The sequence below is a fragment of the Nicotiana tomentosiformis genome, chromosome 8 (assembly GCF_000390325.3).
Source record: "Nicotiana tomentosiformis chromosome 8, ASM39032v3, whole genome shotgun sequence".
NCBI classification, from domain to species: domain Eukaryota; kingdom Viridiplantae; phylum Streptophyta; class Magnoliopsida; order Solanales; family Solanaceae; genus Nicotiana; species Nicotiana tomentosiformis.
In genome coordinates, this window is record NC_090819.1 from 99,293,336 (window position 1) to 99,437,514 (window position 144,179).

A 144,179-nucleotide genomic window follows, 5' to 3' on the forward strand; every position below is an offset into this window, starting at 1 on the left:
CATCTTGGCGGTGCTAGGATGAATAGAATACCAGGAACTATGGGCCTCCTCAAGAATTAACTCACGAAGTCCATCCACATTAGGCACACAAACACGACCCTGCATCCTCAAAACCTTATCATCTCCAACAGTAACCTGCTTGGCACCACCGTGACGCACTATGTCCTTAAGGACAAGCAAATGAGGGTCATCATACTGCCGCTCCCTGATACGCTCAAACAAGGATGACCGAGCGACTGTACAAGCTAGGAAACGACTGGGTTCAAAAATATCTAATCTCATGAACTGATTGGCCATGGCCTGAACATCTAATGGAAGCGATCTCTCACCGACTGGAATGTACGCAAGGCTACCCATACTCACTGCCTTTTTACTCAAAGCATTGGCCACCACATTGGCCTTCTCGGGATGATACAAGATAGTGATATCATAGTCTTTCAATAGCTCCAATCACCTCCTCTGTATCAAATTGAGATCTTTTTGCTTGAAAAAATGTTGTAGGCTCCGATGATCCGTGAAAACCTCACATGACACGCCGTAAGGATAGTGCTTCCAAATCTTCAGCGCATGAACAATGGCTCCTACCATAAGTTATGGACAAGGTAATTCTTCTCATGAACCTTCAACTGTCGCGAAGCATATGCAATAACCTTGCCATCCTACATCAATACTGCACCGAGCCCAACACGGGATGCATCACAATATACCGTATAAGATCCTGAACCTGTGGGCAACACCAACATCGGCATTGTAGTCAAAGCAGTCTTGAGCTTTTGAAAGCTCGCCTCACACTCGTCTGATCATATGAACGGGGCACTGGGTCAACCTGGTCAACGAGGCTGTTATAGATGAGAACCCCTCCATAAACCAATGGTAATAGCCCGCCAACCCCAAGAAACTCCGGATTTCCGTGGCTGAAGTGGGTCTAGGCCAGTTTTGAACTGCCTCAATCTTCTTAGGGTCTACCTGTATGCCCTCTTCTGATACAACATGCCCTAAGAAAGCGACCGAATCCAACCAAAACTCACACTTTGAATATTTAGCATATAACTAGCTGTCTCTCAAAGTCTGAAGTACAATCCGAATATGCTGCTCGTTCTCCTCTCGATTGCGGGAGTAGATCAAGATATCATCAATAAACACAATCAAAAAGGTGTCCAAATAAGGCTTGAACACTCGGTTCATCAGATCCATAAATGCTGCTGGAGAATTTGTCAACCTAAAGGACATCACTAGAACTCATAATGCACGTACCGAGTCCGAAAATCTTTATTAGGGACATCGGATTCCCTAATCCTCAACTAATGGTATCCCGAACTCAAATCAATCTTCGAAAACACCTTGGCACAATGAAGCTGATTAAATAAGTCATCAATGCTCGGCAATGGATACTTGTTCTTGATGGTGACTTTGTTCAACTGTCGATAATCTATGCACATCCTCGTCGATCCATTATTCTTCTTTACGAACAACACAAGCGCAACCCAGGGTGAGACACTAGGTCTAATGAAGTCCTTATCAAGCAAATCCTGCAACTGCTCCTTCAATTCTTTCAACTCTGGCAGGGTCATACGGTATCGAGGAATAGAAATGGGCTGAGTACCCCGAGCCAAATCAATACAGAAATCAATGTCCATGTCGGGTGGCACCCCCGACAGGTCTACAGGAAAAACATATGGAAACTCACGGACAACTAGTACTGAATCCATGGTAGGAACCTTCACACTAGAATCGTGGACATAAGCCAAATAAGCTAGACACCCCTTCTCGACCATACGCTGAGCCTTCATATAAGAGATAACATTTCTAGTAGAATGGCCAGGAGTCCCTCTTCACTCTAATCGAGGCAACCCCGACAAGGCTAAGGTCACTGTCTTAGCGTGACAATCCAATATAGCGTGATAAGGTGACAACCAATCCATACCCAAGATAACATTGAATTCTACCATATCGAGAAGTAGAAGATCTATACTAGTCTCAAGATTCCCAATGGTGACCACACACAAACGATAAATGCGGTCTACAATGATAGCATCACCCACAGGTGTGGACACATACACAGGAGCACTCAAAAACTCACAAGGCACAACCAAATATGAAGCACAATAGGATGACACATAGGATTGAGTAGAACCCGGATCAAATAGAACTGAAGAATCTCTACTACAAACTGAAACAGTACCTATGATAACAATGTCAGATGACTTAGCCTCAGGCCTGGCTGGAAAAGCATAACATCAGGGCTGGGGCCCACCACTCTGAACTCCATCTCTAGGATGAGCCCTAGCTGACTGGCCTCCACCTCTAGCGGCATGTCCTCTACCTCTAATGGTCTGACCACTGCCTCTGACTGCCTGACGCCTACCTCTAGCTGGCTGAGCGGGCGGTGAAGCACCCGGTGCCGGGACCATGGCACGAGAACCTTGATGCTGTGAACTGCTCGATGTATAAGAGCAAAATCTAGCAATGTGCCTCGGATCACCACAAGTATAACAGGACCTCGGCTGCTGTGACTGCTGACCCTGAAACTGACCATGTCGACCTGAGCAACCACCTTGAAAACTCTGGAGCGGAGGTGCACTAATAGGAGTTCGCGGTGCACTGTAGGCTAGCTGGTCAAAATAAGGCATATGAGGGATATGACCACCTGAAACACCGTGGGATGCCTGGATTGCTGAATGAAATGGACTAGGAGGATGACCTCTACTAAAAGTACCCCTGCCTCCAGACGAGACACTGCTAAACCCACCGGAATGACGAGGCCTCTTGTCAGACCCCTGACCTCCCCCTTGTGTAAGAACCATCTCGACTAGCCTGGCAACATTGGCAGTTATTTGAAAAGAAATCTCACTCCCGGTTTCCTTAGCCATCTGCAACTTGATAGGCTGAGAAAATCCCTCAATAAACCTCCTCACCCTCTCTCTCTCTCTCTCTCTCTCTCTCACTCTCTCGGTAGGAAGCAGAAGAATAGCATGACGGGCCAGATCTACAAAACATGGCTCATAGTGAGTGACAGACATACTGCCCTACTAGAGATGCTCGAACTGCCTGCGAAAATCCTCTCTCAGTGTGACAGGAAGGAACTTCTCAAGAAATATCTGAGAGAACTGGTCCCAAGTAAGGGCATGAGACCCCACTGGTCTAGTCAATACAAAATCCTTCCACCATCTCTTGGAGGAACCCGTCATCTGAAACACAACAAAATCGACCCCATTGGTCTCAACTATCCCCATGTTCCACAGAACCTCATGGCAGTGGTCAAAATAATCATGTGGGTATTCAGAAGGTGCACTACTAAAGTGAACTGAGAAGAGCTTGGTGAACTTGTCCAATCTCAATAAGCCCTCAGAAGACATAGTTGGTCCATAACCGGCCTATGCCGCAGTAACCGGCTGAACTACTCCGACTGGCTGAGCTGCTGGAGTCTGATAATGAGGAGACATCTACTCCGGAGCAGGAGTAGTGGGAGTTTGTGCTCATCCCCCAGCCTGAGAGATGGTTGGTGCCATGGGAAATGTATCGGCCTGGGCCACACTCTCCATAAGGCCCACCAAATGGACCAAAGCGTCCTGAAGTACTGGGGTGGCGATGAACCCCTCCGGGACCTGAGCTGGTCCAACAGGAACAGTCTGAACTGGAACCTCCTCATCAAACTCTACCTTAGGCTCCACTGCTGGTGCTGGTGCTGGTGCTGCTGCTTGAGCTCTAGGCCTGCCTTGGCCTCTGGCACGGCCTCGACCTCGACCTCTACCCCTCGTAGGAGATGCCATTGGGGGCTCTGGCTGTTGCTCAACTGAAGATGCGGTATGTGTTCTCTCCATATGCGAGAGAATAAGAGTAGAAGAGTTCAAATTAGCAATGAGAGAACAAAATCACATGACATAGAAGAATAGAAGTGAAATATGTTCCTAAACTTCATAGCCTCTGGAAGATAAGTACAGACGTCTCCATACCGATCCTATAGACTTTACTAAGCCTGCTCGTGAATTGGGAGACTTGGGCAACCTAGTTCTTTGATACCAACTTGTCACGAACCAGAATTCCCACCTTCGGGACCGTGATGGCGCCTAGCATTTCACTTGCTAGGCAAGCCAGTGTTAGAGGATTCTTTAAACCGATTTTAGTCAATTTCAATAACATAAACAATTAAACTAAATAGAAGCTAAAACTGAAATGCGAAATAACATAAAGCCCAAAATATATGATACAATTCGGATCTGGAGTCACAACTCACGAGCTTCTAAACTTTACTGCAAACAGAGTCTGAAAGAAAATACAATTGTTATGAATGAAAAGAAACAGTAAAATAAGGAAACTAGGAAGGGACTCCAAAGTCTGCGGACACCAACAGATCTACCTTGAGTCTCCGATAAGTAAGTCCGGACTGCCGAGTATCACGATCAGCTAGGTCTGGTACCAAAATCTGCACAAGAAGTGTAGAGTGTAGTATGAGTACAACCGACCCCATGTACTCGTAATTGTCGAGCCTAACCTCGACGAAGTAGTGACGAGGCTAATAAAAGACACCCACATAATAAATCTGTGCAGATAATAGTATATGTACAAGAAAACAACAATAACAACTAAACATGTACTATTTGGAGGGGGACATGCTAAAGGGGCACAAGATATAAGAGATACAGTGGAAATGATAACCAGAACAGTCAACATGCTTTTAACTAGTGAAAATAACTAAACACAATGAAGAAACATTCACGGCATCGGCACCACCCTTCGTGTTTTTACTCTCAGCCTCACAATATAAATCAATAGATACGGCATGACATCACCCTTCGTGCGTTAACTCTCATAACATGGCACGACATTACCCTTCGTGCATTAACACTCACAATATGGCACGACATCACCCTTCGTGCATTAACACTCACAATATGGCACGGCATCACCCTTCGTGCATTAACACTCACAATATGGCATGGCATCACACTTCCTGCATTAACTCTCCCTTACCACATAACAATGAACAAGTAATAGTAGGGAGATAGAATCAACAAGAACAAGCCTTACTTCAACCATGGTTCCACAATACCAATCTCAACTTTGGAATCAATACTCAATTATCACAAAATCCCGTAAACACGATAAGAATGATCAATTTAGTAAGTAACTAGTCTAAGCATGGATAACAAGATCAAAGTAAGCAATAAACTACAAGGAATAAGTCCCACCTGCATGCTTTAACCCGACAACACGCATAACTACTCATTACCTCACATATACGTTGTACCCAACATCTAAACACGTAGCAAATAGACAAACAATTCCTAATCCCTCAAGTCAAGGTTAACCACGATACTTACCTCGCTCTAAAGGTCCACTCAAAGCCCAATCACAGCTTTGCCCTTCAAACAAGCCTCCAAACCAATAGAATCTAGTAAATTACCAACCAAACAATTCAAATTAAGCCTTAGGAACTACCCACGATTGCAAAGGATTCAATTTAGGTCATTATTGAAAAGGTCAACAAAAGTCAACTCCTGGGTCCGCTTGGTCAAATCCCAGAATTCGGACCAAAACCCGATTACCCATTCACCCTCGAGCCCGGTTATGTGATTTATTTTGGAATGCGACCTCAATTTGAGGTCTAAATCCCCATTTTTGCAAAAAACCCTATGTCTACCCAAACCCCCAATTTCTACCATGAAAACACTAGATTTTAGGTTGACATATTAGGAAATATAGTGAAAGATTGAAAGAAAATGGATTAGAATCACTTACCAATGATTTGGGGAAGAAGAGTTCTTTGAAAAATTTCCTCTAGGGTTTCTTGTTTTGAAAGTTCGAGAGAATGAACCAAAATCCTGTCTAAGTCCCACTTTGATCAGTTGCAGATGTTGCATTTGCGTCCTGGGGTTCGCAAATGCAAACCCCGCAAATGCGAAGAAACAATCGCAAATGCAAAGTCCCTTTCATTCCTGTTGTCATCGCATTTGCGATGATTTGTTCACAAATGCGAATTTTGACCTTCAGCAAATGCGACCGTTTGATCGCAATTGCGATCACTGTACCCCCTGACCCACTTCGCAAATGCGAAGCTTTGTTCGCAAATCCGAACTTGAGATGCTCCAGCTACTCTTCGAAAATGCGATGAGTTGCTCGCAAATACGAACCCATCAGAGGTCGGAAATGCGAAGCCTAGCCTCGCAAATGCGAGATCAGAGGCCTGCAACATAACTGAAACACACCAGCAAAATATCTAAGTCCAATTTCACTCTGTAGCCTATCCGAAACGCACCCGAACCCTCGGGGCTCTAAACCAATTGTGCATACAAGTCTAAAAACATCATACGAACTTTCTTGCACGATCAAATCTCCAAAATAACACCTAGAAATATGAATTTAGCATCAAATCAAAGGAAAATTTCAAGAAAACTCATAAACTTCTAATTTCACAACCGGACGTCCGAATCATGTCAAACGTACTCCGTTTCTCACCAAATTTGACAGACAATTCATAACTATAGTATTGGACCTATACCGGGTTTCGGAACAAAAATACGGATCCGATATCAATAAAGTCAAACATTGGTCAAACTTTCTAAGTCATTAAGCTTTCAAACTTTCATTCTATTCCGAGCATACGCCCAAGTTTCAAATCACGATACGGACCCACCGGGACCGTCAAAACACGAATGCAGGTCCATTTACTCAAAATATTGACCGAAGTCAACTCAAATAAATTTTAAGGCAACAATTTCATATTTTCTCAGTTTCTAACATAAAAGCTTTCCGGAAAAATGCTCGGATTATGCACGTAAATTGAGGAAGGTTAAAATGAGGTATTTAAGGCTTCAAAGCATAGAATTAGGTTCTAAAACATAAGATGACCTATCGGTTCATCACAAGTTGTCCTTGGCAAGCTCAACTAAAAGTATTTGATAAATTCGTCAAGTAAGGTATGTTAAGGCTATCCCTTATTTTCTTTTGGCATGGTCCATATGATACAAACGAAATGAACAAACGCGCAACTTTCACAAATGACTCTATTCTTAGAAATACCAGGGGTGCCTATGTTCTTGATTCCCCAAGTGTCTTATTATTATATCTTTTGTTTGTGGGTCTCAGAAAAATGCGTAGTTGATAAAGATTATCCGAGAAATCTTATTGACTTACTTCATTATACATTGCATTCATTTATACATGTATATTTACCTATGACCAAGTGGTGTTATATACATGTATATTATATGTATATGGGATATGGGGAAAGCTTATAGCGTTATATATACACCACCGTCTGATCAGCTGGTATGCGTTGATGATTTTGCCCACAGTGACCGAGATGATATGATGGGATGCCCTCAGAGGCTTGATGATGTTATGTACGCATATACCTATGCATTATATGCCATTTATATGCATATGCATAACACTATAAATGTTTCATGATTCACAAAGTTATTCAGACTTACAAGTTGAGTCTTTTCCTCCATGTTTATTTTATGTCTATTAAATACTGCTTTCGTACCTTACATACTTAGTACTTTATTTGTATTGATGTCCCTTTTGCCTGGGGACGCTGTGTTTCATGCCCGCAGGTCCTGATAGACAAGTTGAGAGTCCTGCAAGTAGGCTATCAGCTCAGCAGAAGGTGTTGGTGCACTCCATTTGCTCCGGAGTTGCCTATTTGGTCAGTATGATTTGGACACGTATTGATTAGTATGGCGGGGCCCTGTCCAGACCTTTATGATATTTATCTATTCTTAGAGGCTTGTAGACAGATGTCATGTATATAGATACTTGTATGGCCTTGTCGTCCTGTATTTTGAGTATATAAAGGATCATGTGGGCCTTATAGGCACGTACGTCATATGTAAAAGTCGTAATATCATGGTGGGTCATCCTATGTTGAGTATTCCCTCTTTTCTTATTCTAGTTATCTCATGACAGCTTTTCTGGTTCATTTACATATGATAGTACGATACGAAAGATACGTTACATTGGTGCTCAGAGGAGTTCTGTCCTAGGGAGTCTGCAAGCCATGTCTAGTAGAGTCTTTTTTATGAGTGTGTTATGCATCACACTTATAAGCAGGAGGCTATAGGGGATTTAGGACTGTCACTTTTTCTTCTTACTCTAGATCGCGTGGTAGAGCTCACTTATAAGAATTCAAACTCCTAAATTCTATTTTATTCATAGAAAGACAATACCTAAATCCAAAAGATAGTTGGTAAGAGATTGCATATGGTTATGGAAGAGTTGAGTTAGAGGAACTCAATTTTGTCATTCTTATGATGGATAAATGTGAGGTCTTCAGCAGAACATGTGTGTACTAAGGCATGTAAGCTTCTTGATAAGGAGCCTAAAGTCAAGAATATCTATCCACCCATATGGTGAAAAGCAATGAGAGATCCAGAAGGTAGATACAAGTTTCAACAAGTAAAAGAATCAAGGTAAAGAAGGGCACGAGGCACCCAGTTAATAAAGATTATCAATATTTACAATTCATGCAGAGAAATAAAATCATTTTGAGTTACATTCAACAGTAACAGATGTATGTGCAATCGGCCACACTTATCTCAGTTATGCCCTATGGGATCTAATAGATATAGTTTAAGAGAAGGACGGGATATCAGGATTTGGCTGGGGTTAGAGTAACCCAAAATGGTGGATAGATTGTTTGCGTTAGTTGACATTTCTGAAGGATATTGCAAATGTGCTAATAGATCTCCTTGTGAGACACTTAGATGGTGCACTCTAGAATAGCATAGTTAGATATATATACTAGAATGTTCAAAAAAAATTATTTAAAAGATAGGCACTGGAAGCCTGGAAGGGATAAATATTACCTTAATGTGGCTCTCGTACCTAGTAGAGGGAGAATGTTAGGCAACCAAAGAGCTAGTGGATAGAGCAAGGGGAGCTAAAATGAAAAGAATGTTTGGTTGAAGTTTTCAGAATAAAGTGATAGATAGAAATATTAGTAGGGAAATAAGAAGAGAAATAATGAAGCATTATGAGTAAGATATGATACATGGATGATCATGGTAGATCAAAAATATGACAGTATTACAGAGTCTATAGTCGAGGGAAGGAAAAGACGAGAGGTGAGAGGCCTTGGGACAACAAAAGAGTATAGGCCATAAAGTCATATCCTCATTTCTAGATTCCGTTCCGGCAATGATAGAATGGACGACAGAAGAATAACCTTTAAAGTTCATTCAGGAAGATGCTTTCCTAAAGCAAGCAATGTGAGCAAAGTTAAGCTTAACGGACTATGTGTGCCAGTTACATTAGGTGTCACCCTCGTGAGTAAGGAATTTTGTTATCTTTGGTACAAAAGGATTACCGCAAGGCGAGTAAGGGTCATCGAGGATGTGAAAAGACGCCAAAGATGAAGAGGTAAAACATCTATAGGTAGATCGTCATAACACTAAATTGTAGTACTCCCCTAAAGGGGGGAATATGAAGTGATGTGGCATTAAGTCAGAGTTAAGTGGTTCTAGTAACTATGGAATGGTAAAGGAAGAATGCGATAAAAATGAGAAAGGGATGAGATTGCACTCCATACGAAAGTGGAACCTATCGTGGCTAATGAGCGGGAAGTGAAACTAAAAGTAATATTCGAGATCATATGAGTTGCACAAAAACTTTTGGCATGCGTGGGAACTAAGATAAAGCCAGTTAGAAAAGTACCATCCTCATAAGAAGTCAATATGGAGCTCCCACCGGATTGTGTATGCACCAGAGGTGCAAGTATTATAAGAGAGATTCAAGTTGTGGATATGAATTATACCTATGTGGAAGGGGGGTTATGAAAAAGATAGAAGATACGATGTGAGATTTTAAGGTAAGTAAGGTAAAGGTGAACAACGTATGAGATACTCAAGTGCAGAAGGTTGTGAATAATCCATAATTCAGATAGAGAGCTAGAAGCACCGGGATTCAATATCCAGGAATGATAGCGGTGTCATTAGTGGCATATCTTCCATCCTATGGTTTCTAGGTACCGAGAGATCTAGTTAAGAGAATAAAGAAGAGTTAGAGACGATGTGATGTCTCGCTTGATGTTCCCGAATAACATAAGGAAATCTATGGTGCAAGCAAGTTGAAGGAAGGTTGCGAGTAGTATAAATAGATATGCGTAGGTCGCAAGCTAAAGTATGGTAGAGCGACAAGGTTTTAGGAAGACATGAGTAAGGATAAGAAAAGGCGAGTGAGAAGGTGACGGGAATGGATAAGTCATCAGGATTAAGCCCATGAAAACAAGAGAGTTGATGGATTCTCTAAGTTATAGAAAGCATAGTATAGCCTGAATGAACTCAAAGAAGTCTAAGACTAGTAGCATTTAGAAGAGATGGAATGATGCCCTGATAGTAGAATGAGGGTGTAATTGTGATAGATAAAGGATGACGTTTGGGCCTTCGATTGAGTAATGATTTGAAAAGAAAAAAAAGGATTTAATGAATTGTACAGGATTAAAATACCCATGTAAGGTAAATCACATTGGTATGCTATGAAATACAGTTATGGAGGTATAGTATCTCCCCTAGGTGGATCAGTTTAATCACTTCAGATGTTCCCTGATGAGACGTGATCCCTAGCAGTAGTTTTACATAAGAGGTCAAGTTATCAATTCATTAAATCCTTTTTTTTCTTTTCAAAAAAAAAGAAATACAGTTATGGAGGTATAGTATCTCCCCTAGGTGGATCAGTTTAATCACTTCAGATGTTCCCTGATGAGACGTGATCCCTAGCAGTAGTTTTACATAAGAGGTCAAGTTATCAATTGTAGATTATAGATCAACATTAAGGTAAATCAACAATAGATGGATAAAAGTTCAACAGTACGAGATGATATTAGGCTGTCATTCTTAAGATGAACAGTAATAAAGAAGCATTAAAGGACTTAGATTTAAACATATATGATAAGCAGCGAAAGAATAACCTGGAGTTGGGTAGCAGACCTCGGTAATAATAAATCGAAGTAAGAGTTAGGATTAGTATGACCTACCTAAATGTAGTAAAGCCATAAGGATAGATAACCAAGGCTATAAAATAAGATATAGAAATAGTCGTAAGATCGACAAAGTACCGAGCGGAGGACTTCACTACACCTATAGATTCCCAGAGGGACAACTTTTCATAGTTCTATATGTGTTCACAAAGGAGAAAAGAGTCGCAAAGGTGCACTTACAAGGTCAGAATCATATAGGATGCATGATAGAAGGTAGCAACAGTTACGAGATTGGAAGGATTCCGACCAGAAGTCGGGTGGGAGAAAGAGCCCTAAAGGGGGGAATGCTCTGGCCTATGGATTTATTCACAGAACAGGTTCCTAGATGGTAAGGACAATATTAAATTATTCATAAGGGTTGTAGGGGTATGAGACTGATAAGCGCATCAGTCAACATTTGAGGACGAATATTCCAAAGGGGGGGAATGATGTTACATCCCGTACTTTTGTACATTCGATTTGTCATAAGAAAATTGACATAAGTTCAAGGACAAGATTATTTTTGAGGTTATAAGTATTTATGCTATTTATAACAAGTGATAAGTATGTGTCATGAAGGTCAGAGGGTAAACGAGTTGAAGAAAATTAGTTTCGTCAAAGTTTGACATTTTGGGATAAGATACGGTCCGAGCTATAATACCCCGTATTTATGGATTAGTACTATACAATATACCATATGACCATGATAGTAAATTATATTCTAGTATATTAAAAGTGATTAGTATTAAAGTGAAACCGAGTTATCGGACTTTGTTGAAATTTGAAAGTTTAAAAGCTTAATGACTTTGAACGTTTGACCAATATTTGACTTTATTGATATCGGGTCCGTATTTTAGTTCCGAAACTTGGTATAGGTCCAATACTATATTTATGACTTGTCTGTCAAATTTGGTGAGAAACGGAGTTGGTTTGACGTGATTCGGACATCCGATTGTGAAATTAGAAGTTCTTGAGTTTTCTTGAAAATTTTCTTTGATTTGATGCTAAATTCATAGTTTTAGGTGTTATTTTGGCGATTTGATCGCGCGAGCAAGTTTGTATGATATTTTTAGACTTGTATGCACAATTGGTTTAGAGCCCCGAGGGCTCGGGTGAGTTTCGGATAGGCTACGGATTTAAATTGGACTTACAAAATTTTGCTGGTATGTTTCAGTTCTGGTGCAGGCCTCTAGTCTTGCATTTGCGAGGTCAGGCTTCGCAATTGCTACCTCTGATGTGTTTGCATTTGCAAGAAACTCATCGCATTTTTGAAGAGTAGCTTGATCACCTCAAGTTCGCATTTGCGAACAAAGCTTCGCATTTGCGAAGTGGGTCAAGGGGGTATAGTGATCGCAATTGCGATCAAACGGTCGCATTTGCGGAAGGTCAAAGTTCGTATTTGCAAACAAATCATCGCAAATGCGATGATAGCAAGAATGGAAGGGACTTCGCATTTGCGATTGCTTCTTCGCATTTGCGAACCCCAGGTCGCAAATGCAACATCTGCAACTGATCAAAATGGGACTTAGACGGGATTTTGGTTCATTCTCTCAAATTTTCAAAACAAGAAACCCTAGAGGCGAATTTTCAAAGAACTCTTCTTCCCCAAATTATTGGTAAGTGATTCTAATCCATTTTCTTTCAATCTTTCACTACATTTCCTAAGATGTCAACCTAAAATCTAATGTTTTTATGGTAGAAATTGGGGGTTTGGGTAGACATAGGGATTTTTGCAAAAATGGGGATTTAGACCTCAAATTGAGGTCGCATTCCAAAATAAATTACATAACCGGGCTCGAGGGTGAATGGGTAATCGAATTTTGGTCCGAATTCCGGGATTTGACCAAGCGGACCTAGGAGTTTGTTCACCTTTTCAATAATGACCTGAATCCTTTGCAATCATGGGTAGTTCCTAAGGCTTAATTTGAATCGTTTGGTTGGTAATTTACTAGATTCTATTGGTTTGGAGGCTTGTTTGAAGGGAAAAACTGTGATTGAGCTTTGAGTGGACCTTTGGAGTGAGGTACGTATCGTGGTTAACCTTGACTTGAGGGATTAGGAATTGTTTGTCTATTTGCTACGTGTTTAGATGTTGGGTACAACGTATATGTGAGGTAATGAGTAGTTATGCATGTTGTCGGGTTAAAGCATGCAGGTGGGACTTATTCCTTGTAGTTTATTGCTTACTTTGATCTTGTTATCCATGCTTAGACTAGTTACTTACTAAATTGATCGTTCTTATCGTGTTTACAGGCTTTTTTGATAATTGAGTATTGATTCCAAAGTTGAGATTGGTATTGTGGAACCATGGTTGAAGTAAGGCTTGTTCTTGTTGATTCTATCTCCCTGCTATTACTTGTTCATTGTTATGTGGTAAGGGAGAGTGTTAATGCACGAAAGATGATGCCGTGCCATATTGTGAGTGTTAATGCATGAAGGGTGATGTCGTGCCATATTATAAGTTTTAATGCGCGAAGGGTGATGCCGTGCCATATTGTGAGTGTAATGCACGAAGGGTGATGCCGTGCCATATTGTGAGTGTTAATGCACGAAGGGTGATGCCGGGCCATGTTATGAGAGTTAATGCACGAAGGGGGATGTCGTACCGTATCTATTGATTTATATTGTGAGGAAGAGAGTAAAAGCATGAAGGGTGGTGTCATGCATTGTTCTTCATTGTGTTTAGTTGTTTTCACTGGTTAAAAGCATGTTGACTGTTCTGGTTATCATTTCCGCTGTATCTCTTATATCTTGTGCCCCTTTAGCATGTCCCCCTCCCAATAGTAAAGGTTTAGTTGTTATTGTTTTTTTCTTGTACATACATTGTTATCTGTACAAGTTTATTATGTGGGTAACTTGTCTTAGCCTCGTCACTACTTCGTCGAGGTTAGTCTCGACACTTACAAGTACATGGGTTCGGTTGTACTCATACATCACTCTGCACGTCTTATGTAGATTTTGGTACTGGCCCTCGCTGATCACGAGACTCGGCAGTCCGGACTTGCTTATCAGAGAATCAAGGTAGATCTGCTGGCATCCGCAGACCTTGGAGTCCCTTCCTAGTTTCCTTATTTTACTGTTTATTTTCATATATAACAATTGTATTTTCTTTCAGACTCTGTTTGTAGTAAATCTTAGAAGCTCATGAGTTTTGATTCCAGATCCGAATTGTATCAGATATTATGGGCTTTATGTTATTCCGCATTTCAGATTTAGCTTCTATTTAGTTTAATTGATTATGTTATTGAAATTGACTAAAATTGGTTTAAAGAATCCTCTAACACTGGCTTGCCTTGCAAGTGAAACGATAGGCGCCATCACGGCCCCGAAGGTGGAAATTCCTGGTCGTGACATAACTTTTGCTCCTTCTAAATGTTTGAACAATAACTAAGCACTTCTTATGATCATGATATTCTTCATGTTGTTGAACATATGGAGTATCATGTGTGTACGTTTTTGGGTATGTTTTAAAGTAAGAGAATCCACAACAATAGAAGGAAAGAGTTCAACATTCTTTCTATATCTTAAATTGCCAAAGAAGAATAACATTAAGGCTTAAGGGATATGCCTTGCACTTTCACGTGTAAACAAGGCACAATAAGTGCTATGACTCATCTAGGCACATTGGTGCCACCCTTGTCCAACTTAATGCCATGTGGCAGCCCATAAAAAAATCCTTATCCACTTAATCCTATTTAATACCATAATTATTATCATAATGGAAGTTTATCGTTGCCTTGTATTCTCTAACTAAGTTGATGTCTTTTATATAATGTTGTTTCCTATATTATCTATATATGGTTCTGCCATGTGTGGATAATTTAGATAAAGACACATGGGTATATACTTGCACTAGTCACCTACTAAAATTAGATACCCATTCCATAACCTCACCTAATTTGCACACGTACCCACCCATTTATTCTACCAAATCCTTATCTAGTTCCACTACTATCAATATTTATCCTTTACTAATAATAATAAAGGTCATCCCCCTTGTGTGACCTAAAAAGACATGTTGTCTCCTTAACATTATCCAAACACTTTAACTAATTTTCCATATTATTAATTAAATACATAATTAATTTCTAAATCTCATTTCACTTAAATACTAATCACTTTTAACATACTAGAATATACTTTACTATCATGGTCATGTGGTATATTGTATAACACTAATCCATAAATACAGGGTATTATAGCTCGGACCGTATCTTATCCCAAAATGTTAAACTTCGACGAAACGCATTTTCTTCAACTCGTTTACCCTCTGACCTTCACGACACATACTTATCACTTGTTATAAATAGCATAAATACTTATAACCTCAAAAATAATCTTGTCCTTGAACTTATGTCAATTTTCTTACAATAAATCGAACACACAAAAGTACGGGATGTAACAAAACCGGCGTGGTCGAGGGAAAAACCACCACCAACCTCCGCCGCAAGCACCACCACCACCTCCATATGGCCAACCGGCTCAACAATTGCCTCACTAAATGATGCATATGCAAGTGCAATTATCCCCTAGTGCAAACTAAGAGTCTACCAAAATGTATAGAGAACCTGGTTCTCTATCAGTTTCCACAGAACATACACAACAGTGAGTAAATAACACAAAAATATGTTACGTGGAAAACTCCCAGCTCACGGGATTAAAAACCATGGCCTACACTCGTAAGATTTCAACTTCACTAACCGAGCAACTTTAGATTACAACCTATTGTAACCTAGGAATTAAACTCTTAATACCTCACCTACTTGAAATAACTATATTGCAAGCCTCTTTGTAATAACAAAAAGCAACAATCCTTGACTAACTCTAGTCAAGATACTAAACCAAACAGTGGTTTAAATTTGTTCTACAAAGACACTTCTTGAAAGTAGCGTAGGATTATAAATGAAGAACAAATAACAAAGACTCAACAAACCTAAGGACTTAATATATCTTTAATCTTTGGATCTGATCCTTGAGGTTGCATCAACTTTGTTCTTAAGAGAGATGGTGGCTAACGCTTCAGAGAGAAAAATCATTTTTTTGGTTTTTGCAAGTGTTAGACCAATGAAATCCATTGCCTCATGTTGATAATATGTGTGTGTGAGGTCATTGGGATGATGTAAGAAAATATTTGGTACAAGGCATGCTCCATAAAGTGACTGTTGCACTGTTGCGTGTGCAGTGAAACAGTGCAACAGTGCAACAACTTTAACAGTTGTAAGGAGTTGACCTATACTGTGACCAGAGGAACTGATCTCTATTTGATCCCTCTATAGTTCCCTTAACTGATTTCATTAAGAGTTGAACCATACATCTGACTAGTTACTCTGAACGCAAAGGAACTAATTATTTCAGGTTCCTTATCTGGTTCTCTCATGAAGTTTGTCAAATCATCAAAATAAAAGACACATGACTTATCAATTTCTCTCTTTTGATGATGACCAACTTAGAGTTGATATTCCCTCTGATAACCAGATCTTCATATTATTTCCCATACGAATCATTTATATTCTCCTTGAGAACATGTTTCCTCCTTTTCAATTTTCAAGTAACATATATGTTGTCAGTTGATATAGTACAACGACTTTTATAACTGTAGAGTTGACTGTACGACGATCAAGGGAACTTATAACATCTGCTCCCTATCTGGTTCCTCGAGAGTGTTTGGAAAATCATTAAAACACGAATAGCATAACTAATCAATTTTTCCCTTTTTGATGATGACAAACTTAGAATTGGTATTCTCCATGTTCAAACCAGATCCCCCATATTGCTCTCCCTGCAAAATAGTCATATTCCCCTTGAGAACCTTTTCCTATCTCGTTCTCATATGAAGTTTGTTAAATTATCAAAACACAAAGGCACACAACTTTATTTCTCCCTTTTGATGATGAAAAACTTAGAATTGAAGTTCCACATGAGAACCAAATCTCCATATTGTCCCCCCTGCAGAATAGCCATATTCCTCTTGAGAACTTGTTTCTCCCTTTGGGTATCATAAAAAAGAATTAGCCAAGTAAATGCAAAAATAAGTCCAGCAAAGTTATCTCATGAAACTTGTGTGCACACAACATAGCTAAAGACAGAACGCAAGAGTATAACATGCATTAATAGATGTTGATGCTCATTAAGTTAGGGAAAACATATTGTAGCTGTACCATAATTACAAACATTCACAAGTCAAACAAAACTAGAGTACCACAGTCGAAAGGGAAGGATAACAAAAAGACACAGTAAGATTAAACATGAGCTGGCAAAGGGATAAGATAGGGGACACTGCATGGAGAAGGGAAGGACAAGGAAGCAAGGGCTTTGCGGAGGCTGTCAATGCAAGCATTAACAACCCTTTGATCATTAATCAACTGCTCTTTCTGGTTCTCCACTTGGTTCCTACTCTACATTTTTAGCTTTTATGAGGGCAGTTTCTTCTCCTTGGGCATTGCTGGAACCAGGTTCCTTGCTGGCCTGATTGAGCTTAGACTCAAGAATAACATTCTGCGCCCTTAACTGCCTAATTTCCTCATTTGCAGCATTTTGGGCATTAATAAGCTAAGAGATTATGGAACTGCTGCCTATTCCCCCCCTTTTGTCAACATACTCACATTCTTCCAAGGTGTTCATTGAGAACATTTGTTTACAAGTTCCCACAACTTCTCTCCCCAAGGGGACCTCAAATCGTTCAAAGACTTTTGTAAGTAGGAACCCATATGCAACCCATGACTTTCATCCTTGAAGTCTACCACTTTCTTCATGTATTCAACCAAAATCCCAGGCAGATTAATGGGATTGTAGCCGTCCAGTGCCTCCAAAAGAACCAGGTCCACTATAGAGGCAATGGATCGTCTTTCAGTTCTTGGTAGCAAGACCTTGTTCACCAACACGAACACGAGTTGGTACTCTGGAAGCAGTACCTTCTTGTGCACTCGTTCCCCTTGTTGAACAGCTTGAGGATTGAGAATAAACTTCCTAAATCTTGGGGAACATGTTCCCTACATAGTTGAGAGCCCTTCAACAGGCACTCTAAGAATATCCTCGAGCACAATCTCAACAATCACAAATTCTACCCCACTGATCTTCAAATAGATAGTGTCACCTTCCACTATGAACAAATCAACATAAAAACTACGAACTTCCTCCTCATAGACCTTTGGACTCTGAGCAGTAAAGTGATGAGTCCACTCTTGGATGTCGCATATTTCAACCAACTGCCTCATTCTAGACTTATCAAGAATGTTAGTGTCAAAAACTTTCCCCCACAGAACTTTTTGCTTTTTCAATTTTGCTTTCCTTTTAAGCTCAGGCACATCAACTGTGGCCCTTTTTGATGAACCAGATTCCTCATAGGTACTTAGCTTCTTTCTGAGTGGCCTTTTCTTCTCAACTGTCTTCTTCATTTTCAACTCCTTCGTCACCACCAACCCCAACAAGTTTTGCAGATAAGTCATCCACACTATCATCAAATTCTCCCGCGGACACCGACTTCATCTCAGGGTACACAACCTCCAAAGAGACTGTATCAAGGTGAGTAAAAGATGAAGGGTCAGTACTGCCCAGGGGCTATCTAGTAGAGCTTGGAGTTTCATCCCAGGTAGGAGATGATAACTCATCTTGGGCAGAAGGACCAAGTCCCTTTGTAGGCTCCCTTGTAGTACTGACCGGTATTTGGTCACTTTGAGACACCTAGTCTCCATTTCCTCATTCTTCCCCTTGAGTCCCAGTGCCCACATCATCAGACAAAGAATCCCCAACTAGACGTTCCATAGCAACAACAGTCAAAATATTTTCACCTATCTTACCCATAATAATTCCCAACAATGTAGTATCAGTAAAAGAGGATATAGCATTACGTGATGTTGAAGCAATATTCAGATCAAAACCATGAGAACTTGGAGTTTTAGAAACACCAGACGCAACACACCATCTACTATATCAGGAACCGACACTACTATCTAAATGGTTGTGTTTCGAGATACGGAGATACAACATGGATATCTTTAGTAACTTTGGGAGACTCAGATTACGGTGAAGACATGGTTGATTATGAGATATGGAAGACTCAAAAAGAAGGTTTGGTGTATTTAGAGGGAAAAGAGGGACCGGTTACAATAAGGTATGAGAAAAAGGGATGGGTAGTCGTGTCGATTTAAGAGGTATGAGAATAAGCGGAGGCAATTAATGATGCGGCACACTAGTAGTTCAAAATGCATATGAGTGTAAGAGAAACTACTAACCGGAGTCATGGGAACCGGGTTCCTTGGAAAATTTTGTAAATACGAGCATCATCCTTCCAAAAATTTGCAATGTCATTAGCCACTTGTTTGTCCTATAGTTTCCATGTGTGTTTACCTATAACAGTATAGAATTGAGTTAGAAGTTGCAAGAAAATACTTTTTAGAAATTTACCTTACCATCCTTTCATAGCCAATCATCAAGGGACCAGATTCTCTGCTATATTAAGGGAACTTGTATTGTAACATAGCAGTTGCACACAATCAGAGAATACACCAAAGTCTTCCAATCGTTGCTTGATCCACAAAAGTGGAGCACAACAGGAGGTAGCTACCACATATTCAGTATATGTAGTAGAGAGGGCCACAAATATTTATTTCTTTGTACCCCTATGAAATCAAGCAAGATCCCAAAAAGTATGCCATGCCAGATGTGCTCTTTCTATCCACCAGATAACCAGCATAATCAACATCATCATACCCAATCAAGTCAAAATTATCTCCTGAGGGATAATAGAGGACCAGGTCATGCGTTCCTTTGCGATACCTCAGACTTCTTTTGACAACTTTCAAATGAGATTCTTTAGGACTTGATTGGAATCTTAACACATAACCCAACACTAAACACAATGTCAGGTCTGCTGGCTGTTAGGTACAAGAGAGATCCAATGATACCCCGATACATAGTTTTATTTACAGGGGAACCATGTTCGTCCATGTCTAGACAAGTGGTAGTAACAATTAGAGTATCAATGGTCTTTGAGCTTTCCATCTCAAATCTTTTCAGAAGCTCCTTAATGTATTCCTGCTGACTTATCATCATTCACTTAGAGGTTTGCTTCACTTGTATCCCTAGGAAGAAGTTCAATTCCCCCATCATATTCATCTCAAACTTGCTTCCCATAAACTTTGCAAACTCCTCACACAGGGAACTTTGAACTTTGAACTTTGACTTCGTCAACCCACGAACCGGGTCTTTCTTGATCAGCTTGTTCAACAGAGTGAAGCTTACATGTCCCAATCTTTTGTTCCATAGTTCAACATCATCATTAACGACACTCAGACATGTAAGATCACCACCATCAGAGATTTAAAGTCTGCAACATAAATATTTTTGAACCTTTTTCAATCAGAACCACTTCACCAGTTATAAGATTGGTGACAGTGCAAGACTTTGACAAGAACTCCACTTTGTTTCCTTTGTCGTAGATTTGAGGGACACTCAGTAGGCTATACTTCAAGCCATTCACATAGTACACATTCTCAATTGAGTGAGAGAGTGTTTTCCCAATATTTCTAATTCCCAGAATGTATCCTTTTTTTTTATTTCCAAAGGATACACTCCCACCTTGCAGGCCCTTGAGTGAAAGAAAATAATCCATTCTTCCAGTCATGTGTTTAGAGCAGCCACTATCCATGTACCATTTTTGACTGCCTCATTTCACTACTGCCTACACAAGGGAATCAAAGATTAGTAATGAGGGAAGGGGTGAATCAAATTTCTTTTTGTCCATGCAGGCATCACACATTTCTTTTTCAAAGAATCAGGTTCCTTAGCAGTAGAAAGATTTTTGACAAAAACTTTATTTTTCTGTTGGGACTGAAACTTTGCTTTACATGAATCTTTGTAATGACCAGTCTTACCACAGTGAGTATAAAGCCAGTTATCAGGCACAGTAACATACTTGCTATGTGGGTTATATGGGGCTTTTTCCTTGTGGAACCCGATTCCTTGCATGTTCCCTCTATTACTTTTATACATGAAAGTGATTGTATCAGAGGACCAGGTCCACGTCAGAGATTTATCTAGATTATTTTAACCCTGTTTAAATCTTTCTGAAGTTGTCTATTCTTTTCAAGTTCAGCAGAAAGACTCAATTTTATATTTTTGAGTTTATTTTCAAGCTTAAGGTGTGCCTCACTTGCCACTTCCTTTCCTTTAGAGGAGTTCATGCATTTTTCCATTGAATTCTTTAAGAGGATATTTTCTTTCTTTGTTTCCTCCACTGTTTTCTTCAAATCTACAACTACAACCACCATATCATCTCTCTCTTGTTCTAACTCTCTGATTTCCTCGGTTAAAATATTTTTATCACTAATGAGGTTGTGATAAGAATCAATTAAAACATTAGCCAAAGATACCAACTTCTTTTTAGAATAAGACTTCAAATTTCTTTGAACGTCCGAAAGTTTACTTCATCGTCACCATCTTCTTTATCCTCATCAGATTTTGCCATCAATGCAAATATGGAATCATATTTTGCAGCTTTACTTTCAACAACCATCATAGAGGTGTCTGCTTGTTCATCATCACCCTCAGATTCACTAGAGGAATCTCCCCAGAAAGCCAGAGCTTGCTTTACAATATTATCAATGACATCTCTTCTTTTGAACTTTCTGTCGGGGACTGGGTTCCTCTTAACCATCTTGCCAGCATTGTGTTTGTAAAGGTCCTGCTTGTGGAGAGGACAATCATTGATGAAATGTCCTGGCTTTCTGCACTTGTGACAACAATTGTATCCTTTAGTGTTTCTGCTAGAGCTACCCTTCCCGGGAATGCCTCCGTTTCTACGAACCATTTTCTGAAATCTTGGTGGTCTGTAGGTTGATTGACCTTCTTCAAAATTTGATAAAACAGCCATATGTATCCGAGGACGCTTTGAAATTGAGGTTATTTCCTTTCTTCCTAAGAGGAAAAGCCTTGGATTGGTTGGAGTGCTTACCAAACCATTCTATCTATACTTGGGATAAGTTGGCAGAGAAGTTTATTGCCAAATTCTTCTCACCCGGGCACATGGCTATATTAAGGCATGAAATCTTGGAATTCAAGCAAGAATTGAATGATCCACTTCATAAAATTTGGGAACACTATAGAACCATGGTGAAGGAACATCCTAACAATGATATGACCTAGAACATGTTGCAACAAACCTTCTACCGTGGGTTTAACACAACCAATCAATGTGTAGTGAACCAGCTTGTCGATGGAAACTTCATGACCACACCTTACCCGGAGGCATGTTCCATACTTGATGATATGGCGGAGACGTCATCCGCTTGGCAATCCCGAGCAAATGTTCCTCAAGGGGATCCAAATATGATTCACCTCAACAAGGAGTTGCAAGATCATGGTCAAGCCATTACCGAGTTGACCACCACTATGAATCAACTTGAAAAGGCGTAAATTCAACAAACTCAAGCATCACGGCAATTACATGTCGTGGAAGGTGTTCATGTCTTGCGTTCTAAGAAAAATATGAAGGGTAATCAACGTCAACCACAAGAGGAGATGTACTCACAAGATAATGGACGCTACACTTAAGATGATTCATATCAAGAGCAAAATGAGGAAGTTCAATTTGTGAGCAACTATTAAAATCAATGAGGTAACTTTCAAGGATCTAGCTAAGGACAATGGATGCCGAGTAATAACCAAGGCACTTGGGGAAATAACAATCAAGGAAATTGAGGAAATAACAATCAAGGAAACTAAGGTTGGAGTGGAGGTTATCAAGGTAATCGAGGTGGTGGATCTTCTCAACAATATCAACAAAGATCCTACCAACCTCCTCCATACAACAACCAAGGTGACTCTTTAACTCATAACCAACTATTAGGGATGATGGAAAGGATGATAAATAATAAAGGGCAATCCGACAAAGAGAGGCGAGAAATGAATCAAGCGGTGGCTTCTCATACCACTTTAATCAAGAAAATTGAGACTCCATTGGGTCAAATATCTTCTCAATTGAATGTGAGACCACAAGGATCATTGCCTAGTGACACAATTCCAAATCCAAATAGTTATGAGGGTATAAAGTGAGTGTTTTCCATTTCTACAAGGCGAATCGATTGTAGTTGAGGATGATGATGATGAAGAGGAGTTGCCTTTCAAATATGCTTTTCCTAAGGTCAAGAGTCCCAAAGTTCCAAAGGTGGATCTTCCCATGGTTGATGATACCCCTAAAGTTGATGAAGTTCTTAAGAAAAATGTACCTCTCATGGTTAATGAAAGGCCCGAGGTGATTGAAATTCCCAAGTGTGCGGTGCCAATAGTAAGTCCAATTGTTGTTGAAGAGGTGCACCAAGCACCAAGAACCTCTCCAAATGCAAATGAAGTCCCTTCAAAGGAGAAATAACCAATCAATGAGGCAAGCAAGGAGGCACCTAGATTGTTCAAGCAATTACCGATTCCGCCTCCTCCATTTCCACAAAGATTTGCAAAGCAACAACAAGAAGGCCAATTGCAAAAGTTCTATGATATGTTAAATCAAATCAGCATCAATGTGCCTTTTGTGGAAGCTCTTAAAAAGATGCCGAGTTATGATAAATTCATGAAGGACTTGGTCACTAAGAAGAATAATGCTAATTTTGAAACCATCAAGGTCACCCATCAATGTAGTACAATTATCTCACAAATCGGGGTTAAAAAGATGGAAGATCTATCGGCTTTTACTATTCCTTATGCTATTGGTGTTGACAAGCTTCGCAAAGGCTTTGTGTGATTTGTGGGCTAGTATCAATTTGATACCCTATGCCGTATTCAAGAATTTAGGTTTGGGGGATCCTAGACCTACCACAATGAAATTGTTAATGGCAGATCGAACATTGAAGAAACCATTGGGTGACATCGATGATGTCCTTGTCAAAGTGAATCGATTTTATATTCCTGCCGACTTTGTAATATTGGATTGTGAAGTGGATGTAGAAATTCCAATCATCCTTGGCTGGCCTTTCTTGGCTACCGGGCGAGCTATTTGTGATGTTGAAGCAGGATAGCTCAAATTTAGATTGAATGATGAAGAGGCAATTTTTCATATACAAAAATCAATGAAACAACCACATGACTATGGTATGATATCCGTAGTTGATGTGGTGGATGATGTGGTTCACGATGACATGGAAGATATTTGCATGGAAGAAGCTCTACAAGTGGTTCTCTTCAATTCGAACAATGAGGCCATGGAAGTATACAATGGATCCGTGATGGCTAAGGAAAGACTCGGTTCATATTGTTACAAGCCCGAGAAGATGTCCATTGACTTGAAAAATCGAGTTATTCCTCCAACCAAACCTTCTACCATTAAGCCACTAAAGTTCAAGCCAAATTGAGTTGATCCAACAAACTTAAGAGTGTCTCAACTCAATGCAATGGATGAATTTTAGCTTCAAGCATATAAGAGTGATTTTTTGTATAAGCAAAGAACGAAGTTCCTCCATAGCAAGAAGATTATCAAAAGGGAGTTTCACCCCGGGGACTTAATTATTCTCTACAATACATGGTTTATAGTTATTCCCGATCAAGTTGAAATCAAAATTGTTTGGGCCATTCAAGGTTATGCATGTTTACCCCTTTGGTGTCATAGATTTAGAATCTGGGGATGGCCTTAGAATCTTTAAAGTGCATGGGCATAAAATCCGACATTATTTGGGCCAATTTGATAGAGCAAAAGTAGTTTCAAAAATTCAATTGGGGGAACCCCTAATGACTTGATTGGTATTGGACTTTGCGTCGTGCCCTGACGTTAAATAAGACGCTTCTTGGGAGGCAACCCAAGTTCTTTTTCTTTTTATTCTTACATTTTGTTTTTATATTGGTAGTGTAGTGTGTTCTTTTTTTCCCCCTTGCTTTGATGTATTTTTGGCATTAAATGTGTGTAGGGTGCATGTTTAAAGTGAAGAGGTTGAGAAAAATTATCTAAAAAAAGATAGAGCAACAGGGGAACAATTGAACCAAACCGTAGGACACAATTTAAACCGTGTCAATTTCCAGACAATGCTAGTTTTTGGAGAGTGTAGGTGAAGCTAAATCGTGAGACACAGTCGCTTAAACTGTAGTGTCACGGTTCAGTAAATCCCAAGCTAAGCAACTCAGCTTAATGTTGGAAAATGGAGTTGGAACCTTGTAGCAAGTCTGAAGAGCTCAAGAGAACCGTGAAGTGAACTGTAGGCCACGGTTTAAACCGTGTCAATTTCCAGCTTGCTCCATCTATGCTCTACTGCCAACCGTTGGCCACGATTTCATCAACTGTTGGCAACAGTTGAGCCTGCCACCCTGCTCGGATTGAGAGAGTATTTCTTTATCCTACCCTTATACTTGTTTTAATTGCATTGAGGGCAATGCAAATTTTTATGTATGGGGGAAGGGTATTGATGAGTTTTGGTATGCTTGACACTTTTTGATGCCATTAGTTAATGTTATATTTTCTTTTTCGTCTTTTCTCTTTTTTTAATTTTATTGATCTTTTATTTTACATTTTCTAGAAATTAGCAATAACCTCTTTGGAATTTTTTTCCATGGTTCTTTCCCAAAGATGAAACTTGAACCGAATTGTTTTTTTTAGTGTCGATGTCCCAAAGTCAACTTTTGACTTGTTTGATACCAACATTACCTAAATGTACGCCTTGAAACAACTTTATGTGAAATGCATGCTTTTGAAAATTTCAGGAAGTAGTTGAGTTTATTATTCTTGGCATGATTCTTAGGTTCCATTGTTAGCTTAATGTCACCATATAGCTTTTAGGTTATGACAACTTCTTGCGTTCATGTGTTTCAATTGGGATTTGAATAAATACATATCTGCTTTGAGTGTGCATGATGCATGTGAGGTGAGGTTGTTGTTGAGTTCTTCTGTGTCAATTGTGGTTTCTAACTTTCCCCAAGTGTGTTTTGAGGCAAAATTCTAGGTTGTGCTTGGTTTTGAAAATGAGTTTAAGCTTTCTTTGGACCTCTTGTGCCTTTAATTACCTACCCTTGATAAGATTATCCGAGGCAACCCTTTTGAGCCTTTAGCATTTTTTTGTCAACCACATTAAAAGCCTTTTTCCCTACTAATGATAACCTCTTTTGATTTTCCGACTTTCTTAAGCACTTGAAATTTACAATCTAGGCCAAAAGCCTAAGTTTGGTGGAGGAGAGGGAAAAAGTGTGATGTGGAAGCTACTTGAAGGTGAAACAACAAAAAAACTAAAAAGACAATAATTTGAAGAAAACAAAAGTTGAAATAAAAATGGAAGACTAGAGACTCATGACAAAGGTGGTGATCACAAAAGGAGAGCCTTGCGTACTAAGGAGCTCTAATGGTGTAATTCAATCATATCGCCTAGTTGAAAAGGAGAGCAAAAAGGGTGAAATTTTTAAAAGAATTGTGTTTTAAATTGTCAAAATTGTAGTGCTTAGGAAGGTCGTAGTCACTCTTTACCCATATTGATGTCCTACCTCCAACCAAAAGCCTATAATACATTCCCGCAAGTCCTAAATAATTTTAAACTAGGCACACTTACATTAGTGGAGATTTACGCGAGGGGCAAGCCTATGGTTCTACTTTTATACATTTGAACTTCTTTTGTGTGAGAGAGTGATTATTTCTTTTGTTCATATCTCACTTTTTATTTGAAAATATATTAACGTGTATGGGAATCTCTCTTGATTTGTGAGGGCATCTAGTATGATTAATGTTTCTTTTCTCAATTGAGACACATGAACAAAAGAAAGTGGCCTTGTGACTTAAAGATAACTTTATAAGCTTTGGGATCATAGTTTGAAAATTTTCTTGATTGCTTGGTATTCATGTGGTTTTGAAATTAAATCCTATGGAAGTTATTGAGGGGTCATGCATTTGAGTATAATTGTGGTACCAACCGAAATCATGAGTTTTTGTACTTCAATGCTTCTTCGTGTGATGCTAGCCTTAGCTTGTGAGCTTAAATATTTAGTAGCTTCAATGAAATGGTACCTAAGTCCGAGTCTTGATTTGCTTGAGGCTAGCAAAAGTGTATGTTTAAGGGAGTTGATTCGTTATCATTTTAGCTAATTTTTCTTATGTTTTGATAAGTTTAATGCCCAATTTATTGGAATAAACCGAATAATTGTACTTTGAATGGTGTATTTTCAGGTTTTGAGATTGTGTGAGAACTTTGGAATTGGAGAATATAAAAAATGGATAAGAAATCATCACTTTAGAGCAAAAATTAGAAAAACGTTGAAGCAAAAAGACTTTTAGGCAGACCGTTGGATACGGTTGCTCCAACCGTTGGACACAGTTCAAGAGAAACTTGAAGGGTTGAAGAAATGAAGCTTCTAGAATTCATTACGGTTCAGCTTTATCTCACGGTTGACCTCACTGTTGGCCCGACAAGGCAATTTTGTTCACTTTTGGGACTTAGTATAAATAGCTATTTTAAGTCATTCTAGGGCATCTTTTTGGCAAGAATACTTTGTGTAGCAGCTTTTGGGATTCTTCTTTGAGGAATTTGGGTGACTTCACCATTGTTCTACACAATCTTTCTTTCCTCTTTAGCTATTATGTTTAGATTTTTATCTCTTTTTGTATTTTTCTTCCTTAATATGTCTAGCTAAGTTTATTAAGCTAGGATTGTGAACCCTCAGTGTGGTTACATTTTTAGGTTATTAATATTAGTTCTATATTTGATTAAACTTTGTGTTATCTAATTACTCCATGCTTTATTGATTGATTATGTGGTTGCAAACACCAAATCCATGCCTATTTTGCTTGTTCTAACTTGGAAGAGTGGAACTTAGTTTAGGTACAAGGTAATTAGCAAGGAATTAAGTGGGTTAATCACTTGATTAATGAAATCTAACTAGGAATAGTGTGATTTCTACTTGGGCTAATCAATTGTTCATCATTGCACCTTAGTTGACTTGGAAGAGTAACTTGGGATAAAAACCTCTTAAGTGTTGGAAGACATTAAGTTGGTGGAATAGAAATTGAGGCCATAACACATGCTTAATTAATTAGAATTGAACATTTATATACCCCAAAAGTATAGCCTACACGAAGGGGAAGCAATCCTAGCGTTTTTCTCTTATTTGTTACAACTACATATTAGAAGAAAATGATTCCAATTAAAATATTTTCTCGTGGTTGATTAGGTACAGAAGTGCAACATATAGTAAGGGTGCAAGGTGTATGATAAGGTATACAGTTAGTGTTACACTGTATAAATGTTGGCAAGTGATATGGAGTAAGAATATGGTTATTTGCAAGATTTAATTTCCATCTACAAGCAGGTGATTTCTAAGAAAAAGTTGGAAGACGTAGGAAGCTCGAAACGAGCCACTGTCAAATGCTCGAGAGACGGACAGCACTCTAGCATTCCACTTGACAAACTGCTAATTTGTGTTACGTTTTTAGGCGCAACTTTTTTAAGATCATCGCTTCTTAACCATTTATTATTCATTATTTATGTTTTCTTATCATATCATTAGATAATTTATTAAAAGAAATATTTATACGAAAGCAAGTGTGCTAAGGAATAAGCAGATATCAAAGGGACAAAGGTAACTTGATATTTAGTAACATAATTTAAAGTATGCAAAATAATTCCAGATGGACTATAATCATAGATGAAAGAAGATATTTTAATATTTTATGAATTTGTGAGCATATACTTTCTAATTAGAGGTAGAAATAAAGAAGATATTCTAATGGATTATTTTGGTATTTATTGATTAACTACTCGTAATTTCATATGACCATAGTTTATGCTATAAAAAATATGGTGATTAAAGTGTAGGTTTAGATGAAATTCAGAAAGACACAAATTCATTAAAACAAAGTCCAAGAATTAACTTAGTTTATCATTAACTCATTAATGCTTTATTTTTAAAAGAAAATTCCCGCTACCCAACCAATTAAGGATTATATGATTTTTGACAATTAAATTGTTTTAAGAAAAAAAATCTTTGTTTCAATAGCATGTGACCATCAACCATATTTAATAAATGTGAGATTATAAGTTTGACTTATCAGTTATCGGATTATAAATATAATAATCCGCTAGCCATCCAATAAGACAATAGGCGGATTGATATCAGATTAACTATTATCGGGCGGTTTAACGGCTAAACTAAATAGAAAATTTCTGAACAATCAATACTAAATGGCCATAGTAAGATGGCATGTCGATGCTTTCAGACTAATGTTAGATTCAAATTCAAAAGACTGTCTTGTTAATCTAAAAGTATTTTTGAAGAGTCGTCTTCCAATCTAGTACATACAAGAACTACTAATAAGGTAGACATATATGATACCAGCTAATCTATGCAAAGAACATAGTTCCAGTTCATTGTATTGTAAATAATCCAGATGAGCATCCTAAACATAAAGAAAACTAGCTTCATCCATATGACTACAGCTCTGCCTAACTTTACTATGCTACAATGTATGTTGAATATAAAAATTCATAACGGGTTAATGGTTTACCCAATAAGAAAATTGAGTAATTCGTCCCCAAATCATTAAGCCATTAATTATAAAATCTCAATCCGTTCACCATCTATTACCCCGATAATCCGATACCAATAAGCCAATAAGCCATCGGTTCGGTTCGGTTAACGATTGTTCAGTTATGAACAACCCTAGTTATATCCCTACTTAATTAAGTAAATTGGATAAAATTTAAATATTTTTATTTTATTTACAATATTCTAATCTATTAGTTTTTAAAAGTTTTGAAATTTATTTTCTATTGTATAATCGTGTTAAATCACTAAATCTAAATTTATATTTTCAAAATAATTTTTCTATTAAAAATAAGATCGAAGAGAAATTTAATTATAATTTTTGAATTACTAAGAAAATTTGATCGACATAGTACTCTCCCAATATCAAATGAGTTCTTCAAGGTTATTGTTATCAGCATTTTAGATTTATCTTTGTGCACAATTATTCATCATCATTTACAACTTTTCAAGTATTTTTGAAGGGCTCAGAGTTTAATATATTTACCAAATTAAATATAGGAACCTAAGCAAAAAAGAAATAAAGTAGGGGCAAAAAACTTATGGTACATACGTCACCAGCAGAAAGTTAGGTTAAGGAGCTATGTGTTACCAAAAAGGGTTTGAAAGTATCTTTATTTATTGGAAACATACTTTAGTGTATGAAGTGATAAATAGCAAATATAAGGACATATTTGGAAAAGCAAACTCTTTTGGTTGGCAAGCGAACAAGATAGTTACAAGTAACTAAGGACCACAAAATTCGTTACATGTATATATATATATATATATATATATATATATATATATATATATATATATATATATATATTTGATGGTTACCTTAAAAAAGAGAGAAGCCTGCCTACTTTGTAATTGATGGGTACTAAAAACAAATTCCAAGAAAAAAGAGGCATGAGAATTTTAATTTTTTTTTGTCTTAACCTTAAATATTTCTTAAAACGTAAGAATCAATTTGATAATGACGGTTAAACTTTTCTTCAGAATTAAGATAAGTTTATTATTGGAGTATCATCTTGCTAAAAAGTAACAATTAATTTTTAACACTAATTATTTTCTTGTGATGATTATTTGACCTTTTTAATTGAATATATTTTATTATTTTCTTGTATGATAATATTAATAGTGCAATAAATTCTCTTTCCAAGTCTCCAAGTTGTTAAAAAGGGGAAGTGCACAGATAACCACTGATTAGAGATGTCATTACTTTTTAGCCACTGTTTTAAAAGTATTTACTCTTTAGCCAGTGCTTAATAAATTTTTATCCGCCGGACAAAAATACCCCTTGTGCTAGACATATGTGTTGTGTAAATATTAAGGACATGGTGTCCTTAACTTCACGAATGTTGTGTAAATATTTAGGACAAAGTGTCCTGTATTTGCACCTTCTGCTGCTAAACTTTAGGACATCATGTCCTTAACTTCATATGTGCAGTATAAATGTTAAGGACATGGTGTCCTTAACTTCATATATGCAATGTAAATGTTAAGGACATAATATTATTAACTTGTATTTGCAATTTCAGTTGTTAAACTTTAGGACATCATGTCCTTAATTTCATATGTATAGTGTAAATGTTAAGGACTTGTTGTCCTTAACTTCATGTATGCAATGTAAATGTTAAAGACATAATGCCCTAACTTGTATTTGCACATCCTGTTGTTAAACTTTAGGACATCATGTCCTTAACTTCATATGTGCAGTGTAAATATTAAGGATGTGGTGTCCTTAACTTCATATGTGCAGTGTAAATATTAAGGACATGATGTCCTTAACTTCATATGTGCAGTGTAAATGTTAAGGACATGGTGTCCTTAACTTCATGTGTGCAATGTAAATGTTAAAGACATAATGTCCTTAACTTCATATGTGCAGTGTAAATGTTAAGGACATGGTGTCCTTAGCTTCATATGTGTTGTATAAATATTAAGGACATGATGTCCTTAACTTCATGTGTGCAATATAAATGTTAAGGACATAATATCATTAACTTGTATTTATAACTTCTGTTGTTAAACTTTAGGACATCATGTCCTTAACTTCATATGTGCAATGTAAATATTAAGGACATGGTGTCCTTAACTTCATGTGCGCAGTGTAAATGTTAAGGACATGGTGTCCTTAACTTCATGTGTGCAATGTAAATGTTAAGGACATAATATCATTAACTTGTATTTGCAACTTCCGTTGTTAAACTTTAGGACATCATGCCCTTAACTTCATATGTGCAATGTAAATATTAAAGACATGGTGTCTTTAACTTCATGTGTGCAGTGTAAATGTTAAGGACATGGTGTCCTTAACTTCATGTGTGCAATGTAAATGTTAAAGACATAATGTCCTTAACTTGTATTTGCACATCTGTTGTTAAACTTTAGGACATCATGTCCTTAACTTCATATGTGCAGTGTAAATGTTAAGGACGTGGTGTCCTTAACTTCATATGTGCAGTGTAAATATTAAGGACATGGTGTCCTTAACTTCATGTGTGCAATATAAATGTTAAGGACATAATATCATTAACTTGTATTTGCAACTTCTGTTATTAAACTTTAGGACATTATGTCCTTAACTTCATATGTGCATTGTAAATGTTAAGGACATGGTGTCCTTAACTTCATGTGTGCAATGTAAATGTTAAGGACATAGTGTCCTTAATATTTACACATCACTCATGAAAAAAGGGTAAAAAAAATTTTTTGTATCAATTTTAATAGAGTAGTGGCTATTTTTGCTCAACATTAAAAACACTGGCTAAAAAGTAAATACCACTTAAAAAAGTGGCTATACCGCGCTATTTCTACTTGTTAAAACGGTAGAAAAATCTGTAAATTTAATAAAAGGTCATTATGCCTTTAACAATCACTTTAGGTAAGTTGTACATACCATTTCACACGTCTTTTTAACTAATACAATACTTTCATTATTTTGTAGAATGACTTAAGAATGCATAAAATCTTATTTCTAAGTATTCATGTTTTTTAACTTCAAAATTTCAAATTACAATTAACTTTTGGTTCTTCGGGAGATGTCCTTTTTAACCACGCTAGAAAACTTTCACCTCTATCAAAAGGTTTAAATTGGAGTATTAAAAACTGGTTATTTTCTTTTATTCATTTTTTGGCCTTTTCAATTAATAATAAAATCTTCATTATTTTCGTTATATTAAGAATGTAATGAATTTCCATTTCAAGTTGTCAATGTTTTATCTCAATTTCTTAATTTTTTTTATAGTAGAAATATTTTAGAACTTTAAATCTAACTACTTTAACTTTTACATTAGTAAATAAAAATCTTTACAACAAGATCCAAGTTAATAATGTATTGTAAGTACATGATTAACATCTTATTTACTTGACGATGTTAACATATTATATATTCTTGCTTTTCAGCTTCTTCTTTGCCATGTAAATTGGAGTACTTTCAAACACAATTCACCTATCAAATTTGCCAACAACATAATTCTTCAATGCAACAACCATTTAAAATTCCCATTGAAAAAATTCTAAGTATTGAATGGAGGAAAACTAAACTATACTTATAAAGGAAAGAATACAAGAACTTTCACGGTAAATGAAAGGCATGCAAGGACATCTAAAGACAAGAACACAATGATCAACACAAATTTAAGAGAAGGTACACAACTAGATGATGATGAGTATGGCCTCTTTCACATAACCAATGCTAAGCTTTACAAGAGAGGTCAAGTTGCTGTAAATGTTCAATTGTGGTTTATTACTATCGACTCAATCAATCTATAATTCACAAACTGATTTGGAATAATTTTCAACAGTGGAGAATCCTCGATGAACAATTCCCCAAGAACAGGGAACATTCTTGTTCCACATCCACATTCATTGGTTGTTGATGCCAGATGTGCTTCCTTCATTGGCTATTGACATTATTTGCTTGATACATTATTTTTAATCTCAATACTAAAAAGAAAAGCGCCAATGTATTCCGTGTAACGATCCGACCGGTCATTTTTCTTTTTAGATCCTTGTTCCTCTAAATAAGACTCCCCGTATATGCTTTTACTGTTTTATGACTTGCAGGGATGGTTAGTTCAGGATTTGGAAGGGTTCGGGTTGAAATCGGAATACTTAGTTCCTTATTATTGGCTTTAAAGGGGTAAATTTGACTTGGGTCAATATTTCTAGTAAACGACCTCAAAATCAGGATTGGACACTCCTAATAGGTTCGTATAATGATTTTGGACTTGGGCGGGTACCCGGATAGGGTTTTGGATGACTCGGGAGCGTTTCAGCGCAAAAAATTGAGAGTTGGCGCATTGAAGGTTTTAAAATTCTATAAATTTGGTTTGGATAAAGTTTAGGTATTATCGAGGTTCGTTTGGGATTTCGAGCCTCGTATGGTGCTTTAAGACATGCACGCAAAATTTGGTGTCATTCCGAGTAGTTTAAGTATGAATCGGCGCGTTCAGAGTAAGTTAGAAGAATTTGAAGTTCACAAGTTGATTCTATTGGTTTTGGGTTGCGATTCTTAGTTTTAATGTTGTTTTCCATGTTTTGAGGGTACGAGTGAGTCCGTGTTATGTTTACAAACTTATTGGTTGTTTGGACGGGGCCTCGGGGGCCCCAGATACCATTCATACGATGCGCAGAAGTCGTTTGGCCTTGGACGAACAGCTGAAGTATTAAGTTTCTGGTGCAATCGGACCTGCGAAGGGCCAGCCGCAGGTGCGAGTTCGCAGAAGCAAGCGTGTGGCTAATAATTATACTTATGTCCGGGTAGTTTGGGACCCAAATCATGAAATATTTGTAATGTTTGCATCCTACCTATTAATTTAGGTGCCTAAATTATATTGAAATTTGATAAAGGAATTGTAAAAGACCGAATTTTACTTACTTGAGTTTTGGTGGCTTACTTGACCATTAATAGAAATTGTGCTTCTTTGTGTATTAGCCTTGTAATAACTTTTAAATCGAGTGTTCATAAAGTATTCTCTCTTCTTGTAGAGCGGGCCGAACACCTCGGCAGTAGATAGATGCATCTATGGTTCGTGCCGCATGACCCTTGGCAGTATACACATTATTATGGATTGGGCCGTACGACCTCGACATAATCGTACGTGATAATACTCGGAGCTTAATTATATTTGGTATTATTTTATAGCCTGAGAGGTGTATGTATATATATATATATATATATATATATATATATGACATAAACTGACTTGGGATTTACCATTTGTGAAAGAATTATTTATCTCATGCTTGTTATTGAGATGCTATTATTATTTATATAAACCATGCTCATTTAGAATTTTTGTTTCTTTTTATTGTTAGCCCATAGTAATTGTCGATGTCGACCTCTCGTCACTATTTCTTCGAGGTTAGACTAGATACTTACTAGGTACATGTTGTTTATGTCATGACCCAATTTTTCCTCCGTATGGGTATCGTGATGGCACCTAGTCTTAGGGACTAGGTAAGCCTAATAATAATTAAAATAACATTATTTAAATAGAATCTCTTAAAATTCTCAAAAACCAGTAGTACAAGTCATAAGCTCTACAGAGTGTTTGCTAGAAAACTTCTAAATACAATTGTCTAGAAATAAGAATAAACAGTGCAAAACGAAAAGTTGAAGGTGACTCTGAAGCCTGCAAACGCAGCAGCAGGTTTATCTTGAGTCTCCACAGAAACAGTCCACACAGCTAGCTAACGAACAAGTACCTGGATCTGCACAAAAAATGTGCAGAAGAGTAGCATGAGCACACCACAGCGGTGCCCAGTAAGTATCAAGACTAACCTCGGTGGAGCAGTGACGAGGAACAGTTAAGACACCCACTAGTCTAATAAACTGAACAACAAAAGTATGATGTCACATAAAGACTATGCAATATGGCTCACAGTACAGTGATGGCAATAAGGAAGGCAACAACAAGTATCAGCGGAATATCATGAAAATGACACAGAAAGGTGAATGGAACACAACCTAAATCTGATATCAAAAATACAGCAAGGCCAAGTAATAACTCAGCAACTACAACCGCTTTTACAGCACATTTTAGTCAACAACTCCACGAGGTACCGAACCTCGGACAAATCACAACTCACTGGTCTCAATACCTAAACTCTAACACTTAACATCCTATGCCCTCATAACATCTCATAACCGCACTGACGACTCACGTGCCAATAGAGCCATTCTCATATAGAAGGCAAGTAAACAAGGGTGAGCATCTATGCTCAACAATATCAAGAACACCTCTTATCTGATAAGAGTGCTTAACTACGTGTATGCTTGTGCAAGTGTCCTAACATAATCCATACCAGCAAATAAGCATAAGGAAGAAAAAAGAACGGACAACACGTAGAATATTTTCTCACAGCTTTCACAAGATAAAGCTCACACAAGTATGTATACCACTACACAAATATCAACAGCAAGAATGCCCCCAGGCCATAAATCATCACAAATCAATCCCTGACACAGCCCACCTTGTCTCGCTACGTATGCAATAGTAACATAAATGCCCGCCTTGTCTCGCCACAAGTGAATAACAATGTTCCCACCTTGTCTCGCCACATGCGCAACCCACACATATATATATCCCACCTTGTCACGTCGCATATGCAAATATCAATAGTAACAATAGCACGACAGAAACCTCATGCAACTCCATAACAACAACCGCACGGCAGCAGCCTCATGCATCACAATAATAACAACCGCACGGTAAAAACCTCGTGCATCACCACAACAAGTACAATAGAAACAATGACAATAATACAAGTACGACAAGTAAATCAACTCAAGAACTTTAATACACAAAGAAACGGTAGAACCAATTCACAAGGAATAACCACAGTAAAGAATGTTAGGCGTAAAGAGAACAGCTCAACAAAGGGAGAACTAATGTGTAGCAACAATCCCACAATATACACTTCAACAACAGGGAAGCTAACACGAATCAAATAATGCCTAATAAAACAAGTCGACTAAGATATAGGATATCTAAACTTCTTTTAAGGTTGAGAAAATTACGAAGGATATTCAATAATTCAATTAAGGATAATAGCGGAAAAATAATTATAACCTCAATTAAGACTGAATAATTATAGGATGAAATAATATAAATTTCAAATAAAGATAAGCAGTTATGAAAAGATAGCATGGCTATAAAAGAGATAACAGTTTCAATTAAGGCACATATGAATCAAGTAACGATAATAGTGGATCATGAAGCAATTTATTCTAGTTAAGCAGGTAGATGTGAATGTAGTAATTAAGATATATAATCATAACAAGAATAACGGCATATTCAATGAATACAAGGACCTAAGAACCCTAAAAGGCCAACTTTCCACAAATAAGCCCGTGCACGCACTCTTCACCTCGTATACACGGACTTCAATCAACATAGAAGACTCGAATCCTAAGGAGAAGTCCCCCACACAAGGTTAGGCAAGATACTTACCTCAAACCAAGCTCAAACAATCGGTAAGAATGCCCTTTCCTCAATTATCCGACTCCGAATGATCAAAATCTAACCAAACACAATTGCATATCATGAATACAACGATAATAGATTCATCTAATTAATGAAATCAATATTTTAACAAAAATTCCGAAAATTGCCCTAAAAGGTCGACCCGGGCCCACGTCTCGGAATCGGATAAAAATCAAAAAATATGAACACCCATTCACTCACGAGTCCAGCCATATAAGAAATACTCAAATCCGACCACCACTCCACTTTCAAAACGCTAAATCTTTATTGAAGAAGTTCTTTCAATTTTTCCCAATTTCAACCCCAAAAATCCGAAACTAAGTGGAAAAAACAACTATAGATTAATGGAATACAACCAAAAATGAGTTAGGAATCATTACCCCAAATCTTCCTCTGAAAGTCCTTCGAAAAATCGCCAAATTCCGAGCTCTCAAGTCCAAAAACGAAGAATGAAACCAAACCCTCGAATTTCTCTTTTCTGCCTAGGAGTGACCGCACCTGCGACATAATTAGCCGTATCTGTGCGACCGCAGGTGCGCACGTCCAAACCGCACCTGCGCTTCCTCTCGCTTCTGTGCGCCAAAATCCGCTTTTGCGGAGCCGCTGATGCGTACAAATTCTCCGCACCTGCAGAGACTGTCAAGTCCAGCTTTTCTCGCACCTGCGCTTCAACCTTCGCATCTGCGGGCATCATAGATACGGAATTTTCCTCGAACCTGCGACCCCTGGAACTCCTTCACTTTTCCGCTTCTGTGCTTGCCTATCCGCACGTGCACTCCCGCACCTGCGGTCTCTTCACCGCATGTGCAAAAATACCAGAAGCCTGAACACTTAGCAGTAACACCAATCAAACCTTTAATCCGTTAAGCATCCGAAACTCTCTCGAGGCCCCCGGGACCTCAACCAAACATACCAACCAATCGTAAAACACCATACGAACTTAGTCGAGCCCTCAAATCATATCAACTAATGTTGAAACTACGCATCGCACCATGAATCGAACTTATAAATTTTTAAATCTTTCAACTTCTAAAACCCGTGCCAAAACCTATCAAATCAACCCGGAATGACGTCAAACTTTGCAGGAAACTCACAAATAACATAACGGAGTTGTTCCAACTCTCGGAATCGCATTCCGACCCCTATATCAAAAAGTCCACTTCCGGTCCAAGTCTCCAAAAATTCGACTTTCACCATTTCAAGCCTAAATCAGCTACAAACCTCGGATTTACAGCCCGGATATGCTCCTAAGCCCAAAATCACCCAACGAAGATAATGGAACCGATGGAACTCCATTCTGGAGTCATCTTCACATAGTTCCGACTATGATCAAAATCCTAAGACTTAAGCTTCCGTTTCAGGGACTAAGTATCCCAAATTACTCTGAATCACTCGGTAATTGAATTTAACCACGCACGCAAGTCATTACACATAATATGAAGCTACTCAGGGCCTTATGCCGCCGAACGAGAATTAAATTCTCAAAACGACCGGCCGGGTCATTACAGTTTATGTACTCACACTACACTTCTTCACTAACTATGCAGAATCTGAGGCAGGTGCATCTGGTGGCTATCCCAGCACGCATCCCTGACATTCCAAGACTTAGCGGTGAACTACTTTCTGAGCCCGTTCTGAAGCACCCAAAGTATTTCTTTTGTATTTACTCTCTGTCTACTTCATTTCATACAATAGCTTACTGTTTTATATATTCTACTAGTAGCTCATACACTTGTGACACCAGGTCTTGGAATATTTTCTAGTAGACACTTGATGATTTTGAGTAATTATTTCACCACACTTGTTCTTATTATTATTTACACTTTATTTTATTAAATTTCTCACCTCTTATTTAATAATTAAGAATCAACTACTTATAAGATGTTAAAAGAATAGATACATGGCTAGTTAACTATTGGCTTGCCTAGCGACGACGTTGGACGCCATCACGTCCTATAGGGAAATTGGGTCATGACAACATGGTTTCAGAGCACTAGGTTCACGTAGGACTCACAAGTTATGAGCATGCCTAATAGAGTCTTGCGGATCGGTGTGGAGGCGTCCGTACTTATCTTCGAGAGGCTATAGGGTGTTATGAAACTACTCTTTCTATATATCCTATCATTAAGTTGATGTTTTACTAAGTATTTTTCACTTATTCTTTCACATATGGTGAGAACGCTCGCGGCAGATGTACCCGATCAAGGAGGAGCTGTTCCCCATGTTGCTAGAGGCCGAGAGAGGGCTCCAGCTCGTGGTAGAGGATGAGGACGAGGACGTCCTAGAGTTGCTCCAATTATTCCACTTGTGGATCTAGTAGAGGATCCTATTATAGAGGAGCAGGGAGAGGTGCCTGCAGCATAGCCAACCCTGGTGGATTTCACGTCCGCACCTGGATTCCATGAGGTCATGGGCTGTATGTTGTGGTTCATGGATTCTATGACCTAGGCTGGTTTATTTCCAGCAGACCCAGCCACATATCAGGTGGGAGGGGGAGCACAGACCCCTACCGCTCAGGCTCCAGGGAATGTAATTGCCGTATATCAGACCCCGGGTGCACTACTTGTGGGCGGAGCTCAACCAGTTGCAGCAGCTATACCTGAGCTCAGACCAGCTGTGGTTGGCGATCCGCAAAAGATATTGAACAGATGGACTAGGCTACATCCTCCTATCTTTGGGGGTGAGCGGCATGAGGACCCCCAAGATTTTATTGATCTTGCAGGGACAGACTGCACAACATGTGGATATTGGAGTCCCACAGGGGGGACTTTACCACTTTTTAGCTGGAGGGAATGGCCCGTAGATGGTGGCAGTCCTATCTTCTTGGCAGACCAGCATATTCTCCTCCCATGACTTGGGACCGGTTCACCCGTATTTTTCTAGATAGATATATTTCGCCCTCTCAGAGGGAAGAGTTGCAGTTTTAGTTCAAGCCCAGCAGGGTCAGATCTTGATGACCGACTATGAGGCGAGATTCTCTAATTTGTCTCTCCATGCAATTATGATACTTCCTACCGACATAGAGAGAGTGCGGAGGTTTGTTTCAGGATTGCACTCTGGTATTCAGGCCACTATGGCCCGAGAGGTTTTTATGGGGAGTTCTTACGAGCTAGTTATGGAGACAGCTCGGAGGATCGAGGGTGTACGTCAGCATAGCTAAGAGAAGGCGACAAGGGATAAGCGATTTCTATATTCTGGAGAGTTCAGAGGTGCCCCAGCTGGAGGTAGAGGTCAGTTTATGAGGGGTCAGTCTAGCAGGCCCATATATCCAGCACCGCCACCTCCTCGGGGTGCTCCGATGCGACCTTATTTCAGCGCCATGCCAGAGAGTTCCTACCGCCCACCAGCTATTCAGGGTCCTCCAGTGGGTGTTCGAGCTATTAGGTTCAGACTTACGGTCAGTAGTCCACCATACCAAGAGATTGTTTCGAGTGCGGGGATCTCACTCATGTACAGAGGTTCTGCCCCAGGCTTAGGGGAAAGGCAGTATAGTAGGGTCAACAACCTATGATTAGAGCACCAGCTACCCCACCAATTGTCCGGCCGCCCAGAGGCGGAGGGCAGGTGGGTAGGGGTCGTCCTAGAGGTGGAGGCTAATCAGGTGGCACTCCAGCTAGGTTCTATGCTTTTCTAGCCAGACCAGATGCAATGGCCTCAGATGCCGTGATCACATGTATTATTTGTGTCTGCGGTAGGGATGCTTCAGTACTATTTGATCCAGGGTCTACATTCATATATTTCATCTTTGTTTGCTCATTTCTTGGGTGTTACTCGCGAGTTCTTCGGTACACATGTTTATGGGTCCACTCCAATAGGCGATTCTATTATTGTGGATTAGGTCTACCAGTCCTGTATCATGACTTTCTGTGGTTGTGAGACCAGAGCGGATCTTATGTTGCTTGATATGACCGACTTTGAGGTCATCCTGGGCATGGACTGGTTGTCTCCATATCATGCCATCCTCTATTTCCATGCCAATACAATTACCTTGGCGATACCAGATTTGCCTAGATTGGAGTAGAAGGATTCGTCTGTCAGTGCATATAGTCGGGTTATCTCTTTTCTAAAGGCTCGACACATGGTCGAGAAGGGTTGTTTGGCTTATCTAGCCTATGTTAAGGACACTACCACAGAGACTCCAACGATTGATTCATTTCCTGTAGTCCGGGAGTTCTTTGAAGTGTTTCCTTAGGATCTTCCAAGAATGCCACCAGATCGTGATATCGATTTCTGAACTGATTTAGCTCCAGTTACCCAGCTTATATCTATCCCACTGTACCGCATGGATTCGAAAGAGTTGAAGGAGTTGAAGTAACAACTTGAGGAGTTGTATCAAAAGGGTTCGTCTGACCGAGTATGTCGCCTTGGGGTGCACCGATGTATATCAGACCCCGGGTGCACTACTCGTGGGCGGAGCTCAACCAGTTGCAGCTGCTGTACCTGAGCTCAGACCAGCTGTGGTCGGCGATCCGCAAAAGATATTGGACAGATGGACTAGGCTACATCCTCCTATCTTTGGGGGTGAGTGGCATGAGGACCCCCAGGATTTTATTGATCTTGCAGGGACAGACTGCACAATATGTGGATATTGGAGTCCCACAGGGGGGGACTTTACCACCTTTCAGCTGGAGGGAAGGGCCCGTAGATGGTGGCAGTCCTATCTTCTTGGCAGACTAGCAGATTCTCCTCCCATGACTTGGGACCGGTTCACCCATATTTTTCTAGATAGATATATTTTGCCCTCTCAGAGGGAAGAGTTGCAGTTTCAGTTCAAGCAGCTCCAGCAGGGTCAGATCTTGATGACCGACTATGAGGCGAGATTCTCTAATTTGTCTCGCCATGCACTTATGATACTTCCTACAGACATAGAGAGAGTGCGGAGGTTTGTTTCAGGATTGCACTCTGGTATTCAGGCCACTATAGCCCGAGAGGTTTTTATGGGGAGTTCTTACGAGCTAGTTATGGAGACAGCTCGGAGGATCGAGGGTGTACGTCAGCATAGCTAAGAGAAGGCGACAAGGGATAAGCGATTTCTATATTCTGGAGAGTTCAGAGGTGCCCCAGCTGGAGGTAGAGGTCAGTTTATGAGGGGTCAGTCTAGCAGGCACACATATCCAGCACTGCCACCTCCTCGGGGTGCTCCGATGCGACCTTATTTCAGCGCCATGCCAGAGTATTCCTACCGCCCACAGCTATTCAGGGTCCTCCAGTGGGTGTTCGAGCTATTAGGGTCAGACTTACGGTCAGTAGTCCACCATACCGAGAGATTGTTTCGAGTGCGGGGATCTCAGTCATGTACAGAGGTTCTGCCCCAAACTTAGGGGAAAGGCAGTATAGTAGGGTCAACAACCTATGATTAGAGCACCAGCTGCCCCACCAATTATTCGGCCGCCCAGAGGCGGAGGGCAGGTGGGTAGGGGTCGTCCTAGAGGTGGAGGCCAATCAGGTGGCACTCTAGCTAGGTTCTATGCTTTTCTGGCCAGACCAGATGCAATGGCCTCAGATGCCGTGATCACATGTATTATTTGTGTCTGGGTAGGGATGCTTCAGTATTATTTGATCCAGGGTCTACATATTCATATGTTTCATCTTTGTTTGCTCATTTCTTGGGTATTACTCGCGAGTTCTTCGGTACACATGTTTATGGGTCCACTCCAATAGGCGATTCCGTTATTATGGATCAGGTCTACCGGTCCCGTATCATGACTTTCTGTGGTTGTGAGACCAGAGTGGATCTTATGTTGCTTGATATGACCGACTTTGAGGTCATCCTGGGCATGGACTGGTTGTCTCCATATCATGCCATCCTCTATTTCCATGCCAATACAATTACCTTGGCGATACCAGATTTTCCTAGATTGGAGTAGAAGGATTCGTCTGTCAGTGCATGTAGTCGGGTTATCTCTTTTCTGAAGGCTCGACACATGGTCGAGAAGGGTTGTTTGGCTTATCTAGCCTATGTTCAGGACACTACCACAGAGACTCCAACGATTGATTCATTTCCTGTAGTCCGGGCGTTCTTCGAAGTGTTTCCTTAGGATCTTCCAGGAATGCCACCAGATCATGATATCGATTTCTGAGCTGATTTAGCTCCAGTAACCCAGCTTATATCTATCCCACTATACTGCATGAATCCGAAAGAGTTGAAGGAGTTGAAGTAACAACTTGAGGAGTTGCTATCAAAGGGGTTCGTCTGACCGAGTATGTCCCCTTGGGGTGCACCGATGTTGTTTGAGAAGAAGAAAGATGGGACTATGCAGATGTGCATTGATTACCGCCAGTTGAACAAAGTTACCATTAAGAACAAGTACCCGTTGCTGCGTATTGATAATTTGTTTGACAAGTTACAGGGTGCTAGGGTTTTCTCTAAGATCGACTTGAGATCGGGATACCATCAATTGAAGATTCGGGATTCGGATGTTCTGAAGATGGATTTCCCGACTAGATATGTCCATTTTGAATTCCTAGTGATGTTCTTCGGTTTGACTAACTCCCCGGCAACGTTTATGGATTTGATGAACTGGGTGTTCATGACATATATTGATTTGTTTGTCATTGTCTTCATTGATGACATTTTGATCTACTCACGTAGCATGGAGGAGCACGAGCAACATTTGATAGTGGTGCTTCAGACATTGTGGGAACAAAATCTACATGCTAAGTTCTCCATGTGCGAGTTCTGGTTAGATTCTGTGGAATTCTTGGGACATACTGTTTTAGAAGATGGTATTAAGGTAGATCCCAGGAAGATCGAGGCAGTTAAGAGTTGGCCTCATCGTACCACGGCGACTGAGATCAGGAGATTCTTGGGGTTAACAGGTTATTATCACCGATTTGTGGAAGGCTTCTCATCTATTGCAGCACCTTTGACTAAATTGACCTAGAAGGGTGTTCCGTTCCAATGGTTCGATGATTGCGAGGCGAGCTTTCAGAAGCTCAAGACCGCCTTGACTTTAACACCGGTGTTGGTGTTGCCTTCCGGTTCAGGGATGTATACAGTGTATTGTGATGCTTCACACGTTGGTTTTGGTTGTGTATTGATGCATGAAGAGCGAGTTATTGCATATAATTTACGTCAGCTGAATCCCCATAAGAAGAATTTTCCTATACACGATTTAGAGTTGGCCGCGATTGTTCATGCTCGTAAGATCTGGAGGCATTATCTTTATGGGGTGTCCTGTGAGTGTACACTAATCATCGCAACTTGTAGCATTTGTTCAAGTAGAGGGATATCAATTTAAGGCAGCGCAGGTGGCTTGAGTTACTAAAAGATTATGATATTATCATCCTTTATCATCCTGGCAAGGCGAATGTAGTTGCGGATGCCTTGAGCAGAAAGGCCGAGAGTATGGGTAGTTTGGTATTTATTTCAGTAGAGGAGAGGCCACTAGCTTTGGACATTCAGTCCTTGGCTAACATACTCGTGAGGTATGATATTTCAGAGCCTAGCCAAGTTCTTGCATGCGTCGTTGCCCAATCTTCACTATTCGAGCAGATTAAGGCTCGTTAGTTTGATGATCCGAATTTATTGGTTCTCAGAGAGACGGTACTACAGGGTGGTGCCAAACAGGTTACTATCGGGGAGGATCGTGTTCTGCGACTCCAGGGTCGTCTATGTGTCCTTAATATTGATGGGTTGAGGGAAAAGATTCTAGAGGAGGCACACAATTCTCAGTATTCTTTTTACCCAGGTGCTACGAAGATGTATCGCAACCTGAGGCAGCATTATTGGTGGCGGCGGATAAAGAAGGACATAGTTGAGTATGTAGCGAAGTGCCTTAATTGCGAGCAAGTTAAGTAAGAGCATCAGAGGCCGGGTGGCCTACTCCATCAAATGGTTATACTTGAGTATAAATGAGAGCGCATTACTATGGATTTCGTATTTGAGTTGCCGCGGACCTTGTAGATGTCTGATGTAGTTTGGGTCATTATCGACAGGTTGACCAAGTCAGCACACTTCATTCCTGTAGTGACCACGTATTCTTCTGAGAGATTGGCTCAGGTTTACATTCAGAAGATTGTTCGGTTGCACGGTGTGCCTATCTCCATTATATCAGACAGAGGCCCTCAGTTTACTTCACATCTCTGGAGGGTAGTACAGAGTGAGTTGGGGACCCGGGTAGAGCTCAGCACAGCCTTTCATCCGCAGACCGACGGACAGTCGGAGCGGATGGTTCAGATCTTGGAGGATATGCTCAGAGCATGGGTGATTGACTTTGGAGGGTAGTGGGATCGATTCCTGCCTTTGGCCGAGTTTTCTTACAACAACAGTTATCAGTCCAGCATCGAGATGGGTCCATTTGAGGTTTTATATGGTCCGCGATGTCGTTCACCCATCGGATGGTTTGAGCCCGACGAGGCTAAGTTATATGGTACTGATTTAATGAAGGATGCCTTGGAAAAGGTAAAGTTGATTCAGAAGCAACTTCGCATACCACAGTCCAGATAGAAGAATTACGCGGATCAGAAGACGCGTTAGTTATCATTTATGGTAGGTGAGAAGGTTCTCTTGAAGGTCTCGCCGATGAAGGGAATCATGAGGTTTGGAAAGAAGGGCAAGCTGAGCCCAAGGTTCATAGGTCCATTTGAGGTGTTGAGAAGAGTTGGGGAGGTTGCTTATGAGCTTACTTTGCCTCCCAGTCTATCTGGAGTTCATATAGTTTTCCACATGTCTATGCTCCGGAGGTATCATGCAGACAGGTCGCATGTGTTAGACTTCAGCACGATTCAGCTAGATGAGAACCTGGGTTATGAGGAGGAGCCAGTTGCCATTGTTGACAGGCAGGTTTGCCAGCTGAGGTCCAAGAAGATTTCTACAGTAAAAGTTCAGTGGAGGGGCCAACCAGTCGAGGAGGCGACTTGGGAGGCTGAGGAGGACATGCAGAGCAGATATCCACACCTATTCAGCACTCTAGGTATGATTCTAGAGCCGTTCGAGGATGAACGTTTGTTTAAGAGGTGGAGAATGTAATGACCCGACCGGTAGTTTTGCTTTCTAGATTCCCATTCCCCTAAATAAGATTCCTCGTATATGCTTTTACTATTTTATGACTTGCGGGGATGTTTAGTTTGGGATTTGGAAGGGTTCTGATTGAAATTGGAACACATAGTTCCTTATTATTGGCTTTAAAGGGGTAAGTTTGATTTGGGTCAATATTTCTAGTAAACGACCTCTGAATCAGGATTTGATGGTCCCAATAGGTTCGTATGATGATTTTGGACTTGGGCGAGTGCCCGGATCGGGTTTTGGATGACCCGGGAGCGTTTTAGCGCAAAGAGGTTGAGAGTTGGCGCATTGAAGGTTTTAAAGTTCTTTAAATTTGGTATCATTCCGAGTTGTTTAAGTATGAATCGGCGCGTTTGGAGTAAGTTAGAAGAATTTGAAGTTCACAAGTTGATTCTATTGGTTTTGGGTTGCGATTCTTAGTTTTAATGTTGTTTTTCGCATTCCAAGGGAGCGAGCGAGTCGGTTTTATGTTCAAAAACTTGTTGGTATATTTGGACGGGGCCTCGGGGGCCCCGGATGCCATTCGGACGATGCACGAAAGTTGTTTGGCCTTGGACGAACAACTAAAGCATCAAGCTTCTGGTGCAATCACACCTGTAGAGGGCCAGCCAAGGTGCAAGCTAACAAAAGCGAATGTGTGGCCGCAGAAGCGGTTTTGGGCGAGTCAACTGTGGCCCGTAGAAGCGGCCTCGCTTCTGCGAGCGAAGGGCCGCATGTGCGAATGGTGTCGGCCAGGCCTGGTCCGCAAATGTGAGAGACGAGCCACAGAAGCGGGCTCGCAGATACGGTTTCCTTTTTGCAGGTACGACCAGTCCTGGGCCTGGAGAATTCCGCAGAAGCAGACCTTAGCCCACAAATGCGGCCCACTGTCCGCTGAAGTAAAAATGCTGGAGGCAGTGAGGTTCATTTAATACGGGCTTCGTCCATTTTGGCTCACTTATTTCACTTCTTAGGCGCATTTAGGAGCTTCTAAGAGGGGGGGGGGGGGTTCACCTAGCTATTGGAGGTAAGTGATTTCTATCCAGTGTAAGTTAAATACATAGATTATGGGTAAATATTAGCATGTACAATTGTAGAAATTATGGGTTTAGATGATAAACCTAGGTTAAGATAAAAATGAGAGTTAACCACAAAAATGGTTATGGGATTGGATGAAAATTATACATTTGAGTTCGTGAGGTTATGGGTAAGAAATTTCCTCGAAAATTTTCGGAAACCCGGCGTAAATTTTAGGAATCTTCCATTAGGGGTTGGGTAATTACTCTAATCGTTAGAATACGAAATTTTGAACGTGTATTGATTAATTTGTGTAATATGTGACTAACTTTGGTTTGTTCGGCACCGAGATTGAGACTTAGACTGAATTTGAGGCCGGAAAGTGAGCTTTGAGACAAGGTAAGTCTCTTGTCTAACCTTGTAAGAGGAAACTTACCCCATATGTGATTTAAATTACTATTTGCTTCTAATTATGGGGGCTACATACACACGAAGTGACGAGAGTCCGTGCGTAGTTACTAATTATGCTTATATCCGGGTAGTTTAGGACCCAAATCATGAAATATTTGTAATGTTTGCACCCTACGTGTTAATTTAGGTTCCTAAATTATATTGGAACTTGTAAAGGAATTGTAAAAGATCGAATTTCACTTATTTGAGTTTTGGTGGGTTACTTGACCGTTAATAGTAATTGTGCTTCTTTGTGTATTAGCCTTGTAATAACTTTTAAATCGGGTGTTCATAAAGTATCCTCCCTTCTTGTGGAGCGGGCCGAACGCCTCGGCAGTAGATAAATGCATCTATGGTTCGTGCTGCATGACCCTTGACAATGTACACATTATTGTAGATCGGTCTGTATGACCTCGACATAATCGTGCGTGATAATACTCGTAGCTTAATTATATTTGATATTATTTTATGGTCTGAGAGGTTAATATATATGACAGAAACTGACTTGGGATTTACCATTTGTGAAAGAATTATTTATCTTCTGCTTGTTATTGAGATGTTATTATTATTTACATAAACCATTCTCATTTAGATTTCTGTATCTTCTTATTGTTGACCCATAGTAAGTGTCGATATCGATCCCTCGTCACTACTTCTTCGAGGTTAGACTAGATACTTACTGGGTACATGTTTTTTATGTACTCATGCTACACTTCTTCACTAACCGTGCAGGATCTGAGGCAGGTGCATCTGGTGGTTATCCCGGCACGCAACTCTCACATTCCGAGACTTAGCGGTGAGCCGCTTTCTGATCCCGTTCTGCAGCACCCGAAGTCTTTCTTTTGTATTTACTACTTCATTTCAGACAGTAGCTTAGTGTTTTGTATATCTACTAGTAGCTCATACACTTGTGACACCAGGTCTTGGAATTTTTGCTAGGAGACACTTGATGATTTCGAGTAATTATTTCACCACACTTGTTGTAATGACCCGACCGGTCGTTGTGAGCTCTAGTGCATCATTCAGTGGTTTGAGACCCTGAGAAGCTTCACTTCAGGTATTATGACTTGTCTGCGTGGTCAGAATTTAATTTCTGGAAGTTCAGAGTTGATTTGGAAAGAAAATTCTAATTTCGGAAGCCTTAAGTTGGAGTAATTGACTAAAGTTTGATTTTTTAGTAGTTGACCTCGGAATTGGGATTTGAAGGTTCTAACAAGTTCGTATGATGATTTTGGACTTAGGCGTAAGTCCGGATCGGGTTTTGGATGACCCGGAAGCATTTCGGCGCCTATTTTGGAAGTTGGCATTTTGGAAGAATTTCATAAAATTTGGGTTGAGGTGTATTGAAATGTTATCGATGTCCGTTTGGGATTTTGAGTCTGGGAATATCTCCGTACGGTGATTCTGGTATTGGGAGCGCGTCTGGAAGTGGATTTGGAGGTTCATAGGTCATTTCGGGATCATTTGGCGAAAGTTAGAAATTCAAAGGTTTTTGAGAAGTTTGACCGGGAGTGGACTTTGTGATATCGGGGTCGGATTCTGATTTCGGTAGTTGGAGTAAGTCCGTAATGTAGAATGTGACTTGCGTGCGAAATTTGAGGTTAATCGGACGTGATTTGAAAGATTTTCGCACCGAATGTAGAAGTTTGAAGTTTAAAGTTCATTAAACTTGAATTGGGGTGCGATTCTTAGTTTTAATTTTGTTTCTGGCGTTCCGAGGGTTCAAGCGAGTCTGTTTTATGATTCCAAACTTGTTGGTATGTTCGAGCGGAGCCCCATGGGCCCTGGGGACCCCGGGTGGAAATCGGACGACGCTCAGACCAAGTTGGAAATTGGGAGCAACAACTGAAGCTCCCAGTTGCTGTCATAATCGCACCTGCGCTTGGCCAGCCGCAGAAGCGAAAGAGTAAGGGCAGCCCAGCCACTGCAAGTGCGGAAGTTTTGGCGCATCTGCGTGACAACATGTGCGAGAGCAGTAGTCGCGGGAGCGGATGGGCTGGCAGAAGCGGTCCCTTTTGTCCGCAGATGCGGAGCTTGGCCGGGTAAGGGAAATGCGCACCTGCGAGGATTTTGGCGCAGGTGCGAAAAATCGCTGGGCAGAATCATTTTAAGAGCGGGATTTGGCTCTTCTTCTCTCATTCTTTACTTGGTTGGGGTGATTTTGGAGTGCTTCAAGGAGGGATTTTCATCATCTATATCAAGGTAAGTGATTCCCGCGTATTGTGAGTTAAATACAAGATTTATAAATGGATTCAAGCATGAAAATTTGTAGAAATTTGAGATGTTGAAGAAAACCCTAGAAATTGGTATTCTTGGATTTTGATCACGAATTTGGGCATGAAATTGAGAATAAATTATTTATTTGAGTTCGTAGTTCTATGGGTAGTGTTTGTCCTCAACAATTTTTTGAATCCGGGCACGTGGGCCCGAGGGTTGCTTTATCTATTTTTCGAGCGGAGTTAGGAATTGTTATAAATTGATTAATTATGAGTGTTAGAGTACATTTTGATGGGGTTACATCTTAATTGACTTGTTTGGAGCGACGTGCATCGATTTGAAGTGTTCGAGAGGCTTTGGAGTCAGTTACGGAACTTCGTAGCGAGGTAAGTCTCCTGTCTAACTCTGTGAGGTGGAAAATACCCCTAGGTGTTGTATGTTGATGTGTGCTACTTATTATGGGGGCTACGTAAGCGCGAGGGGACGAGTGCCTATACGTAGCTACATTCATGTTATTGTCCGGGTAGGCTTAGGTTCGTATCATGATGTAGCTGCAATATTCAAGCATTTTCTCGCCTATTAAATTCCTCGGTTTTACATTACTACGTGAGACTTAGACTTGCTATTGTAGAGACTACACGAGTTCATGATTAGTCATCGAATAATTTTACACCCTCTGCTGATACAACGTGACCCAAGAAAGCAACTGAACTCAACCAAAACTCACATTTTGAGAACTTAGCATATAATTGTCTGTCTTTCAGAGTCTGAAGAACGATCCGAAGGTGTTGCTCATGCTCCTCTTGACTGTGGGAGTAGATCAATATATCATCACTAAACACAACCACAAATGAATCCAAGTAGGGTTTGAACACCCGGTTCATCAAATCTATGACTGTTGCTTGGGCAATTGTCAGCCCAAACGACATCACTAGAAACTCATAATGCCCATACCGAGTCCGAAAAGCTGTCTTAAGAACATCGGATGCCCTAATCCTCAACCGATGGTAGCCAGATCTCAAATCAATCTTTGAAAACACCTTGGCACCCTAAAGCTGATCAAATAAATCATCAATCCTCGGCAATGGATACTTGTTCTTGATGGTGACTTTGTTCAACTGACGATAATCTATACACATCCTCATCGATCCATATTTCTTCTTCACAAATAACACAGATGCACCCTAGGGCGAGACAGTAGGTCTAATGAAGCCCTTATCAAGCAAATTTTGCAACTGCTCCTTCAATTCTTTCAACTCTGGCGGGGTCAGGTGATATGGAAGAATGGAAATAGGTTGAGTGCCCGGAGCCAAATCAATGCAGAAATCAATATCCCTATCGGGTGGCATCCCCGGAAGGTCTACACGAAACACCTATGGAAACTCACGAACAACCGGTACCGAATCTATGGAAGTAACATCCGCAGTAGAATCGCGGGCATAAGACAAATAAGCTAGACACCCCTTCTCGACCATACGACGAGCCTTCACATAAGAGATAACTCTGCTGGCAGAATGGCCAAGATTCCCTCTCCACTCTAATCGAGGCAAGGCTAAGGTCACTGTCTTGGCGTGACAATCTATTATAGCATGATAAGGTGACAACCAATCCATACCTAGTATGACATCAAAATCAACCATGTTGAGAAGTAGAAGATCTACACGAGTCTCAAGACTCCCAATGGTGACCACACACGAACGATAAACACAATCTACAATAATAGCATCTCTCACTGGTGTGGACAGATACACAGGAGCACTTAAAGAATCATGGGGCACAACCAAATAGGAAACAAAATAGGATGGCACATAGGAGTAAGTAGATCCCGGATCAAATAGAACTGAAGCATCTCTACAACAAACTGAAACAGAACCTCAGGCCTGGCTGGGAAAGCATTACACCGGGGCTGGGCCCCACCAGCCTGAACTACGTCCCTGGGAAGGCCTCTAACTGGCCGGTCTCCACCTCTAAAAGTCTGGCCTCTACCTCTGGCTTCCTAAACCCTGCCTCTGGTTGGCTGAACAGGTGGTGCAGCAACTAGTGCCGGAACCATGGCACGGGAACTCTGATGTTGTGAGCTGCCCGTTGACCGAGGGCAAAATCTAGTAATGTGCCTCGGATCACCACAAGTATAACATAACTTTGGTTGTTGTGACTGCTGACCCTGAAACTAACCCTCTCAACCTAAATAACCACCCTAATAACTCTGGAGTGGAGGTGCATTCATAGGAGCTGGTTGTGCATTGTAGGCTAGCTGGTCGGAATAATGCGTCTGAGGGCCACGACCACCTGAGGCACCGTGGGATGCCTGGAGCACTGAATGAAATGGCCTAGGAGGATGGTCTATGCCAAAAGTACTCCTGCCTCTAGATGAGGCACCACTGAACTCACCGGAATGACGAGGTCTCTTGTCAGACCCCTGACCTCCCTGAGTAAGAACCAGTTCGACTCATCTGGCGACATTAGCAGCCACCTAAAAGGAAATCTCACTCCCAATCTCCTTAGCCATTTTCAATCTGATAGGCAGAGCAAGTCCATCAATGAACCTCCTCACCCTCTCTCTCTCTCTCTCTGTGGGAAGCAGAAGAATAGCATGACATGCCAAATCCACAAAACGGGTCTCATACTGAATAATAGTCATACTGCCCTGCTGGAGACGCTCAAACTGACGGCGACGCTCCTCTCTCAATGTGATAGGCAAAAACTTCTCAATGAAGAGATGAGAGAACTGGTCCCAAGTAAGAGCAGGCGACCCAGCTGGTCTGGTCAACAAGTAATCTCTCCACCATTTCTTGGCAGAACCAGTCATCTGAAATGTATCAAAATTGACCCCATTGGTCTCCACTATAACCATGTTCCGTAGAACCTCGTGAGAGCTGTCAAGGTACTCCTGGGGATCCTCTGAAAGAGCACCACTGAAGTGTACAGGAAAGAGCTTGATAAACCTATCCAACCTCCATAAAGCCTCAGAAGACATAGCTGGCCCATCTCTGACCTGTGCCGCAATAACCAGCTAAACTAATTCAACTGGTTGAGCTGCTGGAGCCTGATACTGGGGAGCTATCTGCTCCGGAGCGGGTGTGGTAGGATTTTGGGCTCCTCCTCTAGCCTGAGATAATGCTGGTGCCATGGGAAATGCGCCAGTCTGGGGCACACTCTCCATAAGGCCCACCAAATGGACCAAAGCGTCCTAAAGTACTAGGGTAACAATGAACCCCTCCAGAACCTGAGCTGGTCTGGCAGGAACAGTTTGGGATGGAACCTCCTCGTCAAGCTCTATCTGAGGCTCCACTGCTGGGGCTACTGCTCGGGCTCTAGGCTGAGCCCTGCCCCTGCCTCGGCCTCTGGCACGACCTCCGCCTCGACCTTTGCCCCGTGTAGGAGCTGTCACTGGTGGCTCTGGATGCTGCTCAGCTGAGGAAGCGGTACGTGTTCTCACTATCTGCGAGAGAATAAGAGTAGAAGAGTTCAATTAGTATTGAGAAAGGAAAATCGCACGACAGAGGAGAATTAAAGTGAAACTTGTTCCTAAACTTCATGGCCTCCGGAAGATAAGCACCAACGTCTCCGTGCCGATCCTCCAGACTCTACTAAGCTTGCTCATGAATCATGAGATCTAAGCAACCTAGTGCTCTGATACCAACTGTCACGACCCGAAATTTCCCTCCGACGGGACCGTGATGGCGCCTAACATTTCACTTGCTAGGCAAGTCAACGATAAAAAATCGTTAAACCAATTCCTTATTTCCATTCAGTAGATAACAATAATTAACTAAGATGAAATATAATAAGTGCGAAATATTTTAAAACTGTATTAATTACTACCACCCGAATCTGGAGTCACAATTCATGAGCATTCTAGAATTTACTACAAGTAATAGCCTGAAAGAAATACAACTGTCTGAATGAAAGAAAACAGTAAGACATAAAAGATATACGGGGACTTCAAGGTCTGTGAATGTCGATAGATCTACCTTGAGTCTCCGGACAGCGGACCAATAGCAAATCTCGATCAACCTGAGCCGGTATCAAAATCTGCACAGAAAGTGTAGAGTGCGGCATCAGTACAACCGACCCCATGTACTAGTAAGTGTCGAGCCTAACCACGGCGAAGTAGTGACGAGGCTAGGACAAGACTCCCACATATAACCTGAACAATCTAATCATGCTAGTGGAAACAACAGTAAGTAAAGCAATAACGCAGAAATAATGGGAAGGGAACATACCGTGGGGGAATACAACATAAAGAGTGAGAATAATGAAAAGACAGAATTAAACATAAAATCCTTAATCGAATTGAGCAAATTAAACAGTGAAAGATACCAAATCTCAGTGAAACCAAATATGAGTCACACAACATTTCAAATAACCCGCTGTCACGACCCAAAATCTCACCCGTCGTGATGACGCCTATCTCAATACTAGGCAAGCCAAAATCTCAATAAACCACAATTTCTCTTAAGTTTGAAAATATAATATTTCAATAAAATCCACAAATCTTACAATTACCGATACAACCACTCCCAAAACCTGGTGTCACTAAGTACATGAGCATCTAATATGACTACAAATATGGAAAAATATGGTCTAAAATAGTCTGAGACCAAATACAGTAAACAAAGAGATAGAGAAGGAGAGACAAGGTATGCGGAGCACGACAGCTACCTCAAATCTCCTGAAAATCAACCACGCGAAGGATCAACACTCGCTAGTATGAGTATAACCAACTCAGCAAGTAACAATAATAAATAAGGAACTGAAGATAGTAACGAGCTACATAGATATTGTTCATTTCTAGTAATTCCAGCAAACAATAGATATGCTATCAAATCTGGCAGTTTAATGCCAAATCAATTTTTATACAGTTCTTGTTCATGTAATCTGTATATCAACAATCTTTCTGAGATTTTACAATAATGACAAATAGCAACTAAGTGCAACAACAAATGGAAATCAAGTACAACCTCTTAGGACAATAATCACTCACTGGGCTCCCAGCCCTCATCAATCCTTGGGCTCCCAGCCCTCATCATTCACTCTCAATGGGTACCCGCGCTCACTGGGGGTGTACAGACTCCGGAGGGGCACCTACAACCCAAGCGCTATAAACTGCACGGACAACTCACGTGCCATAATATAAATATCTGGATCCGCACGGCCAACTCACGTTCTGCACGGCCAACTCACGTGCTGTAGTATAATATAAGGATCTGCACGGCCAACTCACGTGCTGCATGGCCAACTCACGTGCTATAGTATAATATAAGGAACTGCACGGCCAACTCAAGTGCTGCACGGACAACTCACGTGCTATAGTATCAATATCTCACAATCAGGCCCTCGGCCTCACTCAGTCATAAATCTCTCCAGTCTCTCGTGCTCTTAATAATCATGAAATCATCCCAAACAACAATGATATGATGTATCAATAATAATAACAGAGACTGAGATAAAATGTGCAAGTAAAAGCTGAGACTGAGTACACATAGCATTTAACATGCAATTCAACAAGTACGCGACCTCTATGGGTCCCAACAGTACTATCACATAGTCTAAACATGATTTCTAACATGATTTACAGTCAAATTTTATCAACACATAGAGAGCATATAACTAACAACAAATTATTCAACTTTACAGTTTTCCAGGACGGACCAAGTCACAATCCCCTCGGTGCACGCCCACACGCCCGTCACCTCCAAAATAATCACATGATACCAAAATCCGGGGTTTAATTTTTGGTGCACCAGCAGCCTTGTTGAGGTTTGAACTCAACTCGCACATCGCCCGAATAGCACCTGAGCCCTCGGGGCTCCAAACCAAATATGCACGCAATTCAAAAAATATCATACGAACTTGATCGTGCAATCAAATCGCCAAAATAACACCTAGAACTATGAATTTAGCACCAAATCAAATGAGATTCTCAAGAACACTTTAAAATTCCTATCTTCTCAACTGGACGTCCGAATCATGTCAAATCAACTTCGTTTCTCGCCAAATTTCACAGACAGGTCTTAAATATCATAATGAACCTGTACCAGGCTCCGGAACCAAAATACGGATCCGATACTAACAATGCCATATATCAATAAATTCTTAAAACAAATAATTTTCAAACTTTTAATTTTCATCAAAAATTCATAACTCAAGCTAGGGACCTCCAAATTCGATTTTGGGCATACTCTCAGGTCCCATAATTCGATACGGACCTACCGGGACCATCAAAGCATAGATCCGGGCCCGTTTACCAAAAATATTAACCGAAGTAAACTAAAATCAACTTTTAAGGCAAAAATTCTTATTTTCATTAGTTTTCAACATAAAAGCTTTCCGAAAACCTGTCCAGGCTGCGCACGCAAATTGAGGAGGGTAAAAATGAGATTTTAAGGCTTAAGAGCGCAAATTCGAGTTCTAAAACATAAGATGACCTTTTGGGTCATCACATTATTTTGGGGAGATAAGGGTGGCATTTCACCGTTGATATTATGTGGGTATAAGGGTGGCATTTCACTGTTGTTTTGTTTGTTGAAATAGTATCTGGGCGGAGCGATAAGGGCGGCTATAAGAGCTATAAGGGTGGCAATAGGAGCGATAAGGGTGGCTATTGATATTGTCTGGGCGGAGCGATAAGGGTGGCAATAGGAGCGATAAAGGTGGCAATAGTAGCGATAAGGTCGGCTATTGTCAGGGACGATATGTGATGATGTGGGGTTGTGGTATTGATAATTTTCGTGTGATGTTGTGATTTGCTTGTGTTTATTTTTATACTTTGTGTAACTTGTCTTGTTGTTGGTAAATTGAGAACAATCTGATTTATGTTGAAATTGAGAGCATGTGGCTATTGCCATGCAGATTATGAAATGAAATGTGGGCACGAGGTGCCGTGAGTAATTAATGAGAATGTTTGGCACGTAAATTGTCCGTGCAGTTGTGATATGAAATGAGGGCACGAGGTGATGGAAAAATATGATAATTTAATTATGGGCACGAGGTGCCGTGGAAATATGAAAATGGACTGAGACCCATGTTTACAAAAAATATAAAAATGGGCTGAGACCCGTATTTTTATGATTATGAAATGAGGTTTCATATGGTGACTTTTTATTTGAAAGAATTATATTCAAAATATTTATTTGGAAGGATTTTTACTTAGTAAGTATTATAGGAAAGAATTGTATTGGAAAGATATTTATTTGAGAAAATTATATTTGAAAAGAGTTATTAAAGGAATTATATTTGAAAAATGATTATTTGAGTAAATTATATTTGAAAGAGAATTATTTGGAAGAATTATATATGAAAGACATTTATTTGAAGGACTTGATTTAATTGGGTGTAATTGTACTTATTAATTGTTGAGCGATATTAATGGTATTTTTGTTGTCTGCTGTGCATATCACTGGTTATTTCATGTTGCTCTATTGTTATTTGTTTCCTATTATTTTGTATATTATATTGCACAGGTTATTAGACTAGTGAGTGTCTTGACTATACCTCATCTCTACGCCATTGAGGTTAGTCTTGATACTTACTGGGTACCGACTGTGGCGTACTCATACTACACTTTTGCATATTTTTATACAGAGCCAGGTATTGGAGATATCGGACTTGAGCAGAGTAAAAGAGGGATCGTAAGGATTCAAGGTAGAGCTGCTTGGTCGTCGCAGTCCCTTGGAGTCTTTTCATTTTATTATACTGTTAATTTATAATCAAACAGTATTGTATATTTGGTCCTCGTGATCATTCCATATATTCAGTTAGAGTTCGTGACTCGGTACAACTAGTCTTGGGAGGTTGTATATTCATATTTTTTTCACTGTTAGTTTTGGTTACTTATTTAAATAAAAAAAATGGCTTCAAAATGTAATAGAGATCGGCTTACCTAGACTTAGAGAATAGGTGCCATCACGACGTATGTGGTGGGATTATGGGCCGTGACAGCTGCATTCCACATTACGACCCCCAGCCGGCAGAGTCTTCTTCAGAGTATTTATATTTTTTCTGTCAAAATTTGTATTCCGGACAGATGCTGTATTTTATATTACATTCCTAGTTGATGCTTATGCACTTGTGACACCTGGTTTTAGGGTAAAATGAGTTGTTCTGTATTGAAATTATTTAAAATATTATTATTTACTCTGTAAATTCCATCTTCTACTATTTAATGGAAGGAAAAATATGATTTCAAAATATTAAAACGAGAACCAAATTGAGTATTTATTGTTGGCTTGTCTGACAGCGGTGTCCGACGCAATCACGACCTTTAATAGATTTTGGGTCGTGGCACTTGTTCTTATAATTATTTACACATTATTTTATTAAATTTCTCACCTCTTACTTATTTAATAATTAAGAATCAACTACTTCTAAAATGATAAACGAATAGATACATGGCTAGTTAACCGTTGGCTTGCCTAGCGACGACGTTGAGCGCTATCACAACCTATAGGGTAATTGGGTCGTGACATTCCACCAAGTGGAAACCTCTAGTAAAGAAGTCACTTTAAATACTGAGGTCCGAAAAAATTTTATTTGTGCATTTTATGATTTTTGTTTTGCTTGGGAAATATTGAAGTTTGTAGGCCGTGCTGAGAAATTTGGTGATTGCATTCATATGCTATAATCACCAATTTTTAAGGAACGTTTGTGAAGGCAGCAAAGGAGGTGTGCTGATTGATCATCTATCTATCTCTATATATATATATATATATATATATATATATATATATATATATATATATGATACTAGATAACATCTTCTCTGATTGGATAGGCTGGGAATTTTCTACAATATCATTGTTGTTGTTTCACTTTGCATCGAAGTATCAGATTTTTCATACTGGTTAATAGATTGAAGCAAGTTACTTTTTACTTCTTCCAAATACTTATTAATCATTTCATCTTTATCTCTTTCTTGAAAAGAGATTCTTCTAGCAATATGCTTGACTGAGCTATCATCAATTATTCTCTTCTGGGGAGCTGCTGAGTATTCTCGAATTTTTTCTTCAATAGAATCCAAGAGTTCTTGACCGTATAATATTTTTGTTTTGGGATCTTTTTTCATCAATTTATCCCAGAAATTATTATAAAAAGTCCTTTATGAACCAGGTGTGCTTATGTCTATCATTATTATATAGAACACTTTATCAAAAGCTTGGATATAATCCCAATAAGTAAAATTCATACAAGATTTGTTAAGGCTTATCTGCCTTTCTTTCATTATAGATATACACCAATCTTCAATTGATATAATCTGTTTGATAATAAGTTTTGAGAAGTTATAAACATTCTCGTCCATGCTATAACCGGAAAAGTGCTGAAATTTTGCACTGCCAGTACTGGTGAGAATCGTCTTATAGTAAGAACGGGTATTGTATGACTCACCCGGATAATATAATTCATTTATCAAGTACCTTTGAAATATTTTTCATGCTCTTCTTTCCTCTAAATCTCAGTATTTTCTAAAAGAAATATCATTTCTTTTTTAAGTAATTTTTCATAGGATTTAATATCATCATTGTCCTCTTTGGTGATTGAAGCAAAAGTATCACTTTGCTTTTGAGCAGCCAAATATGCTTGCAAGTGTGCGTATAACGGACTATCTTCTGGAATATCTTCCAGATGAACAGATGGACCTGACGAAGATTCGCCTTTGAGAGATATCTTCTCATTTACTAAACTCTTTTTTCCCATGTGTATGACTGGGGAGTTTGATGAGGATCTGTATGACGATCCTTGAGAGTATGACGGAGATGATCTCTCTTGGGAATGTGGGGACGATCTTCCCCTTCCTCTACCTCTACCTCTGACCCATGGAGGTTCCATCCTGCAAATATTCACGAGATAAGAAATCTGGCAGAGAGTTATCAATTCCCTTTTTATACTGAGTTTCAAAATCAAAAGGGGCTAATTGAGCCTGCCATCTTGCAAATATTAATTTTGAGCCATCATGTTTAAAATCTTTGTTAAATATATATTTAACAGATTGAGCGTTAGTTTTTATCAAAAACTTTTGATTATATAAATCATCATGGAATTTTAAAACACATTTAACAATGGTTAACATTTCATGAGCCACAATAGCATATTTTTTCTGGGCTTCAGTCCATTTTCCAAAGTGAAATCTTATCAAGTATTCACAATTATCATTAGGATTTATTTGTTTCAATATCCCTCCGTAACCAATATTAGACACATCTGTCTCGATAATCTTTTGACATGCAGGATTAGCAAGAGTTAAACAAGGTAAAGCTTTAACTCTTTGCTTAATATTTTTAACCAAAGTAGTATGACTATCAGTCCAACGTTTTTTATGATCCTTTTTTAGCCTATCATATAATGGGGCCAGATCACGAGACAGATTTTTATAAAATGGCGATATATAATTTAAACTTCCCAAGAACCTTTGTAACAGAGTTCTATCAGTAATAATATCAGGAAATTTTGATGCAAAATTAATAGATCTTTGAATCGGAGTTAATTTTCCTTGACAAATATAATGTCCTAAAAATCGAACATTAGTTTGGAATAAACTCATCTTTAGTTTCGAAATAAATAAACTATTTTGTATAACAATTCTTTTAAAAATATCTAGATGCTTAATATGCATTTCAAATATTTTAGAGAATATCAAAATGTCACAATATAAACAATAATGAAATTGAGATATGGATTAAATATATCATTCATGATTTTCTGAAATTCAGAAGGAGCATTTTTCAAGCCAAAAGGCATAACATTCCATTCATATTGCCCAAATGGAACATTAAAAGCAGTTCTATAAGTATGCCCTTTAAATATTTAAATTTGCCAATAACTAGATTTTAAATCAAACTTTGAAAATATATTGGCATCATATAATATTGATAATAAATATTTTTTGTTGGGGATAGGATACTTTATCCATTTTAGAAATTTATTTAACGGTTTATAATTTATAACCAATCTGGGAATGCCTCATTCTTTTTCTGAAACATTATTAACATAAAAAGTGGTACAAGATCACGGAGATTTTGAAGGTTTTATCAAACCCTTTTGTAACAAATTATCAATTTCTTTTTTGCAGAATTCTACCAATTCGGTATTCATTTGATAAGGTCGAGATTTAGTAGGGATATCATCCTCCGAAAAATTATCTTTATATGGAAGAGTGACAATATGCTTTTTTTATTCCAAAAAGCACTAGGATGATCAGCACAAATATCAATAACAATTTGTTCAGAAATCAATTTAATCTTTTCCTGTACTTTAGTGGATTTTAAAGTATCAAATATATTCATACTATATAATTCTAATTGTAAAGAATCAATATGTCTTTGCTTCATATCAATTAAAGCATTTATATCTCTAGTTACGGGATCTGTAATAAAAGTATAACTTATCTTTTTATCCTTATAAGTAGCTATAAAACCTTTCGAGTCTATGCTAGTAAAAGGATAAATAGCGAATAAAAGGTGTTCCCAGTATAATGAAAGAATATAACTGGTTTTTAACCAAGAAAAAGAAATGAGGAATGCAGACTTTATTCAGACAAATATTCGTATTAGACAATTTATACTTTATATCTAAAGCATGTCCTGATGCAGATTTAACCATATGAGTAGTTTTTTGAAAATATTTAGTAGGTACTAAACCTTCCTGAATGCAGCTAACATCAGCTCCACTATCAATCATAGCAATATTTGTAATAGAAAAATTATTATCAATTAAAATAGTACATTTAATATACCATTTATGGGCAGTAACAATTTGCATCATTCCCAAAAACATATCATGTTTAGAATCACAACTAATAGGTTCTTCCTCAATATCATTTTCAGAAATACTTTTGTTTTTGTCATTAGATTTCTCAGCTAGAGAATTAATTTTCTCAATCTGAGTTATCCTATGATCACAAATCATTTGATTTTGTTTAAGAGATTTGATCTCTTTTTTTAAATTATTAATTTCAACCTTTAAATCGTCGAAAGAAGAATCTTTTGCAGAAGCTGTATTTTTAGTAATAAGACGGTTATTTACCTCTAATAAAGAATAAGGCGCAGAATATTCAAATTTATTTTTTGAGTTTTCAAAAGGTTTTGAAGAACTTGAACTGCATGCAGCTAAATTTATAATTTTTTCTCAAAGTTTTTCATTAGTAACTTCTTTTAAAAGTTCTATCACATTATCAGAGGTGATAGTTTTTATGTTAAAATCTTGAAATTGTGATTGTAATTTATAAAATTCATCATCATTACAAGTACATGTATTATCTTGGCAAGTTGTGCAGGTATTATCTAAAGCTTTATCACTATCAGATAAATCAAGTAAATCAACTTCATCTTCAGATGCTGAATAAGAATCATAATCTGATTCTGAACCAGATGTGTATAATAAACCATAAATCTTATCATGTAACTCATTGTCAATCTCTAAGGTTTTCAACTTTTGAAGCTTACAATTTGGAGCTATATGGCCAAATTTTCCATATTTATAATACTTTAGGTCAGCAAGAACCTTCTTAGACCTATCTTTCGTAAATCTTTCTGTATTACGATAGCTTTTTCTAGTATCACGTTCTTCCTTAGACCTATATCTAGGCCTCTTTTTCTTATAAGGACTATCAAGGTTAGGGTATCTATGATACTTGTGTTTCTTCTTCTTACTATTAGCAGAAGTCTCGGGTAAACCGAACTGGGTACAAAAGTCTCCTAATTGAGATTTTTCCTTAAGCTTGTTTTTCTTAAGCTGTGTAGACAATTTCAACTCATTACACAAGTTTAATCCTTCTTGTGTGTAAATTCCTATCAGTTTTCCATAGGTATAATCCTTATACGGAATTTCATCGTAACTACCTCTTAGAGTTTTTCTTACTCTTTCAACAAATAAGGAGGGAAGGCCATCTATAAATGTCACGACCCCAAATTATCCCTCTGTAAGGTATCATGATGGCACCTATTCTTTACGACTAGGTAAGCCTAATATTGCAAAAACAAATATAAAGAAACACAATATTTTAAAGATAAACAACATATTATAAATAGCCAAGAGTAGTACCACTCGGCATATACAAAATAATTTCCCAAGACCCGGATTATCACTAAGTCACAAGCTGCTGTAATCTATGTAGCTCTATACAAAAGTCTGAGGATAATAAAGAAAGTATCTAGGCGAGGGAGTAGAAGGGGACTCCGAAGATCTGCAGACGCAAGCAGAAGTACCTTGAAGTCTCCTAGAATCAGTAGCACGTACTAACCCCGAGGCTGATAGCTCGCACCTGGATCTGCACACGAAAACATGTGCAGGGAAGGGCATGAGTACACCACAATGGTACCCAGTAAGTGCCAAGCCTAACCTCGGTTGAGTAGTAACGAGATCAGGTCAAGGCCCTACCATAGTAAATATAATAAATTAAATAGTAAAAGATATAAGTGAAATTTACGGTAACATAGTTATAGAAATTCTCGAAAATTTTACAGTTAAGGGAGCCCTCGGCTCAAAACAAGGTAAACACAGTGGGAAATCTCTCGGGATACCATCCCGTAGTTTCAAATAAATATGCAGTGCAGGGGGATCTCTCAGAATGCGTCCGTAGTCCCAAAGTAAATATGCAGTACAGGGGGATCTCCCGGAATACGTCCGTAGTTCCAAAATAAATGTGCAGTACAGGGGGATCTCCCGGAATACGTCCGTAGTTCCAAAGTAAATATGCAGTGCTGGGTGATCTCCCGGAATACGTCTGTAGTCCCAAAGTAAATATGCAACGCAATACGAAATGACATGTATGACATCGAGTTATACAGTTTATACTGGACACAGATAAGGCAAATGAGGACATAGCTAAACATGACGCACAGAATGTCAATTAGGCAGTTAAAACATGTAAACATGCTTTTCTAGTCTAAACTACACAATTAAACATATTAGTACGACTTAATAATATAAAAAATTTATGATAAAAAAAAGGTTAAACAGGATTTTTGCAATAATAGCCCGTGTACGTACTCATCACCTCACGTACACGGCACCCCCACACCAAATAATATCAAGATATCCTAAGGGGGAAGTCCCTAACACAAGGTTAGGAAAGCCACTTACCTCGAACTGCTCAAATCACCTCGACAACACATTCTTGCCACGAGTATCCGACTCCAAATGGCCTGAATCTATTCAAATAAATTTCATAATGTAATTATAACTACTAGTAACTAATTTAGCTAATTAATTCGAAGCAAAAGCGTGAAATTAGGAAACAACGCCCAAAAGGTCACCCCGGGCCCACGTCTCGAAATCGGGTAAAAGTCACAAAATACGAACACCCATTCACTCACGAGTTTACTCATACCAAAATTGCTCAAATCCAATACCAAAATCTCGATCAAAACCCCAAAATTCGGCCTAAGAATCTTTCTCAATTTTTCACCCCAAATCCGAAATTAAATGATGAAATCAACCATAGATTAGTGGATTATAACCATAAAGGAGTTAGGAATCATTACCCAAAAACTTCCTCCGAAAATCTCTCCAAATTTCGCCTTCTACCGAGCTATCAATCAAATTTTTGTGTTATGAACACAACCCTTGTTTTTTGAACCTTAAATTCTGCCCAGGTGCGTTCTATTTCGCGAACGCGACATCACGATCGTGAACGCGATGAAAAATCTTCCACTGGCCCAAAATTCCTCCTTCGCGAACGCGAGAACCTCTTCGCAAACGGGTAGGCTTAATGCCCGAAGCTTCCTCTACCCCGTTCCTCTACGCGAATGCGAGGACTATATCGCGAACGCGTAGGCTTAAGGTCCCACACCTTCGCGAATGCAGGAACAACATCGCGAACGCGAAGAACAACTTCGCTGCCTTTCCCAGATGGACTACACGATCGCGAGGCACCTCTCGCGAATGCGATGAAGGTTTTTTCTGCAATAAAACACCAAAAATCTGCCACTTCTCTAAGTCCAAAGATGACTCGTTGAGCATCCGAAACACACCCGAGCCCCCTAGGACCTCGACCAAACATACCAACCAATCCTAAAACACCATACAAACTTAGTCGAGCTCTCAAATCCAATCAAACAACGCTAAAATCATGAATCACCCTCCAATTCAAACTTAAAGAACTTGAAACTTCAAAATTCTACAACCGATGCCGAAACCTATCAAATCCCGTTTGATTGACCTCAAATTTTTGTGCACAAGTCATAATCAACATTACGGACCTACTCCAACTTCCAAAATCAGAAAACGACCCCAATATCAAAAATTCCACTACCGGCCCAAAACTCCAAAAATTCGACTTTCGCCATTTCAAGCCTAAATGAGCTACGAACTTCCAAAACACAATCCGGACACGCTTTTGAATCCAAAATTACCTAACGGAGCTAACGAAACCGACAGAATTCCATTCTGGAGTCGTCTTCATATAGTTTTGACTACGGTCCAAATCCTAAGGCTTAAGCTCTCATTTAGGGACTAAGTGTCCCAAAACACTCTGAAACTCAAAACCAATCATCCCGACAAGTCACAATAGCAGAAACAGATTTGGGGAAAGTAGTTAATAGGGGATCGGGGCTATTACTCTCAAAACGACTGGTCGGGTCGTTACAATAAACTTAGCTTTCCAATGTTCATACTTATTTTCTGGTAATTCCATAACCCTACTCATAAAGGTATCTTTATACCATCTAAACTTACCTAAGGTCCTACATCTGAGACCATTAAATAGAGTACGGATTGTCTCATACTGATTGGTAAATCTACCATTGAAATGTTCTAATATGGTAAGAATAAGGGTATTGTCATGACCCGAAATTTTCCACCGACGGGACCGTGATGGCGCCTAACATTTCACTTGCCAGGCAAGCCAACATTAGAGAATCATTAAACCATTTCCTTATGTCGATTCAGTAAATATCAATAATTAACTCAAATGAAATATAATAAGTGCGGAATATCATAAAACGATATTAATTACTACCACCCAGATCTGGAGTCACAATTCACTAACATTCTAGAATTTACTACAAGTAATAGTTTGAAAGAAATACAATTGTCTGAATGAAAGAAATAGTAGGACATAAAGGATAGATGGGGACTTCAAGGTCTGTGAACGCCGACATATCTACCTTGAGTCTCCGGACAGCGCACCAATAGCAAATCTCGATCAACCTGAGCCGGTATCAAAATCTGCACAGAAAGTGCAGAGTGCAGCATCAGTACAACCGACCCCATGTACTGGTAAGTGTCGAGCCTAACCTCGACGAAGTAGTGACGAGGCTAACGCAAGGCACCTACAATCAACCCATACAATTTAACAGTGTATACGCAAATAACAAGAATGAAGAACTAAACAAGAAATGTCGGGAGGGGAGACATACTGAGAGGAATACAAAATAAAGAACTACAATAGAATGATCACCGGAGAAGTCAATATACCATAAATCAACAGGAATAGTGAATACGGTAAAGAAAAATGCACGGCATCACCCTTCGTGCTTTTACTCTCAATCTCACCATAAAATTAATAGAAATGGCACGGCATCACCCTCCGTGATTTTACTCTCATATCATGGCACTGCATCACCCTTCATGCATTAACACTCACAATATGGCACGACATCACCCTTCGTGCATTAACACTCACAATATGGCACAACATCACCCTTCATGCATTAACACTCTCCCTTACCATAATGCAATGCATAAATAACAACAGGGAGATAGAATAACAAGTACAAACCTTACTTAAACATTTGGTTCCATAATATCAATCTCAACTTTGAATTAAAAACTCAGTTATCACCAGAAAATTCCGTAAATATGATAAGAACGATAATTTGAAAAACACTAGTATAACACGTAGCAATCTGGCATAGGAATGAGACAATATAAAAAAACAGATAAACATGGAAAAACAAGTAAATTTGGCGGCGCATAAGTACTCGTCACCTCGCATATATGCTGCTCATATGAATTTCACTTAACAAATAATCTAAGGTTCCTAATTCCCTAAAGTCAGGGTTAGACACAACACTTACCTCGCTCCTAAGGCCACTTAATTCTCAATCACAGCTTTTCCTTTGGAATTCACCTCCAAACCACTCGTATCTATTCAAAAATGACTCAATAATATCAAATATTGCTAAAGGAATCAATTATATGGCATAAATTAAATTTCCCAATTTTCCCTCCAAAAAGTCGAAAAATCGACCCCGAGCCCGCTTGGTCAAAACCCGAGGTTCGGACCAAAATCTTTTTACCCATTCGCCCCCGAGCCTGAATATGTAATTAGTTTTGGAATCCGACCTCAAATTGAGGTCTAAATCCCCAAATTCCCGAAATCCCTATTTTTTACCCTAACCCCTAATTCTACCAAGAAATGTAATAGGTAATTGAAAGAAAATAATTTAGAATCACTTACCAACAATTTGGGGAAGGAATGACTCTTGAAAAATCGCCCCTCACCCTTTGGTTTTTGAGAAAAATGAGTTTTTTTGGCAAAAATCCCGTTTTGGATTCTGTTAAGTGCTGGGCAACAGTGTTCATCGCGTTCGCGAGAGCATTGTCGCGTTCACGAAGTGTATGGGATGCCAAGCCTTCGCGTTCGCGAGGCAGTGCACGCGTTCGCGTAGGCAACCCGTCCCTGGTCTTCGCATTCGCGAAGAAGAAATCCCCAGCTGCCCATTTTACTCTTCGCGTTCGCAAGAGTACCTTCGCGAACGCGAAGAAGGACATGCCAGAACACAGATTCTGCAGAAAAACCAGATTTCCAAAGTCCAAAACATTCCGTGGCCTATCCGAAACTCACCCGAGTCCTCGGGTCTCCAAACCAAACATGCACACAAGTCTAAAAATATCATACAAACTTGCTCGCGCGATCAAATCGCCAAAATAACACCAAGAACTCTAAAATTAGCACCAATTCAAATGAGATTCTCAAGAACACTTTAAAACTTTTGATTTCTCAACTGGACGTCGGAATCACGTCAAATCAACTCCATTTCTCACCAAATTTCACAGACATGTCTTAAATATCATAATGAACCTTTACCGGATTCCGGAACAAAAATACGGACCCGATACTAACAATGGCAAATATCAATCAATTCTTAAAAACAAATAGTTTCAAAACTTTTAATTTTCATAAAAACTCATAACTCAAGCTAGGGACCTCCAAATTCGATTTCGGGCATATACCCAGGTCCCATAATTTGATATGGACCTACTGGGACCGTCAAAGCATAGATCCGGGCCCGTTTACCAAAACTGTTGACCGAAGTCAACTAAAATCAACTTTTAAGGCAAAAATTCTTATTTTCATTAGTTTTCAACATAAAAGTTTTTCATAAACCTGACCGGACTGGGCACGTAAATCGAGAAAGTTAAAAATGAGATTTTTATAGCTTAAGAACGCAGATTCGAGTTCTAAAACATAAAATGGCCTTTTGGGTCATCACATTCTCCACCTCTAAAACAACCGTTCGTCCTCGAATGGACATAGAAGAAAAATACCTGGGCTGGTGAAAAGGTGGGGATATCTACTCCGTATATCAGACTCGGACTCCCAAGTCGCTGCCTCAATAGGCTGACTTCCCCACTGCACTCAAACTGAAGGGTAACTCTTTGACCTCAACTGACGAACCTGCCGGTCTAGAATGGCCACCGGCTCTTCCTCGTAAGTCAAATCCTTGTCCAACTGGACAGAGCTGAAATCTAACACGTGGGACGGGTCACCATGATATTTCCGGAGCATGGACACATGGAATACCGGATGAACTGAGGATAACCCTGGAGGTAACGCAAATCTATAAGCTACCTCCCCCACTCTCTCGAGGATCTCAAATGGCCTGATATACCTAGGGCTCAACTTGCCCTTCTTCCCAAATTTCATAACACCCTTCATGGGCGATACCCGAAGCAATATTCTTTCTCCAACCATGAATGCAATATCACGAACTATGCGGTCAGCATAACTCTTTTGCCTGGACTGAGCTATACAAACTCGATCCTATATAATCTTGACCTTGTCCAAGGCCTCCTGAACTAAATCTGTACCCAATAACTGAGCCTCCCCCGGCTCGAACCACCCAACTAGCGACCTACACCGTCTACCATATAATGCCTCACAGGGAGCCATCTGAATGCTCGACTGGTAGCTGCTATTGTAGGCAAACTCCGTTAATGGCAAAAACTGATCCCAAGAACCTCTAAAGTCAATAACATAGGCGCGGAGCATATCCTCCAAGATCTGAATAGTACGCTCAGACTGCCCGTTCGTCTGAGGATAAAATGTTATGCGCATCTCAACCCATGTACCCAACACACGCTGAACTGCCCTCCAAAAGTGCGAGGTAAACTTCGTACCTCGATCAGAAATGATAGACACGGGCACACTGTTAAGACGGACGATCTCACGAATATAAATCTCTGCCAACGACTCCGAGGAATAGGTAACTGCCACAGTAATGAAATACGCTGACTTAGTCAGCCTGTCCACAATGACCCAAACTGCATCGAACTTCCTTTGAGTCTGTGGGAGTCCAACAACAAAGTCCATAGTGATACGCTCTCACTTTCACCAAGGAATATCTAACCTCTGAAGTAAACCACCAGGTCGCTGATGCTCACAATTTACCTGCTGGCAATTTAGGCACCGAGCTACATAGGCAACTATGTCCTTCTTCATTCGCCTCAACCAATAATGCTACCTCAAGTCTTGATACATCTTGGCGTCGCTCGGATGAATAGAATACCGGGAACTGTGGGACTCCTCAAGGATCAACTCACGAAGTCCATCCACATTAGGCTCACAAATACGACCTTGCATCCTCAAAACTCCGTCATCTCCAACAGTAACCTGCTTGGCACCACCATGCCGCACTGTGTCTCTAAGGACATGTAAATGAGGATCGTTATCTTACTGATCTTTGATGTGCTGAAATAAAGAAGGCCGAGCAACTGTACAAGCTAGAACATGGCCGGGCTCAGAAACATCTAACCTCACGAACTGGTTGGCCAAGGCCTGAACATCCAATGCAAACGGTCTCTCACTAACTGGAATATATGCAAGGCTACCCATATTGACTGACTTTCTACTCAAATTGAGTTCCTTCTACTTGAACAAATACTGTAAGCTCCGATGATCAGTGAATACCTCACATGGCACACCGTAAAGATAGTGCCTCCAAATCTTCAGCGCGTGAACAATGGCTACCAGCTCTAGATCATGAACAGGGCAATTCTTCTCGTGAACCTTCAACTGCCATGAAACATATGCAATAACCTTGCCACCCTGCATCAATACCGCACCTATACTAATACGAGATGCATCACAATATACTGTATAAGATCCTGAACCTGTGGGTAACACCAATACCGGTGCCGTAGTCAAAACTATCTTGAGCTTCTGAAAGCTCACTTCACACTCGTCTGACCACCTGAACGGGGCACCCTTCTGGGTTAATCTGGTCAACGGGGATGCTATGGATGAAAACCCCTCCACAAATTGACGGTAATAGCCCGCCAAACCAAGGAAACTACGGATCTCTGTAGCTAATGTGGGTCTAGGCCAGTTCTGGACTGCCTCAATCTTCTTAGGATCCACCTGAATACCCTCTACCGATACAACGTGACCCAAGAAAGCAACAGAACTCAGCCAAAACTCGTATTTTGAGAACTTAGCATATAATTGGCTATCTTTCAGAGTCTGAAGAATGATCCGAAGGCGCTGCTCATGCTCCTCTAGATTGTAGGAGTAGATTAATATATCATCAATTAACACAACTACAAAGGAATCTAAGTAGGGTTTGAACACCCGGTTCATCAAATCCATGAATGTTGCTTGGGCATTTGTTAGCCCAAATGACATCACTAGAAATTCATAATGCCCATACCGAGTCCGAAAAGCTATTTAAGGAACATCGGATGCCCTAATCCTCAACTGATGGTAGCCAGATCTCAAATCAATCTTTGAAAACACCTTGGCACCCTGAAGCTGATCAAATAAATCATCAATCCTCGGCAATGGATATCTGTTCTTGGTGGTGACTTTGTTCAACTGCCGATAATCTATACACATCCTCATCGATCCATCTTTCTTCTTCACAAACAACACAGGTACACCCCAGGGCGAGACAATAGGTTTAATGAAGCCCTTATCCAGCAAATCTTGCAATTGCTCTTTCAATTCTTTCAACTTTGGCGGGGCCATACTATATGGAGGAATGGAAATAGGCTGAATGCCCGAAGCCAAATCAATGTAGAAATCAATATCCCTGTCAGGTGGCATCCCTGGCAGGTCTGCAGGAAACACCTCTGGAAACTCACGAACAACCAGCACCGAATCTATGGAAGGAACCTCTGCACTAGAATCGCGAACATAAGACAAATAAGCTAGACACCCCTTCTCGACCATATGCCGAGCCATCACATAAGAGATAACCATGCTGGCAGAATGGCCAAGATTCCTTCTCCACTATAATCGAGGCAACCCCTGCAAGGCTAAGGTCACCATCTTGGCGTGAGAATCTAATATAGCATGATAAGGTGACAGCCACTCCATGCCTAGTATGATATCAAAATCAACCATGTCAAGAAGTAGAAGATCTACACGAGTCTCAAGATTCCCAATGGTGACCACACATGAATGATAAACACAATTTACAATAATAGCATCTCCCACTAGTGTGGACACATACACAGGAGCACTCAAAGAATCACGGGGCACAGCCAAATAGGAAGCAAAATAGGAAGACACATAGGAGTAAGTGGATCCCCAATCAAATAGAATTGAAGCATCTCTACTGCAAACTGAAATAGTACCTATGATAACAGCATCAGATGACTCAGCCTCAGGCCTGACTGGAAAAGCATAACACCGGGGCTGGTCCCCACCACCTTGAACTACGTCCATGAGACGACCTCTAGCTGGCTGGTCTCCACCTCTAACGGCCCTGACCTCCACCTCTAACTGTCTGGCTCCTACCTCTGGCTGGATGAGCAGGTGGTGCAGCAACTGGTGCCGGAACCATGGCACAAGAACTCTGATGCTGTGAGTTGCCCGTTGCCCGAGGGTAAAATCTAGCAATGTGCCTCGAATCACCACAAGTATAACATAAGCTCGGCTGTTGTGACTGCTGACCCTGAAACTGACCCTGTCAACTTGAATATCCACCCTGATAACTCTGGAGTGGAGGTGAACTAATAGGAGCTAGTGGTGCATTGTAGGCTAGCTGATCGGAATAATGCATCTAAGGCCCACGACCACCTAAGGCACCGTGGGATGCCTGGAGTGCTAAATGAAATGGCCTGGGAGGATGGCCTCTACCAAAATTACTCCTTCCTCTAGGTGAGGCACCGCTGAATTCACCGGAATGACGAGGTCTCTTGTCAGACCCCTGACCTCCTAGAGTAAGAACCAGTTCGACTCGTCTGGCGACATTAGCAGCCGCCTGAAAAGAAATCTCACTCTCAGTCTCCTTAGCCATCTACAATCTGATAGGCTGGGCAAGTCCATCAATAAACCTCCTCACCCTCTCTCTCTCGGTGGGAAGCAGAAGAATAACATGACGGGCCAAATCCACAAAACGGGTCTTATTCTGCCCTACTGGAGATGCTCAAACTGACGGCGACGCCCCTCTCTCAATGTGATAGGTAGAAACTTATCTATGAAGAGCTGAGAGAAGTGGTCCAAAGTAAGAGCAGGTGACCCAGCTAGTCTGGTCAACAAGTAATCTATCCACCATTTCTTGGCAGAACCAGTCATCTGAAATGCAGCAAAATCGACCCCATTGGTCTCCACTATACCCATATTCCATAAAACCTCGTGACAGTTGTCAAGATACTCCTGGGGATCCTCTGAAAGAGCACCACTGAAGTGGACAGGAAAGAGCTTGGTAAACCTGTCCAATCTCGACAAAGCCTTAGAAGACATAGCTGGCCCATCTCAGATCTATGCCGCAAAAACCGGCTGAACTAATCCAACTGGCTGAGCTGTTGGAGCCTGATACTGGGGAGCTATTTGCTCTGGAGCGGGAGTGGTAGGAGTCTGGGCTCCTCCTCGAGACTGAGAGACTACTGGTGCCATGGGAAATGCGCCAGTCTGGGCCACACTCTCCATAAGTCCCACCAAACAGACCAAAGTGTTCTGAAGTACTGGGGTAGCAATGAGCCCCTCCGGAACCTGAGCTGGTCCGACAGGAACAGTCTGGGCTGGAACCTCCTCGTTAATCTCTATCTGAGGCTCCACTGCTGGGGATGTTGCTCGGGCCCTAGGCGAAGCCCTGCCCCTGCCTCGGCCTCTGGCATGGCCTCGGCCACGACCTCTGCCCCGCGTAGGAGCTGTCACCGGAGACTCTGGATGCTGCTAAGCTGAGGAAGCGGTACGTGTTCTCGCCATCTATGATAGAATAAGAGTAGAAGAGTTCAATCAGTATTGAGGAAGCAAAATCGCACAACAGAGAAGAAAATAAGTTAAACTTGTTCCTAAACTTCATAGCCTCTAGAAGATAAGCACAAACGTCTCCGTACCGATCCTCCAGACTCTACTAAGCTTGCTCGTGAATCGTGAGACCTAGGAAACCCAGTGCTCTGATACCAACTGTCACGACCCGAAATTTCTCACCAACGGGACCGTGATAGCGCCTAACATTTCACTTGCCAGGAAAGCCAACGTTAGAGAATCATTAAACCATTTCCTTATTTTGATTCAGTAAATATCAATTATTAACTCAAATGAAAAATAATATGTGCGGAATATCATAAAACTGTATTAATTACTACTACCCGGATCTGGAGTCACAATTCACGAGCATTCTAGAATTTTACTACAAGTAATAGTCTAAAAGAATATAACTGTCTGAATGAAAGAAAATAGCAGTACATGAAAATGATAGACGGGGACTTCAAGGTCTGTGAACGCCGACAGATATACCTTGAGTCTCCGGACAACGGACCAATAGCAAATCTCGATCAACCTGAGCCGGTATCAAAATCTTCACAGAAAGTGCTGAGTGCAGCATCAGTACAACCGACCCATGTACTGGTAAGTGTCGAGCCTAACCTCGACGAAGTAGTGACGAGGCTAAGGCAAGGCACCTACAAATCAACTTGTACAATTTAACAGTGTATACACAAATAATAGGAATGAACAACTAAACAGAAAATGTCGGGAGGGGAAACATACTGAGGGGATTACAAGATAAAGAACTACAACAGAATGATCACCGGAGCAGTCAATATACCATGAATCAACAGGAATAATGAATATAGTAAGGAAAAATGCACGGCATCACCCTTCGTGCTTTTACTCTCGATCTCACCATAAAATTTATAGGAATGGCACGGCATCACCCTTTGTGCTTTTACTCTCATATCATGGCACAACATCACCCTTCGTGCATTAACACTCACATTATGGCACGACATCACCCTTCGTGCATTAACACTCATAATATGGCACGACATCACCCTTCGTACATTAACACTCACAATATGGCACGGCATCACCCTTCGTGCATTAATACTCTCTTTACCATAATGCAATGCGTAAATAACAACAGGGAGATAGAATAACAAGTACAAACCTTACTTCAACATTTGGTTCCATAATATCAATCTCAACTTGAAATAAAAACTCAATTATCACTAGAAAAATCCGTAAACCTAATAATAACGATAATTTGGACAACACTAGTATAACACGTAGCAATTTGGCATAGAAATCAGACAATATCAGAAAAATAGAGAAACATGAAAAAACAGGTAAATTGGTGGCGCATAGGTACTCGTCACCTCACATATATGCCGCTCACATGAATTTCACTTAGCAAATAATCACAGCCGTTCCTTTGGAATTCACCTCCAAACCACCCGTATGTATTCAAAAATTACTCAATAATATCAAATATTGCTAAAGGAATCAATCATATTGCATAAATTAAATTTTCCAATATTTCCTCCAAAAAGTCGAAAAATCGACCCTAGGCCCGCTTGGTCAAAACCCGCTTGAAAGAAAATGGTTTAGAATCACTTACCAACAATTTGGGGAAGGAATGACTCTTGAAAAATTGCCCCTCACCGTTTGGTTTTTGAGAAAAATGAGTTTTTTGGTAAAAATCCCGTTTTGGATTCTGTTAAGTGCTGGGCGACAGTGTTCATCGCGTTCGTGAGAGCACTGTCGCGTTCACGAAGTGTTTGTGCTGCCAAGCCTTCGCGTTCGCGAGGCAGTGCTCGCATTCGCGTAGGCTACCCTACCCTGGTCTTCGCGTTCGCGAGACATTGCTCGTGTTCGCAATGAAGAAAAGGCTGACTCCCTCTCCCCAGTGCCTAACGCTACGCGTTCGTGAAGGTAACGCCCCCATTGCTTTATGTTCGTGAAGAAGAAATCCTCAGCTGCCCAGTTTACTCTTCGCGTTCGCGAGAGTACCTTCGCGAATGTGAAGAAGGACATGCCAGAACACAGATTCTGCAGTAAAACTAGATTTCCAAAGTCCAAAACATCCTGTGGACTATCCGAAACTCACCCGAGCCCTCGGGGCTCCAAACCAAACATGCACACAAGTCTAAAAACATCATACGAACTTTCTCGCGCGATCAAATAGCCAAAATAACACCTAGAACTCTAAACTTAGCACCAATTCAAATGAAATTCTCAAGAACACTTTAAAACTTCTAATTTCTCAACTGGACGTCCGAATCAAATCAACTCCATTTCTCACCAAATTTCACAGACATGTCTTAAATATCATAATGAACTTGTACCGGGATCTGGAACAAAAATACGGAACCGATACTAACAATGCCAAATATCAATCAATTCTTAAAAACAAATAATTTCCAAACTTTTAATTTTTATCAAAAATTTATAACTCAAGCTAGGGACCTCCAAATTCGATTCCGGGCATACGCCCAGGTCCCATAATTCAATACGGACCTACCGGGACCGGCAAAGCATTAATCCGGGCCCGTTTACCAAAAATATTGACCGCAGTCAACTAAAATAAACTTTTAAGGCAAAAATTCTAATTTTCATTAGTTTTCAACATAATAGCTTTCCGGAAACCTTCCCGGAATACGCACGCAAATCGAGGAGGGTATAAATGAGATTTTTAAGGTTTAAGAGCGCAGATTCTAGTTCTAAAATATAAGATGACCTTTTGGATCATCACACCTATCAATGCGGGATAAACATAAATATCTGAAATAAATAAACTATAATTCAAATAATTACAAACTCCCAAAACCCGATAGAAATAAGTCACAAGCTTCTAAGAATTTATTATCTATGTCTATATACATCAGAGTCTAAAGTAAATAAGGAAGACAACATAGTAAGATAGAAGGGGACTCCGGAGTCTACGGACGCTGGCAGATATACTCGAAGTCTCCTCGTACAGCTAGTTTACTGATGCCTGGTCTGATAACATGTACCTGGATCTGCATAAAAAGATGTGCAGAAGCGTAGTATGAGTACACCACAGTGGTACCCAGTAAGTGCCAAGCCTAACCTCGGTAGAGTAGTGACGAGGTCAGGTCAGGCCCTACTGGAGAATAAATATTGGCATGGTAAAATGTTTAAACAATATTATAAGATAAAATGACAATGGAAATGAATCAAGTAGTATGTTACATTTAATTACACCAAATAATGGCAAATAAATACCTCGTGGAAACAAAACATAATTCTTTTCAACTTTAAGAAAATCACAACAATAATCAAAGGCAACTGCGGCCATAAATCAATATCAACAAGGGCACTCCTGAGGTACCGCCTCGTAGTCCCAAATCATAAACAAATTCACAATATCTCATTTTCTTATCTCACCGCGGGAGCGTTCACAATTTATTTTAAAGAAAACATTTTTCTCGAAATAGCATCCCGCATTTTAACCATCCTTATAACACCACATGACTTCTAGTAGTTCTCCCTACTAGCCACGCGTATCAAGCCACCCTTATCTTACTGCATGAGTTTCAATACCCAGACCTTATACCACCGCATGCGTATCAATATAATAATATATCACAATTTGCACCTCAAGTGCTCAAATAATTTAACTTGCCAAAATAATTCAACAACAATATTTTTCCACAAATAAGAGCTCACGGCTCATGCCAAAATAAATCATCAATAACATTTTTCCACAATCACGGCTCATGTCAAAATAATTCAACAATAATATTTTTCCACAATAAAGAGATCACTGCTCCATCACAATGAGTACGAAAATCTTACAAAAACATTCAGGAGTAAATAATTCAGGAAAATAATATTTTAAAATCTTTAATACGTTGTTTCAATATCAAGTTTAAAATGTCAATTACTTCATATTAATAATATTTAATTTAAATAAAATCAACCTGAAAATAATGCACAGAATAAAAGAAACCAAGTTCCAACTAAACAGATAAAACAATTATCAGGAAAAGGTCAAGCAAATTTAAAAATATAAACATTAAATCAATAATGAAGAATATAACAAAATAAAATAATTTAATTAATGCGCAACAATGATCTACACAATTTAAAACATAATCTTTCATATTTAACCCGTGTACACACTCGTCACCTTGTGTACAGGACTTTTCACACATTACAATTATCAATCCTAGGGGAATTTTCCTCACACAAGGTTAGACAAGTCACTTATCTTGACTTGCTCCAATTTAACCAAGTATTATATTTTTTTCTCGATTTTCCGACTCCGATCGACTCGTATCTAGTCATAATTAATTCGATACAGTCAACAAAAATTATAGGAATCAATTTCATAAGAAAATACTACATTTTTCAATAAAATTCGAAATTAGCTCAAAAATCGCATGTGGGGCCCACGCCTCGGAATCCAGCGAAACTCATAAAATCCGACAACCCATTCAATTACGAGTCCAACCATATCAGTTTTACTCAAATCCGACTCCGAATCGATACCGAAATCTCAAAAAATTGTTTCTATGAGATTTCTAAAAAATTTCAAATTTCAATCTCAAAACACTAATTAAATGGTGAAAACAATTATATATTTGTGTATATAGACCAAATTCGAGTTGGAATCACTTACCCCAAATGTCTTTCCTTGAAAATCTGTCAAAAGTCGCCTCTGTTCAAGCTCAAGTTTGTCAAAAATGGCAAATGGGTCGAATGCCTCTGTTTTTTTATAACTTACAGATATGTCCAGTCCGATCAGGGAGCTCGATCAGGGGAGCTCGCTCATGGAAGCTCGATCAGGGATGCTCGATCTCGGGAGCTCGATCTCGGAAGCTCGATCTCGGGAGCTCGATCTCGGGAGCTAGACCTTGGGAGCTAGATCTTGGGAGCTCAATTTTTTGGGAGTTCGATTTTGGGCCTCGATTTTGGGCCAGAATTTCCAGCAGAAAGGAAGCATTGCAGCAGCTGTTTTAAATCCAACTTTTGATCCGTTAACCATCCGAAACTCACCCGAGGCCCTCGGGACCTCAACCAAATATACCAACAAGTCCTAAAACATTATACGAACTTAGTCGAACCTCTAAATCACATCAAATAACGCTAAAACCACGAACCATACCCCAATTCAAGCTTAATGAAACTAAGAATTTTCAACTTCTACATTCGATGCCGGAACCTATCAAATCAAGTCCGATTGACCTCAAATTTTGCACACAAGTCATAAATGACATAACGGAGCTGTGAAAATTTTCAGAACTGGATTCCGACCACGATATCAAAAAGTCAACTCTCCGGTCAAACTTCCAAACTTTAGCCAATTCAGGCCTAATTTCACTACGGACTTCCAAATAAAATTCCGATCACGCTCCTAAGTCCAAAATCACCATACGGAGCTGTTGAAATTATCAAAATTCTATTCCGATGTCGTTTGCACATAATTCGACATCCAGTCGCTATTTGAATTTAAACTTTTAAAGTTTTCTTCAAAATTTCATATCTCGGGCTAGGGACCTCGGAATTTGATTCCGGGAATATGCCCAAGTCCCAATTCATGATATGGACCTACAGGAACTGTCAAAACACTGATCCGAGTCTGTTTGCTCAAAATATTGACCAAAGACAAGTCAGTTGAGTTCTAAAGCTCTAATTCATATTTTAATCCATTTTTCACATAACAACTTTTCAGAAAATTTTATGGACTGTGCACGCAAGTCGAGGAATGATAAATAGTGTTTTTCGAGGTCTTAGAACACAGAATTAATTATTAAATTTAAAGATGACATTTTGGGTCATCACATCGGGGCTCCAAACCAAACATGCACACAAGTCTAAAAACATCATATGCACTTGCTCGCGGGATCAAATCGTCAAAATAACACCTAGAACTCTAAATTTAGTACCAATTCAAATAAAATTCTCAAGAACACTTTAAAACTTCTAATTTCTCAACTGGACGTCCGAATCAAGTCAAATCAACTCCATTTCTCATCAAATTTTACAGACATGTCTTACATATCATAATGAACCTGTTCCAGGTCCCGGAACCAAAATACGGACCCGATACTAACAATGCCAAATATCAATCAATTCTTAAAAACAAATAATTTCCAAACTTTTAATTTTCATAAAAAATTCATAACTCAAGCTAGGGACCTCTAAATTCGATTCCGGGAATACGTCCAGGTCCCATAATTTGATACGGACCTGCCGGGACCGTCAATGCACAGATTCGGGCCCGTTTACCTAAAATATTGACCGAAGTCAATTAAAATCAACTTTTAAGGTAAAAATTCTTATTTTCATTAGTTTTCGACATAAAATCTTTTCGGAAACCTGCCCGTACTGTGCACGCAAATCGAGGAGGGTAAAAATAAGATTTTTAAGGCTTAAGAGTGCTGATTCGAGTTCTAAAACATAAAATGACCTTTTGGGTCATCACAGGTATAAACAACATCTTCTCTATATTTCACTAGAGTAATGCCTAAGTTATCAACTCCTTCGTCAGTGGCTATTGCATTAATAACTGAAGCCTTTTCATCAACAGTTAAATAATTATCCCACCAGCCACGAAGTTGGCCAGTAAAACCTGCAATAATCATTTTGCAAATAGTTTTATCTGTATTTTTCACACTTTTACAGATAGTTGCATACATAAGCATTCTATGCACAAGAATAGTCAATTGTCTATCAGTCAAACCATCAAGATTCCATTCATAAATTTTAGAACCACTCTAAGACGTATTAGTCTGATTCCAATCTCGTTCTTCTATTAACACATCTTGGGGAGTAGGATGATTAAAAAATGAAATTTGGTATACTGATTTTTATATAAATCAACATCTTGTTTGTTGGTGTGGTTCAAATTGCTTTTCCACCATTAACCCTTAAAGGGTTACCAGAGACATTTTTGGCAGCTCTTAGAGATGCTAGAAACTTGAATTTTAGACAGTCTCTAATGGGTTCGATTGAATCTACTGTGGCCTATGGTCCAGTATATTTTAATACTCAACCCAATCTTCAATTATCTCTTTCTGATGTAAATATACTTGATGCATTGTCATTAAATGTGAAAACGCATGGTTATAATTATGCGCATGGATCTAAACTTATATGTTTATCATATAGAATTTATTTTAAATTACTATCTACGTTAAATCCTAGATATAAATTATATGATACATCCGATCAGACTATATTGGTGGAAACCAATTTTGCAAAGTCTAAGGTCACCACGGGGAGACCTATTAAGTGGGAAGAAATTAATTTTCCAACTACTTGGACTTTGGATTCGGTTATATCCCCAAGTCAAATAACAAATTCTGTCACTAATACTCAATATTCTCATATTACTCAAAATCCGGATGGTAGGATTTGCATTGAATTTGATGATAATAGTCCCACTTATAATAGGCAATCATTTTCTAATATTAAATTTTGCCTGCTATTAGTCCTAATTATAATAGGCATTCATTTTCTAATCATAGACTGTTGCCTGCTATTCAACATATTTCTCATGTTGAACCAGTCTATGGACCAGCTCGAAATCATGCTGCATCTTTGCACACTATTTCTATTAAAATTGGTGATAAGCCTATTTAAAGGGTTAAAATTAACCCTCAAACAAATATTGTTCATGATAATGATAATATTTCTGATAAGGATATTTCTTCTGCATCCGAAATGGAATTTGACCCAAATGAAGTTTAAATGATTCCTCACAAAATTGATTTTAGTCCAGGATAACATGCAAGAAAATATGTTAAAAAGGATTTCTTTAGTGATAAATGGAACCAGTTTAAAACTTGGTTTTTTGACACTTATAGTAATGAAGATTTAAATAATATTTCACAAGATTTTTATGAAACTTGTGCTTTACATAATCAAATTTTGTATTTTGTTCCTTGGTTTACAGTCACCTATTTACCATTATACATAAAGGTTTTAGAAAGATCTTATAAAGATGGGAGTGGTAATATTTTTAAAGCTATATACCCACCTCAATCACCTTTTGTTTTACCTAATAATACAGGTATTACTTTTATTGTATTTCAAAAATTTATTGAAGAATATGTTGCCGCAGTCAGCATCGCCGAAATTAATAAACTATTTTTTTAAAATAATTATTTGAGTTTATATGTCAAAGTTTTGGGTGAACATATAAATTCTCTTGATAAAAAACTTGACGAATTAATAGTTTTGATAAAAAGAATGAGTGCTAACAAATCCGATATTGCTTCTACTTCTGAAAGTAAATCAGACACTCAAATTGTTCTTATTCATGTTCAAAGACCTCCTGAGATTCAGGATTTTAAATTCAAATCGTTAAATGATTTAAAAGAATTTTTTGATAAAAAGTTATCTGGTTTAAATATCAAACCAATTGATTTATCAAAAAAATTTGCTGATAAATTAGAAACCAATTCTGACTATAAAAATGAAATTTGATCAGAGTTTAATAAACTCAGAGGTTATCCCAAAAGGAATAATAGGTATGCTGATAAACCCAAGATGCAAACTTATTATTATAATCGTCCTACTCCTCAAGATGTGTTAATAGAAGAACGAGATTGGAATCAGACTAATACGTCTTATAGTGGTTTCGAAATTTATGAATGAAATCTTGATGGTTTGACTGATAGACAATTGACTATTCTTGTGCATAGAATGCTTATGTATGCAACTATCTGTAAAAGTGTGAAAAATACAGATAGAATTATTTGCAAAATAATTATTGCAGGTTTCACTAGCCAACTTCGTGGCTGGTGGGATAATTATTTAACTGTTGATGAAAAGGCTTCGGTTATTAATGCAATAGCCACTGACGAATGAGTTGATAACTTAGGCATGGCTCTAGTAAAAAATAGAGAAGATGTTGTTTATACCCTTATTCTTACCATATTAGAACATTTCAATGGTAGATTTACCAATCAGTATGAGACAGTCCGTACTCTACTTAATGGTCTTATATGTAGGACCTTAGGTGAGTTTAGATGGTATAAAGATACCTTTATGAGTAGGGTTATGGAATTACCCGAAAATAAGTATGAACATTGAAAAGCTAAGTTTATAGATGGCCTTCCCTCCTTATTTGCTGAAAGAATAAGAAAAACTCTAAGGGGTAGCTACGGTGAAATTCCTTATAAGGATTATACTTATGGAAAACTGATAGGAGTTTGCACACAAGAAGGATTAAACTTGTGTAATGATTTAAAATTGTCTACACGGCTTAAGAAAGATAAGCTTAAAAAAATCTCAATTAGGAGACTTTTGTGCCCAGTTCGGTTTACCCGAGACTTCTGCTCATAGCAAGAAGAAGAAACACAAGTATCATAGATACCCTAACCCTGATAGTCCATATAAGAAAAGAGGTCTAGATATAGATCTACGGAAGAACGTGATACTAGAAATAGCTATCGTAAGTCAAAGAGATTTACGAAAAATAGGTCTAAGAAGAATCTTGATGACCTGAAGTGTTATAAATGAGGAAAATTTGGCCACATAGCTCCAAATTGTAAGCTTCAAAAGTTGAAAACCTTAGAGATTGACAGTGAGTTACATGATAAGATTTATGGTTTGTTATATACATCTGGATCGGAATCAGATTATGATTCTTATTCGGTATCTGATGATGAAGTTGATTTACTTGAATTATCTGATAGTGATAAAGCTTTAGATAATGCTTGCACAACTTGCCAAGGTAATACATGTACTTATAATAATGATGAATTTTATAAATTACAATCACAATTTCAAGACTTTAAAATAAAAACTATCACCTCTGATAATGTGATAGAAGTTTTAAAAGAAGTTACTGATGAAAAAATTCGAGAAAAAATTATAAATTTAGCTGCAAGTACAAGTTCAAATTCTTCAAAACCTTTTGAAAATTCAAAAAACGAAATTGAATATTCTGCGCCTTATTCTTTATTAGAGGTTAATAACCGTCTTATAACTAAAAATACAACTTCAGTAAGAGATTCTTCTTTCAACGATTTAAAGGTTGAAATAGAAAATTTAAAAAAAGATATCAAATCTCTTAAACAAAATCAAATGATTTGTGATCATAGGATTACTCAGATTGAGAAAATCAATTTACAAGCTGAGAAATCTAATGACAAAAACAAAGGTATTTCTAAAAATGATATTGAGGAAGAACCTATTAGTCTTAGTTCTAAACATGATATGTTTTTGGGAATGATGCAAATCATTACTGCCCATAAATGGTATGTTAAATGTACTATTTTAATTGATAATAGTTTTTCTATTACAAATATTGCTATGATTGATAGTGGAGCTGATGTTAGCTGCATTCAGGAAGGTTTAGTACCTACTAAATATTTTCAAAAAACTACTCATATGGTTAAATCTGCATCAGGTCATGCTTTAGATATAAAATATAAATTGGCTAATACGAGTATTTGTCAGAATAAAGTCTGCATTCCTCATTTCCTTTTTTTGGTTAAAAAATAGTTATATCCTCTCATTATACTTGGAACACCTTTTATTAACGCTATTTATCCTTTTACTAGCATAGACTCGAAAGGTTTTACAGCTACTTATAAGGATAAAAAAATAAGTTATACTTTTGTTACAGATCCTATAACTAGAGTGTCACGACCTAAAATCTCACCCGTCGTGATGGCGCCTATCTCAATACTAGGCAAGCCGAAAATCTCAATAAACGATAATTTCTCTCGAGATTGAAAATATAATATTTAAATACAATACAAACACTTTCCAAAACTTGGTGTTACTGAGTACATGAGCATGTAATAGGAATACAAGTCTGGAAAATATAGTCTATAATAGTCTGAGACCAAATACAGTGAACAAAGAGATAGAGAAAGAGAGACAAGGTCTGCGGAACTCGACAGCTACCTCAAAATCTCCTGAAAATGAACCGCGCGAAAGGATCAACACACGCTATGTCCGGGAACACCTGGATCTGCACACGAAGTGCAGGGTGTAGTATGAGTACAACCAACTCAGCAAGTAACAATAATAAATAAGGAACTGAGGATAGCAATGAGCTACACAGTTATGGTTCATTTCCAGTAATCCCAGCAAAGAATAGACATGTTATCAAATCTGGCAGTTTAAAGTCAAATCAATTTTTATACAGTTCCTGTTCATGTAATCCGTATATCAACAATCTTTCAGAGATTTCACAACAATGGCAGATAGCAACTAAATGCAACAACAAATGGAATTTAAGTACAACCTCTCAGAACAACAATCACTCACTGGGCTCCCAGCCCTCATCACTCCCTGAGATCCCAGCCCTCACTCAATGGGCACCCGCGCTCACTGGGGTTGTACAGACTCATGAGGGGCTCCTACAGCCCAAGCGCTATAAGCACGGACAACTCACGTGCTGCACGGATAACTCACGTGCCATAATATAAATATCTAGATCCGCATGGCCAACTCACGTGCTGCATGGCCAACTCACGTGCAATAATAATATAAGGATCCGCACGGCCAACTCACGCGCAATAATAATATCTGGATCCGCACGGCCAACTCACGTGCTGCACGGCCAACTCACGTGCAATAATAATATAAGGATCCGCAAGGCCAACTCACGTGCTATAATAATATCTGGATCCGCACGGCCAACTCAACCCATAAAATTCTTATTCCGAAATTTCCTTTCCTCGTGAATTGGTCTCCAACGCCTAGAATCTGGTCATAAATAATTCGATTCAATCAATACCAATTATTGTAATTAATTCCATAAGGAAATACTAATTTTTCTAATAAAATCCGAAATTAACTCAAAAATCGCATGTGGGTCCCACATCTCGGAACCCGACAAAAGTTACAAAATATGAGCGCCCATCCAACCACGAGCCCAACCATACAAATTTTACCAAATTCCGACATCACCTGGACCCTCAAACCTTCAATTAAAGTCTTTGAAGATATCTACCATTTTCAACCCAATCTATACCCATTTAGACTCAACAATCTTTCCATAATCCTCATTGATATGTATAAATGATACTATTACACCCAAGAATCATACTCTTAATCACCCATCTTTACCCAAACTCGGAATTGAAGACTAGGGGTTAGAGCCTTACCTCTTGGGTGAAGATCTTGTGATATTTTCTTGTTGGATTTCAAAGCTTGAACAAGATCTTGATGAACAAAGTTCTTGAGCTTCTTCCTCTCTCTAGAACACTCTCCCTTCTCTCTAAAAATATCAGATTTTTGCTCTAAAATGAGCTTCAAGGCTTATTTATCGAAGTTGGGTCGGGTTATAACAATAGAAGAATGGATACTCCAAACATTCTGGACCAGGCTACAGACTTGGCCTCGCCAGGCTAAAGCCTGGTCTTAGAGCGCGATAGGCCTGGCCTCGCTAGGCTAAAGCCTAGTTAAGCTTGGCTTTTGGCTGGCCTCGCCAGGCTAAAGCCTGGTATTAAACCTGGCCTCGCCAGGCTAAAGCCTGGTCTTACACCTGGCCTTGCGAGCTCTGTAGCGAGCTACAGGATAGCCTTTGGGTATTTGATCATAACTTCTTATAGGAATGTCCGAATGACGAACGGTTTAAAGTGTTGGAAAGTAGACCCGAAGATCATTCATTTGATAGGTATATTATCACATAACTCCATATATATATATATATGTAGATATTATCGTTCAAAGTTGGGTCTTGCGTGAACTCACTTGAAACTTTAGTCTTATGAAATTTTCAACTTCTACATTCGATGCCGAAACCTTTCGAATCAAGTCCGATTGGCCTCAAATTTTTCACACAAGTCACAAATGACATAACGGACCTATTCCAATTTACGGAATTGAATTCCGACTCCGATATCAAAAAGTCAATCAACCGGTCAAACTTTCCAAAAATTTAACTTTCGGCATTTCAAGCCAAATTCCACTATGTACCTCCAAAAAATTTTCCGGACACACTCCTAAGTCCAAAGTCACCATACGGAGTTATTGGAATTATCAAAACTCCATTCCAATGTCGTTTACACATAAGTCGACATCCGGTCAACTATTTTAACTTAAGCTTCCAAAATAAAATTCATTCTTCCAAGCTAACTCCGAAGTACCTTAAAACCAAACCGATAATTTACACAAGTCATAATACCTCGTAGGAAGCTATTCAATACTTCAAATAGTTGAAAGGAGCGTAAATGCTTAAAACAATCGGTCGGGTCATTACAATCTCCCCCACTTAAACATACGTTCGTCCTCGAACGTGCCAAGAGTTGTTTCCAAGCCACCACATCACTATTCCATCTTACCACGCATGTACCCGGGGGTGATCTCACGTCACCCTATTCTATATAGGCCTGACCACACAACATAACTGAAGATCATTAATTTACCCTTAGCCCAAAAACCATGGAGCCAAATTTCTAACATTTAGAATTCTTTTCAATACCCGAATCTTACATCTACACACTGTATAAGTATGAACAAGCTGTATCCAGCCATAACCATAGTCCCAGATAAAATCACTTTCTATGCCGACCTTCAATATGTTCCTCCCATTATACCGGAATCCAACCTGATAGTATCCATTCTTGGTCCAATGACCTTATATTATTAAACACAACTATCTGATTGACATGCCACACCAATAAAACTCAATCCACAACTGCGCAACTTTGTACCCAAAAATGGAAAATGTCTCAAAGTAGAGAACCGTATTGTAAGTTCAACAAGAACCACCACCACTGTAATGCTATAATCTCATTATATATTGTACAACCGATACACACAAGTTTAATAATAGTAACCAACTCTTTTAGAGCTCACATTAGCATCACTCGCATGGAAAACTCACGTGTTATCGCATCAATAACGTAATCCGCCAGGCATGGTCACAGGCCTCCAGTCCAAGCATATCATAGAGGAGCAATCAAATAAGGACACATGTATGTGATACATGAAATAAGATTCACATGATCCTGGACTGGTATAAATAACGCGCCATAGCGTATGCATGTGCAAAGTCTGGTGTTACACTTCAAATTGGCATGTTAACGCAAAAATAGTAACTACCCATTTATTCAGGCGAATTAACCTCTTTTAAACCTCAAATGTAACCCAGATAGTTCTCAACAAAGGTACAAACACGAGAAACATTATAACTTTATGCTCAACAGCCAACTCTAGGCATATCATAGCCTAAGCATTATTTCGAGTATGAGTACTTGCCCTGATGCCCGCACATTGGCTCAAACCCCGCATATATGCACACTTATAGCGTGTAGCTATCACAATTAATTAACGCAACTAGTGCCTCCACTGAGTAAAAATTAAAATACTCACCTCAAACAGGGCGCAACCTGAAATAATATACTTCTGAGAACTCCCAGTCCCCAAATTCATCAAACACATGAATCACCGTAACCGATCCCAACTCCAGCACTAGAATGACTAACACGTCTTCTTTTCACGATCTTCCCATGACGAATACTTTCATAATTCTTTCGTGCCATATAGAAATAATTTGAATATTAGCAGTCTATAACCTAGGTGGGTACTGCAATATCGATGAACATCCGTAAGTCAAATCATAACGCGCCTTCTGAAATGCACACCCTTCTCAGGGATCCTCGGGCAATTATAACATTCCTCTAAATATCTGAAACTGACCATTCTATCCAAAATTCGTGATCTTTCTTTCAAGAATGAACTGCCACCTTATGCGTGTGAATCTAAATCCCGCACAACACACCACATCTACCATGTGAAAGTCACAAGAATCTCATTATCAACTCTGAGTCACCGGCAAATTACATACCCGGTTAGTTAGAAACCCTTCTCTCGCTTCCTTCCAAGAGGAAATCACAATATACAACATGTTTCCCACACCGGTAGAGAATATCTGGTTCAAACCGTCAAGAACACTTTGAAATCCATCTGCACATAAGTAAGATATTAGAACTAAATTTCTCTAACTCGACCAAACCACGTAGGTCACCAAAACCCAAGAATATTGCCACCAAAACATCTGTAGAGTCTCTCCACATCATAATTACCCTTATAAATACCACAATCGAAACACCCACTCTGAAAATACCTTATTTGAGTCTAAGGCCATTTCGTTCACCTTCCTGATACCGAAATATAAAATCCCTAATGATATACAAAAATGGCACAAGTCTCGACACCATCCAACTTAAATCTCATATTTTAGCCATAAACAAATCCGCCAAAAATATACAGTTGTTACATATAAATCTTGAATCCATTGGAACTTTCTCGAGAGTCACCCCCTTTGTTCAAATCCATATTACACCGTCCAAATGGGCCAAAAGACACGTTCCCCATTAGCACAACAATACTCAAAGGAGTAACTCTACTTTAATACCACATATCAGATTCATACTCCGTGCGCACTACATCATTCACAAATAACAACTCACTCATCCCACGATTTTTATATACTTATAAAGCGCAATATAACCCGTATCTAGAAATTTCCTTACTCGACTCATTCTCGAACTCCACCTCTGCAAGCCATCACCAATTCCCAAGTATACTTTAGACCAAAACAAAAAATATTTGACACATAACCATGAACTGAATTGTCAATAGAAGGCTCCCCCACTTGGCTCAAAGCCATAGATTAAAATACTTCATAACTCACAATACCCATACTTTATTACTGTCATAATACTACAGTCAGTTCAACGAAAATGCTTCTCAAGATCAAGACACACCAACCATAATTACCTCAAGTATCCACTAAGTTCGCATTTATTCTCGTGACAGTCAAGTCAACTTTCTCAACCAGATTCAAATTCAAATCCCAATACATCTGCCCTACTGGTAGAAAAGAAGATTCTCCACACAACATTATAAAGATCACACCTCTGTAGTTTATTCCACAGGTGATACCCCGCATGTTTAGCCTCAAACTGGCATCTTTCTATACCCTTTTTACTCCCACAACTCCTACGTAATCACTTAACCTTCATGAGTTTGAACTCATCAACAAGACACGAAAATTCAATTTGTTCCACAATTACACCACATAAAAGATTCTTCAACACATTTATAACTCGAGACTCTATGTCAAATCGAGACAGAAATCAAATACCCAAGAGTCCATTTTTTTTAACATCCCTTATCCATCTGAATACATCCCGCGGTCACAATAAAAATCATCATATGGTCATCCAGCCATTCATCGAGCTACAAATTCCACTAAAAGGACACTACCACCGAACATATGAGTCAAATTTTACAAGTTCATACAACTAAAACTACCGAGCCTAAGCTGCGGTCTAATCCTGGCCTTAAGTCCTCCAGACTGGCCCATCACCAAAGCACAGAATACACATTTCGAACCTCGTTCATGAAATAACAAGCCGTGATCCACAGCTGATACTGAGCGCTCATGTGCGCATACAAATGCGTGGAAGGAATTCAAAGAGTTATGTTTCAAGATAAATCAATTTCTCATGATAGAATACAAGAAAGTGAAATTTTCCTAAGGGTTCGACATCCTCTCGAAGATAAGTACAGACGTCTCCGTACCGATCCGCAAGACTCTACTAAACCTGTTCATGACTCGTGAGACCTATGTTACCTAGAGCTCTAATACCAACTTGTCATGACCCAAAATCTCACCCATCGTGATGGCTCCTATCTCAATACTAGGCAAGCCAAAAATCTCAATAAACCACAATTTCTCTCAAGATTGAAAATATAATATTTAAATACAATACAAACACTTCCCAAAACTTGGTGTCACTGAGTACATGAGCATCTAATAGGAATACAAGTCTGGAAAATATAGTCTATAATAGTCTGAGACCAAATACAGTAAACAAAGAGATAGAGAAAGAGAGACAAGGTCTGCGAAACTCGACAGCTACCTCAAAATCTCCTGAAAATGAACCGCGCAAAAGGATCAACACCCGCTATGTCCGTGAACACCTGGATCTGCACATGAAGTGCAGGGTGCAGTATGAGTACAACCAACTCAGCAAGTAACAATAATAAATAAGGAACTGAGGATAGTAACGAGCTACACAGTTATGGTTCATTTCCAGTAATCCCAGCAAAGAATAGACATGCTATCAAATCTGGCAGTTTAATGTCAAATCAATTTTTATACAGTTCCTGTTCATGTAATCCGTATATCAACAATCTCTCAGAGATTTCACAACAATGGCAGATAGCAACTAAATGCAACAACAAATGGAATTTAAGTACAACCTATCAGAACAACAATCACTCACTGGGCTCCCAACCCTCATCACTCCCTGGGATCCCAGCCCTCACTCAATGGGTACCCGCGCTCACAGGGGGTGTACAGACTCATGAGGGGCTCCTACAGCCCAAGCTCTATAAGCACGGACAACTCATGTGCCATAATATAAATATCTAGATCCGCACGGCCAACTCACGTGTTGCACGGCCAACTCACGTGCAATAATAATATAAGGATCCGCACGGCCAACTCACGCACAATAATAATATCTGGATCCGCACGGCCAACTCACGTGCAATAATAATATAAGGATCCGCACGGCCAACTCACGTGCAATAATAATATCTGGATCTACACGGCCAACTCACGTTCTGTAATAATATCTGGATCCGCACGGCCAACTCACGTGCTATAATAATATCTGGATCCGCACGGCCAACTCACGTGCAATAGTATAATATATAGATCTGCATGGCCAACTCACGTGCAATAATATAATATATATATAAAGCCAACATGGCCTGCTGCGGCATGCAGCCCGATCCCAAAAATATCCTCACAATCAGGCCCTCGGCCTCACTCAGTCATAAACCTCTCAAGCCACTCGGGCATTTTAGTAAAACAGGGCATTCGGCCCAAAACATTTATATGCATCAAAATTAGAGTCACAAAAACTGAGTTATGCGGTAAAAAAGTATAAACATGACTGAGTATAGATTTTCAATCGAAAACAATGAGAGGATAGTAAGAAAAAGGCCCTAAGGGTCCAAACAACACTGGCGCAAGGCCCAAACATGGCATTCAGCCCAATTTACAGAAATTCTTTCTAAAACATATAAGTATCATAGAATTTCATAAAATATTCAACTTTGTAGTTGCTACGGGATGGACCAACTCACAATCCCCTCGGTGCACGCCCACACACCCGTCACCTAGCATGTGCGTCACCTCAAAAAATAATCACATGATACCAAAATCCGAGGTTTCTTACCCTCAGGACCAGATTTAAAACTGTTACTTACCTCAACCCGTAAAATTCTTATTCTGAAATTTCCTTTCCTCGTGAATTGGTCTCCAACGCCTCGAATCTGGTCATAAATAATTCGATTCAATCAATACCAATTATTGTAATTAATTCCATAAGGAAATACTAATTTTTCCAATAAAATCCGAAATTAACTCAAATATCGCCCGTGGGTCCCACATATCGGAACCGGACAAAAGTTACAAAATATGAATGCCCATCCAACCACGAGTCCAACCATACAAATTTTACCAAATTCTGACATCAACTCGACCCTCAAACCATCAATTAAAGCCTTTGAAGATTTCTACCATTTTCAACCCAATCTATACCCATTTGGACTCAACAATCTTTCCATAATCCTTATTGATATGTATAAATGATACTATTACACCCAAGAATAATACTCTTAATCACCCATCTTTACCCAAACTCGAAATTGAAGACTAGGGGTTAGAACCTTACCTCTTGGGTGAGGATCTTGTGATATTTCCTTGTTGGATTTCAAAGCTTGAACAAGATCTTGATGAACAAAGTTCTTGAGCTTCTTCCTCTCTCTATAACACTCTCCCTTCTCTCTAAAAATATCAGATTTTTTCTCTAAAATGAGCTTCAAGGCTTATTTATCGAAGTTGGGTCGGGTTATAACAATAGAAGAATGGATACTCCAAACATTCCGGACCAGGATACAGACTGGCCTCGCTAGGCTAAAGCCTGGTCTTAGCGCGCGATAGGCCTGGCCTTGCCAGGCTAAAGCCTGGTATTACACCTGGCCTCGCCAAGCTAAAGCCTGGTCTTACACCTGGCCTTGCGAGCTCTGTAGTGAGCTACAGGACAGTCTTTGGTTATTTGATCATAACTTCTTGTAGGAATGTTCGAATGACAAACGGTTTAAAGCGTTGGAAAGTAGACTTTAAGATATTTCATTTGATAGGTAGATCATCACATAACTCTATATATATATGTAGATATTCGCGTTCAAAGTTGGGTCTTGCTTGAACTCACTTGAAACTTTAGTCTTATGAAATTTCCAACTTCTACATTCGATGTCGAAACCTATCAAATCAAGTCCGATTGACCTCAAATTTTGCACACAAGTCATAAATGACATGACAGACCTATTCCAATTTACGGAATTGAATTCTGACCCCGATATCAAAAAGTCAATCCCCCGATTAAACTTTCTAAAAATTCAACTTTCGACATTTCAAGCCAAATTCCACTACATACCTCCAAAAAATTTTCCGGACACGCTCCTAAGTCCAAAGTCACCATACGGAGCTATTGGAATTATCAAAACTCTATTCCAATATTGTTTACACATAAGTCGACATTCGGTCAACTATTTCAACTTAAGCTTCCAAAATGAAATTCATTCTTCCAAGCTAACTCCGAAGCACCTTAAAACCAAACCGATAATTTACACAAGTCATAATACCTCGTAGGAAGCTATTCAATACTTCAAATAGTTGAAAGGAGCGTAAATGCTTAAAATGACCGGTCGGGTCGTTACATAGAGATATAAATGCTTTAATTGATATGAAGCAAAGACATATTGATTCTTTACAATTAGAATTATTTAGTATGAATATATTTGATACTTTAAAATCCACTAAAGTGCAAGAAAAGATTAAATTGATTTCCGAACAAATTGCTCTTAATATTTGTGCTGATCATCCTAGTGTTTTTTGGAATCGAAAAAAACATATTGTCCCTCTTCCATATGAAGATAGCTTTTCTGAGGATAATACTAAATCTCGACCTTGTCAGATGAACGCTGAATTGGTAGAATTCTGCAAAAAAAAAATGATAATTTGTTACAAAAGGGTTTGATAAAACTTTCAAAATCTCAGTGGTCTTGTTCCACTTTTTATGTTAATAATACTGCAGAAAAGGAACACGACGTTCCTAGATTGGTTATAAATTATAAACCTATGAATAAACATTTAAAGTGGATAACGTATCCTATCCCCAACAAAAAAGATTTGTTATCAAGATTATATGATGCCAATATATTTTCAAAGTTTGATTTAAAATCTGGTTATTGGCAGATTCAAATATTTAAAGAGCCTACTTATAGAACTACTTTTAATATTCCATTCGGACAATATGAATAGAATGTTATGCCTTTTGGTTTAAAAAACGCCCCTTCTGAATTTCAGAAAATCATGAATGATATATTTAATCCATATATAGATTTCATCATTGTTTATATTGATGACATTTTGATATACTCTAAAACATTTGAAATGCATATTAAGCATCTAGATATTTTTAAAAGAATTGTTATTCAAAATGGTTTAGTTATTTCAAAACTAAAAATGAGTTTATTCCAAACTGATGTTTGATATTTAGGACATTATATCTGTCAAGGAAAATTAACTCTGATTCAAAGATCTATTGATTTTGCATCAAAATTTCCTAATATTATTACCGATAGAACTCAGTTACAAAGGTTTTTGGGAAGTTTAAATTATATATCCCCATTTTATAAAAATTTGTCTCGTGATCTAGCCCCATTATATGATAGGCTGAAAAAGGATCATAAAAAACCTTGGACTGATAGTCATACCATTTTAGTTAAAAATATTAAGCAAAGGGTAAAAGCTTTACCTTGTTTAACCCTTGCTAATCCTTCATGGCAAAAGATTGTCGAGACGGATGCGTCTAATATTGGTTACGGAGGGATATTGAAACAAATAAATCCCAATGAAAATTGTGAATACTTGATAAGATTTCACGTTGGAAAATGGACTGAAGCCCAGAAAAATATGCTACTGTCATGACCCAAAAACCCACCACAGGCGTCGTGATGGCACCTAGTCTCTAAGATTAGGTAAGCCGATTTTTATTATATTTTGAAGCCATTTTTTTAATTAAAATCTAACAGCGGAAATAATTACAATATACAACCTCCCAAGACTGGTAGTACTGAGTCACGAACTCTAACTGAATAAATGGAATGATCACGAGAAACGAATATACAATACTGTTTGATTACAAATTAACAGTACAATGAAATAAAAAGACTCCAAGGGACTGTGACGGCCAAGCAGCTCTACCTTTAATCTTTACGATCGCGCTTTAACTCTGATCAAGTCCGATACCTCCAATACCTGGCTCTGCATAAAAATGTGCAGAAGTGTAAAGTGAGCACACCACAGTGGTGCCCAGTAAATATCAAGACTAACCTCAATGGAATAGAGACGAGATACAGTCAAGACACTCACTAGTCTAATAACATGTGCAATATAATATACAAAATAATAGGAAATAAATAATAATAAAGGCTGGATAAAACAACCAGTGATATGCAAAACAAACAACAAAAATACCATTAATATCACTCAACAATTAATAAACACAATTACACCCAATTAAACAAAGTCCTTCAAATAAATGTCTTTCACATAGTTCTTCCAGATAACTCTCTTTCAAATATAATTTTCTCAAATAATTATTTTTCAAATATAATTCTTTCAATAAATCTTTTCAAATACAATTTCCTCAAATAATATTTTTCAAAATACAATTCTTTTATATAATACTTTCTATGTAAAAATCCTTCCAAATAAATATTTTTGAATATAATTCTTTCAATTAAAAAGTCACCATGTGACACCTCATTTCAAAATCATCAAAATACGGGTCTCAGCCCATTTTCATATTTTTCGTAAATACGGGTCTCAGCCCATTTTCATATTTTCACGGCACCCCGTGCCCATAATTAAATCATCATATTTTCCCGGCACCTCGTGCCCTCATTTCATATCACAACTGCACGGACAATTCACGTGCCAAATATCATTATCATTTCATCACAGCACCTCGTGCCCCCATTTTATTTCACAACTGCATGGATAATTCATGTGCCAATATCCCCATTTCATATCACAACTCACGACACCTCGTACCCATATTTCATTTTATAAACCGCCTGAAAATAGCCACGGGCTCCCAATTTCAACATAAATCAGATTATTATCAATTTACTAATAACAAGACAAGTTGCACAAGGTATAAAAATAAACACAAGAAAATCACAACATCACAAGAAGATTGTCAACACCACAACCCCACATCATCACATATCGTCCCTGACAATTGCCACCCTTATCGCTCCTATAGCCACCCTTATCGCTCCGCCCAAACAATATCAATAGCCACCCTTATCGCTCCTATTGCCACCCTTATCGCTCCTATAGCCACCCTTATCGCTTCGTCCAGACATTATCAATAGCCAACAAACACAACAGTGAAATGCCACCTTTAACAACTCACACAACACAACAATTTACACGGGAAATTATCACAACAACATAACAAAAATCAATTCATATCACAATTTGCCCAATGGCCACAACCAAATTTCAAAGCTGCAACCAAGTTAATTAATTTAACAGCAAATAGCCAAATGCTCCACACAATGTGTACAACACCCAAAAACAATCAATAGAGATAGAAATTACTCAACATAAAGCAAAGTCTTCATAAAAGCACATCACATTGTCATATTATCAAACCAGCAAATTCACGAAATTTCATAAATAATCAAATAACAAGCACATCACATTGTCATATAACAGCAGAGTCAACAACAAGGGTTTAGGCACGACAAGTAGATGATTAAATATATGCCAACAATTATCAAATTTACTACTCAATATGCTCATGACTTTAACTCAATAAAATTTGCACATATAAACCAAGTACGTACTCATCACCTCGCGTACATGGTTTTCAATTACCCAAATTGCACATAAGACTCAATGCCTAAGGGTAATTTTCCCCACTCGAGGTTAAGCAAGACACTTACCTCTTCGAGGTTATGCCGATATTCCAAAATCGCCTTCTTGCTTGAATTTGACCTCCAAACCCCTCAAATCTTGCCACAAATAATTCGATTCAGTGAATAAAATTTATTGGAATTAATTCCATAAGAAAATACTAATATTCCAACAAAAAATCCAAAATTAGCTCAAACAAAGACCGTGGGGTCCATATCTCGGAACCTGACAAAAGTTACAAAATCCAAAAGCCCATTCAACCACGAGTCTAACCATACCAGTTTTACCAAAATCCGATCTCAACTCGACTTCCAAATCTTCAAATCTTATTTTCTAATCCTTAAGTTCAAACCCCCGATTTACACCTCAAAAATATGTAATCTAGTTGGATTAGTCGATGATAATTCAATATTATGGAGTATAAATGATCACAAGTGACTTACCTCAAGTTTCCCTTAACTTCTCTCTCAAAATCGCCCCAAACACCGTGCTTGAAGGTCCAAAAAATGGCAAAACTCGGAACCCCTTCTGTTTTTAACATTCTGTCCAGGATTTTCGCATCCGCGGTGATTTCTTTGCACCTGCGGTCTTCGCATCCGCGGTTTCTTCGCACCTGCGGTCATCGCATCTGCGGTGATTTCTTCGCACCTGTGGTCTTTGCACCCGCGATGACTGTTTTCGCACCCGCGGTCTTCTGCGAATCATTCCTCGCATCCGCGAGCTCGCACCTGCGGCCCTTTTACGTGCAGGTGCGATCACACCAGCAGCCCAGCTGCTTCAGCTCCTCCTCAAAATCCAAATTCGATCCGTTAAGCATCCGAAACTCACCCGAAGCCCTCGGGACACCGTCCGAACATACCAACAAGTTCCATAACATAACACGGATTTACACGAGGCCTCAAATCATATCTAACAACATCAAAACGACGAATCGCACCTCAAATCAAAATCTATGAACTTTGAACTTTCAAATTCTATATCTTGTGCCGAAACATATCAAATCAATCCGGAATGACTTCAAATTTTTCACACAAGTCATAAATGACATAACGAAGCTATTCAAATTTTAAGAATAATATTTCAACCCCGATATCAAAAAGTCAACCTCCTGGTCAAACTTACCAAAATTCAATTTTTTCGCCATTTCAAGCTTACTTCCACTACGGACCACCAAATAATTTTTCGGACATGCTCCTAAGTTCAAAATCATCATACGGAGCTATTGACATCTTCAAAATTTCATTTCGGAGTCGTTTACTTAAAAGTTAACTCTCCAGTCAACTCTTTTCATTTAAGCTTCTAAATAAGGATTGTTCTTTTAATTTAGTTCCGAATCTTCAGTAAATCAAACTCGACCAAACCCGCGGGTCATAATACATATTGCGAAGCTGCTCGAGATCTTAAGTCACTGAACGGGACATAAATTCTTAAAATGACAAGTCGGGTCGTTACATTCGCCACCTCTTAAACAAACGTTCGTCCTCGAACATGCTAAGAATCTTTCTGAGGACTTAAAATTACTGAGTATATTCTTGCACACATACTTGTGAGTGATTTTACTTTCCCGCAATTTAACACGGGTCCGACAACACCATCTCAATTGAGATTATTTCTTTTCTCCATTCTTATAAGCTTTAAAGCAAAAATCCCTAACTCTCCAATCATTTTCAAAAATGCCTGAATTCTCACAACAACGCACAGCATTAGTCTCAACTGGCTATAGCAACTCGTGCCTAGGCACATATAAATTTCCTCAATAGTGTTGAAGTAACTCAAAACTTTTTCTGGGGTGCTATATTATTCCCCGCTTCTTTTGCAAATTCTCAATCCTCCAAATTTTACTATTTCGGCAGAGTCTCCCCTGTAATTGGGCCTATCCACCTGCCAGAGTAACACCCAAACAACTCCTAACAACATATCCATAACACAACAAATTACCACAGGGTATATATCAATAACATTAATCTCAGCATTACCTTATCATAATGATATCAGGATATGAAGCATATCATATGTATGTTCATCACCACATCTCTTGTGTTAAAAGCTGTTCATAATTGATTCCAGCATCATCAATTAATCTCATATTAACCATCACCTCGTTTCGAATTTTCACAATATTGACAACAAAACGTGAGGCATGAAGACCTCATGATTACTTAATCGGATTAATGAGTCACATTTAACGCCAACTGGGCACTCACCTCATAGGCTAAAACTCAATATTTACAACACGAAAATGGACGAATATGAACAGAAAATATACAAGCATTATCAAATAAGCCTAACCGGCATGACTCCCTATTAATATTATTGCACAAATTAAATTTCACAAAGGAGAATTTTAAACTCATAAACATTTCACCACAAGGACCTCGTCCTTATATAACTTCCATCGCGGTTTGTAGCACGGTTTAAATATTTCACATCATGTAAAAATGCGAGGATCTCGTCCTCAAATCCGAATCACAATTATGTTGCACATTGTACCAACTGAAATTTTCAATTTCCTTTATTTCTTCTTTTCAATACATTTCATAAACAATTTTCACAACATATAATGAACCCTCATACCGGTAGGGCGTATAATTCATAAAAATTGGAATCAATTATTCCGAAACACATTAAACCCACTGTAATGAATAATAAAAATTATTTTTGGACTTATAGCCCTCAATGGTGTACAGAAATAAAATAACAGACACAGACTCACATCTTTAAATCTCCCGACAGGGATAAACATATAAGTGGGTCACAAATTTACGAATCTCACCATAAGTGGAGCATAATAAGAGGACTCACCTCATTATTCAGAACCGAATCAAATTAAGGAAAATATCCTTTTATAATAAAAATCAAGATCGTACCTGCAACGACACCATCTGGTGTATTGGCCTCAGCCAAATCATAGTGATTAAATCAACAGGTCGGGCCTCTACCTCTTAGGCTCTCACTACCAGCCTGTCCTCCACCTCTAGCTGACTGTACATGTGGAGTATCAACTGGAATAAAGCTTGTAGCTGGAGTGTTCTGATGAAATCCACCCCTCCCAAGTCTGGGACAATCTCTCATGATATGCCTAGTATCACCACACTCATAACAACCCCTATAAGGTCGCGGCTGCTTATACTGAGTCTGTACCGGATAACTGGAATAACCACTGTAAGAATCTCGTGTCGGTGGTGCACTGTAAACTGGAGCACTCCGAGTATTCTGATGTGAGGACTGAGCTGACCGACTACTCGAGCCTCCGCTATAATGGGTTCTAGCTGAAGAGTAAAATCCACTGAACCCTCCAAATTTTTGAGACCTTTTGGCCTCTTTAGACCCCCTTTTTCCTCGCCTAAAACACCCTCAATCTTCCTTGCAAGGTCCACTACTTCTGAAATGAAGCATCAGTTTGCAATGCTCGAGCCATGCATATTTTAATATCATAATCGAGCCCCTCAATGAATCTGCAAACCCGTTCTCTGATTGTAGGAACTAAGATAGGTTCATTACGGGCTAACTCACTAAACCTGATAGTATATTCTCACACCGTCATAGTACCCTGACGCAACCGTTCAAACTCTGTGCGCCACGCCTATCTGAGAGTCTGGGGAACAAACTCTTTCAAGAATATTTCCAAAAATTGAGCCCAAGTTAGTGGTGTGGCATCGGCCGGTCTACCTTCTTCATAGATTTTCCACCACCGATATGCTGCGCCTAACAGTTAAAATGTAGTAAAGGAAACTACGCTCACTTCCACAACACCCATGGTGCGGAGAATACGATAATAATTTTCCAGAAATCCTTGGGCATCCTCTGTAGTTGTACCACTGAAACTTGGTGGATCATATTTCTTAAACATTTCAAGTCTCTTTTGTTCTTCTTCTGATGCCTCGGACCTAACCTTAGGCCGAACCAGAATAGCAGGTTGTACCGGTACTACACTCGAAACCTGACCAACGTGTACCTGCTGCTCTGGAGTGGTGGTAGGAGTCTGAGCTACTCCCCCAATCTGCGAAATGTTTGGTGCAACAGAGATCAATGCCGCCTGAGTTAATGTACCAAACATACTTAGGAACTGTGCTAAAGTCTCTTGAAGTCTTGGGGTAACAACAGGTGCTTCTGGTACCTGTCCCCCAACTGGAGCTACTAGTGGCTCCTCGACTGTTGTTATGACAGGTGCTCTAGTCGTAGCACTTGCCCTTCCTCGGCCTCTACCTCGACCTCTAACTCGATCCCGGCCTCTTGCAGCCCTAGCATTATGTGCGGATGCCTGCTCAGCTAACCTAGTAGCACGTGTCCTCACCATCTGTGAGAGAATGGAGATACAAAGGTTCAAATTCCAAATTCAACAAATTCTACACGACAAGAATGAAAGAAATGGAAATTCCCTAACAGTTCTGTAGCCTCTCGAAGATAAGTACAGATGTCTCTGTACCGATCCGCAAGACTCTACTAGACTCGTTCGTGACTCGTAGAACCTATGAACCTAGAGCTCTGATACCAACTTGTCACGACCTAAAATCCCACCACGGGCGTCGTGATGGCACCTAGTCTCTAAGACTAGGTGAGCCGATTTCTATTATATTTTGAAGCCATTTTTTTTTTGAATTAAAATCTAACAGCGGAAATAATTACAATATACAACCTCCCAAGACTAGTAGTACTGAGTCACGAACTCTAACTGAATAAATGGAATGATCACAAGGACCGAATATGCAATACTGTTTGATTACAAATTAACAATACAATGAAATGAAAATACTCCAAGGGACTGCGACGGCCAAGCAGCTCTACCTTGAATCTTTACGATCGCGCTTTAACTCTGCTCAAGTCCGATACATTCAATGTCTGGCTCTGCACAAAAATGTGCAGAAGTGTAGAGTGAGCACACCACAGTAGTGCCCAGTAAGTATCAAGACTAACCTCAATGGAGTAGAGACGGGGTACAGTAAAGATACTCACTAGTCTAATAACCTGTGCAATATAATATACAAAATAATAGGAAATAAATAATAATAAAGGCAGGATAAAACAACCAGTGATATGCATAACAGACAACTAGAATACCATTAATATCACTCAACAATTAATAAACACAATTACACCCAATTAAATCAAGCCCTTCAAATAAATGTCTTTCACATAGTTCTTCCAGATAACTCTCTTTCAAATAAAATTTTCTCAAATAATTATTTTTCAAATATAATTCTTTCAATAAATCTTTTCAAATACAATTTCCTCAAATAAATATTTTTCAAAATACAATTCTTTTATATAATACTTTCTAAGTAAAAATCCTTCCAAATAAATATTTTTGAATATAATTCTTTCAATTAAAAAGTCACCATGTGACACCTCATTTCAAAATCATCAAAATACGGGTCTCAGCCCATTTTCATATTTTTCGTAAATACGGGTCTCAGCCCATTTCCATATTTTCACGGCACCTCGTGCCCATAATTAAATCATCATATTTGCCTGGCACCTCGTGCCCTCATTTCATATCACAACTGCACGGACAATTCACGTGCCAAATATCATTATCATTTCATCACAACACCTCGTGCCCCCATTTTATATCACAATTGCACGGACAATTCACGTGCCAATATCCCCTTTTCATATCACAATTCACGACACCTCGTTCCCACATTTCATTTTATAAGCCACCTGGCAATAGCCACAGGCTCCCAATTTCAACATAAATCGGATTATTATCAATTTACTAACAACAAGACAAGTTGCACAAGGTATAAAAATAAACACAAGAAAATCACAACATCACAAGAAGATTGTCAACACCACAACCCCACATCATCACATATCGTCCCTGACAATAGCCACCCTTATTGCTCCTATTGCCACCCTTATTGCTCCTATAGTCACCCTTATCGCTCTGCCCAGACAATATCAATAGCCACCCTTATCACTCCTATTACCACCCTTATCGCTCCGCCCAGACATTATCAATAGCCAACAAACACAACAGTGAAATGCCACCCTTACAACCACATAATATCAACGGTGAAATGCCACTCTTATCTCCCCAAAATAACAACTCACACAACACAACAATTTACACGGGAAATTATCACAACAAAATAATAAAAATCAATTCATATCACAATTTTCCCAATGGCCACAACCAAATTTTAAAGCTACAACCAAGTCAATTAATTTAACAGCAAATAGCCAAATGCTCCACACAATGTGTACAACACCCAAAAACAATCAATAGAGATAGAAATTACTCAACATAAAGCAAAGTCTTCATAAAAGATCAAATTTTCAATAATTATATAAACACCTCTTCTTAAGCTTATTTAATTAATTATTTGCAGATGGGAAAATCCAAAATTAAATTAAATTCCAATAATTATCAAGCCAGCAAATTCACAAAATTTCATAAATAATCAAATAACAATCACATCACATTGTCATATAACAGCAGAGTCAAAAACAAGGGTTTAGGCACGACAAGTAGATGATTAAATATATGCCAACAATTATCCAATTTACTACTCAATATGCTCAAGACTTTAACTCAATAAAATTTGCACATATAAACCAAGTACGTACTCATCACCTCGTGTACATGGTTTTCAATTACCCAAATTGCATATAAGACTCAATGTCTAAGGGGAATTTCCCCCACTCGAGGTTAAGCAAGACAATTACCTCTTCGAGGTTATGCCGATATTCCAACATCGCCTTCTTGCTTGAATTTGACCTCCAAACACCTCGAATCTAGCTACAAATAATTCGATTCAGTCAATAAAATTTATTGAAATTAATTCCATAAGAAAATACTAATTTTCCAACAAAAAATCCGAAATTAGCTCAAAAATCAACCGTGGGGCCCACATCCCGGAACCCGACAAAAGTTACAAAATCTGAAAGCCCATTCAACCACAAGTCTAACCATACCATTTTTACCAAAATCCGACCTCAACTCGACCTCCAAATCTTCAAATCTTATTTTCAAATCCCTAAGTTCAAACCCCCGATTTACCCCTCAAAAACATGTAATCTAGTCGGATTAGTCGATGATAATTCAATATTATGGAGTAGAAATGATCACAAGTGACTTACCTCAAGTTTCCCTTGAATTCGCTCCCAAAATCGCCCCAAAAACCGTGCTTGAATGTCCAAAAATTGGCAAAACTCGGAACCCCCTCTGTTTTTAACATTCTGTCCAGGATTTTCGCATCCGCGGTAATTTCTTCGCACCTGCGGTATTCGCATCCGGTGTGATTTCTTCGCACCTACGGTCTTCACATCCGCGGTGATTTCTTCTCACCTGCGGTCTTCGCAACCGCGATGACTGTATTCGCACCCGCGGTGCCTGGACAGCCCATGCATTTTTGCTTCTGCGAATCATTCCTCGCATCCGCGAGCTCGCACCTGCGGCCCTTTTACGCACTGGTGCGATCACACCAGCAGCCCAGTTGCTTCAGCTCCTCCTCAAATCTAAATTCGATCCATTAAGCATCTAAAATTCACCCGAGACCCTCGGGACTCCGTCAGAAAATACCAATAAGTTCCATAACATAACACGGACCTACTCGAGGCCTCAAATCATATCCAGCAACATCAAAACGACGAATCACTCCTCAAATCAAAATCTATGAACTTTGAACTTTCAAATTCTATATCTTGTGTCGAAACATATCAAATCAATCCAGAATGACTTCAAAATTTGCACACAAGTCATAAATGACATAATGAAGCTATTCAACTTTTCAAAATAATATTTCGACCCCGATATCAAAAAGTCAAACCCCCGGTCAAACTTCCCAAAATTCAATGTTTTCGCCATTTCAAGCTTACTTCCACTACGGACCTCCAAATAATTTTTCGGATACGCTCCTAAGTCCAAAATCATCATACGGAGCTATTGACATCATCAAAATTCCATTCCGGAGTCGTTTACTCAAAAGTCAACTCTCTAGTCAACTATTTCCATTTAAGCTTCTAAATAAGGATTGTTCTTTTAATTTATTTCTGAATCTTCAGTAAATCAAACTCGACCACACCTGCGGGTCATAATACATATTGCGAAGCTGCCCGAGATCTTAAGTCACTGAACGGGGCATAAATTCTTAAAACGATAAGTCGGGTCGTTACAGCTATTGTGGCTCATGAAATGTTAACTATTGTTAAATGTGTTTTAAAATTCCAAGATGATTTATACAATCAAAGGTTTTTGATAAAAACTGACGCACAATCTATTAAATATATGTTTAATAAAGATTTTATACATGATGCCTCAAAATAAATATTTGTAAGATGGAAGGCTCAATTAGCCCCTTTTGATTTTGAAATTTAGTATATAAAGGGAATTGATAACTCTCTGCCAGATTTCTTATCTCGTGAATATTTACAGGATGGATCCTCCATGGGTCTGAGTTAGAGGTAGAGGAAGGGGAAGATCGTCCCCACATTCCCAAGGGAGATCATCTCCGTCATACTCTCAAGGATCGTCATACGGATCCTCATCAGACTCCCCAATTATACAAATGGGATAAAGGAGTTCAATAAATGAGAAGATATCTTTCAAAGGCGAATCTTCATCAGGTCCATTTGTTCATCTAGAAGATATTCCAGAAGATAATCTGTTATAGGCACATTTGCAAGCATATTTGACTGCTCAAAAGCAAAGTGATACCTTTGCTTCAATTACCAAAGAGGACAATGATGATATTAAGTCCTACGAAAAAATACTTAAAAATAAAATGATATTTCTTTTAGAAAATACTGAGATTCAGAGGAAAGAAGAGCCTTGGAAGATATTCCAAAGGTACTTGATAAATGGATTATATTATCCGGGTGAGTCATACGAAATCTTTTCTTACTATGAGACTATTCTCACCAGTACAGGCAGTGCAAAATTTCAGCACTTTTCCGGTTATAGCACAGACGAGAATGGTTATAACTTCTCAAAAATTATTATCAAACAGATTATATAAGTTGAAGATTGGGATATATCTACAATGAAAGAGAGGTAGATAAGCCTTAACAAAACTCCTATGAATTTTACTTATTCGGATTATATCCAAGCTTTTGATAAAGTGCTCTATTATAATAATGATAGACATAAGCACACTTGGTTCATAAAAGTATGTGCAAAAATATTTACTAAACCGATTCCTAATTGGTTTTTAAATTGGTGGTCTTACCACGGTCCAACAGTCAGAATATTACCTGATCTATTTCTTATGTTATACAAAGAATGGACAAAAGTTTCACCAGCTTTAAATGAGTTATACCACACAGATCATATCTGTTATTTAGAAACAATTTACCAAATATACTTCTTTCTAGAATTCTCTATTCTATGGATTCATAAGTGGACTCCGGAGTTGGGATTCACTAAAGAACAAATCCCTTATTTATACAGGACTTTTTATAATAATTTCTGGGATAAATTGATGAAAAAGGATCCCAAAACAAAGTTGTTATACTGTCAAGAACTCTTGGATTCCTTTAAAATAAAAATCCAAGAATATTCCAACAAAACCCAAAAGGAAAAAATTGATGATAGCTCAGTTCGGCAAATTGACAGAAGAATATCTTTTCAAGAAGGAGATAAAGATTAAATGATTAATGATTATCTGGAAGAAGTAAAAAGAAATTTGCTTCGCTCCATCAACCAATATGAAAAATCTGACACTTCTATGCAGAGTGACACTAGCAATGATGATATAGCGGATGATTCTCAGCCTATTGAAACAGATAAGATATTATCTGATGATGCCATACAAAATGCGGAAGAATTCCTCCAAAGGATGAAGGAGTTAGAAAAACAACCTGAACTGTGATATTTGTGGTCAACCACAGTAATAGCTGCCCGGGACCTACAGCACAGTAGATACACTGTTTCAATAGTAGAAACATTATTTGTACAGTAAAATCATTGTACAGGGACCAGAATGTGGGACCCTCTTTTACTGTTTTAAGATTTCTTTTTCTTATTTATAGGCGCATTCATTCGAGAGAAGGCATCAGTTGTAATGATCCAACCGGTCATTTTAACTTTTAGAACCCCGTTCTCCAAAATAAAACTTTCCGTAGGTGCTTGTAATGATTTATGACTTGCGGGGATGGTTGGTTCGGGATTTGGAAGTGTTTGAGGTGAAACCGGAACACTTGGTTCCTTAAGTTGGCCTTAAAGTGCTAAGTTTGACTTCGGTCAACATTTTGAGAAAACGACCCCGGAATAGAATTTTGATGATTCCAACAGCTCTGTATGGTGATTTTGGACATAGGAGCGTGATCGGAATTTTATTTGGAAGTCCGTAGTGAAATTAGGCTTGAAATGGCTAAAATAGGAATTTAAAGTTTGAAAGTTTGACCGGAGAGTTGACTTTTTGATACCGGAGTCGGAATCCAGTTCCGAAAATTTTCATAGCTCCATTATGTAATTTATGACTTGTGTGTAAAATTTGAGGTCAATCGGAGTTGATTTGATGGGTTCCGACATCGAATGTAGAAGTTGAAAATTCTAAGTTTCATTAAGCTTGAATTGGAGCATGATTCGTGATTTTAGCGTTGTTTGATGTGATTTGAGGTTTCAAATAGGTTTGTATGATATTTTAAGACTTTTTGGTGTTTTGGGTTGAGGTCCCGAGGGCCTCGGGTGAGTTTCGGATGGTTAACGGATCAAAAGTAGGACTTAGCTGCTCAATTTTTCTGCTGGAAATGCTGTCAAAATCGGGCTGCCTGTCAAAATTGAGCTGCCTGACAAAAATCGAACCCCTATCAAAAATGAGCTCCCGAGATCGAGCTCCCGAGATCGAGCTCCCGAGAATGAGCTCCCGAGATCGAGCTCCCGAGATCGAGCTCCCGAGAATGAGCTCCCGAGATCGAGCTCCCGAGATCGAGCTCCCAAGAACGAGCTCCCGATATCGAGCTCCCGAGATCGAGTTCCCGAGATCAAGCTCCCGAGATAGAGCTCCCAAGTACGAGCTCCCAAGATCGAACTGGACAGATCGAGCTCCCAAGATCGAACTGGACAGATCGAGCTCCCAAGATCGAACTGGACAGATCGAGCTCCCGAGATCGAGCTCCCAAGAACGAGCTCCCGAGATCAAGCTCCCAAGATCGAACTGGGCAGATCTGTAAGTTATAAAAAAAATAGAAGCATTCAACCCATTTGCCATTTTTGACAAACTTGAGCTTGAACAGAGGCGACTTTTGACAGATTTTCAAGGAAAGACATTTGGGGTAAGTGATTCTAACTCAGATTTGATCAATATACACGAATATATCATTATTTTCACAATTTAATTAGTGTTATGAGATTGAAATTTGGAAAACGTTTAGAAATCTCATAGAAACGAAATTTGGAGATTTCGGTATCGATTCGGAGTCGGATTTGAGTGAAACTGGTATGGTTGGACTCGTAATTAAATGGGTTATCGGATTTCATAACTTTTGCCGGATTCCGAGATGTTGGCCCCGCGGGTGAATTTTTAATTAATTTCGGATCTTTTCTTTAAAATGTAGTATTTTCTTATAGAATTGATTCCTATAATATTTAGTGATTGTATCGGATTGTTTTGGCTAGATTCGAGCCAGACAGAGTTGGATAATCGTGGAAAAGGCCTTATAGTGGATTAAATTGGAGCAAGACGAGGTAAGTCTCTTGTCTAATCTTGTGAGGGGGAAATTACCTCATAGGTGATTAAGATTAAATAATTGTTGCTAATTGTGGGGGCTACGTACGCACGAGGTGACGAGAGTCCGTGCGTAGCTACTATTAATGCTAAAGTCCGGGTAGTTTAGGACTCAAAGCATGTATTACTTGTGTAAATTGTATTCTTTGATTAATTAATATTAATTGATATATATGAATATATTGTGAATTGTTTGATAAAGATATTAAAGGATGAAAATCTCATAGGCTTGATTTCTATTTAAATCAATTAATTGTCAAAAGAAATTGTTCTCCTCCCAAATTTATCTTATAATAAACATACTGTCCTTCCGGAGGCACATAAGAAAATGTCCTCCTTTCTTGTGGAGCGGGCCGAACGCCTCGGCAGGATAGATGCATCTATGGATCGCGCCGCACGTCCCTCGGCAGTGTATACGACACTCTGGATCGGGCCGTACGTCATCGGCAGAAATCGTGCTTAATAATAATAATTACACGATACTTTAATAATTTATTTCAGCTTGAGAAGCTAATTAATAAATTGGAAAAATCCTTGGAATTTAATGAATTATTATTCTTGTTTTTTATGGAATTAATTGTTACTCCTGTAAATGAGATTTAAATTGATAAATGGGAATTTTTCTTAATTGAAGGAATTTAATTAATATATTGAGAATTGTTACATTTGAAGGAATTTGATTATCTCTGCTGATTAAACAAATTATTGTAAATTCTGTAAATCATGTTGATTTAAATATTCTAGATATATTTCAGTTATTATTATTGACCCATAGTGAGTGTCAAAGTTGGCCATCTCGTCTCTACCACTTCGAGATTAGGCTTGATACTTACTGGGTACACGTTGTATACTTACTCATACTACACTTGCTGCACTTTTTGTGCAGGATCTGAGATAGGTGCTAGTGGAGGACCTATCATCACATACCCACGTCATCCCGAGGCATAGTAGTGAGCTGCCTTTCTGAGCCGTTCTGCAGCTACCAGAGTCTCTTCTTATATTTATATTCTGTCTATTTCATTTCAGACAGTGATTTGGAGTTTTATATAATCTACTAGATGCTCATGCACTTATGACACCGGGTCTTGGCACACACACATTGGTATTAGGTGGTATTTTATTATTTTCTTTGAATAAAAGTTTAACCAATGTACGTATGACTTATTAGTTGGCTTGCCTAGCTGTAGTGTTGGGCTCCATCACGACCTATAGGTGAAATTGGGTCGTGACAACATGGTATCAGGGCACTAGGTTCACGTAGGTCTCAAAAGTTATGATCAGACCTAATAGAGTCTTGCGGATCGGTATGGAGACGTCTGTACTTATCTTCGAGAGGCTATATGGTGTTAGAAAACTACCTTTCTTCATATTCTATCGTGCAATTGATGTAGTACTAAATATCCTTCTCTTATTCTCTCACAGATGGTGAGAACACGCTCTAATGAGATTCCAGACCAGGGAAGAGCTACTTCTCCAGTTGCTAGAGGCTGAGGCAGATGCCGAGGGAGGGCTCCAGCCCGTGGTAGAGGGCGAGGACGTCCCAGGACTATTCCGGTTATGCCGCCAGTGGATCCAGCAGAGAATCCCATTATTGAGGAGCAAGGTGAGGTGCCTGTTGCAGAGCCAGCTCCGGTGGACTTCACATCTGCACCGGGATTTCAGGATATCATGGGTCGTATGCTACGATTCATGGATAATATGACTCAGGCCGGTTTATTTCCGGCAGACCCAGCCACATCTCAGGCGGGCGGGGGAGCACAGACCCCTACCGCGCAGGCTCATGAACAAGCAACTGCTGTATATCAGACCCAGGGTGCACTACCCATGGGTGGAGTCCAGCCAGTGGCAGCAGCTACACCTGAGCCCAGGCCAGCTGTAGCTGCGGATCCTCAGAAACTATTGGACAGATGGACTAGACTACATCCTCCTGTCTTCGGGGGTGAGCGACATGAGGATCCACAGGATTTCATTGATCGTTGCAAGGATAGACTGTACAACATGAGGATATTGGAATCCCATGGGGTTGATTTTGCTACTTTTCAGCTAGAGGGTAGAGCCCATAGATGGTGGCAGTCTTATGCTCTTGGCAAACCAGCAGATTCTCCTCCCATGATTTGGGACAGGTTCACCTGTATCTTCTTGGACAAGTATATTCCACCCTCCCAGAGGGAACAGTTGCGGTTTCAGTTTGAGCAGCTCTAGTAGGGTCAGATGTCAGTGACCGATTATGAGGCGAGGTTTTCTAAATTATCTCGCCATGCACTAATGATACTCCCTACTGAGGCGGAGAGAGTGCGAAGATTTGTAACCGGTTTACATACTGGTATTCTGGCCACTATGGCTCGAGAGGTTGAGATGGGTACTTCTTATGAGCGAGTTGTGGAGATAGCCCGGAGGATTGAGGGTGTACGTCAGCGGAGCAGAGAGAAGATTATGAGAGATAAGCGGTTCAGGTACTCTGGAGAGTTCAGAGGTGCTCCGGCCGGGGGTAGAGGTCAGTTCGTGAGGGGAAAGTCCAGCAGACCCCCATATCCAGCACCACCACCTCCTCGAGGTGCTCCAGTGTGATCTTATCTCAGTGCTATCCCAGAGAGTTCTTACCTCCCACCAACTATTCAGGCTCCTCCCAGTGGGTATTCAGGTCCCCAGGGCCAGACACTTAGTTAGCAGCCCATCGCACCAAAGAGTTGTTACGAGTGCGGGGATCCCAGTCACATGCAGAGGTTTTGCCCCAGGCTTCGAGGTAGACCAGTACACCAGGGTCAGCAACCTATGCTTACCGGACCAGTTGCTCCACCAGTAGTCCGACCACCCAGAGGTAGAGGACAGGTGGGTAGGGGCCGTCCTAGAGGTAGAGATCAGCCAGGCGGAGGCCAGACAGTTGGTGCTCCAGCTTGGTTCTATGCTTTTCCGGCTAGACCAGATGCAGAGGCCTCAGATGCTGTGATTACAGGTATTATTTCTATTTGTGGCAAAGGTGCCTCAGTATTATTTGATCCCGGATCTACATATTCATATGTGTCATCTCTATTTGCTCCATTCCTGGGTGTTTCTCGTGAGTCCTTGAGTACTCTTGTATACGTGTCCACTTTTGTGGGAGATTCTGTTGTTGTGAACCGGATCTACCGATCATGTATTATTACATTCCGTGGTTATGAAACTAGAGCAGATCTCCTATTGCTTGAGATGACCAATTTTGAAATTATTCTGGGCTGGACTGGTTATCTCCATATCATGCTATTCTAGATTGTCATGCCAAGACTGTTACCTTGGCTATTCCAGCATTGCCTAAGCTGGAGTGGAAGGGTTCGCCTGTTAGTTCATTTAATCGAGTTATTTCTTTTATAAAGGCTCAACACATGGTTGAGAAGGGTTGTTTGGCTTATCTAGCCTATGTTCGGGATACTACTGTAGAGACTCCGGCTATTGATTCAGTGCCCGTAGTTCGGGAGTTCCCCGATGTATTCCCGTCAGATCTTCCAGGTATGCCACCTAATCGTGATATTGATTTCTGTATTGACTTGGCTTCAGATACCTAGCCTATATCTATCCCACCGTATCGCATGGCTCCGAAAGAATTGAAAGAACAGCTTGAAGAGTTACTAGCCAAGGGGTTTGTCAAACCGAGTGTATCACCTTGGGGTGCACCAGTATTATTTGTGAAAAAGAAGGATGGAACAATGTGGATGTGTATTGATTATCGCCAATTGAACAAAGTCACATTAAGAACAAGTACCCGTTGCCGCGTATTGATGATCTATTTGACCAGTTGCAGGGTGCTAGGGTATTCTCTAAGATCGACTTGAGGTCGGGGCACCATCAGTTGAAGATTCGAGATTCATATGTTCCGAATACTGCTTTCCATACTAGATATGGTCATTATGAGTTTCTGGTAATGTCTTTTGGTTTAACTAATGCCCCGGCAGTGTTTATGGATCTGATGAACAGGGTATTCATGCCATATATTGATTTGTTTGTCATTGTCTTCATTGATGACATATTAATCTATTCGCGCAGTAAGGAGGAACATGAGCAGCATATGAGATTAGTGCTTCAGACATTGCGGGAACAAAAGCTATATGCTAAGTTCTCTAAATGTGAGTTCTGGCTTGAGTCTGTAGCATTTTTGGGACATATTGTATCGGGCGAAGGTATTAAAGTTGATCCCAAAACTATTGAGGCAGTTCAGAATTGGCATCGTCCTACTTCGGCGACTGAGATCAGGAGTTTTCTAGGTTTGGCAGGTTATTATCGTCGGTTCGTGGAAGGTTTTTAATCTATTGCAGCACCTTTGACCAAATTAACCCAGAAGGGTGCCCCATTCCGATGGTCCGATGATTGTGAAGTGAGCTTTCAGAAGCACCAGTGTTAGTGTTGCCTTCCGGTTCGGGGATGTATACAGTGTATTGCCATGCTTCGCGTGTTGGCTTGGGTTGTGCATTGATGCAGGAAGGGCAAGTTATTGCATATGCTTCACGTCAGCTGAAGCCCCACGAAAAGAATTATCCGGTACATGATTTGAAGTTAGCTGCGATTGTACACGCTCTTAAGATTTGGAGGCATTATCTTTATGGGGTGTCTTGTGAAGTTTACACTGATCATCGCAGCTTGCAGCATTTGTTCAAGCAGAGGGACCTAAATTTGAGACAGCGCAGATGGCTGGAGTTACTAAAAGATTATGATATTACTATCTTGTATCATCCGGGCAAAGTTGCAGATGCCTTGAGCAGAAAGGCGGAGAGTATGGGTAGTTTGGCTTTCATTTCAGCAGAGGAAAGGCCATTAGCCTCAGATATTCAGTCCTTGGCTAACAAACTTGTGAGGCTGGACATTTCAGAGCCCAGCCGAGTTCTTGCATGTGTTGTGGCCCAATCTTCACTATTGGAGCAGATCAAGGCTCGCCAGTATGATGACCCACACCTGGTGGTTCTTCGTGAAACGGTACTACGAGGTGATACCAAGAAAGTTACTATTAGAGCGGATGGTGTTCTGCGATTCCAAGATCGTCTATGTGTTCCTAATGTGGATGGGCTAAGGAAAAAGATCCTGGAAGAGGCACATAGTTCTCGATATTCTATTCATCCAGGTGCTACTAAGATGTATCGTGACTTGAGGCAACATTATTGGTGGCGACGAATGAAAAAGGACATAGTTGAGTATGTAGCTCGGTGTCTAAATTGCCAGCAAGTTAAATATGAGCACCAGAGGCCAGGTGGCCTACTCCAGCAGATGACCATACCAGAGTGGAAATTGGAACGAATTACTATGGATTTTATAGTTGGGTTGCCACGGACCTTGAGGAAGTTTGATGCAGTTTGGGTGATTGTTGACAGGTTGACCAAGTCGGCACATTTTATTCCTATTGTGACTACATATACTTCAGAGAGGTTGGCCCAGATTTATATTCAGGAGATAGTTCGGTTGCACGGTGTGCCAATTTCCATCATATCAGATAGAGGCCCTCAGTTTACTTCACATTTCTGGAGAACAGTACAGAGTGAGTTGGGGACCCGTGTAGAGCTCAGCACAGCCTTTCATCCGCAGACCGATGGACAGTCAGAGAGGACAATTCAGATTTTGGAGGATATGCTCAGGGCATCTGTGATTGACTTTGGAGGTCAGTGGGATCGTTTCCTGCCTTTGGTCGAGTTTGCTTATAATAACAGTTACCAATCCAGCATCGAGATGGCTCCATTTGAGGATTTATATGGTCGGCGATGTCGTTCACCTATCGGATGGTTTGAGCCAGGTGAGGCTAAGTTATATGGTACTGATTTGGTAATGGATGCCTTGGAAAAGGTAAAGTTGATTCAGGAGCGACTTCGTACAGCACAGTCTAGACAAAAGAGTTACATGGATAAGAAAGCGCGTGATATATCATTTACGGTAGGTGAAAAAGTTCTCTTGAAGGTTTCGCCTATGAAGGGAATTATGATATTCGGGAAGAAGGGCAAGTTGAGCCCAAGGTTTATAGGCTCATTTGAGGTGTTGAAACGGGTTGGGGAGGTTGCTTATGAGCTTGCCTTGCCTCCCAGCCTATCAGGAGTTCATCCGATTTTTCACGTATCTATGCTCCGTAAGTATCATGCCGACCTATCACATGTGTTAGACTTCGGCACAGTTCAGTTAGATAATAACTTGGGTTATGAAGAGGAGCCAATTGCCATTGTTGATAAACAGGTTCGCCAGTTGAGATCCAAGAGGATTTCTGCAGTAAAAGTCCAGTGGAGGAGCCAACTAGTCGAAGAAGCGACTTGGAAGACCGAGGAAAACATGCAGAGCAGATATCCAGACTTATTCAGCACTTCAGGTATAATTCTAAACTCGTTCGAGGACGAACGTTTGTTTAAGAGGTGGAGAATGTAATGACCCAACCGGTCATTTTAACTTTTAGAACCCCGTTCCCTAAAATAAAACTTTATGTAAGTGCTTGTAATGATTTATGACATGCGGGGATGGTTGGTTCGGGATTTGGAAGTGTTTGAGGTGAAACCGGAACACATGGTTCCTTAAGTTGGCCTTAAAGTGCTAAGTTTGACTTCGGTCAACATTTTGAGAAAACGACCCCGGAATAGAATTTTGATGATTCCAACAGCTCCGTATGGTGATTTTGGACTTAGGAGCGTGATCAGAATTTTATTTGGAAGTCCGTAGTGAAATTAGGCTTGAAATGGCTAAAATAGGAATTTAAAGTTTGAAAGTTTGACCGGGGAGTTGACTTTTTGATACCGGAGTCGGAATCCAGTTCCGAAATTTTTATAGCTCCATTATGTAATTTATGACTTGTGTGTAAAATTTGAGGTCAATCGGAGTTGATTTAATGGGTTCCGACATCGAATGTAGAAGTTAAAAATTCTAAGTTTCATTAAGCTTGAATTGGAACATGATTCGTGATTTTAGCGTTGTTTGATGTGATTTGAGGTTTCAAATAAGTTTGTATGATGTTTTAGGACTTGTTGGTGTTTTGGGTTGAGGTCCCGAGGGCCTCGGGTGAGTTTCGGATGGTTAACGGAACAAAAGTAGGACTTAGCTGCTGCAATTTTTCTGCTGGAAATGCTGTCAAAATCGGGCTGCCTGTCAAAATCGAGCTGCCTGACAAAAATTGAACCCCTGTCAAAAATGAGCTCCCGAGATCGAGCTCCTATGAACGAGCTCCCGAGATTGAGCTCCCGAGAACGAGCTCCCGAGATTGAGTTCCCGAGATCGAGCTCCCGAGATCGAGCTCCCGAGATCAAGCTCCTAAGATCGAACTGGGCAGATCTGTAAGTTATAAAAATAAACAGAGGCATTCAACCCATTTGCCATTTTTGACAAACTTGAGCTTGAACAGAGGCGACCTTTGAAAGATTTTCAAGGAAAGACATTTGGGATAAGTGATTCTAACTCGGATTTGATCAATATGCACGAATATATCATTGTTTTCACAATTTAATTAGTGTATTGAGATTGAAATTTGGAAAAAGTTTAAAAATCTCATAGAAACAAAATTTTGAGATTTCGGTATCGATTCGGAGTCGGATTTGAGTGAAACTGGTATGGTTGGACTCGTAATTGAATGGGTTGTCGGATTTCATAATTTTCGCCGGATTTCGAGATTATGGCCCCGCGGGCGAATTTTTAATTAATTTTGGATCTTTTCTTTAAAATGTAGTATTTTCTTATAGAATTGATTCCTATAATATTTAGTGATTGTATCGAATTATTTTGGCTAGATTCGAGCCAGACGGAGTTGGATAATCGTGGAAAAGGCCTTATAGTGGATTAAATTGGAGCAAGACGAGATAAGTCTCTTGTCTAATCTTGTGAGGGGGAAATTATCTCATAGGTGATTAAGATTAAATAATTGTTGCTAATTGTGGGGGCTACGTACGCACGAGGTGACGAGAGTCCTTGCGTAGCAACTATTAATGCTAAAGTCCGGGTAGTTTAGGACTCAAAGCATGTATTACTTGTGTAAATTGTATTCTTTGATTAATTAATATTAATTGATACATATATGAATATATTGTGAATTGTTTGATAAAGATATTAAATGATGGAAATCTCATAGGCTTGATTTCTATTTAAATCAATTAATTGTCAAAAGAAATTGTTCTCCTCCCAAATTTATCTTATAATAAACATATTGTCCTTCCGGAGGAACATAAGAAAATGTCCTCCTTTCTTGTGGAGCGGGCCGAACGCCTCGGCAGGATAGATGCATCTATGGATCACGCCGCACGTCCCTCGGCAGTGTACACGACACTCTGGATCGGGCCGTACGTCCTCGGCAGAAATCATGCTTAATAATAATAATTACACGATACTTTAATAATTTATTTCAGCTTAAGAAGCTAATTAATAAATTGGAAAAATCCTTGGAATTTAATGAATTATTATTCTTGCTTGTTTATGGAATTAATTGTTACTCCTGTAAATGAGATTTAAATTGATAAATGGGAATTTTTCTTAATTGAAGGAATTTAATTAATATATTGAGAATTGTTACATTTGAAGGAATTTGATTATCTCTGCTGATTAAACAAATTATTGTAAATTCTATAAATCATATTGATTTAAATATTCTAGATATATTTCAGTTATTATTATTGACCCATAGTGAGTGTCAAAGTCGGCCATCTCGTCTCTACCACTTCGAGATTAGGCTTGATACTTACTGGGTACACGTTGTTTACTTACTCATACTACACTTGCTGTACTTTTTGTGCAGGATCTGAGATAGGTGCTAGTGGAGGACCTATCATCACATACCCACGTCATCCCGAGGCATAGTAGTGAGCTGCCTTTCTGAGTCGTTCTGCAGCTACCAGAGTCTCTTCTTATATTTATATTCTGTCTATTTCATTTCAGACAGTGATTCGGAGTTTTATATAATCTACTAGATGCTCATGCACTTATGACACCGGGTCTTGGCATACACACATTGGTAGAAGGTGGTATTTTATTATTTTCTTTGAATAAAAGTTTAACCAATGTACGTATGACTTATTAGTTGGCTTGCCTAGCTGTAGTGTTGGGCTCCATCACGACCTATAGGTGAAATTGGGTCGTGACAACATGGTATCAGAGCACTAGGTTCACGTAGGTCTCACATGTTATGATCAGACCTAATAGAGTCTTGCGGATCGGTACGGAGACGTCTGTACTTATCTTCGAGAGGCTATATGGTGTTAGGAAACTACCTTTCTTCATATTCTATCGTGCAATTGATGTAGTACTAAATATCCTTCTCTTATTCTTTCACAGATGGTGAGAACACACTCTAATGAGATTCCAGACCAGGGAAGAGCTACTCCTCCAGTTGCTAGAGGCCGAGGCAGATGCCGAGGGAGGGCTCCAGCCCGTGGTAGAGGGCGAGGACGTCCCAGGACTATTCCGGTTATGTCGCCAGTGGATCCAGTAGAGAATCCCATTATTGAGGAGCAGGGTGAGGTGCCTGTGGCAGAGCCAGCTCCGGTGGACTTCACATCTGCACCGGTATTTCAGGATGTCATGGGTCGTATGCTACGATTCATGGATAATATGACTCAGGCCGGTTTATTTCTGGCAGACCCAGCCACATCTCAGGCGGGCGGGGGAGCACAGACCCCTACCGCACAGGCTCATGGATAAGCAACTGCTGTATATCAGACCCAGGGTGCACTACCCGTGGGTGGAGTCCAACCAGTGGCAGCAGCTACACCTGAGCCCAGGCCAGCTGTAGCCGCGGATCCTCAGAAACTATTGGACAGATGGACTAGACTACATCTTCTTGTCTTCGGGGGTGAGCGACATGAGGATCCACAGGATTTCATTGATCATTGCAAGGATAGACTGTACAACATGAGGATATTGGAATCCCATGGGGTTGATTTCACTACTTTTCAGCTAGAGGGTAGAGCCCATAGATGGTGGCAGTCTTATGCTCTTGGCAGACCAGCAGATTCTCCTCCCATGACTTGGGACAGGTTCACCTGTATCTTCTTGGAAAGGTATATTCCACCCTCCTAGAGAGAAGAGTTGCAGTTTTAGTTTGAGCAGCTCTAGCAGGGTCAGATGTCAGTGACCGATTATGAGGCGAGGTTTTCTGAATTATCTCGCCATGCACTAATGATACTCCCTACTGAGGCAGAGAGAGTGCGAAGGTTTGTAGCCGGTTTACATACTGGTATTCTGGCCACTATGGCTCTAGAGGTTGATATGGGTACTTCTTATGAGCGAGTTATGGAGATAGCCCGGAGGATTGAGGGTATACGTCAGCGGAGCCGGGAGAAGATTATGAGAGATAAGCGGTTCAGGTACTCTGGAGAGTTCAGAGGTGCTCCGTCCGGGGGCAGAGGTCAGTTCGTGAGGGGACAGTCCAGCAGACCCCCATATCCACCACCACCACCTCCTAGATGTGCTCCAGTGCAACCTTATCTCAGTGCTATCCCAGAGAGTTCTTACCGCCCACCAACTATTCAGGGTCCTCCCAGTGGGTATTCAGGTCCCTAGGGCCAGACACTTAGTCAGCAGCCCATCGCACCGAAGAGTTGTTACGAGTGCGGGGATCCTAGTCACATGCAGAGGTTTTGCCCCAGGCTTTGAGGTAGACCAGTACAGCAGGGTCAGCAACCTATGCTTACCAGACCAGTTGCTCCACCAGTAGTCCGACCACCCATAGGTAGAGGACAGGTGGGTAGGGGCTGTCCTAGAGGTGGAGATCAGCCAGGCGGAGGCTAGACAGTTGGCGCTCCAGCTCGGTTCTATGCTTTTCCGGCTAGACCAGATGCAGAGGCCTCAGATGCTGTGATTATAGGTATTATTTCTATTTGTGGCAAAGATGCCTCAGTATTATTTGATCCAGGATCTACGTATTCATATGTGTCATCTCTATTTGATCCATTCCTGGGTGTTTCTCGTGAGTCCTTGAGTACTCCTGCATACGTGTCCACTCCTGTGGGAGATTCTGTTGTTGTGAACCGGATCTACCGGTCATGTATTATTACATTCTGTGGTTATGAAACTAGAGCAGATCTCCTATTGCTTGAGATGACCAATTTTGAAATTATTCTGGGCATGGACTGGTTATCTCCATATCATGCTATTCTAGATTGTCATGCCAAGACTGTTACCTTGGCTATTCCAGCATTGCCTAAGCTGGAGTGGAAGGGTTCGCCTTTTAGTTCATTTAATCGAGTTATTTCTTTTATAAAGGCTCAACACATGGTTGAGAAGGGTTGTTTGGCTTATCTAGCCTATGTTCGGGATACTACTGCAGAGACTCCGGCTATTGATTCAATGCCTGTAGTTCGGGAGTTCCCCGATGTATTCCCGTCAGATCTTCCAGGTATGCCACTTGATCGTGATATTGATTTCTGTATTGACTTGGCTTCTGATACCCAGCCTACATCTATCCCACCGTATCGCATGGCTCCGAAAGAATTAAAAGAACAGCTTGAAGAGTTACTAGCCAAGGGGTTTGTCAAACCGAGTGTATCACCTTGGGGTGCACCAGTATTATTTGTGAAAAAAAAGGATGGAACAATGCGGATGTGTATTGATTATCGCTAATTGAACAAAGTCACTATTAAGAACAAGTACCCGTTGCCGCGTATTGATGATCTATTTGACCAGTTGCAGGGTGCTAGGGTATTCTCTAAGATCGACTTGAGGTCGGGGTACCATCAGTTGAAGATTCGGGATTCGGATGTTCCGAAGACTGCTTTCCGTACTAGATATGGTCATTATGAGTTTCTGGTAATGTCTTTTGGTTTAACTAATGCCCCGGCAGTGTTTATGGATCTGATGAATAGGGTATTCATGCCATATATTGATTTGTTTGTCATTGTCTTCATTGATGACATATTAATCTATTCGCGCAGTAAGGAGGAACATGAGCAGCATATGAGATTAGTGCTTCAGACATTGCAGGAACAACAGCTATATGCTAAGTTCTCTAAATGTGAGTTCTGGCTTGAGTCTGTAGCATTTTTGGGACATATTGTATCGGGCAAAGGTATTAAAGTTGATCCCAAAAAGATTGAGGCAGTTCAGAATTGGCATCGTCCCACTTCGGCGACTGAGATCAGGAGTTTTCTGGGTTTGACAGGTTATTATCGTCGGTTCGTGGAAGGTTTTATATCTATTGCAGCACCTTTGACCAAATTAACCCAGAGGGGTGCCCCATTCTGATGGTCCGATGATTGTGAAGTGAGCTTTCAGAAGCTCAAGACATCATTGACTACAGCACCAGTGTTAGCGTTGCCTTCCGGTTCGGGGATGTATACAGTGTATTGCGATGCTTCGCGTGTTGGCTTGGGTTGTGTATTGATGCAGGAAGGGCAAGTTATTGCATATGCTTCACGTCAGCTGAAGCCCCATGAAAAGAATTATCCGGTACATGATTTGGAGTTAGCTGCGATTTTTCACGCTCTTAAGATTTGGAGGCATTATCTTTATGGGGTGTCTTGTGAAGTTTACACTGATCATCGCAGCTTGCAGCATTTGTTCAAGCAGAGGGACCTAAATTTGAGACAGCGCAGATGGTTGGAGTTACTAAAAGATTATGATATTACTATCTTGTATCATCCGGGCAAAGTTGCAGATGCCTTGAGCAGAAAGGCAGAGAGTATGGGTAGTTTGGCTTTCATTTCAGCAGAGGAAAGGCCATTAGCCTCAGATATTCAGTCCTTGGCTAACAGACTTGTGAGGCTGGACATTTCAAAGCCCAGCCGAGTTCTTGCATGTGTTGTGGCCCAATCTTCACTATTAGAGCAGATCAAGGCTCGCCAGTATGATGACCCACACCTGGTGGTTCTTCGTGAAACGGTACTATGAGGTGATACCAAGAAAGTTACTATTAGAGCGGATGGTGTTCTGCGATTCCAGGATCGTCTATGTGTTCCTAATGTGGATGGGCTAAGGAAAAAGATCCTGGAAGAGGCACACAGTTCTCGATATTCTATTCATCCAGGTGCTACTAAGATGTATCGTGACTTGAGGCAACATTATTGGTGGCGGCGAATGAAAAAGGACATAGTTGAGTTTGTAGCTCGGTGTCTAAATTGCCAGCAAGTTAAATATGAGCACCAGAGGCCTGGTGGCCTACTCCAGCAGATGACCATACCAGAGTGGAAATGGGAAATAATTACTATGGATTTTATAGTTGGGTTGCCGCGGACCTTGAGGAAGTTTGATGCAGTTTGGGTGATTGTTGACAGGTTGACCAAGTCGGCACATTTTATTCCTGTTGTGACTACGTATACTTCAGAGAGGTTGGCCCAGATTTATATTCAGGAGATAGTTCGGTTGCACGGTGTGCCAATTTCCATCATATCAGATAGAGGCCCTCAGTTTACTTCACATTTCTGGAGAGCAGTACAGAGTGAGTTGGGGACCCTTGTAGAGCTCAGCACAGCCTTTCATCCGCAGACCGATGGACAGTCAGAGAGGACTATTCAGATTTTTGAGGATATGCTCAGGGCATCTGTGATTGACTTTGGAGGTCAGTGGGATCGTTTCCTGCCTTTGGCCGAGTTTGCTTATAATAATAGTTACCAATCCAGCATCGAGATGGCTCCATTTTAGGCTTTATATGGTCGGCGATGTCGTTCACCTATCGGATGGTTTGAGCCAGGTGAGGCTAAGTTATATGGTACTGATTTGGTAATGGATGCCTTGGAAAAGGTAAAGTTGATTCAGGAGTGACTTGTACAGCACAGTCTAGACAAAAGAGCTACGCGGATCAGAAAGCGCGTGATATATCATTTATGGTAGGTGAAAAAGTTCTCTTGAAGGTTTCGCCTATGAAGGGAATTATGATATTCAGGAAGAAGGGCAAGTTGAGCCCAAGGTTTATAGGCCCATTTGAAGTGTTGAAACAGGTTGGGGAGGTTGCTTATGAGCTTGCCTTGCCTCCCAGCCTATCAGGAGTTCATCCGGTTTTTCACGTATCTCCGGAAGTATCGTGCCGACCTATCACATGTGTTAGACTTCAGCACAGTTCAGTTAGATAATAGCTTGGGTTATGAAGAGGAGCCAATTGCCATTGTTGATAAACAGGTTCGCCAGTTGAGATCCAAGAGGATTTCTGCAGTAAAAGTCCAGTGGAGGGGCCAACTAGTCGAAGAAGCGACTTGGGAGACCGAGGAAAACATGCGGAGCAGATATCCAGACTTATTCAGCACTTCAGGTATAATTCTAAACTCGTTCGAGGACAAACGTTTGTTTAAGAGGTGGAGAATGTAATGACCCAACCGGTCATTTTAACTTTTAGAACCCCGTTCCTTAAAATAAAACTTTATATAGGTGCTTGTAATGATTTATGACTTGTGGGGATGGTTGGTTCGGGATTTGGAAGTGTTTGAAGTGAAACCGGAACACTTGGTTCCTTAAGTTAGCCTTAAAGTGCTAAGTTTGACTTCGGTCAACATTTTGAGAAAACGACCCCGGAATAGAATTTTGATGATTCCAACAGCTCCGTATGGTGATTTTGGACTTAGGAGCGTGATCAGAATTTTATTTGGAAGTCCGTAGTGAAATTAGGCTTGAAATGGCTAAAATAGGAATTTAAAGTTTGAAAGTTTGACCGGGGAGTTGACTTTTTGATACCGGAGTCGGAATCCAGTTCCGAAATTTTTATAGCTCCATTATGTAATTTATGACTTGTGTGTAAAATTTGAGGTCAATCGGAGTTGATTTAATGGGTTCCGACATCGAATGTAGAAGTTGAAAATTCTAAGTTTCATTAAGCTTGAATTGGAACATGATTCGTGATTTTAGCGTTGTTTGATGTGATTTGAGATTTCAAATAAGTTTGTATGATGTTTTAGGACTTGTTGGTGTTTTGGGTTGAGGTCCCGAGGGCCTCGGGTGAGTTTCGGATGGTTAACGGATCAAAAGTAGGACTTAGCTGCTGCAATTTTTCTGCTGGAAATGCTGTCAAAATCGGGCTGCCTGTCAAAATCGAGCTGCCTGACAAAAATCGAACCCCTGTCAAAAACGAGCTCCCGAGATCGAGCTCCTGAGATCGAGCTCCCGAGATCGAGCTCCCGAGATCGAGCTCCCAAGATCGAACTGGGCAGATCTGTAAGTTATAAAAATAAACAGAAGCATTCAACCCATTTGCCATTTTTGACAAACTTGAGCTTGAACAGAGGCGCCTTTTGACAGATTTTCAAGGAAAGACATTTGGGGTAAGTGATTCTAACTCGGATTTGATCAATATACACGAATATATCATTGTTTTCACAATTTAATTAGCGTTTTAAGATTGAAATTTAGAAAAAGTTTAGAAATCTCATAGAAACAAAATTTTGAAATTTCGGTATCGATTCGGAGTCGGATTTGAGTGAAACTGGTATGGTTGGACTCGTAATTGAATGGGTTGTTGGATTTCATAACTTTCGTCGGATTTCGATATGTGGGCCCCGCGGGCGAAATTTTAATTAATTTCGGATCTTTTCTTTAAAATGTAGTATTTTCTTATAGAATTGATTCCTATAATATTTAGTGATTGTATCGAATTATTTTGGCTAGATTCGAGCCATACGAAGTTGGATAATCATGAAAAAGGCCTTATAGTGGATTAAATTGGAGCAAGACGAGGTAAGTCTCTTGTCTAATCTTGTGAGGGGGAAATTACCTCATAGGTGATTAAGATTAAATAATTGTTGCTAATTGTGGGGGCAACGTACGCACGAGGTGACGAGAGTCCGTGCGTAGCTACTATTAATGCTAAAGTCCGGGTAGTTTAGGACTCAAATCATGTATTACTTGTGTAAATTGTATTCTTTGATTAATTAATATTAATTGATATATATGAATATATTGTGAATTGTTTGATAAAGATATTAAAGGATGGAAATCTCATAGGCTTAATTTCTATTTAAATCAATTAATTGTCAAAAGAAATTGTTCTCCTCCCAAATTTATCTTATAATAAACATACTGTCTTTCCGGAGGCACATAAGAAAATGTCCTCCTTTCTTGTGGAGCGGGCCGAATGCCTCGGCAGGATAGATGCATCTATGGATCGCGCCGCACGTCCCTCGGCAGTGTACACGACACTCTGGATCGGGCCGTACGTCCTCGGCAGAAATCGTGCTTAATAATAATAATTACACGATACTTTAATAATTTATTTCAGCTTGAGAAGCTAATTAATAAATTGGAAAAATCCTTAGAATTTAATGAATTATTATTCTTGCTTGTTTATGGAATTAGTTGTTACTCCTATAAATGAGATTTAAATTGATAAATAGGAATTTTTCTTAATTGAAGGAATTTAATTAATATATTGAGAATTGTTACATTTGAAAAAATTTGATTATCTCTGCTGATTAAACAAATTATTGCAAATTCTGTAAATCATGTTGATTTAAATATTCTAGATATATTTCAGTTATTATTATTGACCCATAATGAGTGTCAAAGTCGGCCATCTCGTCTCTACTACTTCGAGATTAGGCTTGATACTTACTGGGTACACGTTGTTTACGTACTCATACTACACTTGCTGCACTTTTTGTGCAGGATCTGAGACAGGTGCTAGTGGAGGACCTATCATCACATACCCACGTCATCCCGAGGCATAATGGTGAGCTGCCTTTCTGAGCCGTTCTGCCGCTACCAGAGTCTCTTCTTATATTTATATTCTGTCTATTTCATTTCAGACAGTGATTTGGAGTTTTATATAATCTACTAGATGCCCATGCACTTATGACACCGGGTCTTGGCACACACACATTGGTAGAAGTTGGTATTTTATTATTTTCTTTGAATAAAAGTTTAACCAATGTACGTATGACTTATTAGTTGGCTTGCCTAGCTGTAGTGTTGGGCGCCATCACGATCTATAGGTGAAATTGGGTCGTGACATCAGCCTTTAGACTTTTTCTTTCTCTCTCTCTCTCTCTCTCTCTCTCTCTCTCTCTCTCTCTCTCTCTCTCTCTCTCTCTCTGTCTCTTGTAATTACTCTCTTGTACTTATTTCCGTGAAGTAATTAAAATCCCCCATTCATCGGACTCAGGCCTTGCATTCTGGCCTTAAGAGGTATTTATTTTATTTTGTTAAATATTTCAAGTCTCTCCTCTCCAGCCGTGACTATGTCCGGCTAGGAAATTTCATATCTATGTTGAATATTTAACTTCTCTCCTATATAAATCATGAAAGATCTGGACTTTATCAAATTATAAAGGAATTCTTATACAGTTTCTTGGCTTGCCTATTATAAGTGGAGCTATTATCATCGAATTGAATGCAAATCCTACCATCCGGATTTTGAGTAATATGAGAATATTCAGTATTAGTGACAACATTTGTTATTTGACTGGACTGGCAAGAAAATATGTTCAAAAGGATTTCTTTAGTGATAAATGAAAACGGTTTAAAACTTGATTTTTTGACACTTATAGTAAAGTAGATTTGAATAATATTTCACAAGAGTTTTATGAAACTTGTGCTTTACATAATCAAATTATGTATTTTGTTCCTTGGTTTATAGTCACCTATTTACCATTATACATAAAGGTTTTGGAAAGATCTTATAAAGATGGGAGTGGTAATATTTTAAAAACCATATACCCATCTCAAGCACCTTTTATTTAATCTAATAATACAGGTATTACTTTCACTGCATTTCAAAAATTTATTGAAGAAGATGTTGTTGCAGTCAGCATAGTCAAAATTAATAAACTTATTTCTCAAAATAATTATTTGAGTTTATATGTCAAAGTTTTGGGTGAACATATTAATTCTCTTGATAAAAAACTCGACGAATTATCAGTTTTGATAAAAGGAATGAGAACTAACAAAATCGATATTGCTTCTACTTCTGGAATAAAATCAGACACTCAAATTATTCTTACTCATGTTCAAAGACCTACTGAGATTCAGGATTTTAAATTCAAATTGTTTACTGATTTAGAAGAACTTTTTGATAAAACGTTATCTGGTTTAAATATCAAACCAATTGATTTATCAAAAAAATTTGCTGATAAATTAGAAACTAGTTCTGATTATAAAAAAGAAATTTGGTCAGAGTTTAATAAACTTAGAGGTTATCCCAAAAAGAATAATAAGTATGCTGATAAACCCAAAATGCAAACTTATTATTATAATCGTCCTACTCCCCAAGATGTGTTAATAGAAGAACGAGATTGGAATCAGACTAATACGTCTTATAGAGGTTCCGAAATTTATGAATGGAATTTTAATGGTTTGACTGATAGACAATTAACTATTCTTGTGCATACAATGCTTATGTATGCAACTATCTGTAAAAGTGTGAAAAATACAGATAGAACTATTTGCAAAATGATTATTGCATGTTTTACTGGCCAACTTCGTGGCTGGTGGGATAATTATTTAACTGTTGATGAAAAGGCTTCGGTTATTCATGCAATAGCCACTGACGAAGGAGTTGATAACTTAGACATGCCTCTAGTGAAAAATAGAGAAGATGATATTTATACCCTTATTCTTACCATATTAGAACATTTCAATGGTAGATTTACCAATCAGTATGAGACAGTCCGTACTCTACTTAATGGTCTCAGATGTAGGACCTTAGGTGAGTTTAGATGGTATAAAGATACCTTTATGAGTAGGGTTATGGAATTACCAGAAAATAAGTATGAACATTGGAAAGCTAAGTTTATAGATGGCCTTCCCTCCTTATTTGCTGAAAGAGTAAGAAAAACTCTAAGAGGTAGTTACGATGAAATTCCGTATAAGGATTATACCTATAGAAAACTGATAAGAATTTGCACACAAGAAGGATTGAACTTGTGTAATGAGTTGAAATTTTCTACACAGCTTAAGAAAAACAAGCTTAAGAAAAAATCTCAATTAGGAGACTTTTGTACCAAGTTCGGTTTACCCGAGACTTCTGCTAATAGTAAGAAGAAGAAACACAAGTATCATAGATACCATAACCTTGATAGTCCTTATAAGAAAAATAGGTCTAGATATAGGTCTAAGGAAGAACGTGATACTAGAAAAAGCTATCGTAAGACAAAAAGATTTACGAAAGATAGGTCTAACAAGGATCTTGCTGGCCTAAAGTGTTATAAATGTGGAAAATTTGGCCATATAGCTCCAAATTGTAAGCTTCAAAAGTTGAAAATCTTAAAGATTGACAATGAGTTTATCACAACCCAAACTAACCCCCCGTAAGGTGTCGTGATGACACCTAGTCTCTACGACTTGGTAAGCCTAATATTACGAAAAATATAAAGAAAACACAACAACAAAAATAAAATAAAATAAAATAACATATTGTGAATAGCCAAGAGTAGCACCACTCGGCATATACAAAATAGTTTCCCAAGACCCGGAATATCACTAAGTCACAAGCTGCTATAATCTATGTAGCTCTATACAAAAGTCCGAAGATATTAAAGAAAGTCTCTAGGCGAGGGAATAGAAGGGGACTCAGAAGATCTGCGGATGCAAGCAGAAGTACCTTGAAGTCTCCTAGAATCATCAGCACGCGCTAACCCCAAGGTTGATAGCTCGTACCTGGATCTACACACGAAAAGATGTGCAGGAAAGGGCATGAGTACACCACAATGGTACCCAGTAAGTTCCAAGCCTAACCTCGGTCGAGTAGTGACAAAGTCAGGTCAAGGCCCTACCGGAGTAAATATAATAAATTAAGCAGTAAAAGATATAAGTAAAATTTACGGTAACACAGTTAAAAAAATTCTCAAAAATTTAACAGTTAAGGGAGCCCTCGGCTCAGAACAAGGTAAACACGGTGGAGAAATATCTCGGGATACCGTCCCGTAGTTTCAAATGAATATGCAATACAGGGGGATCTCCCAGAATACGTCCGTAGTCGCAAAGTAAATATGCAGTGCTGGAGGATCTCCCGGAATACGTCTGTAGTCCCAAAGTAAATATGCAGTACAGGGGGATCTCCCGGAATACGTCTGTAGTCCCAAAGTAAATATGCAATGCTGGGGAATCTCCCGGAATACGTCTGTAGTCCCAAAGTAAATATGCAGTACAAAGGGGATCTCCCGGAATACGTTTGTAGTCCGAATTTAAATATGCAACGCAAGATGAAATGACAGGTATGACATCGAGTTATACAGTTTATACTGGACACAGGTAAGGCAAATAAGGACTTAACTAAACATGACGCACAGAATGTCAATTAGGCAGTTAAAACACGTAAGCATGCTTCTTTAGTCTAAGTTTCACAATTAAACATATTAGTGCAATTTAATAAGGAAAAACAATTTACGATTTAGAAAGGAAAAACGAGATTTTTGCAATAATAGCTCGTGTACGTACTCGTCACCTCACATACACGGCACCCACACATCAATTAATATAAAACACCTTAAGGAAAAAAGTCCCCAATACAAGGTTAGGCAAGCCACTTAACTCGAACCGCTCAAATCAACTCGATATCACGTTCTTGCCACGAGTATCTGACTCCAAATGGCCCGAATCTATTCAAAATAGTACAATACCATCAATACGCGCTAATGGAATGAATCCCACAAGAAAAACTACAAAAATTAGGCCAAAACTCGAAATTGGCTCAAACCCGGTCCCCGGTCCCACGTCTCGAAACCTGACAAAATTTATGAAACTAGAAAGCTCATTCACTCACGAGTCTAAACATATCAAATTTACTAAAATCCGACACCAAATGGTCCTCCAATCCACAATTCAAACTTCCAAATCCCTTGCCTCCAACTTCCAATTTCCACCTTAAATACAGATTAACTAGGTGGGAAAATACATGGCAAGGCAAGATTATTGACCAAAAATAAGCATAAGGAACTTACCTCACGAAATGCCTCGAAAATTCTCTCAAATATCGCCCTAACCCGAGTTTGCAAAGCCAAAAATGCCAAAAATCACGAAGCCCTTCGGTTTTAATCACTTCCCAGGTATTTCCGCACCTGCGGAACCTGGACTCGCACCTACGGGTGCGCTTGTGCGGAAAACGTGCGCATTTGCGTAACTCACTTGCCCCCCTGCCTTCACACTTGCGACGAAAGGCCGCACCTGCGCACTCACGCTTGCAAACGTCCCTTCCGCTTCTGCGCATTTGCAAACAACCTTGCGCATTTGCGGGCATCGCAGATGCGGAACTTCCTCGCACCTGCAACCCCAGGCCAACTCTCTACTTCTCACATCTGCGTTTCCATCTCTGCACCTGCAGTCTATTTTCCGCATGTGCGAAACACCAGAACCAGCAAAGGCACTAGATTTCTCTAAGTCCAAATTTCTTCCCGTTAGGCATCCGAAACACACCCGAGGCCCCGAGGACCTCAACCAAACATACTAACCACTCCTAAAATACCCTACGAACTTAGTCGAGCCTTTAAACCACGTCGAACAACACCAAAATCATGAATTAAGCACGGATTCAAGCCTAAGAATTTAAAATTTTCCAAATTCTACAAAGGACGCCGAACCACATCATTCTAGTCCGAATGACCTCAAACTTTACACACAGGTCACAAATGACACTACGAACCTACAGCCAGTTTCGGAATTCCATTCCGAGCTCGATATCAAAATTTCCACTATCGGCCGAAATCTCCGAAAAACTAACTTTCACCAATTCAAGCCTAAATCTACTACAGACCTCAAAAACACATTCCGGACGTGCTCCTAACCCCAAAATCACTCAACGGAGCTAACGGAGTTGACAGAATTCCATTCCGGATCCGTCTTCACATAGTTCTGACTATGGTCCAAACTCTAAGGCTTAAACTCACAACTAGGGACTATGTTTCCCAAAACTCCCCGAATTCCATAACCAAACACTCTGGCAAATCCCAAAAGCAGAAATAAATATGGGGAAAGCAGATATTAGGGGATCGGGGCTCAAATTCTCAAAACGACCGGTCGGGTCGTTACATTCTCCCCCTCTTAAAACAATCGTTCGTCCTCGAACGAGTATAAAGACATACCTAAAACTGTGAAAAGATGAGGATACTGGTTGCGCATATCCTGCTCGGTCTCCCAAGTCGCCTCCTCGATTGGCTAACCCCTCCACTGGACCTTTACTGAAGAAATATTCTTTGACCTGAGCTTTCTGACCTGCCTGTCCAAAATGGCTACTGGCTCCTCAACATAAGATAGATCTTTGTCCAACTGGACCGAGCTGAAATCCAATACCTGAGTCGGATCACCGTGATACTTCCGGAACATAGACACGTGGAATACCGGGTGAACTCCTACTAGCCTGGGAGGCAAGGCAAACTCATAAGCAACCTCCCCAACTCAACACAATATCTCAAAAGGACCAATGAACCTCAGGATCAACTTGCCCTTCTTCCCAAACATCATGACACCCTTCATAGGCGATACCCGAAGCAAGACCCGCTCACCCACCATAAATGCCAAATCACGAACCTTACGGTATGCGTAACTCTTCTGCCTTGACTGGGCTGTGTGAAGTCTCTCCTGAATCACCTTCACCTTATCCAGGGCATCCTGGACCAAATCTGTACCCAACAATCGGGCCTCGCCCGGCTCAAACCATCCCACTGGGGACCGGCACTACCTACCGTACAAAGCCTCATACGGTGCCATTTGAATGCTGGATTGATAACTGTTGTTGTAAGCAAACTCTGTAAGTGGCAAGTATTGGTACCATGACCCTCCGAACTCCATCACATAGGCACGGAGCATATCCTCAAGAATCTGAATCATGCGCTCGGACTGCCTGTCCGTCTGAGGGTGAAAGGTTGTGCTCAGCTCCACCCTAGTACCCAATTCCTGTTGTACGGCTCTCCAAAACCGGGATGTGAACTGTGTACCTCTGTCTGAAATGATGGATACTGGAATACCATGAAGGCAGACAATCTCTCTGATATACATCTCATCCAGTCTCTTTGAAGAGTATGTAGTCAACACTGGAATGAATGGTCTAACTTGGTCAGCCGATCCACGATCACCCAAATAACATCGAACTTTCTCAAAGTCCGAGGAAGTCCAACCACAAAGTCCATGATGATACACTCCCATTTCCACTCTGGGATCTCTAACCTCTGAAGTAATCCACCCGGTCTCTGATGCTCATATTTAACCTGCTGACAGTTGAGACATTTGGCCACAAACCCAACTATATCCTTTTTCATTCTTCTCCACCAATAGTGCTGCCTCAAGTCCTGGTACATCTTCGCGGCACCCAGATGAATGGAGTACCGCGAGCTATGGGCCTCCTCAAGAATCAACTCCCGAAGCCCATCCACATTGGGCACACAGATCCGGCCCTGCATCATCATCACACCGTCATCACCAATAGTCACATCTCTGGCATCACCTCGCCGAACCCTGTCCTGAAGAACTAGAATATGAGGATCATCATACTGGCGCTCCCTGATACGGTCATAAAGAGAAGACCGAGCAACCACACAAGCTAATACCCGGCTAGGCTCTGAAATATCCAATCTCACCAACTGGCTGGATAAGGCCTGAATATCCAAGGCTAAGGTCCTCTCAGCTGCCGAAAGATATGCCAAACTCCCCAAACTCTCTTCCTGGTGACTCAAGGCATCGGCCACTACATTGGCCTTCCCCGAGTGGTACAATATAGTGATATCATAGTCTTTAAGTATCTCCAACCACCTCCGTTGACCCAAATTAAGGTCCTTCTTCCTGGACAAGTACTGCAAGCTCCGGTGATTAGTGTAAATCTCACAGGGAACACCGTACAAATAATGGTGCCAGATCTTCAGGGCGTGAACAATAGCTGCTAACTCGAGATCATGAACAGGATAATTCTTCTCATACACCTTCAACTGTCTAGACGCGTAGGCAATCACCCTACCGTCCTGCATCAATACCGCTCTAAGGACAATCTTCGAGGCATCACAATAGACAGTGTACGACCCCGAACCTGTAGGCAATACTAATACTGGGGCTGTAGTCAAAGCTGTCTTGAGCTTCTGAAAGCTCTGCTCACACTCCTCGGTCCACCTGAACGGAGCACCCTTCTGGGTCAACCTGGTCATAGGTGCTGCAATGGATGAAAATCCCTCCACAATGCGATGGTAATGTACCACCAAACCAAGGAAACTGCGGATCTCCATAGCTGATGGCGGTCTAGGCCAACTCTGCACTGCCTCCACCTTTTTCGGATCTACCTCGATCCCATCACAAGACACTATGTGGCCCAATAATGCCACTGAATCAAGCCAGAATTCATACTTAGAAAATTTTTCATATAACCTCTTCTCCCTCAAAGTCTGAAGCACGGTCCTCAGGTGCTGCTCATGATCTTCCCGAGACCAGGACTATACCAGGATGTCGTCAATAAACACAATGATGAACGAATCAAGATAAGGCCGGAATACACTGTGCATCAAATGTATAAAGGCTGTTGGGGAATTGGTCAGCCCAAATGACATGACAAAAAACTCATAGTGACCATATCTGGTCCTGAAAGCAGTCTTTGGGATATCCAGCTCCCGAATCTTCGACTGATGATAGCCAAAGCGCAAGTCAATCATGGAAAACACCCTGGTACCCTGTAACTGGTCAAATAAGTCATCAATACGAGGCAATGGGTACATGTTCTTCACTATAACCTTATTCAACTGCCGATAATCAATACACATACGCATAGAACCATCCTTTTTCTTTACAAATAAGACTGGAGCACCCCAAGGTGACACACTAGGTCGAATGAAGCCCTTATCAAGCAACTCCTGCAACTGCTCCTTCAACTCCTTTAATTCAGGATGAGCCATACGATATGGAGGAATCGAGATGGGCTGCGTGCCCGACAACAAATCAATGCCAAAATCAATATCTCTGCCGGGCGGCATGCCCGGAAGTTCAACTGGAAACACATCTGGGAAGTCCCTGACTACTGGAACTAACTCAACTGTAGGGGTATCAATACTGACATCCCTCACATAGGCCAAAATACACATCACACCCCTTCTCAACCATTCGCTGAGCCTTAGGAAATGAAATGACCCTGCTGGGCTGGCACCTCTCCACTCTAATCTTGGCAAACCTGGCATAGCCAGCGTCACGGTCTTAGCGTGACAATCAAGAAAAACATAATGGGGTGACAACTAGTCCATGCCCAAGATAACATCAAAATCTACCATACTGAGAAATAATAAATCAGCTTTGGTCTCAAAACCACTAAGAGCAATCAAACACGACCGATATACGTGGTCTACAACGAGAGAATCTCCCATAGGAGTAGATATATAAACAGGGGAACTCATAGAATCTCGAGATATCCACAAATGTGGAGCAAAATAAGAAGACATATATGAGTACGTAGAGCCTGGGTCAAATAATACTGATGCATCCCTATGACAGACAGGGACGATACCTGTGATGACTGAATCTGAAGCACGGCCTCTAATCGGGCTGGAAGGGCATAGTACTTGGCCTGGACTCCCCTTCTAGGGCAACCTCGACCTCCCCTACCTCCACCTCAAGCTGGCTGAGGAGGTGGTGTAGCAGCTAGTGCTGGAAGAATGGCCGGAGGACCCGGTGGAGCACGTGGAGGCTGATAAGTCTGTGGAGGTGCACCCCTCCTGGATCTGGGGCAATCTCTAACCAGGTGACGAGTGTCACCACACTCAAAACAACCTCTCGGAGGACGCAACGGCTGAGATTGACTCGGACCTGGCCTGCTGGACTGGCCGGTAATAGCACCTCAAGTAGGAGGCATATTGGATACTGGCAGTGCATAATAGGGCTCCTGAGGTTTAGGAGGAGCTGGGACACCGCTGGCTGCTGGAAGTGCTGAATGAATAGGGCGACTCACAAAACCCCTGCCATAGTGTGTTACTGGTGCACGAGCTCCTGAATAATGACCAGTCTCTCGAGACCTCTTGGCCTCTCTCTCCTCTCTGTCCGTGGCGAACATGCCCTTCACTCTCCTAGCAATGCTCACTGCCTGCTTATAAGTGATGTCCATCTCCAACTCCCTGGCCATACTGGTCTGAATACTGGGGTGGAGTCCCTCAATGAAGCGACAAACCCTCTCTCTGACTGTAGCAACCAGAGCCGGTGCATGGTGAGCTAACCCACTGAAACAAACTACATACTCTGACACAGTCATAGAACCCTGACGCAACTGCTCGAACTCTGCGCGCCAAGCATCCCTGAGGCTCTGAGGAACATACTCATGCAAGAACATCTCTGAAAACTGAGTCCAAGTGAGTGAGGCTGCCTCGTCTGGACTACTCAGCTCATAGGCACGCCACCACTGATATGTTGCTCCCTCAGCTGGAAAGCGGTGAAAGAAACCCCACTCATCTGCACAATGCCCATAGTGCGGAGAATACGATGACACTCCTCAAGAAAACCCATAGCATCATCTGAAGCTAGTCCGCGGAAAGTAGGTGGGTGGTACTTCTTGTACCTCTCAAGTCTAAGTTACTCTACCTCAGAAGGAGCTACCCTGATCTCATGCTGAACCGGAGTGACTGGGGGCATAGGAATATACTCTGGGGCCTTATCAACCTGGACCCTCTGCTCAGGAGTGCGGGCTGTGGGAGTTTGTGCCCCTCACCCGGCCTGAGATATAGCGGGAGCTATCGGAAATAGTCCAGCCTGAGCCAGAGTACTAAACATGCTCAAGAACCAAGCTAAAGTCTCCTGGAGGGCTGGAGTAGCAATAGGGATCTCCGGCGCTGGCCCTTCAGTTGGAGCTGCTGGGGGCTCCTCTGACGCAGCTCTCGCAGGTGCTCGGGCTACACCGCATGGTCTTCCTCTACCTCGACCCCGGCCTCTGGCGGCTCTGGCAGGGAGCTCGGGTTCCTGATCGTCGGTCCTCCCAGTACGGGTCCTCACCATCTGTGAGAAAGAATAAAATAGAAGCTTAGAATTTTATTGGTGTCAATAACTCGCATGACAAGTAAATCAAAGAAATATGATTGTTCTTAACAGTTACATAGCCTCCCGAAGATAAGTACGGACGTCTCTGCACCGATATGTGAGACTCTAATAAACCGGCTTGTGACTCGCGACTCCTACGAACCTAGTACTCTGATACCAACTTGTCACGACCCAAACTAACCCCCCGTAAGGTGTCATGATGGAACCTAGTCTCTACGACTAGGTAAGCCTAATATTACCAAAAATATAAAGAAAACACAACAAAAAAAAAATAAAAAAATAAAATAGCATATTGTGAATAGCCAAGAGTAGCACCACTCGGCATATACAAAATAGTTTTCCAAGACCCGGAATATCACTAAGTCACAAGCTGCTATAATCTATGTAGCTCTATACAAAAGTACGAAGATATTAAAGAAAGTCTCTAGGTGAGGGAGTAGAATGGGACTCTGAAGATCTGTAGACACAAGCAGAAGTACCTTGAAGTCTCCTAGAATCAGTAGCACGCGCTAACCCCAAGGTTGATAGCTCGTACCTGGATCTACACACGAAAACATGTGCAGGAAAGTTACACCACAATGGTACCCAGTAAGTGCCAAGCCTAACCTCGGTCGAGTAGTGACGAGGTCAGGTCAAGGCCCTACCAGAGTAAATATAATAAATTAAGCAGTAAAAGATATAAGTAAAATTTACGATAACACAGTAAAAGAAATTCTCAAACATTTAACAGTTAAGGAAGCCCTCGGCTCAGAATAAGATAAACACAGTGGAGAAATCTCTCGGGATACTGTCCCGAAGTTTCAAATGAATATGCAGTATAGGGGGATCTCCCGGAATACGTCCGTAGTCCCAAAGTAAATATGTAGTATTGGGGGATCTCCCGGAATACGTCCGTAGTCCCAAAGTAAATATGTAGTACAGGGGGATAGTCCCAAAGTAAATATGTAGTACTGGGGGATCTCCCGGAATACGTCTGTAGTCCCAATTTAAATATGCAACGCAAGATGAAATGACAGGTATGACATCGAGTTATACAGTTTATACTGAACACGGGTAAGGCAAATAAGGACTTAACTAAACATGACGCACAGAATGTCAATTAGGCAGTTAAAACGCATAAGCATGCTTCTCTAGTCTAAGTTTCACAATTAAACGTATTAGTGCAATTTAATAAGGAAAAACAATTTATGATTTAGAAAGGAAAAATGGGATTTTTGCAATAATAGCCTGTGTACGTACTCGTCACCTCACGTACACGGCTCCCACACATCAATTAATATCAAACACCTTAAGGGAAAAAGTCCCCAATACAAGGTTAAGCAAGCCACTTACCTCGAACCGCTCAAATCAACTCGATATCACGTTCTTGCCACGAGTATCCGACTCCAAATGGCCCGAATCTATTCAAAACAATACAATACCATCAATACGCGCTAATGAAATGAATCCCACAAGAAAAACTACAAATATTAGGCCAAAACCCGAAAGTGGGTCAAACCTGGCCCCCGGGCCCACGTCTCGAAACCCGACAAAATTTAGGAAACTAGAAAGCACATTAACTCACGAGTCTAACCATATCAAATTTACTAAAATCCGACACCAAATGGTCCCCCAATCCACAATTCAAACTTCCAAATCCCTAGCCTCTAACTTCCAATTTCCACCTTAAATACACATTAACTAGGTGGGAAAATACATGGCAAGGCAAGATTATTGACCAAAAATAAGCACAAGGAACTTACCTCACAAAATGCCTCGAAAATGCTCTCAAAAATCGCCTTAACCCGAGTTTGCAAAGCCAAAAATGCCAAAAAATCGCGAAGCCCTTCGGTTTTAATCACTGCCCAGGTATTTCCGCACCTGCGGAACCTGGGCTCGCACCTGTGGGTGCGTTTGTGCGAAAAACGTGTGCATTTGCGCAACTCACTTTCCCCCTGCCTTCACACCTGCGAGGAAAGGCTGCACCTGCGCACTCGCGCTTGCGGACGTCCCTTCCGCTTCTGCGCATCTGCGAACAGCTTTGCGCATTTGCGAGAATCGCAGATGCGAAACTTCCTCGCACCTGCTACCAACTCTCAACTTCTCACATCTGGGTTTCCATCTCCGCACTTGCGGTCTATTTTCCGTAGGTGCAAAACACCAAAACCAGCAAAGGCACCAGATTTCTCTAAGTCCGAATTTTTTCCCGTTAGGCATCCGAAACACACCCGAGGCCCCCGGGACCTCAACCAAACATACTAACCACTCCTAAAATACCCTACGAACTTAGTCAAGCTTTTAAACCACGTCGAACAACACCAAAATGATGAATTAAGCACGGATTCAAGCCTAAGAATGTAAAATTTTCCAAATTCTACAAACGACGCCGAACCACATTAATTTTAGTCCGAATGACCTCAAATTTGACACACAGGTCACAAATGATACTACAAACCTACAGCTACTTTCGGAATTCAATTCCGAGCTCGATATCAAAATTTTCACTATCGGCCGAAATCGCCGAAAAACTAACTTTCGCCAATTCAAGCCTAAATCTACTACAGACTTCCAAAACACATTCCGGACGCGCTCCTAACCCCAAAATCACTCAACGGAGCTAACGGAGTCAACGAAATTCCATTACGGATTCGTCTTCACATAATTTCGACTACGGTCTAAACTCTAAGGCTTAAACTCACAACTAGGGACTAAGTGTCCCAAAACTCCCCGAATTCCATAACCAAACACTTCGGTAAATTCCAAATGCAGAAACAAATATGGGGAAAGCAGATATTAGGGGATCGGGGCTCAAATTCTCAAAACGACCGGCCGGGTCGTTACATAGTTACATGATAAGATTTATGGTTTATTATACACATCTGGTTCAGAATCAGATTATGATTCTTATTCAACATCTGAAGATGAAGTTGATTTACTTGATTTATCTGATAGTGATAAACCTTTAGATAATACCTGCACATCTTGCCAAGATAATACATGTACTTGTAATGATGATGAATTTTATAAATTACAATCACAATTTTAAGATTTTAACATAAAAACTATCACCTCTGATGATGTGATAGAACTTTTAAAAGAAGTTAATAATGAAAAACTTCGAGAAAAAATTATAAATTTAGCTGCATGCAGTTCAAGTTCTTCAAAACCTTTTGAAAACTCAAAAAATGAATTTGAATATTCTGCGTCTTATTCTTTATTAGAGGTAAATAACTGTTTTATTACTAAAAATACAACTTTTGCAAAAGATTCTTCTTTCGACGATTTAAAGGTTGAAATTAATAATTTAAAAAAAGAGATCAAATCTCTTAAACAAAATCAAATAATTTGTGATCATAGGATTACTCAGATTGAGAAAATCAATTCTCTAGCTGAGAAATCTAATGACAAAAAGAAAAGTATTTCTGAAAATGATATTGAGGAAGAACCTATTAATTGTGATTATAAACATGATATATTTTTGGGAATGATGCAAATTGTTACTGCCCATAAATGGTATATTAAATGTACTATTTTAATTGATAATAGTTTTTCTATTACAAATATTGCTCTGATTGATAGTGGAGCTGATATTAGCTGCATTCAGGAAGGTTTAGTACCTACTAAATATTTTTTTAAAACTACTCATATGGTTAAATCTGCATCAGGACATGCTTTAGATATAAAGTATAAATTCCATAATACGAATATTTGTCAGAATAAAGTCTGCATTCCTCATTTCTTTTTCTTGGTTAAAAACCAGTTATATCCTCTCATTATACTGGGAACACCTTTAATTAACGCTATTTATCCTTTTACTAGCATAGACTCAAAAGGTTTTACAGCTACTTATAATGATAAAAAGATAAGTTATTCTTTTGTTATAGATCCTGTAACTAGAGATATAAATGTTTTAATTGATATGAAGCAAAGACATATTGATTCTTTACAATTAGAATTATATAGTATGAATATATTTGATACTTTAAAATCAACTAAAGTACAGGAAAAGATTAAATTAATTTTCGAACAAATTGCTATTGATATTTGTGTTGATCGTCCAAGTACTTTTTGGAATCGAAAAAAGCATATTGTCACTCTTCCATATGAAGATAATTTTTCGGAGGATGATATCCCTACTAAATCTCTACCTTTTCAAATGAATACCGAATTGGTAGAATTCTGCAAAAAATAAATTGATAATTTGTTACAAAAGGGTTTGATAAAACCTTCAAAATCTTCGTGGTCTTGTACCGCTTTTTATGTTAATAATGCTGCATAAAAAGAACGAGGCGTTCCCAGATTGGTTATAAATTCTAAAACGTTAAATAAATTTCTAAAATGGATAAGGTATCCTATCTCCAACAAAAAAGATTTATTATCAAGATTATATGATGCCAATATATTTTCAAAGTTTGATTTAAAATCTGGTTATTGGAAAATTCAAATATTTAAAGAGCATACTTATAGAACTGCTTTTAATGTTCCATTTGGGCAATATGAATGGAATGTTATGCCTTTTGGTTTGAAAAATGTCCCTTCTGAATTTCAGAAAATCATGAATGATATATTTAATCCATATTTGGATTTCATTATTGTTTATATTGATGACATTTTGATATTCTCTAAAACATTTGAAATGCATATTAAGCATCTATATATTTTTAAAAGAATTGTTATACAAAATGGTTTAGTTATTTCAAAACTAAAGATGAGTTTATTCCAAACTAATGTTCGATTTTTAGGACATTATATTTGTCAAGGAAAATTAACTCCGATTCAAAGATCTATTGATTTTGCATCAAACTTTCCTAATATTATTACTGATAGAACTCAGTTACAAAGGTTCTTGGGAAGTTTAAATTATATATATCCATTTTATGAAAATCTGTCTTGTGATTTGGCCCCATTATATGATAGGCTAAAAAGGATCATAAAAAACCTTGGACTGATAGTCATACTACTTTGGTTAAAAATATTAATGTCACGACCCAAAATCTCACTCGCCATGATGGCGCCTATCTCAATACTAGGCAAACCTAAAATCTCAATAAACCACAATTTCTCTCAAGATTAAAAATATAATATTTAAATACAATACAAACACTCTCCAAAACCTGGTGTCACTGAGTATATGAGCATCTAATATGAATACAAGTCTGGAAAATATAGTCTATAATAGTCTGAGACCAAATACAGTAAACAAAGAGATAGAGAAGGAGAGACAAGGTCTGCGAAACACGGCAACTACCTCAAAATCTCCTAAAAATCAACCGCGCGAAAGGATCAACACCCGCTATGTCCGGGAACACCTGGATCTGCACACGAAGTGCAGGGTGTAGTATGAGTACAACCAACTCAGCAAGTAACAATAATAAATAAGGAACTGAAGATAGTAACGAGCTACACAGTTATGGTTCATTTCCAGTAATTCCAGCAAAAGAATAGACATGCTATCAAATCTGGCAGTTTAATGTCAAATCAATTTTTCTACAGTTCATGTTCATGTAATCCGCATATCAACAATCTTTCAGAGATTTCACAACAATGACAAATAGCAACTAAATGCAACAACAAATGGAAATCAAGTATAACCTCTTAGGACAACAATCACTCACTAGGCTCCTAGCCCTCATTGCTCCCTGGGCTCCCAGCCCTCATCACTCACTCTCAATGGGTACCCGCACTCACTGGGGGTGTACAGACTCATGAGGGGCTCTTATAGCCAAAGCGCTATAAGCACGGACAACTCACGTGCCATAATATAAATATCTGGATCCGCACGGCCAAATCACGTGCAATAATAATATAAGGATCCGTACGGCCAACTCACGTGTTGCACGGCCAACTCACGTGCAATAATAATATAAGGATCTGCACGGCCAACTCACGTGCTGGACGGCCAACTCACATGCAATAATAAGCCAATAAGGCCTGTTGCAGGCGGGCAGCCCCGATCCATAAAATATCCTCACAATCAAGCCCTCGGCCTCCCTCAGTCATAAATCTCTCCAGTCTCTCTGGCTCTCTATAATCATGAAATCAGCCCAAACAACAATGATATGATGTATCAATAATAATAACAGAGACTGAGATAAAATGTGCAAGTAAAAATTGAGACTGAGTAAATATAGCATTTAGCAGGCAATTCAACAAGTACACAACTTCTGTAGGTCCCAACAGTACTATCACATAGCCTAAACATGATTTCTAACATGATTTACAGTCAAATTTTATCAACACATAGAGGGCATATAGCAAACAACAAATTATTCAACTTTACAGTTTCCCAGGACGGACCAAGTCACAATCCCCTCGGTGCACGCCCACACGCTCGTCACCTAGCATGTGCGTGACCTCCAAAATAATCACATGATACCAAAATCCGGGGTTTAATACCCCCAGGACCAGATTTAAAGATGTTACTTACTTCAAGCCGTGAAATTCTTATTCTGCAATGTCCTTTCCTCGTGAATTGGTCTCCAAACGCCTCGAATCCGGTCATAAATAATTCGTTTCAGTCAATAAAATTCATTGGAATTAATTCCATAAGAAAATAATGATTTTCCATAAAAATCTGAAAATTAGCTGAAATATTGCCCGTGGGGACCATGTCTCGGAACCCGACAAAAGTTACAAAATCCTAAAACTCATTCCACCACGAGTCTAACCATACTAATTTTACCAAAATCCGACATCAACTCGACCTCCAAATCATCAAATCTTATTTCAAATCCCTAAGTTCAAAACCCCCGATTTACACCTCAAAAATATGTAATCTAGTCAGATTATTTGATGATAATACAATTTTATGGAGTAGAAATGATCACAAGGGATTTACCTCAAGTTTTCCCGTGAAAACCTTGCTCAAAATCGCCCAACCCGAGCTTGAAATGCCCAAACATGGCAAAAGCTCGGAACCCCTCTATTTTTGTACTGCCCACAGGTTTTTGCATCTGCGGCAATTTGGCCACTTCTATGCCAACCGCATGTGCGGAAAAAGTACTGCATCTGCGCGCCTATTTGCGCTCTTGTGCAAGCCGCTTCTGCGCGCGTTCCTCCGCATCTACGCTCACGCAGGTGCGGAATTTCCCTAGCACCTGCGACCACTGCCCCATAGTCCATTTGCACATCTGCGCTTACCAGGCTCGCTTCTGCGAGCTCGCACTTGCGATAGAATTACCACAGGTGCGATTGCAGCAGAGAGTATAAATTTCAGCTATTTCATCTAAGTCCAAATTTGATCCGTTAACCATCCGAAACTCACCCGAGGCCCCCGGGACCTCAACCAAATGTACCAACAAGTCCTAAAATATCATAAAAACTTAGTCGAGCCTTCAAATCACATCCAACAACACTAAAACACGAATCACACATAGATTCAAGCCTAATGAACTTTAAAATTTCCCATTTCTACAAACGACTTCGGAACCTATCAAATTACGTCTGATTGACCTCAAATTTTTCACACAAGTCATAAATGACATAACAGAGGTATTCAGATTTTCAGAATCAGATTTCGACTCCGATATCAAAATGTCAACCCCCGGTCAAACTTCCCAAAAATTTAACTTTCGGCATTTTAAGTCTAATTCTACTATGGACCTCCAAATAATATTCCGGACATGCTCCTAAGCCCAAAATCACCATACAGAGCTAATGGAATCATCAAAATTCAAATCTGAGGTCGTTTACACATAGGTCCATATCCAGTCCATTTTTCTAACTTAAAATTTTAATTATGAGACTAAGTGTCTTATTTCATTCTAAAATCCTTCCGGACCCAAACCAACTAACCCGATAAGTCATAGATCAATTGCAAGACATAATTTGAGCAGTAAATGAGGGAACAGGGTTATAATATTCAAAACGGCCGACCGGGTCATTACATTCTCCCCCTCTTAAACTGTCATGACCCAAAAATCCAACTAGTCATGATGGCACCTAATTCAACCCGCTAGGTACGCCAATTTTCAATTATCCAATTCCAATAACAATTATTAAAGTAATTTAAGTTAATAAACATCTTAATCTTACACATCCCCCAAGAACTGGTAGTACAAATCATGAGCCTCTAAGAATAGAGTATACAATAGGGAAATAAAATAAATACATAGTCTGTTTGAATAATACATAAACAGAGCTTTTATAAATCTAAGGCTACCCTGAACAAGAGGCAGCTACAACAGGAACGCAGGTACATCTTCAGATCCTGCAACCATCGAGCACAGAAACAACAATAGCCAACATCTGCACGCAATGTGCAGAAGTGTAGTATCAGTACAACCGACCCCATGTACTGAGTAAGTAACAAACCTAGCCGTAGGTTGAAAGTAGTGACGAGCTTCCACCAAGGTTGGGTCCAAAACTAATAGTCCACAACAGTCGATAACAACAATAAGCAAATAATACCATAAGTAACTCAGCGATAAAATGCTCAGCCAAATCATGATTTCAAAATAATAGTTCTTCCTTTCAAATCCATCAGTGAAAACTCAAATATTTTATCGGAGTTGCCAAAAATTTGAATAGTTTGAAAACATTAAATTCCTCCCAAAATCTTGTCAAAAATAAATAAGATGTTTCATTTTCCTTCCGGATAACCCGTGTAAAAACAAATGCATCACTATGCCCATCTGTCAAAAATATGTAAAAATAATGAATGATGTGATGCAGTACAGCATGAGGAAAAAAATACATCTCTATGCCTGTATGTCATGTGTGCATGCCAATGCGATGCAACTCAATGATAAAAATCATAAACAGCCCCTCGGGCAGAACATCACTCATATACATCCCCTCGGGCAAACCTCACAGTCACTCGTGCCACTCGGGCATACCTCACAATCACTCTTGCCACTCGGGCATACCACATAATCACTCTTACCTCCCAGTCACTCAGCACTCGGCACTCGGCACTCGCACTCAGTAGGTACTTGCGCTCACTGAGGGTGTGTACAAACTCTGGAGGGGCTCCTTCAGCCCAAGCGCTATAATCTACTATCACAACCCAAATTCTTACCCGTCGTGAGGGCGCATATCTCAATACTAGGCAAGCCGAAAATGTCACTAAACCACAATTTCTTTTAAGTTTGAAAATATAATATTAAATACAATACAAAATCTCCCAAATACAAATACGAACACTCCCCAAAACTTGGTGTCACTGAGTACATGAACATCTAAAATGAATACAAATCTGGAAAAGTACGATCTACAATAGTCTAAGACCAAAATACAGTAATACAAAGATAGGGAAGGAGAGACAAGGTCTGCGAAACACGGCAGCTACCTTTGAATCTCCGAAAAATCAGCTGTACGGAAGAATCAACACCTGCTATGTCCGGGAACACTTGGATCTACACACGAAGTGCAGGGTGTAGTATGAGTACAACCAACTCAGCAAGTAACAATAATAAATAAGGAACTGAAGATAGTAACGAGCTACACAGTTATGGTTCATTTCCAGTAATTCCAGCAAAAGAATAGACATGCTATCAAATCTGGCAGTTTAATGTCAAATCAATTTTTCTACAGTTCATGTTCATGTAATCCGCATATCAACAATCTTTCAGAGATTTCACAACAATGACAAATAGCAACTAAATGCAACAACAAATGGAATTCAAGTACAACCTCTCAAAACAACAATCACTCACTAGGCTCCCAGCCCTCATCACTCCCTGGGCTCCCAGCCCTCATCACTCACTCTCA

General features: G+C 39.7%; 3 protein-coding genes and 1 long non-coding RNA gene across 4 annotated transcripts; 1 reads left to right on the forward strand and 3 right to left on the reverse strand.

Moving 5' to 3' along the window:
- Positions 1-18,652: 18,652 nt before the first annotated feature.
- Positions 18,653-20,005, reverse strand: LOC138897885 (uncharacterized). The gene is made up of 2 exons (XM_070183906.1): positions 19,800-20,005; positions 18,653-18,878 (listed from the first exon to the last, which is right to left on the reverse strand). The coding sequence occupies exons 1-2, from the start codon at positions 20,003-20,005 to the stop codon at positions 18,653-18,655; spliced, it is 432 nt and encodes a 143-aa protein (XP_070040007.1).
- A 1,345-nt stretch (positions 20,006-21,350) lies between these two features.
- LOC138897886 (uncharacterized) lies at positions 21,351-21,827 on the reverse strand. The gene has a single exon (XM_070183907.1). It carries the CDS (start codon positions 21,825-21,827, stop codon positions 21,351-21,353), a length of 477 nt encoding a protein of 158 aa, XP_070040008.1.
- Positions 21,828-53,264: 31,437 nt separating this feature from the next.
- On the reverse strand, positions 53,265-73,575 carry LOC138896694 (uncharacterized). Its single transcript, XR_011410088.1, has 4 exons — positions 73,512-73,575; positions 65,707-65,767; positions 53,578-53,638; positions 53,265-53,305 (listed from the first exon to the last, which is right to left on the reverse strand). It is a non-coding gene; the product is annotated as an uncharacterized lncRNA (long non-coding RNA).
- A 51,866-nt stretch (positions 73,576-125,441) lies between these two features.
- LOC138897887 (uncharacterized) lies at positions 125,442-126,818 on the forward strand. The gene is made up of 2 exons (XM_070183908.1): positions 125,442-125,829; positions 125,941-126,818. Exons 1-2 carry the CDS (start codon positions 125,442-125,444, stop codon positions 126,816-126,818), a joined length of 1,266 nt encoding a protein of 421 aa, XP_070040009.1.
- Positions 126,819-144,179: the final 17,361 nt, after the last annotated feature.

Excerpts from the sequence above, each read along its gene's own strand:
- LOC138897885 (XM_070183906.1), bottom strand. The coding sequence starts at position 20,005 with ATGATAAGTCAGCAGGAATACATTAAGGAGCTTCTGAAAAGATTTGAG. Across the intron at positions 18,879-19,799 it reads GACATTGTGTTTAGTGTTGG|ATGGTGTGTTGCGTCTGGTG; the intron begins GTTATGTGTTAA and ends CTGATATAGTAG.
- LOC138897886 (XM_070183907.1), bottom strand. The coding sequence starts at position 21,827 with ATGGCTGTTTTATCAAATTTTGAAGAAGGTCAATCAACCTACAGACCA.
- LOC138897887 (XM_070183908.1), top strand. The coding sequence starts at position 125,442 with ATGAGAACTAACAAAATCGATATTGCTTCTACTTCTGGAATAAAATCA. Across the intron at positions 125,830-125,940 it reads GACTAATACGTCTTATAGAG|ATAGAACTATTTGCAAAATG; the intron begins GTTCCGAAATTT and ends TGAAAAATACAG.